At 32.4% G+C, this 111,241-nt stretch overlaps 3 protein-coding genes across 4 annotated transcripts; 2 read left to right on the top strand and 1 right to left on the bottom strand.

Annotated features, from left to right (window-relative positions):
- Nucleotides 1-3,124: 3,124 nt before the first annotated feature.
- Nucleotides 3,125-73,137, bottom strand: LOC134682957 (receptor-type tyrosine-protein phosphatase alpha-like). 2 transcript variants are annotated; one of them, XM_063541903.1, is made up of 24 exons: nucleotides 73,000-73,137; nucleotides 72,166-72,408; nucleotides 54,126-54,365; nucleotides 36,640-36,945; nucleotides 33,151-33,453; nucleotides 31,389-31,661; nucleotides 24,933-25,220; nucleotides 19,482-19,696; nucleotides 18,745-18,832; nucleotides 17,778-17,845; nucleotides 17,272-17,308; nucleotides 16,477-16,574; nucleotides 15,521-15,649; nucleotides 13,871-14,019; nucleotides 13,121-13,256; nucleotides 11,723-11,872; nucleotides 10,562-10,606; nucleotides 9,271-9,370; nucleotides 7,810-7,883; nucleotides 6,959-7,087; nucleotides 6,113-6,235; nucleotides 5,451-5,587; nucleotides 4,739-4,874; nucleotides 3,126-4,009 (listed from the first exon to the last, which is right to left on the bottom strand). In XM_063541903.1, exons 1-24 carry the CDS (start codon nucleotides 73,064-73,066, stop codon nucleotides 3,938-3,940), a joined length of 3,606 nt encoding a protein of 1,201 aa, XP_063397973.1. In that variant the 5' UTR covers nucleotides 73,067-73,137; the 3' UTR covers nucleotides 3,126-3,937. The 2 variants fall into 2 exon arrangements, with proteins under 2 accessions (XP_063397974.1, XP_063397973.1); XM_063541904.1 differs by lacking the exon at nucleotides 10,562-10,606 and having other exon boundaries at nucleotides 3,125-4,009.
- Nucleotides 73,138-89,792: 16,655 nt separating this feature from the next.
- LOC134684639 (uncharacterized) lies at nucleotides 89,793-92,887 on the top strand. The gene is made up of 2 exons (XM_063543941.1): nucleotides 89,793-90,045; nucleotides 91,416-92,887. The coding sequence occupies exons 1-2, from the start codon at nucleotides 89,793-89,795 to the stop codon at nucleotides 92,885-92,887; spliced, it is 1,725 nt and encodes a 574-aa protein (XP_063400011.1).
- Nucleotides 92,888-93,932: 1,045 nt separating this feature from the next.
- On the top strand, nucleotides 93,933-94,727 carry LOC134684637 (uncharacterized). Its single transcript, XM_063543939.1, has one exon. It carries the CDS (start codon nucleotides 93,933-93,935, stop codon nucleotides 94,725-94,727), a length of 795 nt encoding a protein of 264 aa, XP_063400009.1.
- The last annotated feature ends 16,514 nt before the right edge of the window (nucleotides 94,728-111,241 follow it).

Genomic DNA, 111,241 nt, shown 5'->3' with positions numbered 1-111,241 from the left:
TTAAATAAAGGCAACAGTAGTATACCGCTGTTCAAAACTCATAAATCCATGGACAAAAAACTAAATCGGGGTAACAAACTAAAACTGAGGGAAACGCATTAAATATAAGAGGAGTACAAAGACACAACACTAAATTATAACACACACAGAAACTGACTAAGCATTAGAGAAAAATCTTATGAGAATAACAAATATAACGATCTGGAAATTGACAAAAAGGTCGACATTCGGGAATTAAATTAAATCAAAGATTATTTGAATCATGGTCATTAAAAGTTGAAGATAAAAGGTTTCTTTAGTGACGATAAGTAAATTATTGACAAAACTTGAATATTTCGTACGATTCTTTACGTATACATGTCTAATAACTCGAGCTGATTCCAAATTCTTTCGACATTATGTTCAAATTTAGAAAATTAACATTATAAGACTTTACCATAACATCGATAGATTCCATAAATAATGAATGGAAGGACAGAAATGAATTAACATGAGATTCGAATTTATTAGTGAAAACAAAAAGCTTGTCTCATATTTTTCGCCCCGATCTTATGTAAAGAGAAGTAGAAGATTGTTGTTCTGTTGTTTTCTTCTCATAGTTTATGTGTTTCTTTCAGTTTTGATTTGCGATTCGGATTTTTATCATTTTGTATTTATAGAAGACTGTATGCCAACTTTAAGAAGCTAACATTTACGGCATTTGATCTCGAATGGATAGTTGTGTCATTAGCAATCAACACAACATCGTCCCTTCTTTTTTTTTAATTGCGGTGTTTATGTAGCAAACGTTTTGTCAAAAAATGCATATATCATATTAGGAAAAAACATAATTGAAATAAGCAAAAGCCAATTTTATTTATAACTATTACAATAAAAAAAGAAATTGAACACATTTTATAGGAAAATCAAAGCATGCTATACACTAACAAGTATATGAATCATAAACACCGTACACATAGAAATCATAAGTGTCATGTTAACTCTTATTACTATAAAACAATGAGACAACTCACTACAAGATTAAGATTTGTTTTGTGGTATATACACCTGTACGTAAAAAAGTACATAAGGTTAATTTTTGCGATACCCTGTGTTAGTATTCAATTTGACGAGTCAAACACTTAAAAGCCAATTGCTCAAGTAAACTTAAGTTTATTTCTACTTTGAAATTAGATTTTGATAGCTTTTATCTTATACTATGATACATACATCCCAAAAATGTACATACACGTGGTCATCTTACCTCGGTAATCAAACTCATAAATTACAACAACATAATCAAGCCTCTTGTCAACTGCATAAGGAAATAAATGCACTATATAACTTATGATTTAGTCATGTCATGAACCAAGAATAGAGCTATGATTTAATAGAATGTTAAGGATTGTATTTTCCTCGGAGTGTTACTATTTTGGTGCTACTATTTCAAAATAATAATTTATTGGAATAGTGTTTTAATTCAAATGTAGTTAAGTAAAAGAATACAAATACCAAACTTCCAGGGAATCAAAACATCTTTCACTAAATGGCAAAGTTAATAGCCTAAACACATGAATCGAAAAGAAAACCAACATTTATTTAGAAAATGGTGGATTTCATTTGGTTTTATAGATAGTTTAACATCTAACTTATAAGACTGATGCATACAATTTTACCTTCTTGACAACAACAAAGTGTGAAAAAATAAACGGACATAATGGTATACAGCAGTAAACATTGTGGTATAATCTAAATCCCAATAAAACAAGTAACTATTTTAGCATAGAAAAACAAAATGGCGTTTAAACACAAATCTTATAATCAAATTAAATATTTTTATTTGGGAATATTTGGCATAATTGCTTTTAGTTTGATTATGCCAAAAAAAAAAAAAAAAAAAAAAAAAAAAAATTAACCATAAAAATGAAACATCACTAAAAAGATATTACCAAACAAAAAGACTGAACACTTGAGGATGAAAATATACAAATACGAATAGATGACTGTCATAGATATAACATCATAACACGTGAAAGATATGATAATCAACATCTAACTAAGATCTATATTTCAAGACCATCAGAGATTACTTATGAATTTGAAATGGAATATTTATAAAAAAGGGCTATTTACGAAAAACATACTAGACCTTCTTTGACAAAACCACGGCTGCTCAATTTTTCTGCTCAGACACTTAGTAACACTAAGTAGCAGTTGCAAGCTCTTGAATACCGAATGAATCAGGAAATGTATATTTTATATGCAGGTTAAGTTGGTATATTGTTGCTAAAATAGGGAAAATTTATAAAATGAAAATACTTTATTTTGCCACAATTCAATAATACAGGATTTAATTGCCAGTTAATATGTATCATGTAAAGAAAAATAAACACATTCCCACTCATCTGTAGGAAAAGCATGTTTTTCTTATTGATTAAACCGATCTTTGGAATTTGTCGATAACTGATGTAAGTCAAAATATATATTTGAATGTGTATCTGGTTATATGTCCACTGCACAAAAACTAACGATAAATAAATTGAGAAAATGTACTGTTTGAATAAATGAAAATAAAATCTAACTACATTTAACGTTACTTTAAATATGTTAAACGTTTGAATATGTGAAGACTGAAATTGCCTATCCTCTTATAAACATATTCTTAGAAATATCACAGTACTTGTACTGTATATAAGGAAATATAAGTTACTTGGATTTAATTTGGTAAAATGTTCAAAGACATTATAAACAAGAATGTGTCCAAAGTACACGGATGCCCCACTTGCACTATCATTTTCCATGGCCATGTTCAATGGACCGTGAAAATGGGTAAAAAATATAATAAGGTATTAAAATTAGAAAGATCATATCATAGGGAACATGTGTACTAAGTTTCAAGTTGATTGGACTTCAGCTTCATCAAAAACTAACTTGACCAAAAACTTTAACCTGAAACTTGCACTTTCATTTTCTGTGTTCAGTGGACCGTGAAATGGGGATCAAACGTTTAATTTGGCTATACAATTAAAAAGATCATGTCATAAGGAGCATGTGTACTAAGTTTCAAATTGATTGGACTTCAGCTTCATCAAAAACTACCTTGACCAAAAACTTTACCTGAAGCGGGACAGACGGACGAACGGACGGACGAACGTACAAACGAACGGACGGACGAACGGACGCACATACCAGAAAACATAATGCCCATCTACTATCGTAGGTGGGGCATAAAAAGTATGTGTGCTTAGCTGATACTCTTGTCCATTGAAATCAAGCAAATAATTGTTGGACTGGCGTACTTGATTTAAGTAAATACTATTTGAAAATGAAAAAATTTAACCAATCATTGTATAGCAATAATTCTAAGCGAAATCAAAGGTAATGTATCGTAAAATTCAGATCTTAATAGATATTTACATAAACATTGCAATTTTGTTCTGTGTAAAAACTGGTACATCAACAATGTTAATACATTTTATTTGAAAATGTCTAAATGAAGCAATAAGGACTAACGATTTTTATTAAAAGACTTAAATAATTTAAGATAAATGGTTGATGATGTCATTAGCTTAATACTTGATTTGACTCTCTTTCATTTATTTAAACATTGTTGTTGCTGCATATAATACGATCAATTTTGACAAATAATATGAAATTGCTTAACAAAATACCAATACAACTACAAAAAAATAAAACATCGAGTATCAACGTTCAACAGTTTGCCATTTGGCTGTAGTAAAACAACTGTTATTTGTAATCTGATAACTTAGTTCTGCCGAGCAAGGCACAGCTCCATTCACATAGAGGAAAATGTCAATACACAATATATCACAATACAACGCGCATCACTTCACAACATGTGCAGAGTGTATGCAGCAATATTTACAAATAGACAATTGATAATCTCTGACACAATACACTTCGTTTTTTTCTCTGTTTTACATGCATTTGTGCTAGACTAGAAATTAGCATACACATTTGCAGACTCCAGGTGAACTTGCAAAGCTTCATAACATCTTTTGTATTCCTCCTGCAAAAACAAAACGATTTATTCATAATGAAAGAAAAATGATAATGCGTAATATAAATATTTCGTAAACGTCGAATATCTGTTTGACAGAATATCGCGATTCGAGATGAGAAACACGTTTACTAGTTGACCAAGCACTGTAAGAATACCTAAATTCGTCTCATGTTTTCTGTGTTGTTTTAACAAAGTATTTAGTTTTCAGACGACTGGAGTTTTCTTCTCTTTCGCCCGTTGATATCATGGTATTGTTTCATTTAATTAGCAAATTAAATGTAGTAGAAGTCTACACATTCTAGTATATGTGTCGGTTCCAAGTGAGAAATCTACAATGCAGTGGTGTTCGCTCATATATATCTGTTCAAATTAGGTTTACTGTTTATGATAAATCAGGCCGCTGGTTTATTTCGCTTAAGTTGTTGCACATATTGCCATTTGGGGCCTGTCATAGCTGACACTGCGACATTGGAGTTGCTTATTTCAAAGACAGTGCAGTGACCGAGAGTTGCTTAAATAAGGATCATTTTGACGATGTTGAAAATTGTCTTACTTGTAATTATACCACACCTTCTTATTAAATATTGATGCTCCAAAAGAAAGAAAAATATGAATTGTTCAAAGTATGTTAATCGGAATAACACGTTTGAAAGAAAAATACATCTATGATTCATCAATGAAATGTCTGTCAGTCAGAGTCAGTAAATAAGTGTGTATTTAAATGTTTGTACTTACAAAGTCTGTGAAAAACTCGGGACGTCTCAGTTGTAGAAGTCTAACAAGTTGGAAGATGTCTGCATTGTTGTCAATCTGCATACTGGAGACAGCATTAGTGAGAACACAAAACAATCCACAATTCTTGGCGCCGTCACTGTGTTAACAAAATAGCAATACCATTAGATAAGAAATAGAGAATTACATCAAATAAGACATTCGAAACCGAATACCTTATGTCCTGACAAGATAAAAAGTTCAAACACATGAAACGAAGAGACAAGAACTGTCTGCGCTTAGTACAGGCCTTCCCGTATGTAAAACATAGTGTCAGTACATTGGCAGCTGTACGGAAGTTAGAAGGGCGACAACAACAATTTTGCCCTATAAGTTAACGGTAAAACATAAATGATATCATTGAGGTAAAAAAAACAGCAACCGATGATAGTTTTCACATCCACTCTTTTCACTTACTAGTCTAAGAATTATTTTTGGCATTTTTTTTCCGAGATACGTATCGTCTGAATATAATGACATAGGAGTTTAATATTCCAATTTACAGCAAAACATTACATTCATCATTTTCACCTTCACCATTGAGGCAAATGATGTTATTCTTTCCAATTATTTTATTCTTTACTTTTCATTTATTATCCTTTTGATATGTCTAACATTTAACCGTAAAAGAAAAACATTTTCATGTTACAGACGAATAAGATGCATTCTTTTATACCTGCTTACAACTGTAATCGGATCATTTGATATAGTTGCACGTGTTGAAATAAGGTCAGCAAGTTTACCGAGTACAGCAGGGTCAGGTGTACTATTACAGATGGCTTGAAACAATACTACTTGTCTCGGCTTGTCATCCTATAAAAAAAAATAACATTTGAATTTATGATATATTTTCGTTTTGCTCTTTTTTGTTTTATGCTCATAATTGTGAGTTATGTGTGTTCCTCTCCTTTTGACCACAAGCGAACAAAAAGAATGTCATTCAAGCAACATGTCGTGTACAACAAAACATAAACATAAAGGTTTTATTAATTACAAGACAGACAAAAGCGAGTATTTGTTGAAACATTTGGTTTGTCAGTTTGTAAATGTACGTTTTGATAAAAGATTTACAGTACGCGTTTGTACAGATGCGTTTTTAAACTATTGTTACATTATTTTTATGTTTATAGCCAAAAGAATTTAAAATTCCAAAAAATAATGCAAACGTTAAAGAGCTATTAAATCAAAAAGGACTAATCAATAGCAAAATTCGCTAAAGGAATTAAAGCTATGCATTGGGAAATACATTCATCATTTTTCGAATAATATTTTCAGTTTCTTTTCGATGTCGTGACCATTTATAGGTTTGTATGCAGTATAAAAAATAGCATATCTTACCTTTCTAGAGAGAACCATGGTTATCTTTGTGATGTCATTTTCGCCTTTTTGTCGTGCGGATATCTTTATACCGAATGGACCAATAGTCAAATCATCACCCGATTGTGAGTACACAAAGTCAGCCTTAAATATGATAAGAATGAACAAGTGATATTATTGGTCTTATAAGAACCATTCAAAGACATAGATAAAGATTGATATATGACATAGACTTAAGTTGACACAAATGTGATGACAACTTTACAATATTTGTTTGCATATTTTTACTTCAACTACCTGAGTACAATGTAGAACAATAATGTGTTCACAGTTCATGGATGCCCAACTCACACTATCATTTTCTCTGTTCAGTAGACCGTGGAAGTATGTATACTTAGTTACAAGTTGATTGGACTTCAACTTCATAAAAAAATACCTTGACCAACAACTTTAACCTGAAAAATGCACTATTATTTTCTATGTTCAATGGACAATGACATAGGGGTCAAAACTCTAATTTGGCATATCATGGGGAGCATGTTTACTAAGTTTAAAGTTGATTGGACTTCAACTTCATTAAAAACTACTTTGACCAAAATGTTTAACCTGTAGCGGAACAGAGGAACGAACATACGGACGAACGAACGGACCCAAAGACCAGAACACACAATGCCCTACTACTATCGTTGGTGGGGCAAAAAAAAGTGGCACTGTCAATTTCATTATCATTCCTAAAAACTAATAAATGCACGAACTATACTATCTATACAAAATTTGAATAGCAATGCCAAAATAAGTATACGACTGTATGCCTCATTTGAGAATCACTGCTCCAAATTCACTGTTAGTACAAAATTCAGTCCTTACTTCGTTTGCCTTGTTAATAATCAGTACAATAGTTGAAGAGCTGTGATCTCGTATCATTGTCCAGAAATCTAACTTAGTATCCGGTAATGGTAGCTGTGTGGTAATGTATCCAACAAACTTGGTGTAAGACTGGAATACAGAATTGTAACATTTGATCATAAATAAATATAACACGTTTAAATAAATACTAATATTTTGCTGTGATGCATATTAATTGGTTGACAATACTTGAGTTGCACTTATCTTTTATGACAAATAAATAAAACGAAACATTGTGTATCAAACAAAGCCTTGTAAGTTCTGAACATGTTTATCAATCCGCTGAATGTGGATACTTAGCATGGTTAACGGTTGTAAATTAGCATGGTTAACGGTTGTAAATTAGCATGGTTATCTAAAAATAAATGCCATGCTACATATATAATATTCCCCGTTTTCTGTCACAGTGTTTTCGTGATTCCACTGTATAATAATCCACAATCGACACAATAATCAAAACCCGCATACCTAATCTTTTTTTTTACAAAACGGTTTATGTATACAATACCGTCAAATCAAGAATATTTTTGTCTGTTTTCTGCATTTTATATTTTGGTATTGATCCTACAAGTCACTGTACAATGTTTGTACCACCGTTCGAATATCTGACTATATATAAACTATCTTTTTGTTGATATGTTAAATTATCTTTAAACAGAAAATTAGATATTTAAAGAAAGCAGTTTTTTGACGGGTTTAGACTGTCAGATATTTGAACGCTAAAGAATAACTGAATATATAGTTATCAAAAGTACCAGGATTACAACTTTATACGCCAGACTACTGAACAATCTGAAATTTTTTAAACTTACAGGTACTTGAACTGCATTGATATAATCTGATCTTCCTTTCCCATAGGATACAAGATAAACCCGTTTATCGTCCACTAAAAATCACAAAATATGTTACCTATAGCATTTCTTATACCTTAAGGAAGTTCTCTACTCTGTTTCAAAATAACAAGCTTTTCATATCACTAGTATATATTGATAGGGATTAATAAAGGAACCAAAAAAGCAGACAAAAAATTAAATAAATATAGGTCAATGTGTTTGTTTTCAAGCTATTAGCCATTGAAATTCTATCGGGAAAATATTCTCTCTTGAATTTGGATATAGCTTACAAATATACATGTAAAAGATCTAAAAATAAAATTGGAGTCAATTGGTATTTTTTTTTAGGCATTCAAATGGATAAAACCAAAGTATTCCCAAAACCAGAACTGACAAAAAATCCAAAACATGACAAGCGAACATCTTTAAGAGTATAATGCAATTGATGACATTGATAAACGTTTTTTTTATTTGCGACATACATGTTTTATGCTAGATATATATACAGATTTGATCACTGCATCCAGTGTTATATATTCGTCAAATTGAGATTGGCTTGCCGAGCGTTTTAAACATTTAAAATTTAACTGTCGAGAGTTGATAAATAATAGTATTGCACGATGTATGAGTGGAATCTGTTCCTCTAATGATCTTTAAACGACATGCAGATCTACACCAGCGTCATCCTTCTCTTTGAAAGACTTGCAGAAAAATGTATTCATGCTATGTGACGTGGTTGTCGTTCTCATGGCGTCATAACAGGAATTTATGGGTAAAACATGAAAATATGACGTCACTATCAAAGTTGATCATTAAGTAACTTAGATCGAACATTAAATGAATAAAATGTATCAACTGGTATGGAAAAGAATGAATCTAGTAAGATTTACAGAAATTAAAAAAAAATAAACAAACGTGTTTATTATCCCAATTTACGTATTCCAATGAATCTAATTATTTGCAAAAGAGAGGGACGAAAGATACCAGTAGGACGGGCAAACCCTTAAATCGAAAAAAAAAACAACCACCAACGCCATGGCTAAACACGAAGGACACAGAGACAAACAATAGTACACATGACACAACATAGAAAACTAAAGAATAAACAACACGAACCCCACCAAAAACTAGGGGTGGTCTCAGGTGCTCCGGAAGGATAGGCAAATCCTGCTCCACATGTGGCACCTGTCGTGTTGCTTATGAGATAACAAATCCGGTAAATATTCTAATTTAGACCATCAAACATAAACTTGTCACAATTATAAAGTCACATGTTTTTAATCATTTGGTCTACAATCAGAAACTGATGGTATTATTTGAAAAGAACATTTTGTTCCAAATTTAATGTTTTTTTATAGTTTGAAATACACAAAATTAAAACTGTGAATATATCTCGTCTCTCTCCTCAACCGATTAAAAAAAAAGGACATGATAACTTACTGGGTAGAACATCTTTGTTTCTGTTTTTGGCTAAGTTTGTTGTACTCATTGCAGCATTATATTGGTTTTGATTCTGATCATCCTTCGTCGCATTTAACATCTGCAGTAAAAATATTTGATTGGAATTTTTACGAACTATCTGTTTATTATTTTATTTATGTTTCTAAGTTACAATTAAGTAACCGTCATTAGTCAAATTTAAGACAATCTACAAAATAACATGTTTGGAAACCACATAACAGAAAGCCTTAATAACGGAATTGAATCTAGATTAAAGATCAAAGTCATCTTAGATATTTGTATGCTAAATAGAGAATTCAGTATATGAACTAGAGATAAGAAAGAACGTTTAAATAGAAAGCAACCAGAAAAGCAGCATACATATCAAATTAAAGTGACTCGTTTTCATTTGACATGGTTAAATATTATGCCGCTTAAATTCACAACCACAGTAAAGTGTTAAGAGATAATTATTCCTAAGATATTATGCAATGCACATTAAATCTAGCGGTCTTTACAATTCCATATAATTTTTATGAAACACGGAAGAAACTCAGTTGAAATATTTCAGTCATAGAGCCCCTGAAATATCCACACGAATTAAGTTTGAGGTCTGAGAATAGAACGCTTTAAAGGAGTGTGATGTTAATGATAATCTGGAATGTTATCTATGTTATATGTAATAATTAATGATTTTCTACATACAAACAATACTTCAATCAGATAAGATAATTCTTAAGGAAAGAATATTATAAAAGCAAAGAAGAGTATATACAATTGAAATGCCAATTATTTTGTTAATAACTATTATGATTTAAAACTGACAATTGCTGTATCAAAATTAACCATGCTTTAAATTTGTTGTCATGGAAAGCAAAGTAAACATAGCACATCTCATTCGTCTAAACGTCATATCATCACATGCAATGTACCAATGATGTACTAACTAAGCATACACAATAAAGTCATCTCTTTCATGTTACGTATCTTAAACAAACCACGAAAGCATAAAGCATATTCGTCAAAACATTATTACGGAAGAACGTATTGAGTATGAATATAAAGCATGAACAAAAAAAGACATTATGACAAAATAGTGAAATTATTGAAAAGATACATGCAAGAAAAATAATACATTTACTAATAAGTTCATCTAAACATGCAAAAAACTCATAACTGTAAACCAATACCTCTCGTCACAATGGACAGTGCAATTTAATTACAATCAAATGATTTCTTATAAAAGATGATTTAAGATTACAAAATCATAGGAGGAGATAGTAATACTTACTGAGGGTGACAAACCTTTTGTTTCTCCTACATGTTGTTCGAGTTCCTGAATAACGTTTAATTCAAACACGTCACATAATTGATTTGAATAGATGTTCATGAAATTGAAATTAACAATCTCATAAACAAGTTTAAATAATAAGAATAACTGTAAAAATCCCGATTTTTCGAACTGTCATCCATTTTTCATGCCGAATTTACTGTTGTTTATATATAAATATTATATTTATGAATACCTACATTAGATGTATGTTTCATTATTATGCGTTACTTTGATTGGCTTACAGCAATCTCGCGTAATTGTTTATATTGAAACTAATTGCATGATTTGGTACATACATGATGACACACGTTTCCTCCATCAAGTGCACAAGTAAATATAAGAAAAACTTGATAGCAATCGTCTTTTCAAAATCATAGCTCTTCACACAAAATGTACTTCGATCGACGCGTTTACACCCCAAATAATTTACAAATAGAAGCATTCAAATATATATTAAGTAATATTGTAGATCAGTCACAGAATTATCTATCACTTCAGTGTCGTTTATTTGAATTTTCCGAAAACATTGAGGATTGTCTTATCCCAGGCATAGTTTACTTTAACCGTAAATGACACCACTTTTTTTAAATTTGGGATCCTCAATGCTCTTCAACTTTGTACTCGGTAAGCTTTATAGATATTTTGATATGAGCGTCAATGTCTGGTGAGTCTAATGTAGACCAAACGTGCATCTGGCGTACTAAATTATAAACCTGGTACCTTTGATAACTATTGCGAAGGTTTAACGTTAACCTCTTCAGGTTTGTCATTATGATGTATGTGATTACTTATTGAAAGTAACAGTAACGTGTAGGACAAAAACATAAAAAAATATTAACTTCATTCATTTAACATGCTTAAACCAAATCTGATTAGGAACCTTGATTTTAAAAGGTACTTAAACACCTACAATACCTAACATAACCTTAACAACGAAACGAGTCAGAAGTTTTGATTTGGCAAGTTTAACAGTCTTTGTGTTGTCATTCTATTGCATTTTCATCCTTCAGGTGTTGTTTCGTTGTTGTATACGAAATATGTCTTTTAAATTACATACCTGATTATGCATCCAGATACATGTCATATAAAATGTAAATTTTCAAATTGCTGATTGTGTACCTTAAATTCTTTGTTAAGCCTTTGATGATTGAGTGCTTTTTGATCAGTCCGTATACTCTGCCATACTTGACTGAACTCGTCTTTACGAATCTTTGTATCTTTCATAGTGAAAGCCTCAAGTAGGGCATAGTGCAAACACACGTACTGATTCTGTTATAGCAAAACATAAAGAGGAAAACATTATGTGATTAGATTCTAATTTCAAAGAAGAAACGATCAGATCACCTTTAAGGTAAGTTGAATTAAAAATAAAATAAAGATATATGTATGTCGAGATTCAATCTATTAAGATGTAGATGAGACATTACTCTTTAAGGAAAAACAACTATTTCTTCTAACATATATATTGTAGTATTCTAACATTTGTCCTTCTTTTATTGAGAGCAAACCTGCAAATTATTTACTAAATATGCTTTTATTTGAGATCATGAAAGTTATATTAAGAAATGTATATTAGATCCAATATGTCAATTTCAATTAAAAAATAAGGAGATGTGGTATGATTTCTAATGCGATAACTACCCTCCTAAGCTGACATGAAGTTTACTTAGGTAATTTTAAACAATAATATGACCTTCATCAATGAGAACAAGGAGTTCCAGCATGAAACAAACTAAAGGGAGGTTGTTTGATAGGTGTTAACCAGTCAACAAACAATCATAAACTTGCTCAAAGCTTTTTTGAGTTATTACCCGAAAACTGGCAAATCACACTTTACATGAAAATAAAACCATAACTAAGAAATGTAAAATCTAAAATTTATAAAATTTGAAAAGAAGGTTTTGTCAATAGATATAAATCATTCATTCGAGTTTCATGAAACTGTTCAAAGCATTTTTGAGTTATGATCCGAAAACCGGAAAAAATCACCCGTTTTTAAATATAAAAAACCTATCTCGAAAATATGTAATATACAATTTATAAACAAAACGCTTCAAACAATCAAATCGTAGCTACAAAATAATATAATAGAACTATTACCATATAAGGACAGAGCCTTTTGTTCACGTAAAAAATTAAAAACTATGATAAAGTAATTCTTAGTATTATGGACAGATACTTGTATGTTTGTACCATACAATAACATTCTATACAGGTACTGTGTGATGTCTAATTACCTTGTTTCATTTGTCAATGTATTTTATTTATTGACATGACCGGGGTTACCTGTTGAGCAGGATCTACTTACAACCAGTTTGTAGTGGGTTCGTGTTGATCAGTCTTTACTTGTGTTTTGTGAACTGTTGTGTGTCTGTTTGTCGTTTTTATTTTTGAGTCATGGCGCAGTCAGTTTATTTTCGACTAAGAAGTGTGACAACTTTCACTTCTTCTCTACCGACTGTGGTGCGAAACAATATTGTAAACGTACTACATAGTTTGAAATATATTATTTCTTACAGAGGTTTGGATCATATTCATTCGACTGTATCTCATTTTCTTCAAAAATTTGAAAATATCAACAAATCCTGTAGTACGTCCTTCCTCCAACAGAGCGTCAAGAGCAATGTAAGTTCCTGTTCTCCCAATACCAGCACTGAAAAAAATCAAACATACCAAATATTTAGTAGAGGATTAAATACTACACTTTTTTAATACAAAAAATAAAGATAAAATTATTTACAAGAAAAATGCAAATTTAAATTGGTCAACAATAAGGACTCATCATGCTCATTGGCTGCAAATATACATGAATATTTTGATTTTTTTACAATATGAATTGAGAGAGTATATGCTTTAACCAATTGAATTATTGTGTATGCTTAAAATGCAAGGATGACCGTTATGCGTGTCTGTTAAGGTTGATATGCCTTAGATTCAAAAAGTGCAACTGCATACTATAATTTAGCTTAACAGTAATTTAAAAAATGGAAAAATAACATAAATAATAACGAATTCTGATGAACATTAAAAACTGAAAGGCCCTTTGTCAAATGCATACATCAAAAGTGTAAACACATCAAACGAATGGAAAACAACTGTCATATTACAGTGTATTACTGACTTAGTGCAGACATTTTCTTATTAAGACAATGTGAATGTATAGGCTAGGATTAATCATTTATTTTTATTTTGCAAAAGTAATTATGTATACGAAAAAAAATCAATGCGCATTTGCATGATTTAACATTTTTCGAAATAACATTTTACCTGCAATGAACTAACAGAGGTCCTGCATGTCCAGCTTTAGAATCAGACATCACATGTCTGTGAAACAGTACAAGATACAGTGGATCTGGAGTTCCATGATCTGGCCAAGCTGTGAAATGGTACTGCGTCACATAACGTTTTTTGCCACTCTAACAAATATCAAAAGGGTATACACATATGTGTTTTCGCATTATTATAAATGCATTTCCACTTTACAGCATCGGCTTTATATGTTATGCAGTAACCGTTGTTAGATTTTATAACATTCATTTTGTGTTTGATCTGCCTTTTTAGTCTCGCTATCTATGTTATTTTTGTTAGTCTAGGAGATTTAATACCACCTTTAGATTTTCTAAAAATTCTTTCAATTCTCTTTTCAGCGAGTTCATATTAAAGGGGCACTAGCTACGTATACGAGATTTATAAAACATTAAATGTATTATTTGTTTTGCTCAATAATTACTGAAAATCAAATTGTGAAATAATAATCCGCTTTAGGTTCCATTTTTTACAAAATTAACAAAAAACATTAATTATGAATTATTCGCTTGCAAGTGAATAATTCGACCTCATTGACACCATATTCATGTGAACTTCAATTTAACACCTTAGCTTGAGATGAATAACAGGTGAATTGTATGTGTAAACTTTTTAAAGGAACAGATATATCTAGAATGGAGTCTTGACTAAATTGCACACGAAACAAAGCTACGTTGTTTCATGCCCGTGCTCTGTTAATTCATCTCTTGGACTGTTACACAGTTGCTATTTCAGTAGGAATTTCACGCCAATAACTTATACTATTATCAATGTATGTTTATTCTATCACTGGACAATGCTATTCGTTAATTTTCAATAGAAACGAGACAGTATGATTGAACGTTTTTTCTCTTATCAGGTTTTATACGAGCGCTTTGTAGTTAATACACGTACACTTGTTAGTTGATCATTGTTGATAAATGGACACATTTTATTAATCGTCCTTTTGCCTCGCACCTTCATTTGGATACTCGCGCAGAAAAAAATTCCGGCAACAGTTGTTACTGGTCTGTTTCCTTGTTACCTTTGCATAGTCTCTAAAACGAGCTGTTAACTTAACATATAAATTTAACTAAAGCTACCTTCTTAATTAAACAGCTTATCATATGCTTGTCTTCAATCCTATATTTCAAGTATCTTGCGTATTTATCTTTTTGCAAGGTTGACAGAAAATATCCAACCATGCCTTGATTTTTATAGTTCGTTCTTATGTTGTACTGTTATACCACTGTCCCAGGTTAGGAGGAGGGTTTGGATCCCGCTAACATGTTTAACCCCGCCACATTATTTATGTATGTGCCTGTCCCAAGACAGGAGCCTGTAATTCAGTGGTTGTTGTTTGTTTATGTGTTACATATTTGTTTTTCGTTCATTTTTTTTTAAATAAATAAGGCCGTTAGTTTTCTTGTTTGAATTGTTTTACATTGTCTTATCGGGGCCTTTTATAGCTGACTATATGCGGTATGGGCTATGCTCATTGTTGAAGGCCGTACGGTGACCTTTAATTGTTAATGTTTGTGTCATTTTGGTCTTTTGTGGATAGTTGTCTCATTGGCAATCATACCACATCTTCTTTTTTATACTTCATGCCAATAGCATTCAATGAAATACCTTTTTGTCTTCAATTGTTATTTCTCTTGTGACATATGCTGTTCTTTCCTTTTCAGCAGTAAGACGGATGATCAGATTTCCATGGACCATTTGTTTACCACCACAAGGCCAGTATTGTTCACATTTAGTCTATCACGAGGAAAAAGGAAACATATGGTAAATGGTAACATATGGTTATATAAGTTATATCTAAACAGAAAAAGAGCTACTCATGCATACATATATAATACAATTATTGACTTTTAATGAGTTTGTGATATGACATTTAACATCGGTGAATATAACAATTGTGGGGTTAATAACACAGTATCAACTGAAATCAAAAGTCAACAATTGTTACATTAAACGACTTTTATCCTTATTCATTTGATCAAGAAACCTTAAAAACTGCTCCCTGTTTTTATTAACTAAATAAATCATCTGGTTTTACTTTTCAATGATACATGTTTGTATTGTTTAATGTCTGTCTCTGTTTGTTTGTTTTGTTTTTGTTTTGTATTGGTTTGTTTATTTAGATACAATGAATTTTAAACTATTAATATTTGAATTATAATTCTTATTCTCTGCTTTTACAGATGCTGTTGTTCATCAGTTATACTATACGATGAAGTTTACCAAAAAAAAGGAGGATAGACAATAAACACCGAAAGCAAGAAGAAAATTATGGGAATCTACGTGACGTCACAAACCTACGTCGTTGACGTTGCATTGCCAAATTGAAATGTCGATACCCCGACGCTGTTCCAAATCGTAGTTTAACCTTTCGTGATGTTTTCCGAGGAGAATATGACTTTTTTTCAAAGATGATTTCCTATGATCTTAGTCAATGAGATTAATCTATTATATAATCCATGGCTTTCATATATGGGTAAAACTAGCATATATATGGAAGCCCTGTTTGATCATTTCTTCTAAGTCTAACAACATATTCTGTCGTAAAACTACAAACTATGCACCTTTATACCTTCCACCAAGTTTGTTACCATGACAATTTGATGAATATTTTCCTGCCATATCATTTTCCAATGATCTGCAACTGTGTTTTTGACTGGACCTGCAAACGAGACATTATTTTTCTATTTTTGAGATATGATTTAAAAAAACAACATTATGTACACTGCAAACTATCAGAACTTTAAGGTTGTTGATAGATTGTCTTGTTGTATAGACAACTATATATAGCTTATAAAGAATGTCGTTTGACCTTATAACGGCTCGATATAATTTTTGTTAACCCCATATTTTCTTTTATTTAGAAATAAAAGTACGTTCGTCAGCAAGGATACTTGATGGAATGATATACACCAAGTATTAAACAGCAGTATATGCAATAAGGAATCCAAAAGGGTAACAAAAAAAGTTCTGAAGCAAAAAAAAATTAACACTACCGTTTCCACTAACTTAGATTGAACGAAAATTTTGGAAGCAACGAACTCTTTTTTTTCGAACAAATAGTTCTCAGTAATCGCAATGAAACCTTAAACAATTCACATTGTAAGTCCACATGATTCGAAATTTGATAAAAAAAAAAGTAATCACGAATTTGGTACTGATTTGATGTTATTTACGTTTTGATTTTTTGTTTTTTTCTATTTACAAATAATTATGTGAAATGTGTTTATTTTCTAATTTTTTTATTTCAGTGATTATTCTGATTTGTATGTATGCATGAATAAAATTTAAGTTGAATTGTAAAGCTTTATTCATATGATAAGCACTGTAATCAACGGTGTACAATACACAATATTTACCTTGACTCGCAATATAGCATCTTTCTTTTTCAAACCCCTATAGAGAAGACATATATATCTTATTAACGTATCTAAAATGTATATGCTAACTTTGAAATGAAAGAAATAATTAAACAGAGATAAATAGAACTATTTTCAATTTCAATTGAATACACGAATCTTAGTTTATCTAAACAATATACGCGACTTTTCTGTCTCGAAAAATTAAAAAAAACCAAAATCAATAAAGATATTGGAAGATGTGGTAGTGAGTGCCAATGAGACAACTCTTCGTCCAAGTCACAAATTATAAAGTACGGTCTTCAACACGGAGCATTGGCTCACATCGAACCGCAAGCTGCGAAGAGCCTCTAAAATTATTAATGTAAACCATTTAAACGGAAAAACCGACGATCTAATCTATATAAAAAACGAAAACCAAACATTCTTATGATCCACATCATCAAACGACAATCAGCTTCTCAAAAGCATATTTTACCATTTAAATTATGTCATATCTTACTTACATCAATATAGTTTGCGTTAATATAATCGGATCCTCCGTCGGATTTCAGTATGACTCTTGTATGGTCATCTACAACACATCGAGATGCAACTATTATATCAATTATAAATTAAACAAAATGTACAATTTACTCGAAGTACTGGAGCTGTATTTACTCGTTATTCGTAACAGTAAGTGTTTGGTTGATATCATCACATAAACCAGTACTATCAGTTTAAATGATTTCTTATGTATTGGTGGGAGCATATTTTGATAACATAATGTATTGCATGACTTCTTGACCATGTTACAACGGCCTTGATTTAAAGTCAAAGGTCTGCATATTCGGAAATATGAACAAACACACGTTTCTAAAACAATATACCTATATATGTTTTCTTGCAGTTACAGTATTTTCACAGTGACAATTGCATGTGAAATAAAGATAAGATAAGATAAAATTAATGTTACGATAGCAAATTAAACAGAAACAGTTTTCAAAACAAGGAACAAAAGATAATGAATTCTATAGAAGCATATATCTAACAAATATAATCAATTGTATTAAAATGACAATGATTCATTAGTGGTCCAATCTGTCCTTTTGTTACTTGATTTTCTTCTTTATATCGTTCTGATGAATTCAGTTCTTTTTAACTGACTTTAATAGTGTGTTCATATATTGTGACGTTACACAACTGTCCCCAGAAAGAGGGAGAGCTGGGCACACGCAAACATGTTAAACCATGCCACATTCTGTATGTTACTGTCCAAAGTCGAGACCCTCTAAGAGATTATTTTTAGATATTATATTTGTTTTTTGTTCATTGTCTTGTACATACACCATGCATTTAGTTGTCTCATTTGAATTGTTTAAATTTGTCATTATAGGGCCTTAAAATTATGACGTTTCGGAAGGGTTTTCCAAATGTTGAATGCCGTACGGTGATATCCAGTTGTTAAACTGGTGTTTAGTTTGCTTTACTTACATGGAAATGTTGTTTTAAATCTGTTTTTCGGCATATTATCCTTTGTCTGTGCATGAGTAGTAGGATGTTCCGCTATGTTCGGTATGCTCTTATGAAATATAAAATGTGATAAGACTTTAACAATAAATAGAGAATGCTGAATCTATTTCTCTAACTTGATTTATACTTTTCCAGACATGTTGTTAATTTTTATTTAATAATTTGTGAACGTTTGATCTCAGTTTGCCATTGATTAAAATTCAAGACCGCCGTCAAATGTTTTTCCTTTTTTCTAAAAATTCAATTGTGACGTCATTTAAAAGACGACCATGCATGATGGCGTCATTCAAAACGAACAAACTTTTTTGCAGATCATTTGAATATTATTCGGAGAATAATGATTGTCTGCATATTGTCTAAAAATCAACAGAGAAACATATTCCACCACCAATCCTGACTCCCGTTTAAAATTTGAAAATTTAAATGGTTCAAGTTGATAAATATCGTATCACACATGATGCAGTGGTAGAATCTATATCCACTAGGGGGACCATACTGATATGACAGACAGTCATCAAACTGATTCGATACCATTTCAATGTGATAATATTCAAATCTAAACCAATTGTCCAGTGTGAATCAAACAAAATGCTGCTGTCAATATTTACAATGTTAAACTAAGTTTATTTGATCCAAAACTTTGATTTATTATTTCCTAAGCATATACAGGAGAACATAAGTAAACCATTATGGAATACCTTATATTCTTTTTTAAGTTCTTCATGTCTTTGTCTTTTCTGAATATACGTTTTTAGGTCCTCCACCCTAATACATGTACTAGTTACATCTGATACATTATGGTATTCAGCATCAACTGCTACTATGGGTCTAGTAGATGAATGACGATCATCGGCTGCTACAGAAGACATCGGCCTACTATTAAAGTGCAGTCCAATTGCACTGTCACCTCGTTCTAGAATGTTAAATTGTAGAAAATCAAAAAAAATATTGCAAATTACAAATGGTCTCTGTCAGAACAAACTAAAGTACTTTAATTTCTGATTATACCCATGAAACAGTTTGGTCATCTTCACATTTCTGATATTTATATTTATTGGCACTGGCAATAAATACTACATTTTTTCATGAAGGAACAATTCTTTTAACTAGCTGAACAGCTTGGCTTTTGTTCATTGTAAAAGATCCCACGATTGTTGCTTTAATTCACAATGGGATATCTTGTGTCTAGGTGTTTCATTTAAATCATATATCATTATCTTATTTCATTATATGTTTTAGATACACAATGCAAATCAAAGTTCAATAATGATTGCTCACACTCATATTCTTATGATGAATTATGTGTAATTCATCGTCAATCAAGACACCACTTTAATAACATATGAAGAGTGTCAGTAAGTATTATGGGTTGCCTTTAAGATAAAAAATGTCATTGTAGGTTTTTGTTAGATTTCAGTTTCATAACGTCATTTATAATATTAACTATACCAAATAAATTGCAAAAGAGAAGGACGAAAGATACCAGAGGGACAGTCAAAACTCATAGATTTAGAATAAACTGACAACGCCATGGATAAAAAGGTCAAACAGACAAATAATAATACACGGGACACAACGTAGAAAACTAAAGACTAAGCAACACGAACTCCACCAAAAACTAATGGTGATCTCAGGTGCTACAGAAGGGTAACATGTACGCATTTCAACGGATAATGTCTATTCATAATGCTCGAGGACAAAATATTTGAAGATTATTTGTGTAGAAAGATGTATTTGCTCTTTAATATGCAATCTTTTTCAAATAAAGATGTATGTTGAAAACCAGTTCTAGCACATGCAATAAGTGCCTCCAATTAAATTGAAAATGGAAATGGGGAATGTGTCAAAGATACAACAACCCGACCATAGAAAAACAACAGCAGAAGGTCACCAACAGTTCTTCAATGAAGCGATAAATTCCGCACGCGGCGGCGTCCTTCAGTTGGCCCCTAAACAACTAACAAGTATATACTAGTTCAGTGATTATGAACGCCATACTTATTTTTAAATTGTTCACAAGAAACTAAAATTAAAATAATACAAGACTAACAAATGCTAAATGCTCCTGCATTTATCAGGCGCAAAAATGCGACGGGGTTACACATGTTTATGAGATCTCAACCCCCTATACCTCTAGCCAATGTAGAAAAATAATTGCATAGCAATACGCACATTTAAAATTCAGTTCAAGAGAAGTCCGAGTCTGATGTCAGAAGATGTAACCAAAGAAAATAAACAAAATGACAATAATACATCGATGACAGCATACTACTAGCAATTTACTGACATGCCAGCTCCAGACTTTAATTAAACTGATTGAAAGATAATGATTTCATCATATGATTAATATTATCAGGCATTTTTTTCAATTCATCTTCAGAATTTTGCATTTTACTTGTGGTCAGTTTCTTGAAATAATTTGTCTTGCCATTTACGGTTATTTTAACATTTTTATGATAAACATGATGAAAGTAGTTTTACTTCTCATAATATTTCAAAAGCATTTTACAACGATTTTATTTGTTATCTTGTGTTCAAAACGACTTGAAGTACTTAGTAAGTTAAATTTAAAAATAATAGTTTTGTACAGTTTATATAAATGCTCAACCAGTTTTCCTAATAAAAAAAATGTTGTTTGTTCTTTTAATTTGTTGTTTCAATTCAATTCTTCGATCAAACTACTTTTAACGTTTTACCTCGGTGCATTGAAACTTTAGCTGTGCTTCTTTGTGTTGCTCGGGGTTTTTGTTTTCTGTAAAATAAACCAAGATATTAAACATTTTGTTTCTTATATATAATGTCTACATTAACTGGTTTATGCGTCGCAATTTTGATGGTTACGACTTTTGTTTGAGAAGGATACAAGTGTTTTTTCTTCTTCTTCTGATACTTACACCTATTTATATTTGTAAGTTAAACAATTTATAATAATGCATTTCTTTATAAATACTTATCTAGTACAACCCATGGTCCTTTACTATAAATCTCGGTTATCGAAATTTCTAAAAGCAGATATAAGAATTTTAGTTTTTAATGGAGTTTTATTTGACGTAACCAGAATTCTAATTTCTTAGTACAAATTGGAGTTCCACTTTGTACAAGAACATTTTTGAATTCTACAGGATTGAAATTTGAACTGTTAAGTATGCCACTTAATGTTCTCAGACTTAAATGGTTTCAAATGAAACGGATAAAGGTCATTCGTTTTGTTCTTTACGCAGACTTTCTAGCTGACCTGGTTAAAGAATGGTTATTAATTACCAACACGTTTTAGTGCATAGAAAAAAATCAACAATACTAGTTCAACATTACACAATACAAACCTCCGCCTCCAAATGATACCAACAACAACGACAACAACGACACCCACGACAATCACGATAGTTACAAGGATTCCAGCAACTGTTCCTGCTTGTGAAGTCTGTTTAGCTGGAACTGAATTATAGCGTAATTTATAGTTTGACTATAAACACAAAATAAGCATCTTCTTGAAATAAAAATACAAAGGTCCTCATTTTGTTATTGCAAAAGAAGTGAGCAAAATCAAACTTATAACACAATTAATTCCGTTTGTTTGGATCAATGTTCACTTAAGAAATAATTCATTGCAGCCATAGATTGTTGGACATTTTTAATTTACATGTTTTTCTCGTAATAGTTATCAAAGGTACCAGGAGTATAAGCTACCGTCAAATCCAAAGTTGACATTTCGTAACTAAGGAGCCGCCTTATTGACCTGCTGAAATCAGTAAATATGCAAATAATGCAATAGATTAGAAAATAATACAAAACATACCTTACAAATAAATCTTAATACACTATTATACGAATTTCGATGGTACACGTATCAGAAAACTTTCAACTGTAGCGTTTTCAGTTGTATGACGTCATGTTTTAAAATGACTTAAATGCGTCAAAAACATTAAAAGACTTTCGCAGAATTTTTTTTATTTTTATTTTGTTGATTTCTCCGAGCTCTTGTGTATTACTTCTTTTTATTATGCATCCGAATAAGAATAAAAGTTATTTTGTTTTAACTGCAATTTTTAAAACAATTAAATCGGCAAATGGTTTGCAAATAGGTTCCAATACATGTGGATTTACGTGGGAAGTATATTGTAACAGCCATTATTATGTATATGAGTTTGCCCTTAGTATAGATATATGGAGAATTTTATCACGATGTTGTCTACAAAGCGAAAGATGCACGTCATACTAGAATTTGTGTAAAAACATTAACCACAAAACAAGGTAAGACGGATATTGCTGCAATACAACCTTCAAGAGAAATGCAAGGATATAATCTCGATAGACTTAAGTGTGTGACTGATGCTAATTACGGATGAGTTTAAAGTCTGCATTTTCCGTCATATATCTGTCAGATAAAACAATGGGTCTTCGTGGTTATAAGCCTTATGAATTTAGGTTAATGTTATGGATATAAGGTATAAAACAATCAAGAGTATACTGATTAAACCGATTAGTTCTAAATACCAATTACTCATATGTTAACTTTTGAATATGGGTCTTGTTATTAGTAGGATTCTTTTCATAGAATAATGACTAATATGAGGCAGGCATTACCTGTAAATGGGGACGAAGTCTATATGAATTATTTTTTTGTAACTTAAATATTTGTTAAAAAAAAGAAACGGAAATATCGTAACGTTTCCGATTTTGGTTCTGTTGTTAGGGATTTTAGTTGTGACGTTATTTAAGTTATGACGTCATATGCAATGTAAACAAAGCAACGCTATCATCAGGTAACGTTTTTTTATATCAAGGAATTATTAAAAATGAAAGGTATTGCGTTCCTTCCTATTTATACTAGACTGATAAATATATATTTTACTCAAAGATTCATACAAACAAAACCGGAAAAGGAAGTACATTGTAGATTTCTGCGCAGGTCCGGGATTTCAAAACAGGCGACAACAAAAATTTGAACGATTTTGAGTTCATTAGTACAATGAAAAATTCGGGAAATTTTCCCGATTTTTTTTTTTTATTGAATTTTCTACTGTTATTGGGGACTTCGTCCCCATAATATGAGGCAGGCATAACCTGTGAATGGGGACGAAGTCTGTATGTATTATTTTTTTTAATTCAATCATGTTGATAAAAGAAATCGAAATACCGTACGTAACGTTCCCGATTTGGTTTTGTCGTTAGGGAATTAGCTGTGACGTTCTTTAAGTTATGACGTCATAATGTAAACAAAAGAAACGCTTTCTTCAGGTAACGTTTTTGTTCATATTAAACAATCATTAAAATTGAATTTGTATTGAGATCCAATCTTATATTTTACTAGAATAAATTTTTTTTCAAAGTCTCATGCAAACCAGACAGATATCTGCGCAAATGCGGGGAAAACCGGAACAGGAAGTAGATCTGAAAAAAAAAGTTAACGATTTTGAGTTCATTAGTAGAATGAAAAAATCGGGAAATTTTCCCGATTTTTTTTTTTATTATTGATTTTTCTACCGTAATTGGGGACTTCGTCCCCATATAACCTTTTTCCAATGTTTAATACCGATAGTTTTGATGGTCGGTAATAGTGACAGTGCAACTCATTCATCAGAATTAAGTCATTGTTCCCCATGTCTTTCTACATAAATATAATTCTATATTGTCAATGGAAGATTGTAAAATTGTTTATTATTATGCTACAATGTAAGTAAGAGATTTATAAATGTTTGGTCACCTTGTTTCTAGTCCTTATCTTAACTTTTGTTGTCCTTCAAACTCTGAATGACAAAAATGACATCATGTTATGTTGGCTACCCTTGTTTGTATCGTAAGTACTAGCTCTTCTATTTATCAAAAGAAAATGTAAATTCTTGGCCACCGAGTTTAAAAAAAGTTATAATTCATCGTTAATTGTACATCAAACCCTAAAAAATCACATTAATAGAGTTTTTACCGGTTAAAACAAATCTGAAAAAAATGTAATATATGTATACAAGTCTTAAACGTTTCAATCACACATGATACACTTGATTCTACAGTTTTGTCTGCTTTACAATCTTTTTTTAGTACATATTGATTGAAACAAATAGGTTTGCATTAAGGATACAAAATTATACTACAAATATTTCTAATTGAAGGAATTAAAGAAGCGAACATAAGAACATGTTAGATTTTCATACCTCTTATTAGAAGTTGTAGTGGTTTACTGTATCCAATGCCTAATTTATTGGACACTGAACAAATATAAGTCCCGGAATCACTCTTTTCAGTATCATGAATAACTAATGAAGGAAATTCAATGGTACTTCCATTATATTTCGTCGACATATAGGCAGAAATGTTGAAACCGTTCTTTGTCCAATAAACATCTTTCGGTTTTGGATTGGAATCATGAGAACAAGGTAGAACTGTATCAACTCCTTTATTACCCTTAACCGTTGTTCTGGTCGTAGTGACAAGTGGTATGTCTGAAAGTTGATAATTTAATTGTTTAAGAAAAAGGTAAAATCGGAAAATAGCAAAATCTATTTGGATAAAAATACACACAAAATGATTTAGTTCATTTATAGAAAAGTGAACATTGCTAGTAACCTCATAACTTCATTTACACCATGGATTATCATGCAAGCTCCATGGAAAATATGGTTCTTGATTTGTTTCACATGTGTTGATAAATTAAGTAAACAACGTACGAAAACCAAAATACTGTTCCTTAAAATATTATGAATAAATTGATTTTCTTATTATATTCGGAGATGTAGAGGGATTACTGGTAACATAACTCTAGTAAACTTTCTTCTCAAGCAGTTGAGTTACCGTTTACATCATAACTTCATAAATCATAATACTACACTTTTCGAATTGACTCATTTAAGGGTGTTACTAACACTACAGGGAGATAACTATGTATAATCAGCTAAACGTTTTAATGATGTTGTATTGTTAAGGAAATATTAAGCTTTCAAATTATCAAAATAAGTGTTTGTTAAGCAGCTATAAAACCAATGAAGTATTCCTGAGGAAATCGTTGGTTCAATTTTTTTTATAGTTTTGTCAAAGGATCAAAGTGAATATTAAGTAAGCTCTAAATGAACATTAAACGTGCCAAATTGTTTTTAGTCAGGATGTTGGGTACCACCTTAATATTAACAGAAGGGTGTTATGTGTGATTGAGGGAACAAATCAAATGAGATAAAAACAAAGGACCTGATTTATTTATTATAATGCAATAATGAACGTATCACACATATTAAAGGTATACAACAAGAAGCAACAACCACTGATTTACATGCTCCAGACTGAACAGACACATACAGAATATGGCGGTATTGAACTAGATCTTGGTACTAAATGCCTTACACAGACAGTATTCTCCAAAGACTTAATTACACGACATTCATCAATGAACAAAACCCATATTGAATATAAAGTTTTAATAGGCCAAAACTATCATAAGAAGCATGCAAACTTGATATGTAATATACAAAAAAGGAGAAACAAATACTAGTATTACAGACAGTAAATGACTACAACCACTGACATATAGGGTCCTGGTTTGGAAGTGCTCATTCAGAATGTCAGGGGTTTGACCAACCAAACCCTCCACTGACCCTTTTCAGTGGTATAAGAAGACGCAATAAGATCTAATTAAAAGAAAAATAAATTGGACTAGAATTTTTTTCGGTGAAAAAATAGGGATGTGAATTTCAAGGGTAAAAACAAGTGCGCTGTTGGATATACAAAAGAGAAGCCAATGTCAGCTCGATCATATACTTAGTTATCAAAGGTACCAGGATTATAATTTAGTACCCCAGACGCGCGTTTCGTCTACACAAGACTCATCAGTGATGCAGCATTGAGGATCCAAATTTCCAAACAGTTGTGCCAGATACGGCTAAGGTAATCTATGCCTGGGATAAGAAAATCCTTAGTGTTTTAAAAAATTCTAAATTTTGTAAAGAAAAAAATTATAAAAATGACAACACGAACACCGAAGTGTTGACTACTGGGCTGGTAATACCTTCGGGGACGAAACGTCCACCAGCAGTACTAGTGGCATCGACCCAGTGGTGTAATTAGTTATCAAAGGTACCAGGATTATAATTTAGTACGATAGTGGCGCGTTTCGTCTACAAAAGACTCATCAGTGACGCTTATATCAAAATATTTATTAGCCAAACAGCTTTGTATCTTTTTTCAATTATAACTGCTTGGTACATACCTATGTAATTTTATTGCAATTCAGTCTTTCAGTAAGTGAAATTAATTATATTTGCTTATGAGTAAGCATTAGATTCATTTACGTGTCACGTGCACTAGACTTTAACAGAATGGTACAAGAATGCAATGACATGACTGATGATTGGACAAAGATCGCAATATGACATTGCCCTATTTGACAGTCTTCGATAATAGTTATCAAAGGTACCTGGATTATATTTTTTACGTCAGACGCGCGTGTGTCTGCATAAGACTCATCAGTGACCCTCCAAACAAGTGCAAAGTTGAAGAGCATTGTTTGTTAATTTGTTACAGAGAGAACGATTTAATTTTCAATGAAAACTATAAGATTAATGTGTTATATTGAACGCTTTACTTTTAAGACCAGTTGCACATACACGTGGAAGATTTGGGAGAACATACAGAATCTTCCAACCGTTTACAAAAACTGGCTCAACAGTATTCTTATTCAATAATGATACCCGATATGGATGCGTATAGAATGTGGAAATTGTAAACAAGAGACTTAGTTGTAGGATAGTAATGCATTAGTTTAAAAATTTGATTAACATTATGGAAGATTATGTTTCACCACTGACGTTTTTATATGACTTTAAACAAACGTTAATCCAACTATTAACCCCCTGTTTTGATCAGTGTTTTAAAGAAAAATATACAATCATTTTTTTCCAGGGCGTTCACAAAATGAGTCAATCATCTTTATGTTTATCAAATGTAAGTGATCATTACCTTGTAATTAAACTAGATTTATATTTAAAAGTGCCTAGGGCTTAAATAATTTGTTAAATCGCAACAGAAGTGAAATTGAATATATAAAGTAAATACTACTATATTGTAAGTGGTACGCCAATATCAGAGATTTTTGAATTCACAATGTTCAAATTACTAAGAATTGTTTAGATGCAAGACGTAATCTATTGCAAACAAAGTATTAAATCAAGCTGGAAATCACCATGAAGATTAGAAAACCTCCATTTCCTTTTATCGCCACATTTAATGTTGTTAGTTAATTGTTTTTTTAATTTCATGTAACTATATTTTTTTCTTTTTAGTTGATTTTTTTTTCATATTTAACATATTTATTATAAATTCAAGACAAATTGTGCATTATAACTTACCTTAATAAATAAATTGCAAACACTTGATAGTATGTCTAAACCTTTTCATGTTATGTAAACATGAAAACGTAGGATCTAACCTTACTCCATGCATGCATGCATGGATGAAGGCAACTAACGTTAACTTAGTCACTGCTTGCATGGACTTACACAACAGACTAAGTTCATGCATGCAAGGACGACGGAAACTAATGTTAACTTCGGCCATGCAGCAAGAACTAACACAACAGACTTAGTTATTGCATGCATGAGCTAAATAAAGGCAACAGTAGCATATCGATATTCAAAACTCATAAATCTATAGACTAAAACAAATCGGGGTCATAAACCAAAACCGAGAGAAACTAACTTTACATAGACATTGGCAATCATTCAATTATGCAAGCAGACTAATTAGGTAATGCAAGCATGAACTAAGTAAATGTTAGTTTCCTTCGTCCATACATGCATGGAGTAAGCTTAGTTTCTGAGTGTTCATGTTAACATAACGTAAAAAGGTTTAGTCAGACAATCGAATGTTTGCAATTCATTTCTTGAGGTAACTTATCATGATTTTCTTACGAGGGTTGCTGCTCACAAGGAAGCTTTTAAACCAAGATTTCCAAATAGTGATGTTGAAATCATCCCTCCGTGAATTTTACGTAAGCTATCACCAGTTGGTTGACTGTTATGGAATAACCGTTTCACAAATGCGGATATGTTCCTTACGTCGTAAATGCAGTACCCTTCCCTTTCATGAATGTCACCCATCGGCTATTTACCGGATTTGTTATCACATAAGCAGCAAGACGGGTGCCACATGTGGAGTAGGACCTGATTACGCTTTCGGAGCACCTGCATTCATTTTCTTATAAGACAAAAAAAATTGTGAGGTATTTCGGTCCATAAATTAAAATGATTTTATTTACCTTATTTGCTATCTTACTATGCGCTGTTTCTGCAGGTATTTATTAAAACAAACTGTGTTGATGTTCCGGACCATACGAATATTTTGACCATACGCGTATGGTCAGGACCATATGCGTATACTCAAATGGTCTGACCATACGCGTATGGTCCAACCGTACGGGTTTTGTAGGACCATATGATTATATACTCGTATGGTTATTAACGGGCCGGACCATATGAGTATTTTAACCAAATAGGTATTTTTTTTCAAATATGCATTTCAAACGTTTCAATAATGAAATAAACTTTATCTAAAAAAATCCAATGATGGATACTTGACAATGCATAGATTTAAGCTACGTTAAATTACATATTGGTGTCAAAGTTAGCTTTCTTCGCTTATCATTTTCTTGCGGATCGGCTTATGATGACATTTACGTCAACACGGTAATATTACTTTTTTCGCATTTGCACGTCATGGTTTTGCACGATCTTTTTCATGATCAGTAACACCTTTTGTTTGTAAATAAAAAGATAGCTTTCTTGGCAGCTGCTTGAGTGATGCCAAGGTTTTTTTTGTTATTCCGATAAGTCTACGGTGTTTATGTAGCTCCAGGTTTCAAATATCGTAATATGAAAACAGTGCAACATATTCACAAAACATCTCAAATAAAATATGTTCCTTGCCAGTGACTTCTTGTTTAACAGTTTATTGAGAAATTATTGAAAGTTATCTTTTCAAGTCGACATATTGCTATTCACTCGTCATAACAAATCGGTAATGGACATCGGTATAACTTGTGCTTATTATAGTTTTGACTAGGTAGTAAACTTAACTATTTGAAACTTCTTATTTTTATTCAGTTAATCTCTTTATTATACTATGATAATAAAATGATCTATATGATAGCGTGTTTTTAAGAAACGATCATACCAAATGAATACTTTAGAAGTATTCAAGGTAAACTGTAACAGAGTGTTAACTTCACCGACCACATGCGTATGGTCCAAATACTCATATAGTCCGGAACATTGACATGATGAGTTATCGCGAGAAATCTGATTATTTATATGTAGTCTTACCAAATGTCGAAAAGGACCTCATCAAATCCTACCAAGTGACTGCCGTATCTCTCTCAATAGGAGTCATTAAACAGGAATAATACATGTAATCTCTTTGTATATTAGATTATATTTAATTATTGGTACTACTATAAAAAATAAAATTGAGAAAAGCAATGGGGAATGTGTCAAACCGACAACAGCCCGACCATAGAGCAGGAAACAGCCGAAGGTCACCAATGGGTCTTCAATATAGCGATCGCGAGAAGCTCCTGCACCCGTAGGCGTCCTTCCGCCTCTTTAAAAATGTGTATACTAGTACAGTGATTAGGGACGTCATACTCAACTCCGAATTATACACAAGAAATTAAAGTCATACAAGACTCGCAAAGGACAAAGGTTCCTGACTTGGGACAGGCGCAAAATTGCGGCAGGGCTAAACATGTATATGATATCTCAATCCTCCATCTATTCCTCTAGCTAATGCAGAAAAGTAAACGCATAATGATACTCAAATTAAAACCCAGTTCAAGAGAAGTTCGAGTCCGATGTCAGGAGATGTCACAACAGAAAATAAATAAAATGACAATAATACATGAATAACAACAGACTACTACATGTAGCAGTTAACTCACATGCCAGCTCCAGACCTCAATTAAACTGATTGAAAGATTATGTCTTCATCATATGAATATCCGGCACAACCCCTACAGTTAGGGGTTTAATATCATACTATCATAAAATATATTAAAATATATAAGAAAAACATAACCCGTGTAATACCAACATCTGTTTTAAATAAATGTGTTTAGTTCCGATGCAAAGACCATATAAGTGAATCAATTTTAAAGCCAAAATATGCAATATTTATTGACCTGGCAACAGTATCGTAACTATATATATGTTTTAGCAATATTTGTAATTTCTTAATGAGAACAGAACATTTTTGATGCGCACAATTATGCGTAAAATCATACATTTTTGTGCAATCACCTACAGGGTTTCTGTAACCTACTATTGACCAATTATTACAACCCACCCCCACCCCCTTCACTCAAAAAGAAAAAAAACCCGAATGTTTTATAAATGGAATACAGAAAACTGAAAACAAATCTTTTCAAAATTTGGCTCTGAATATTGCATTGTCAATTCATCATTAATCTAATTTATCTAAACTTCATTACATTCCATGAAGATTTACAACAGGCTAATTTTGTGGCGACGCAGACATGAACGGAATGTATGGTCGCATTTTCTTATTTATCATCCGCGACAAAATTCAAAAGGTTAAAAATAAGAAACATTAAGTTATTTCCCCAAACTTACATCCAGATACTAAATTTATAATACCGCTTGTGGATGAAATATCGTTAGACCCATAGCATCTATACTCCCCATCATCCTGCTGTTCTACATTATGTACTGTCAATGACTGAGTTGATTCTCCTGAAGTTCTGGTAGTGTCTACTGGTTTTTCCTGTCCGTTTTCTATTCGTTTCCACCAGATTTTATCAGCATTGTTAAAATTACAGACTAAAATAATTGTTTCTCCTCTGACAGGACTGTAAACACTTGCTTTGACTCTCACAGTTGGAGAACCTACATAGAATTATTTGTCTTTAGTTAAATGAGGTGGACTCAATGGAAAGGAAAATGCCAAGAAACCATTGTGAAAAGTCACTGTTAACATTATGAAAGAAGTATCATTTTGATACGCTAAAACTATAAACATATGATATAGAAAACAAATTATATATGTTGCATCGTATCAATTGTTTAGTAATGTGTAATAATCTTAAAATACATGTTTAATCCCGCCGCAATTTTAAGTCAGGAGCCTTAACATGTGCTAGTCCTGTATGATTTTTAATTTAAGTTTCTTGTTTCCATTATCACTGAACTTGTATACATATTTGTTTAAGGGTCAGCTGAATGACGCCTCCAGTGTAGGAGTTTCTCTCTGCATAAAAGACCTATTGTTGGCCTTCGACTGTGTCTATTCTATTGTCGGGTTGTTGTCGCTTTGACACATTCCCCATTTCCAATCGTAATTTTATTCTATTTTATACCTTAAAAGTATTCTAAAAGGTACACGGATGAAAAACCGATACATACCATTAACATATGAAAAATATGAAGCTAATAAACAAAATATGCTTTTGGAATTAAAGAGAACAAGTTAAAACCTAAACTTGCCCTTAGCAAATGTATACTCTACCAAGCAAAGTTCCTAAGAATATTATGTTTTTGACCCGTCTGTTCGTCAGGACGGTAGTCTGGCACACCATCAGTCCGTCAGTCTGCCGTTAGACAAAGTCACATGTATTTATATTCGCAGTTTTCTAAAACCATACAACATGATTTCGTGACAAAATTTGTAGGTAGCAAGAACATGGAATGCAGGAGTGCATATCAACAGGAATTATGTTTCTATTATTTTCATGATAGGTTCCAGGTTTATAATTTAGTTCGCCTGGCGCGCGTTTCATCTACATAACACTCGTCAGTGACGCTCTAATCAATATATATATATATAAAGCCAAACAAGTACAAAGTTGAAGAGCAATGAGGATCCAAAATTCCAAAAAAAGTTGTGCCAAATACGAGTTATGTCCTTTTAAACTAAGAGCTGTTGCCTAAATATACTACTGCAATTGCTGGAATCTCCTTTTAAAACCACACAATTGAATGTCCTGCAATTTTACAGATAAAAAGGACACTATTATATAGATGTGAAAATCGACAGGAAATAATGAATTAATTTTTTTCTAGGAGTTATGCCCTTTGTAGAACGGTCTGAATAGTATTTTGGTCTAAATATATTAATGAAACAGTTTGTCGTTTCAAATTTCACGATACATAGTAGATAATTAGAAGTAAGGAATCTAGTGAGATTTGTTTGCCAACTGACAATGTGGGATGTGTGGTGCTAACAAAGGTATTTTAAGTGCTTTACTCCGACATCACTTATAACCTTACACTTGGGAAAGGAAATGAAAAATATATGAATATCCATAACAACAAGTTAAATCGTTGACATTTGTAAGTGTAAGTTCATTGGTTCAATAAGAACAATATTTAATCATACTTCCTATTTTTACTTTTGTATCCACATATGATGTTCCAAAACTGTTAGCCACATTACATCTGTATTCTGTTTCGTCTTGGTGATATACTGTTTTTATTGTTAGATTTGGCATTAACAAGTTTCCTCCGCTGTATTTATTCTTGTAATAATTAATACTGTTAAACCGTTCACCAAACCACTTAATTTGCCACCATAAAACTGTTAAATCAGTATCCGAAACATGGGGTGTACAGGACAAAGTCACAGCCATGCCTTCCCTAACAGTATTGATGGATCTTCCTGTTTTAGGAGGTCGTGGTTTATCTTTAAATAAAGTGTAGACTATTTTTAAAACAACAGTAATGTAATTATATAAACATAAATTGAGAGTTGTTTCATTGGCACTCATACCACATCTTCTAATAGAGTTCGGTCATTTATAAACGTATCAACCGTATCGTATACGTAGACGTATCCGCATCTGCTGATATATCAAAAAATAATATGCGATCCTAATTATTCTTCGAAACAATCAAACATACACTTTTAATATTTGTGATAGTGGTGTTTTGTAAAAAACAATAAGGGGTTCTATCAACTACTTTTACATGCCCTTAAAAGGAGCAAATGTATGGCAGGTACACGAATATCGTACACAATCATTTAAAATCTAGTTAAAAAAAAATCTTATAAACATGTTAGGAACTTTGAATATTGATCATTTTCGATTTTATCATAAAAAGTAATAGAAAAGTACTAAGTATCACTCTATTTATGCGGACAAATAATTTTGTTATATATATATGAGTCATCTGAAATATAAAAAACTACTGAAATTAGTTTACGATTCAAACTGTTGATTAAAAAGAGGACATGCTCGCACAAACTGATGCGAGCATAATTTTGTTTTCCAATATTGCTTTCTTTTACATTAAACAATCCATCCTGATATAAATATATAACTTGTGCAATATAAAATTCTACTCGGAACAATATTCCCCAGTATTCAGGCAATAACCCTATAATATAGATCATTTGTATCATCATGATTATACAATCCATCCTTACTTAAAAAATATTACAGATTTACCATACGACTATAAGAGTTATATAAAAAGAGCAAATATGGTCAGTTTTGGTTGATGTGGTCAAATATGTTCAGTTTTGGTTGATGCTGTTAAATATGGTCAGTTTTGATTGATGCAGACACATAATTGTGTTACATGAGTCAGTCCGAGGTATGAAAACTACTGATATTTGTTTTTGATGCGATATTTTGAATGAAAATAGGAAATGCTGGCACTCTCAATTAATGCGAAAAAAAAGTGATTTTTAATATTGCAGTTATTTATATACATTGTGTACTACAGTCCCTTTCGACCTAAAATTGTACCTGAATTGCTGTGCAGCTATATAGATTTACACTATAAAAAGCAAATATGGTAAGTTTTGGTTGATGCAGTCAAAAGATTTTATTACACGACTCAGTCTAAAGTATAAAAACTACTGGTATTTGTGATGATTCAATATTTTGAATAAAACAAGGACATGCTTATTGGAGGATCAAGGGTTGGAACCCCACTTTTTATTTTTAACAGCAATGCATTTGAATGGGAGCAGTTAGTTGGACCCCGCCCCCTCCCACAGCCTTTTAAAAATGGCTGGATTTGCATCTAAATGCTGGCACTATAAATTGATGCGAACATTTTTTTTCTCCAAAATTGCTGTTACTTGTATATTACAGTCCCTCTAGACCTAAAATTAAAACTGAAGTACTGTGCAGCTATATAGATTTGCAGAAAGAAAAAGCAGATAATGGCAGTTTAGATTGATGCGGTCCAAAGAGTTTTGTTAAACAGGTCGTCCGAGGTACAAAAACTACTCGTTAACAGATATTATATTTGTTAATGAGGTCCAATGATTTTGTTATGCGATAACGAACCATCCTGACTTCCGGAATTACAAATGTAAAACAATTCAAATAATAATGCCCCCCCTCTATAACTAACGGCCTAATTTATGTACAAAAAATGAAAGAAAAACAAATAATTTATGTATATAAAAAAGAGGATATGGTATGATTGCCAATAAAGCAACTATCCACAAAAGACCAAAATGACACAGACATAACATTAGGTCACCGTACAATGAGCAAAGCCCAAACCGCATTATCAGCTATAAAAGGCACGATAAGACAATGTAAAGCGATTCAAATGAGATAATCAATTGCCTACACATCAACAAAAGCAAATCACTGAATTAGGCAGCATTTGGGGCTGGCGCTATGATTTTTTTTCAGGACAAACTTTTTTCTGCGCCTTCGGGGAAAAACAATCTATTTTTTTGGCGACAAGTTGACAACAATTTTTTTCTTTCAATTTTAGCATTACATATAGTAGCATCTGAGGTTGAAACAAATATTCTTTTTTCACCAAAAACTCACTGGAAACAAACTTTTTTTTCAAAAAAAATCCAAAGCCGGCCCCCTCCCCCCAGAAAATCAAATGGTTGCTGTCTGACATGCTCCTGAATTGGAACAGGCACATACATGCAGAATATGGCGGGGTTAACAGGTTAAACATGTTCTTTTGCCGATTATAAATCTGAAATAAAACCGGCAAAATAGCAAAACTCTATATGATTTAAATCGATTTTTTCACCCAAGCCTTTAAATAATTAAGAAAAAGAGTTCTTAAAACTTATAAATCAACTCTAGCCGTAGGAGTTATAAATCAATTCTACCCGTAGAATTTATAAATTAATTTTAGCCGTAGAATTTATAAATCAATTCTGGCCGTAGAGTTTATAAAAATCAATTCTAGCCGTATAATTAAAAATCAATTCTTTCCGTAGAATTAGAAATCAATTCTATCCGTAGAATTAGAAATCAATTTTAACCGTAGAACTGTTCTAGAAGTAGAACTGACCAAATAGTTGGTCAGTTCTAGCTAGAATTGTCTAAAACTGTTCTAGGTATAACTGACCAAATCTAACCTAGAACTGACTAAAAGGTGTCAGGCTTACAGTTCTACGTACTGTTCTAGAACAGTTTTCCTGACAGATTTAATGAGAGGTTAGAAATTATCTTTACTGTAACTCCACTAAAAAACCTTAGAGCAAACTCAGATAAATAATAAAAAAAACATCGTGTCTTAAAGTAATATAAACAAGAAAAACGATGACTAGTATCGAATCTATCGTTTTTGTAAAATAGTCTAGAATCTCCCCATTTTATTTTGAGATCAGCAGTCCTCTAGTGCATACACTTTTCATATAACATAGAATAGTGAAAATGGGTTCGTGTTAAAAGTCGTTATTTGACCTATAATATTATTTTAATACATTGTGATATGAATGTAGAGTTGTCTCATTTGGACTCCTATCGCATCTTCTTATATTTATGAATCAAACTTGGTGACCTGTATATGTCTACTATAGTTTTTGATCAATAACTGTGAAAGTCAATGTTTATGCTGAAACTATCCTAAAACAAAATATATATTTACTTACTTCCAGTTATTAGCTGCGTAGCTACAGAGGTTTCACCATGTTTGTTTTTACCATGACACTTATATTCACCAGAATCTCTTTCGGTTACATTTAATATCTTAAGACTAGGATTTGTTAATGTTCCTCCTTGATATTTTTGTCCTTCTGAACCTTGTAAAACCTGTCTGCCTCTACTGTTGACGAGTGTCCACCAAACTTCTGTTGTTTGTGGTAATGTTTGACGAACCGTACACTTTAAAAGAATATTTCCCCCGATCTTAGCAGGATACGTAGACGTTGGAATATACATCATTGGGACCCTAATATCTAAAAAATTTCAGTAGATATATTAAAAACATAAGGATATAGAACGTTCATTCAAAAAAGCATCGACTTAAATGCATTTGTTTAAAAAGGTTAATTGGACAATGAATTTATTTAAGTTAAGTATTTGCATGTTTCTGTAAAGCTTCGGTGTTGATACAAAGTAAAACCACAAAATTCTGTGAAGCTTCGTTGTTGTTTGGATATCTGAATAGTAGATGTTGTTTAGACTTGGGACAATTTGGTCAGCGTTTAAATTGTTTGATTTCTCACATTGACGCATTTTGTCATTGCTTTACTGATCCAAAACTTTATTATAATCATATCTGTATATTAAACAAGAGAGCGTGTTTGCTAAGAACCATTATTTCAACATTGGATTACAAAAAAGGCATAAGTGATCAAAACGATTTTAACAAATATTCATACTATTAATAAATGAAGAAGTAGAATATACACTCAAACATTCATCTTTTCGTCATTATATGTTATAAACTTGTCGAAATTGGAATATTTAACCCAAATGGCCAATCAAAAAGTTACGAACTGTATAATAAATAAGTTCTAATCAATGAAAAAAAAACAGCTTTGTAATAATGCAAAGGAATCGCATGAACTCCAAAAACGGTTGCGTCGACAGGTAACAGGACTAGAATAAATTATTCCATCTAATCTAATTTGATATTCTGATTCCTATATTTTATCTTTGTGAATTCATATATTAGATGCACGTAGAAGAATCTTTACTTTCAGACTTGCAGAGAAAAGTTCAGAGTGTTTTTTTTTCTCTGTTGAAGGCCTCATTGTGACATTGAGATGAATAACTCTTTTGCTTTGTTTCTGATTGTTTGCTGTGCATTTACTGATTTTGTGTCATGAATAGATATTCCATGTCCTTTGTTTTTCATATTCTTTTATATAACTGGTCCTATTTGAAAATTAAATGAACTGAGATATCATTTTCAACAACAATTCAATTCTCAAAATATAATCCTGCTTTATTTGAACCCAGCTGCTTTCGTATATATGTTCAGTATATATGTTCCGGGCCATATGAGTATTTGGACCATACGCGTATGTTCATGGCCATATACGTAAAATCAGCTGTTATCGTATTTATGTTTAGTATATATGTTCCGGACCATATGAGTATTTGGACCATACGCGTATGGTCATGGCCATATACGTATAGTCATATGGTCGGACCATTTGAGTATAATACTCGTTTGGTTATGAACGGGCCGGACCATATGAGTATTAAGACTATATATGTTTTTTTTTAAACTACATTATAAAAGTTTCATAAATACGAAAACTTTATAAAAAAAAGAATAATGGTTACATAATAGTGTATAATTTTTATAATTCAAATACTACGTACTAGTTAAATATTGATGCCATAGTTAGTTTTTATCGCTAATAACATTATTGCACGAATGCTTGGGGTAACATTTACTTCCTCATGGTATCTTAGCTTTTTTGCATTTACAAGTCATGGTTGTGCACGATCCTTTTCATTTATACCTTTTGTTTGCGAGTGAAAATGTAGTCTTTTTGTTGCTGAGTACAGTGATCCTGAGGTCTTGGACCATTCCTATATGTCTACGTTTTTTTTTAAGAAGCTCTAGATCTCAAATATCGTAGCATGACTGCAATAATACTCACATACTCACAAGATAACTTAAATAAACTATGTAACTTTCCAGTAACTCCTTGTGTAACAGAAGAAATTTTTTGCCATTCACTCGTTATTACAAATCGGTAATGATCATCGGTAATGACCATCGATATAACATGTATTTGTTATAGTTTTGACAAGTAAATAAAACTAACTGTGTGAAACTTGAAATTTTTATTTATAGGAACGCTCATACCATATGAAGGGTGTATAAGTATGTATAGTAACAGAGTGTTAATTATCCCGACCATACGCGTACGGTCGGACCATATGAGTACATGTACATAACCATATGGTAATGACCATACGCGTATGGTCCAAATACTCATATAGTCTTGAACAAATACCCCAAACGAAGCAAAGCAGATACTGCCCATGTGTTTGTTATATCTATTGTTTTCAAGAGTTCAGTATCATGGAATATAAGTATTCCTTTTGCAGATGAAATAACTATTTGCATTAGTTATTGACTATACCACCGATTTATAGTATGCTTTTAATATAACTTGATATTTCTGCATCATACTCCCCAAGAATAAAAAAAGTCCATCAAGACCTTTTAAAAAATTACGGCCGCAAATTAAATTGTTTGTGTAACTCGTGCCTCATTTATGTACACTTTATGCACCGAATAGTTCCTTCATTCACAGTACTTCCAAGATCAGTTATAATTGTGTTGAGTAATCCGTAGACCGTTTTCAATTGCATATTTTGACATTATTGCAAGAAACTTTGGTGAATATTTATTGTAATTTCCAAGTTTATGCTTTGTGCCATTTTAACCAACAGATGAATGGTCTACTAAATAAACTCATCATAGATACCAGGACTAAATTTTGTATATACGCCAGACGCGCGTTACGTCTACAAAAGACTCTCGAATCCCAAAAAGTTAAAAAGGCCAAATAAAGTACGAAATTGAAGAGCATAGATATAATACTAAGATATTTCAAACTTCTGTATTTGCATGTTTAAATGTCAGCTTGTCCCTTTTCGTGAAAAAAAAAAAGAATTCCTATATAACAAACGAAAAATATTCACGCGTTCAGACGTGTTTTTGATCGATTTCTCGTTAAGTGACAATCGACAGACATGGTTAAAATTGTTCACTTTAAAACAATGGTAACAAACAATTATGCAGTTTCAAAATTATACATTTATTGCTTTCGTGACAACTAAAAATGGGAATTCAAAACGGTGCAAATTCAGACTGTCTCGGCGAATCGCAAAATAAAGAAAATTTCCCGGTTGACTGTTAGTATATATGTCTAAGCTGAAAATCATCAAATTACATTATAGTACCTTACGGGCAATTCATAATCGAGAAAAAAAGAGGAGTTGATGTCGATATGACTATGAGGAAAGAAATCATAACATCTTATTTTTACAAGTGAGTAAGGCCGTGTTCACACCAAACCGTTTACAGTAAACATGTTTACGTTTGGTTTAATGTAATATACACTAGCTTCACATTCAATTTGTTCACATTTATACACCTTGTTTAGCTACCTGTACATAAGATTTGTTCACACTTGTAAACTAATGTCATTTAAATGTTCATTACGTAGAACCGAATTTAAATTTTCCAACAGCTTTTCTGGCAGTTTAGGAACAACCGTTTGACTTTAAGAAAAAGGAGGGGGATAGATTTTTCCACACTTTTGATTAAAAAAATCGAGTCGTAAAGATGATAAGAATGAACAATATTCTGAATCCAAAGTTTCCCCATACATTATAGTGTTAAATATTGAATTGGAACCATCGAAAAATAATATATAAACTTTCGAGCGAAAACAAAATCTGACTCAGAACCCCTCCCCCTTTTTTAAAAGTAAAGTGGTTGCTCATTTATGAAAGTCATTTTGGATGATTTGCAGTAGTTTAAAGATGTCTCGACTACACATTAAAAAAAAGGCTGCATCAGCGTGCTTACAGACGAAGAAAAATAATTGCGATGTAAGGTATCCCTACATTTCTATCTTTTCTGGTTTTTTTTTCAAATGGTATAGTATTGGCAAAAGGAGGGGGTAAATTGAATGTTGTTTTTTCTTCTAATTGTATTTTAACGGATCTGAGATACTACACAAATAATTAACCTCACTGTTTTTCAGTAATGCATTTATGAGTGAATTGTTGTTTGAGTAAAGACCAGTGGCAAATATTTCTGTCAGTTTGTACGTCCAGTCGATTCGGGAAGACCTTTTCAAATAAGTTATGTGTTCGGCAATGATGAGGGATCAGTTAATTAGGCTACGTAAAGTGTTTTTATAACAAATAAATATTTCAAGTTTAGACAAATTTTTCTTTAAATAATTTTATAATAATAAGTGTTATAAGTATCAATTTATATAAAAATTCGTAAGGGTTCCGCGGAACCCAGTGTCTCGCCTACTTTTGCTGAAAATCGCAGGCTCAACAGAAATGAGGAAAAAAATCAATAAAAATATTCCTCTTGATCTATCGTTTGATTGTAAGGAGCTTATGTCCAAGTTTTGTAAAAATCCAGGATAGTTTAAGAATCTAATAAATGTTTAAAAAAACTTTAACTGCAAATGGTATGTAAAGTTAACTGAAAGAAAAGCTAAGTCCATTTATAAGTAAAATACAGATACACAGGTACAAAATATTAACAAAACTTTCTTCTAGATACTAGCTTGTGGTCATAAACAAACTTCTGTCCAAGTTTGGTACAAATAAAAAATAGTATCAGAAAGTTAATAACTTTTTGAAAATTTAACCACAGAGTGAATGTGTTGTTTCCTGGCAGAAAATTAATCTAAATCCATTTAAAAGTAAAATACAGAAAAAATGGAAATTTGTTTTAACAAAAATTACTTCTGCATACTATCTTATAATCATAAATAAGCTTCTGTCCATGTGTGGTAGTAATACAGTACAGTTTAAGAAAATTATTAAAATTTAAAAAACTTTAACCACAGAGTGAATATAAGTTTTCAGTCAGAAAAAACTAAGTCAATTTATAAGTAAAATACGGAAAAAATGGAATTTTATTTTTACAAAATTTACTTCTGCATACTATTTTATGATCATAAACAAGCTTCTTGCCACATTTAGTAGTAATCCAGTACAGTTGAAGAAAGTTATTAAAATTTCAAAAACTTTAACCACAGAGTGAGTATTTGTGGCCGCCGCCGACGACGACGGAATGTAGGATCGCTTAGTCTCGATTTTTCGACAAAAGTCGAAGGCTCGACAAAAAAACGATTCTTTTTTAAATATACATGGGAAAATTAAAGTTTTGAAAGCCTAGTTTTGTGTACATTTAACCTACACAAGGCCTACATCGACTATCGACTGCATGTAGACAAAACATGATTTAAACTACACGTAATGCGGGATTCACACATTGCCGATTATTGCTCCCGTTTGAGATCAGACAGCAATACGATATGAAAAGTGAAAAAGTCGGATTGGTATCCTCAATTATCTGGAATGTCCTATCATTGTCTGAACGCATTCGTTTTAGTTCGTAACAGATTCTTACGGATCGGGAAGGGTCCGAATAGTTCGGCAAAGCATCCCGACAATTAGGTGCGTCCCGTAACATTCGGGGCAACTCAGCCGATTTTGTCTAATTGGATTACAATCGTGGCTATGTCGTGACAGATTCTGCTGTATCGGATCGAATTCCGAACAATGTCTTGTGTATTCTGGACGGTGTCCTGTGGAACGGGAATGATCCGGAGTAATTTTTCATAGCTGTTTTTCTGCCGATTGAGTCGAGATTGCATCCAGATCTTGTCGATTGCGAACCGTTTTTTGCCGAAACTGTTCCGAAACAGTCCCGTTATAAATACGAAATTTGTCAATGATACCCACGTCAGAGTCCCGACAACTACAGAATACAATACGACTGAGACCAGACAAAGCCGTTTGCAATGCGATAGAGCGGACCGTGATAGGATTACGTTCCGACAGTACCTCATCATCCCGAATATGCCGACAGTTTTCGAACAAATAACTTCCGTCTGTGTCGGTTCACTGTCTGGTCACTGTCGGGACGCAGTCGTGACAGACTCGGTCGAATTTTACCTGGCGAAAAATACAAATCGGATTAGAAGCGGATTCAGAACGGGATTATCGGGACTTATTCGCTTAGAAACGGTTGAATATCGGTGCTTCCTGAACACTATCTGATTGTTGTCGTGATCAAATTATTTTTTTTACAAATTTTAATTTAAGTTTGAATTTCCATCCACGATTCACAGGATCTTGATCAGACTTTTAATACATTTTAATCGGGAATGGTCCTGTCAAGAACGGTAGTAAAAATCGTGAATGTGTGATCCCAGCTTAAACATTGATTTTACCACAATTTGATTTTTAAAAAAATCTGGTCATACAGATGATTAGAATGAACAAATATTCTAAATCCAAAGTTTGCCCATACATTATAGTGTCAAATATTGAATTGGAACCATAGAAAAAAAAAAAAAACTTTCGTCCGAGAAAAAATTCTGACTCCGATGTCTCGATTACGCATTAAAAACGTAGGCCGCATCAACTTGCTTACAGACCAGACACAGAAATACAATTGCGATGTTAAGGATCACTACACTTCTATCTTTTCTGTTTGTTTCAAATGATATTTTTTTCTCCAAGGAGTATTTAGCAATAGGAGGGATTATGTTTTTTTCTAGCTGTATTTTAATGGACTTGAGATACCGCACAAACAAACAATAAGCCTCACCCTTTTTCAGTAATGCATTTATGAGTGAATCGTTGTTTGAGTAAAGACCAGTGGCTAATATTTCTGTCAGTGTGTACGTCCAGTCGATTCGGGAAGACCTTTTCAAATGCATTATGTGTTCGGCAATGATGATGGATAAGTCTTGTTTGTCTTGATAGGGGATTAATAAGGCTACGTGATTTTTTTTATAACAAATAAATATATCAAGTTTAGACAAATATTTCTGCAAAGAACTTTATTAATAAGTGTAATAAGTATCAATTTTAAATAAAAATCGCTTTAAAAAAACAATATACATGGGAACATTAAAGTTCTGAATGCCTAGTTTTGTGTACACTTGACCTACACAAGGCCTACATCGACTCTCGACTACATGTAGACAAAACATGACTTACACTTCATGTAAACATTGAGTTTCATCAATGAGAACGTAATGATGTTGAGTTTATGTGTGAGTTACACTAACACAACACCGAGTTTAGGTCAATGTGAACACGGCCTAAGACATTGCTAAATCATATAATAATTGAATGAAACATAATGTGTAGATTTCAGTTTGCATAGTTGTAAATAAAGGCAAAAGTAGTATACCACTGTTCAATATTCATGCATCGATCAATCATTTAAAAAATGAAATGTATGTATTGATTTAAGGCCATACATCATCATGATGGACAGTTTTAGAGTTCACACAAACAATACTTAACTATTATTTTGACGATTGAAATTTGAATATGCTACTTGCAAGGGTGATATTTGATGTAAAAACGAATGAATACGAATGAAGTTGACCTTAACTTACTATTATGTACTGGGATAAGTGTAATAAAATTCACTAAAAGGGAAAATGTGGATTTTTGCAAAGATTTTAGGTCTATAAGGGAGATGATTATTAAAATAAAAGAGTATCAAATGTAAACGTCTTTGTCACATCGATAATAACGAGAGTCTCAAGTTTGGTTTAATAAAATTAACCGTACCAATTTTCTTGCACCAGATGTGCATTTTGACAATACATGTCTCTTCGGTGATGCTCGTGGCCAACATATTTGAAATCCAAAGCTGATATAAAATTTCAAACCTTACAACCGTAAGGTAGGAAATCTTAGGGTATTTTTTTTTATTTTGATAGAAAATACACTGTGTCTGTTGTTTGACACTCACCGTCATCGTGGTTACAAGAAAACTAGTTATAATGAGACATTATAGAAACAAATATGAAATCAATCAACCATATCTGCAAAACAGTCAAACGATGGATCCGCCGCCGCCGCTGCCGCAGAAAGAAGTAATCAAAATACCGCCCGGGATGGCGGAAACGAAACACTTCGTATTTAAACATCCATTCACGATGACGTTGAGTGGACCAACATCATGTGGCAAGACAATTTTCGCCAAACAACTTGTTCAAAATTTAAGATTGATTCTACCCACTATTCAGAGAATAATATATACAGACGTTGGCAACCACTAAGTGTACAATTAGCCAGAAGACATTTGGACGAAAAGACAATCTTGATCGTCATATATTTAGACACCAGGATGGATCTTTGTTTCAATTTGGTGGAGGTTTGACAAAACAAGCTTATGATGAACTAAACCAAAGTTCAAAATGTCTAGTAACAAATAAAGACGACCCTGAACAATTCTACGACCTACGTGTTTTTTCAACACATGTACAGCGTATGCATAAATTTAATACATCGAACACTCGTTATAAAGTATTATTTAAAGAATTAGAAGTTCATGATCGTTCTAAAATATTAAAGACTTTACGTCTGTTTTTTTCATCTATAATTAGGAATATCACAGAATTCATGCAGTCAACAGACCTCATACGATTGTCAGTCCAATGTCTTGAGCTGGATTTTCCCATCACCATACCTTTCATCAAAGTTTCTCAGCTATCAGTTGAAACATTACTACATGAGATAGAGAGAGTTTTGCAGTCCTAGGAACAATTTGTGTTGGGTGAATCTCTTGAATTAGAGATGACACATGTTGATCTCCCGGTTGGTGGTACAAAGCATCACAATCAGTTCGTTGATTTAGAGCGAATTTTAAAGACTAAGCAATAAAATTGAGAAAGGAAATGGTGAATATGTCAAAGCGACAACCACCCGACCATAGAGCAAACAACAGCCGAAGGCAACCAATGGGTCTTCAATGTAGCGAGAATTCCCGCACCCGTAGGTGTCCTTCAGCTGGCCCCTTAAATATGCATAATAGTACAGTGATAATGGACGTCATACTAATCTCCGAATTATACACAAGAAACTAAAATTTAAAATCATACAAGACTAACAAAGGCCAGAGGCTCCTGACTTGGGACAGGTGCAAAATTGCGACGGGGTTAAACATGTTTATGAGATCTCAACCCTCCCCCTATACCTCTAGCCAATGTAGAAAAGCAAAAGAATAACAATACGCACATTAAAATTCAGTTCAAGAGAAGTCCGAGTCCGATGTCAAAAGATGTAACAAAAGAAAATAAATAAAATGACAATAATACATAAATAACAACAAACTACTAGCAGTTAACTGACATGCCAGCTCCAGACCTCAATTAAACTGATTGAAAGATAATGTCTTCATCATATGAATATCAGGTACAATCCCTTCCGTTAGGGGTTTAGTATTATAATATCATAAAATATATGAGAAGAACATAACCCGTATCATGGCAACAACTGTTTTTTTTTGTTTTTTTTAGAAATAAATGTGTTTAGTTCCGAAGCAAAGACCCTATTAGTGAATCAATGTTAAAGCCAAAATATGCAATCTTTAATGACCTGACAACAGTATCGTAACTATATCCCCTTTTAATAAGTCTATTTAAAGGTTTTGTTAGTTTCTGAGGAGAATACTGACATTTTTGTGCTTTATAAAAAATATTTCCATAAAATTTTGGATGTGAAATACCTGAACGTATAAGATGTCTGCATGTTGAGTTATATTTACGAATTATTTCCTTATACCGGTGATAAAATTTAGTAAATGTTTTGACCAGTTTGTGATATCGAAAACCCTGGTGTAAGAATTTTTCAGTAATACATAAATTTCTCTCGCTAAAATCTAATACGTTGTTACATACACGAGCGAATCGTACAAGTTGAGATATATAAACACCATAAGATGGTGACAAGGGAACGTCACCATCTAAAAATGGATAATTAACAATAGGAAATGAAAAATCATCTCTTTTATCATAAATTTTTGTATTAAGCTTCCCGTTTATGATATAGATATCAAGATTGAGGACAGGGCAGTGGTCATTGTTATCATTAGCTTTATTTAAAGTAAGTTCTACAGGATAAATTTCTCTAGTATACATACTGAAGTCGTCATTCTGGAGAGCCAATATATCATCCAAATATCTAAAAGTATTGTTAAATTTTTGTATCAAATGTTGTTTTTTATGGGTCTTAGCTAATTTTAGTCATAAATTGTAACTCATAACAATACAAAAACAGGTCCGCAATAAGTGGTGCACAGTAAGTCCCCATTGGAATTCCAATAACTTGACGATATACGGAATCTCCAAAGCGAACACAAATGTTATCAAGTAAAAATTCAAGCGCATAAAAAGTATTAAAGCATGTCCTATTGACATAGGTTTTTTGTTTATTGCTACTAAAAAATGATCTAAAAGAGTTTGAACATATGTACTCGCATTCCGACTTTTTAAATGTCTAGTTAATTAGGGATGTGAATTTTTTCTTAATAAGAATATGAGGCAAAGTGGTTTATAGAAAAATCTAAACTTTGAACAGATTCAAAATCACCAATATATGCATGCAATTTATCAAGTACTTCCAACGAGTTTTTGACACTCCAAAAGTAATTAATTCCACTATTTTCAAAGGCCTTATTTGAACAATTTATTATCAGGTTTTTTATTGTACCAAGTGTTCTAGTAAGTAAAACAGACAATTTAGTAGTTGAACAATGGCTAGAAGATGAAATAAATCTATATTTGTAAGGTTTTTTGTGCAGCTTCGGAAGCCAGTACATAGTTGGGACTTTCATTTTGTTTGGTTCTGCTTGTAAAGAAGTAGCTAAAAGTTTATGTTTGTTACAGATTTCGTTTTCTGAAAATGAAGTCAGTTGGAATGTTGGTGAATTCGTGATTTCCTTTTGCAGAACCTTTATATAAAATTTACGTCAAACAATAATGATATTATTAGCAGCTTTATCAGCCGGGACAAAAACAAATTCCTTGGCTAGTTCTGTTAGTTTTTTTTTGATACGCGAAATAGGGTTTTTATAGTTTTTGTTAAGAGTAAAATGTTCTTTTAAATGTTGCATTCGAATATCAACTATCTTCATTACTGAATTAAAAAAAGAGTCCAAAGATTTTTTGTCAGCTTTTTCCCGTTTTACCCATTTCAAACAGTAGGCACGGAGTGAGTCGTTGATGATATTACGACACTCATTTCAGTTAATAGTTGACGGGGGACGATATTTAGGTCCTTTACTGAGGAATGATTTTAACTCTCGGTCGCGAACGATGTTAAGGTCTCCTGTTATAACATGGGAAATTGGGTCATAGGTGTACTCTGAATTACTGCAATTGCACGACATAGGTGTATTGTCAGTGATATTTACATCTTTACACAATTGGCTATAATTAAACACATATTTTCGGGTAGATTTCTTGTAAATATAACAAATGAGAGGGAGTTCAGTATTATCAAAATATCCAGGAATTTGGTCTTTAACAGAATGGTCGTTAAAAATACCGGCAATATTTACAAAATCAAAACCTTTATTGACATATTTTATTTTAATGAAATGTTTTTTATGATCTTCAGGGCGATCAATTTTCGGAAACAGTTTAGAATAACAATATGCCATTATAATTTGGACAATTTCATACTTAGGACTGTAATATGAAATTGTGTTGCAATCCTCTAAAATTTTATTTAATTTATTTATAGGTAAAGAACAAAGCTTGGTTAACAGTTAATGTCTGCCGTTGTTTTTTGAAATATAATTTAGGTCCGAAATATTTGTATGGTTGGACCGAAATTTTCTTTGATTGGGATTTTTTTGCGTCCATGAGAACGATTTTTACGAACAGTTTTAGAAACTATATCCAAAACGTTAACAGAATCGGTTCTTGATATATTGCCAATTCCCATGATATTATCATTAAGATCGAGAGGGTAGACTGTCTGTAATTTTTTAATCCAATTTAATTCATTCATTTTTTCGTGATCGTACAAGCTTAGAATGAGATTCACCAGGCTGCTTATTTACTACTTCTAAAGGTTGAACTGTTAAATATTTAATAGGATGACTATGCTTCTTAAGATGTTGATAAATGATACCTTTGAATTTATTGGGTCTTTTAAAATGATACAGGTGTTCTTGCGTGCGTTTAGATAAATATCGCCCAGTTTCACCTACGTACTGAATACCGCATCCCGGTTTGTTTCATGTGAGTAAATAAATAATACTGTTTGTTTTTCAAGTAATATCAGTTTCAAAATTTAAAGAAAATGTGCGACCATTAAATGTGGACCTTACTGTATTGTTGGTGGAAAGACGGGGACATGTAAGTAATTTTTTGGCATGACACTTATCGATAGAAGGGTAACCACGATTTTTATTGTTAAAAACGTTAGCGATGGTAGTATTTTTAGATAAGCGATTCTGCAGATTGAGACGTGTAGATACCCTTTGACCGAGTTTAGTATTTAATATGTTTCCATTTCTAAGCTTCATATTTGTTTTTTGGTATGTAGATTTTTTACAAGGGAGTAAAGACTGCCGTCCAGAATATGAACCATCACACAGTAGATTAAATTGTGTAAAAATGATAAAACTGTTCGGCTCAAGACGTCAAATGCTTATTGTCATAAGTTACCCGACAAATTTAACAAAAGATAAGGAATATCAAGGTAGCGACTGACGTCTGACTAAATAGATAAATTGGGCTGAATATTAAAATACTACTTTTTGATAGATATTCCTAAAGTTATGAACATAGAGAAGTTCTCGCTCGGACACACACTCCATAATCTAGTATAATATAAGAGCATAAACCTTAAGCACGGGGAGGCTTTTTTTACTATAAAAATAAAGACTAAATATGTTGTGCCAGAGCTCTAATAACGGCAAAATCAAACATTGACAAACACGAAAAATGGAACAGTATACGGTTAGGAAGAAAAATCCAAGAACAGCTTGCAGGTGATTTGCATAATCTTGCAAAAGTTCCCCCTCATAAATGTTGAATTGAAGAAATCAAGCAATATAAGACAGTTCTGCAGGGATATCGGAGTTATTATTGTCACCAGATGCCAAGTTTTATAATCCAGAGGCTATGAAATCAGTGGACAGATATGTCTTTCTTGAATGGCACCATACTAATATGAAAACCATGTTTGACTTACCTGTAGAACCTTTGAATTACTGTTGATCAGATGTAGATATTCTGAGGCGATGCTGTTTGAAGTTTCGGGAACTATTTATGTCAATGACGATGTCAACTGCCGAAGATTCGGGTATTGATCCGTTTGCAAGCTGAATTACTATAGCTTCGGCGTGTAATTTTGTATTTCGCACAAAATTTCTGCGCCCAGAAACTATTGGGGTTATACCAGCACAAGGATACCGTCCAGAAGAGAAACGTTGTATTAAAGCTTTAAAATGGATTAAATACGTTTCACAGTCTAAAGGGGGTACACAACCAGCATGCAAGGAACGATTGGGAGAAAACGATTGACCAATACAGAGTAGATGATTATTTTGAAACCGATGATGATAGAAAAGCTGTAATGGAATATCATGGTTGATTTTGCATTGATGTCCGAAATGTTTCGCCCAGCACACTTTTTACACTGTCAATAAGTTATCAATGACTGATTTGTATCATCAAACTATGGAGAAGTAAATCCATATTGAAAAGCAAGAATATACATACAGATGTATATGGAAATGTGAGTTTGACAAAGATATCCACGAAACTGAGGGCATCAATAGGTTCATAGACTCCATCGATATTACCAAACCCTTAGAACCGAGATATGCTTTTGCAGGTGGCAGAACGGAAGCATTTGAATTGTACAACGAATCTTCAGATGGCGAACATATCAAATACTATGATGTTACCTCACTTTACCCTTACATCAATAAAACTGGTAAAGCTGTATTAGGTCACCAACAGATGTGACAAAAACTTTTGATGATATACAAATATATGAAGGATAAATCAAATGCAAAGTATATCCTCCCCGTGAACTTCACATACCTGCTAAGATTAACAACAAACTGATGTTTTCTTTGTACAGAATTGAAAGAACAAACCATTTGTGAACACAATCCTGAAGAAAGATCATTTACTAGTTATTTATGAAGTATGGCACTTCAATGATGTTGAGCAATATGATCCAAGATCAAAATCAGGAGGAATCTTCACGGAATACATCGGTACATTTTTAAAAATGAACCAAGAAGCCAGTGGTTAGCCTAGTTGGTGTGTTAGTGAAGAGCATAGACAGAAATATATTCAAGATTATTTTGAAAAAGAAGCAATCTTACTGGAATATGCCAAAATAGAAACGTATTCTGGCCTCCGTTCCCTTGCTTAAGTTATATTGAACAGCTTCTGGGGAAAATTCGGACAACGGACAAATTTATCTCAAGTTGAGTATGTGTCAGACCCTTTAATTTATTTTGATATTTTGACCAGTAATCAACATACTGTAACTAGAGTTAACTTTGTAACGGATGAAATGGTAGAAATGGATGAACCAATGTAGTAACAGCTGCATATACAACAGCTCAAGCTAGATTAAAATTGTACAGTTATTTAGAAAAACTAGGACCCCGAGTCACGTACGCCAATACTGATTCAATTGTATTCACTGTAAACGAGGGTGAGTGGGAACCTCCACTTGGTGACCATCTGGGAGATCTAACAGATGAAGTCCCGTTTAATAACATCTCACACTTTGTTACCGGTGGTCCTAACAACTATGCTTTCAGGCTGGAAAAGCCAGTTAAGTTAAATTCTAGAGTGGTATGCATAAACTTACTCAAGTCTTCACTTAACTAAGGAAAACTTAAATCGGAACCTTTCTCTAATTACCGTATGATATGTACTTAGACAATATACGTATAGTGTCTTGAAAATGAAATTTATTTGTATGAGCTTAGAAACGGGGGAAATGCGAGGTTCTACCGAGCATTTTCCCGTTTCGTGCCGAATACAAATAAATTTCATATTTCAAGACACTATACGTATATTGTTTTTATACTGAAATCAATAAAAATAAAAATGAAAATAAAAAAAATATGTAACAAATATTGTTAAAAAAAGTGTTTTCTATTTCCCTCTTGGGGTACCATTTTGGAGTATTTTCCTTTAAGCATGGTCCAGGCGGCCAGATATTGACATTTTAAGGAATAAGAAAGGGAAAATGAACTAAATTAATAACATTTGATAAACATGGTGTTTAAATTACCAATTTGAGGACATAACAAGTTAAAATTCATAAAAGTTTGATCATTGTTACTACACGTTGTCATGGTTGTGACGTGACGTTGTTGATGAAATACAGTAGTTCCGGTAAGTAGGTGGGGCTTATAGATTAGTTGAGGTCATTGGCGTATAAAGCTTACGTTTATACGTATAGCTTTATCTGTATAGTAAAATAGCTGATTGCAGTATAATAGTTCATCACATGTACTCATCCGTGTAATAGTTTGTTATGATTAATTTAATTGGTTGATTAATACAAAAGTCATGCTTTTTTAAGAGCTGTGGTTATATTGATATTTGTATACATGTATTTAACAATTCAATAGAACGTAACATAGTATATTGATGAACAATTGGCTCATATAACAGTATAAGACATTTGACAACGCTTTTTAAGGTTGATGTTTTGACGGATGAGCATTGCAGGAAAATATTTCGGTAATCCAAGACTTTCCTCTACTTAATCTTTAATCATCTTTTAAACCAGACGTCTTAATTTTAAAGTTTGTTAATATACTATTCAATAAAAGAAATGATATAAAACTTTTCTTTCAAATTAAAGATAAAGTTTTTCGTTTATAGGACCAATATTGAAGGTTGTAATACTTAATCATTATGGAAATATAAATCCGGTGTTTTTTTTTAACAAAATTTACATGAAACGACAATTTGAAAAACAGAAGTTCCAACTAATGATGCCAACCTCTCATTTAAAGGTAGAGACAATATTTGCCATCAATTTATTTTTAAAAATTATACAGTTTCTTCGTATATTTGTTACGCAAAGTTCGACCGCACGAAAATTAGTTAAAATGTATACATTATCAACTGATTTACCATAGACAGTATGTGTAAAGTGATATTCAAAAAGCGTCCACAATCTTAAAACTAATCCGAAAGGTTCCAAATTTACTGTGTGTTGTTTTCATATCTAAAGCATAATAATGATTGATTTGAGACTAAAATAAAAAAAAAATGTTTTTTTTTTGAGATTTCAAAAAAACACTTTTTTCCCAAAAACTTTGAAAAACAACATTTCAACCCATTAGTTACAACATGAAACACAACTTGATCAGCATATTGAATATTATTAAACACATTTGAAATTTTATTTAGTACTTAGAAAATAACGTGTCGATTTGTATTCAACTTTCCGCAAAACTAATATGCACCCTATAATCGTTGACACGGAATTTAGATACTTTCCGGCAAGTTTTGATTTTCATTATCACATGTGCATACATTGCAAATGAAAGCTTTTTAAAATAGTGTATGTCATTTTGTTTTATATTTATTATTTTTTAATAAATTATGATTGACCATTCATAACATCTGTACAATTGGCCAACGGCAGAGGTCTTTAATGATAAATGAAAAATAAAGAGACTGGTATACAGAGTTGTCTCATTGACACTCATACCACATCTTCTTATATCTTTTCACCTGTAAGAAGAGCATTTGCATTATTCACGTATCAGGATACGTGCACGGATCGACGTATACGTATCGGGTAGATTTCCTTACAATAATGATTTTACCCCGATCTCAATAAAATTTTAAGGCATTATGAAATATTTTCATCGGGACCAGCTAGCCTTAATTTATCCTTTCCTCATATACGTGTTATACGATACGTCGATACGGATACGCCAGCAAATACTTGATTAATGCGAATGCTCTATTTACCTGTAAAAAATCGATCGGCGCAAATGCAAAACGCCGAATTAATGATCGAATTAAAAATCTAAGCCAAATCCGATTTGAATTACTTCGTGATTCTAAACTTCGGGATATTTTTTTTATTTTTTTTTATCGGGTATGACTTTTTACTCTTGCTACGGTCGACATATTTTCTTTATAACACCGTCCTTTTCATGATCAATTAGTTGAATTGCTGGGACTACCATACTAATAGTAGTAGTCCCCGTTAAATACACATGTAGTCATTGTTGTTATTTTATTTTTACGCTGTCTTAATTTGTAATAAGCTATTTGGTATAATATAATAGTATCTCGTAAGTAATTTTTGAACAGGATATTGTTTGTTTATTTATACATTTGTAGTACTAGTGGATGTATAAATTATGAATAGTTTTTATTGCAATCATATTTATAATTCATTATATAAAAAAGTAAACTTTGTGGACCGTTTGTCATCACACACTAGACAGCAGACTAATTGGTTTTTAAAGTTGCTATATTGATTGCTGTACTTTTACATTACGAAATGTTCACAAATATTTTTCAAATATTCTTATTGTTTTCGATTTTTTGTTTCATCGTAATTATTGTAAATGATTTACCTTTAACAACTAGATAATAATCCACATCATGCCATCCACTATGATAATGTGTACATCTGTATATACCCTCTTCATCCCAATAAACGTTCTTTACTATTAGTATATCAGACGTTGTGTTGGTGATGTATTTTTTGTTTGTATAGATTCGATTATAATGAGAGTTCGCTTTTCTTTTCCATATATAATCTGTTCCAGCATGTCCACAGTGTAAACGATATTTTGTTTGCACATCTGCTATTTCTAGATAATAAACAATCGTGCATGGTTAGGTTAATTTTTTATTGACGTATAATTATTAGACTACGATCGACGTCCAGTTGAAAGTGACATCCTACTTTAATCTTGTTTCATTAACGTCACTGTTCTGCACATGTTAAATTTTTCTTGCAATCCTAATTTGGGTAAAATAGATTAATTTGAATAGAAAGATATAAAAACGACAAATTAGAATAAAGGTAAGCATAACAATAATGATGTGCTGTGTTACTAAAAACGATGACAAACGGATGATCAAAATGTATAAGACATAGTCACACACACAACGGCGGATCCTGCTCATGCATGGAGTGATTACTACACTTTCTGTATTAGATAAGGACAGACATTGTGCCTTGTCACTGACCACAAAGGAGACCTGAAAGAGGTTTCGAATGGATTCATAATGTGGAAAGATAATGGTATCCTACTTATACGATTCATTGAATTTTCTTCACCATTCTTACCGGCTATTATGGTAGTACTTAGCCTAACATTGGCAAGATCTGTACTATTAGTCCAGCAGATAGGTGCAATATATGAAGGAATTGTGCACTTTGTGTTAAAAGCACCAAACTTTGATCAAACATACATTTGTACTTCTATCTATACTCTACAATTTTTAAGATATGGAGGCAAGCTGGTAATATAGTTTATTTCTGGTAAAATCCAAAACGGCGGGTGCATGTTTAAATTTCAACTGTTCTTAATTCTCTCTTATTTTTTTTTATAGGTTAAACTAAATAACTGATGTTTTAATTGATCTGAATCACATTAGATGGTATTCAGTGTTGTTGAAGCAGCAATTTGATGACGTTTGGTTAACTTTCGGTAAAAATTTCATGTTAAAATTCAAGAAAACTGTCGACTTTTAATTTGCAAAAAGTGAGAAGAAGGGTGTAATAGAATCAGGTATTTATTTCTTTGGAGACCATACAAATGCAATTGATATGTTGAACACTATTGTTTCATTATTTTATTTGAAAAAAAATCGACATACATAAATCAAGAGTCTAAATAAAAATTCAAAGATGAGCTTTTAAACTTATTGAGACATCAGATGATCGAAGACCAGGTAGTTCTTCCTCAAATTTTGGAGAGGTTGACTAGACTTCAGTTCATTTATATGTTTTGGAGTTAAATGTGACATCGATTTACACGAATAAGTACACAATTTTGTTTAGGGACCAACCGAAGACCACATCCAATTGCAGGAATGTCTCGCTGCATAGAACACCCATTCAAGGCATTCGGCTGTTGTCTGCTCTATGGTCCGTTTGTTGTCTCTTTGATATATTCCCCATTTCCATTCTCAATGTATATTTTGTCAAAATATGACAGACGAATAGCTGCAATGCCCTATACTCACAAAGTGTATCAATATTGGTGCCGGATATGTTACTTTGGCGGGAAATCTGAGTTGAAATGAGAATTAAATGACAATATTTATATTTTCCCGTCAACATTGGGGATCGATTGAATTATGTCCATAAGTTTGTTGTCAGGTTTGTTGTCATTAAATCCACATAATCCTTATAATTATATTAAATATTTCGTATAATGATTTCTTTGATAGAGGATTGCTGTTCATAAGGAAGCTATTAAACTAATGGTTCCAAATACTGAATTTGAAAGCATTTCTTTGTAAATTTTACGGACGCCATCACGAGTTGGTTGACCGCTATGGGGTATAACCGTTTAACAGATGATATCGGATATGTCCCTTATGTCGTTACTATAACCCCTTTCCCTTTTCACCGATGTGAATATACCGAACTAGACTTTTTATCGGATTTTTAATTAAATAAGCAGAATGACGGTGCCACATGTGGAGCAGGATCTGCTTGTCATTCCGGAGTATCTGAGATCACCCCCAGTTTTTGGTGGGGTTCGTATTGCTTAGTCTTCATTTTTCTATGCTGTGTCGTCTGTGCTATTATTTGTCTGTTCGTTTTTTATTTTTAGCAATGACGTTGTCAGTTTAGTTTATTTTTTATCTATTAATTTGACTGTCCCTTTGGGATTTGTCGTCCTTCTTTAATTTATTTTCATTTTTGGTGGATAGGAAGTTGCCTTTATTTTTCATTTTACTTACCATAAATTAAGGAACTAAAAGTTATGTAGTTGTCATTGATTTTATTGAGACAGAACAATGTAGAGACAAATCGATTTCTGAAGAGAACAAACCACTATAGAAGAAACATGAGATAAGTGTTAAAGGCACACTAATGCGGACTTAACCATTAAAATTCCATTAAAATGCCATAAAAAAAACCATTAACAAACCATTAAATTTCATGAATATATTTAAATCGCCCATTACTTTTTATCAGAAAATAATCAAAAAGTTTGTAAAATATGCCATTTAAGATGTTTAATGAAATTACCTTTACATTTTGATTGATTCGGCTAAAATAGTCCTCTCTTCGCGAGATTGGACATTAAGATAAATGATAGGCCTACTCGGACAAAAAATAGTTGAACTTCATTTGATGTTATTGTCCACCTAAACAAACCAATAAATTTGCAGAAATGAAACTTTTGTTGAAAGAGAAATATATCTAGACTATTTTGAGCCAAGTTTTATCTGTCTAGGAGTTCGCATTTAAAATTGAGGATTAATACGCTCCATGGTATACTTATTTAAGATTTCCAGAAAACCAGGGGTTATTTTTAGTGGTACCTCCTTTCGGGAACTCTCTTCTTTCTTATATGATTTTGAATGTATATTGAAAATTGGCATGCAGAAAGGTGACACCTGTACAATTCAGGATATACATAGTTTCTATGAAGTTAAACTTAAGGTGAAATATTTAAAAAGCTGTGAAAATTGCAAAATTTGGTTGAACAGATAAGGACTATTAATTGGTGGTATGACACCTTGAGAAAAAAAATAATGCCCATTAATATGAATTGATAAATGATATCAAACTAATGGCCATTAAATCAAATCATTTTATGTTATGACTTCGTTTATTTTAATGGCCATTTATTACTATATATACGATATGTATGAAATCACATATGATATAATAATGTTTTATATAATCATATGTGACTACAAAGCATCCTTCTTTCTTATCCCTGATCAACCAATACTTCAACTAAAATAAAACCAGGAGAAAAAAACTATATAATTTTATTCATATTACTTAGAATGCAAGATTCCAACAAAAAAACTATAACCATAAACCGATCACAACCGTCTCGATATAATCAGCTCAAAAACGGCAAGTTATTTTTTTTTAGGAAAGCTGTTATTTGTAAGGTTGATCGCACAGACAATATTCTGAAAATAAATTAAACTTGGTAAAAAATTCGACAGACCTGAATTTCCGGATAATGTTAATTGAACATTCCTGAATATCGCGGCCATCACTTTTTTACCCTGTGTAACCCATATACAGACGAAACCGGCCCTTGACACGTTCGTATCGAACATACCGTGTAACACTGAGTCCAGACAGCAAGGAATGATTACTTTAAAAGAATCCAATATTTATTCTTTGGATATTTTGCCAATATATTCTTTGCCATAATACTGATTAGTTTCTAAAAGGTTTTTCAAATGTGTGACATTTTTATATACAAACATAAAAAAACGCACGACGATATCGATGATAAAACGTGTTTGGTAATTTTAAATGTTCAAAACTTAATGTTTCTCGTACCTCATAGTTTTTAAAACATACAATTTTGAAAATTTCATAGTTTAAAATTAACAAACGTAACAAGTTGCTTTCTTTAAAAAAAGAAATGCAATCGTAAACCCAAATGATTGTTTGGCATCATATATTAGATAGTTGTTTAGTAAAGATGTATTGTTTTATATTACACTGTTGTGCATAAGAATTAGAAACTGACATAGCCTGTTTACTTAATGTAATACCGGCTTCACACATCAACGTATAGCTCCGACGTACGTCGTCCATGGTAAAAAAAATCATGCAACGAGCTTAAAGCGTGTATTGGGTGTGGTGCGTGAAGCGTACCTAAAAGAGGGACGAAAGATACCAAAGGGACAGTCAAACTCTAAAACAAACTGACAACGCCATGGCTAAAAATGAAAAAGACAAACAGAAAAACAATCGTACACATGACACAACATAGAAAACTAAAGAATAAACAACACGAACCCCACCAAAATCTAGGACTGATCTCAGGTGCTCCGGAAGGGTAAGCAGATCCTGCTCCACATGCGGCACCCGTCGTGTTGCTTATGTGATTACAAATCCGGTAAATAGTCTTAATTCGGTAGGTCAAATTCACGAAAGGGAAGGTGATTGTAGTTACGACGTAAGGAACATATCCGATATCATTTGTGAAATGGTTATTCCATAACGGTCAACCAACTCGTGATGGCGTCCGTAAAATTTACGAAGGGATGATTTCAACTTCACCATTTGGAACTCTTGATTTAATAGCTTCCTTGTGAGCAGTAACCCTCTATCAGGAAAATCATGATAGGAAATGCAAGCACGGGAATATCGTATCAATTGAGAGATATATACCCCGTATGCAGGTGCTGCTGGAATGTTGCTACTTAGAAATGGAAAGTTCACAATTGTAAAGCTGAAATCATCATTTTTGTCGTAAAGTTTTGTCTTCAACCGACCCTCATTGTCAATTACTAGATGTAAGTCAAGATATGAAGCTGACTTAACTGTATCTGTAGTATCCTTTATCTCCAATTCGATGGGATAGATGCGTTCCACATAGTCACCAAATTTTGAATTGTTTAGTGAAAGAACGTCATCTATATAGCGGAAAGTAGAGTTAAAGGATATTGCTAACTTCTTATCTTTCTTCCTAAGAAGTTCCTGCATAAAGTCAGCCTCATAATAATAAAGAAACAAGTCAGCAAATAGAGGAGCACAGTTTGTTCCCATTGGAATGCCGACAGTCTGTTGAAAAACACGTCCTCCGAACGTAACAATTATGTTGTCAATCAAGAATCACGTTTCCTCTAGTCTTTCTACATTCCCAACTGCAGGTCTGTCTTTATGTGAATGTATGTCAATAAGTCTGTCACATTCAACCATCTGTTTACATGTTTACCAGTGCGTCTATGTCCACTTGTTCGTCTACATTTTCACTAGCTTTGAAATAGCTTTCGGTAAGTGCGAGTACTTTTATTTCAGTGATTTGTGTCTATTGTTTTTATGTAAGTGATTATTGTGCACCGTACCCTGCATATTTTTAGGGACGCGAATTGCAACTGATATTATACAGTTTTTCCTTGCGATGTGTTGTCCTAGGTTTGGTACATTTGCCGGGGAGGGTTGAGTTTATGGCCACCACATTGTTTATGTGCCAATGCCCATTCTAAAGCCAGGAACATGTAGTACAGTGGTTGTTGTTCATAGTTCATTTCGCTCAAGTTTTTTTTCGTAAATTATTTTGATATCAATAAGGCTGTTTGGTTTTGTTTGATTTTTGTTTCCAAATCTTCATGGTCGGGGCATTTAATAGCCGACAAAATAGGATTTTTTTCATTGTTGGAGGCCGCTCGGTGGCCTTAAAATACTTACTACCACGTCATTGTAACTCTGGTTGATACTTGTATCATTAGTACTGGACCATGGTCGATCCTATGCACCTTTGAGGCAGGCGGGATATTTTTGTAGATCTTGTACAGCTTAAACTAATGGGAGTAGTTCCTGTACTTTTATGTCTAGTCCTATGTTGCATGGTTGGAGAGGGTTTAATATTTTCTGTAGGTTTGATGATGTTTCACACGTATCGAACTTCTTCTCCTGAATTTAAGGCGACGAGTATTTTTGTATGCAATGTGCCCTTAAAATGTGTATAAAACTAACTGTAGCGTTTTCAACGCTCTTGTAGTGTTAATATTATGTGCGTGCAGTTTACAGGTATACGCTTGACAAACGCTTAAGCTGAATAATTTTATTTATGTTCCATTAAAATTTCCTGGAGTAAAAGCGTTCACCAAGCGTATACCTTTGCATTTCGACTTACTTCAAACTTATATAACGCACTTTTAAACGCTTGCTTAGCGTTCCTCTGGTCAGCAACTAAGTTACGCATACGATGATACGGACTTTCTTGATTTATTGTTTTGACTGATTGTTTTACATTGTCATTTTGAGGCCTTTTATATAGCCGACTATGCGGTATCTGCTTTGCCTGTTGTTGAAGGCCGTACGGTGACCCATAATTTGTATTTCTGTGTTATTTTGGTTTCTTGTAGATAGTTGTCTCAATCATTGACACTAAACCACATCTTCTTTTTTATATTCGATATCTTATAGCCGACCTTGTTAAGTCTGCTAAAATTACATGCATGATTAATGTTTTAGGTTATCAGTCGTAATTAAAGTGGCACATTTAATTCGTTGTTTCATTGTTTGAAGAATTATTTCTTACATCTGCATGGTCAAATTTGTATTTTTTTAAAATAAATTTTAGATGTAGATTTCAGTGCCGTTATTTTTTCCCCTTCATATTGAATATCTATACTTTTCAGTCGCATTTTAATGACGAAAAGGATTCAGAGGTTATGTGACCTCGATCCTTGTTTTTAATGAAAAGTAAATAATGTTGCAAATAATTAAACAAAGAAAACAACTTTAAAATTTGCATTATTAATGAAAATAAGTACGGACATATACTTTCATAATTAATTTAAACGTTATTTTCAATAAACGATTTGTTTTGGGAAAAATCCTCGTTTTTTTAAACCTATTTGAGGCATCAGAGACATATATACACTCTGGCGGCATGTACATGTATTTATGAGTATCTTTCCACGTCCTTGGCGTAAAATTTCAAGAAAGTGCTAATACTTTTTTTAGAGATTTTATTTTTAATTATATAATTCTCGTTCAGAATATAAATCGCATTGTTTACATGAAATCTTACATCATAGCTAAACACAGCTGGTTTCAACGTTTGACTCTAATTAAAATACTAAGCATGTAGGTTAATATTAACAGCTTGTAATCGTGTGCAAGGAAATATTATATCATAATAAATTTCAGATCATACGTAAAATATCTCTATAGCAAATTAAGATGCTAATGTTTATTCAACAGATTAGTAAGCTATTGTGCATGTATTTGAAAGGTGGTCATAGAAAGAACGATGAAGTGTTCTGAATAACATCCGGTGTTCCGAAAGACTACATCTATCGTCCAATATTTCGTATGTAAACTATGTTGTATCGAGAAACAAAAACAAAAAAAAAACGTTTTAAAGTGTCTGTTTTTTCCTGTTGTGTACGCTTCGTTGTCATTGCACCTTTTTATACTGTACGCTTTGTTGACACAATATTGCGTTTTCAATGAATTTTGCATGTTTTAAATCATGCTTTGACATGATTATAACCAACATGCATGTTTGAAACTAATAATTCACCACAGTGATTTTAACATGCAGACGGCAATCCATACTATATTTTGAATTGTGGAAACACTCTTGGAAGAATTTTGTACATGCCACAAAAATCCTTATGTATACGAAAGTGTCAATAAATAGGTAGGGAAATATAACTCGAGAGATGCAACTATGGCTTAGCATACAGATACACGTACACGTCCAATTTCTAATTTGACAGTTCATTTGAACGTGTTTACCATTCAACAATCAATGAACGGTTAGGGGTGGGTTGGGTGCCCACTAACATGCTTAATCCCGCCATATTCTGTGTGCGCCTGTCCGAAGCCAGTAGCGTGTAATTCGGTCATTATATATATATATATTTGTTCACTGTTTTGTGCTCAAATTATGCCGTTAGTTTTCTCGTAAAAAATGTTTTACATGTGTCATTTCGGTGACTATGTGGTATGGGCTTTATTCATGGTTGAAGACCGTACGGTGACCTATGGTTGTTTATTTTTTGTGTCGTGTGGTCTCTTGCGAAGAGTTGTTTCAAAACCACATCGTCTTTTGGATATAGACAGAAATCAAAAACAATCTATGGATCATAGGCTTTTGGTCTCATTCTCAGAGGCGGGTCCAAGTGTCCCCACGTGGGCGAGGGGGGTTGTTGTTGGGGTGTACCTCCTATATTTTTAGCGGTATGAGTGTGCCGCAAAAACAGGTTCCCTTTTTCATGCCCTGTTGGTTAGAAGGCCCAAGACTACAATTAATGACCCCGATTTTCGTTGTCCACGAATATGGTTCCTTTTAATTAGTCTAAGAGTGTATTTTTCCTTAATATTGTTTCTTTCCCTTCCTAACTCATTTCGTATATTTTTTTGGATGGAAATCAAAGAAAAGAGGTGACATTAATTTTCGGATGTTGTATTTAAACTGAATTTGATATGGAATGAGTGATACGGCCAAGTGCAAGATAATATTTAAAGTTTTCGGAACATCTCTTGACTTGTCAATAGGGGTATGCATGTGTATTGGCTAAATTTGTTAAAGTGATTGGACAAGGTATATGATAAGGGCATTTTTTTTGCCCCCTCTCCAAATAAGTTTATATTGATACCAATGATGGTCTTAGTGTAGACACTCGAAAAAAAATAATGATTTTATTGTGGTCTGGTGAAAGGAAGGTTGCCTAGCAACGTTTTATTTTATTTATTAAGAATGAAAATTATCACATATTAATTGCTTCATCAGTACAAATTTAAATAGTTGCAAATAACATGAATAATTTTGTTTGTCCAAGAAGAACTTGAAGTCAAAAATGAAAATACCCTTTGATTTTTGTTACTATTATGCTTACAAACAACCTTTGCAACAGAATTGTTGCCTAGCAATGGTTAAAAAACTGGTGCTTGTCCCTAGGCCTCTTTAGTATGAATCAAGCAGTTGTTTGAAGATTTTTCTTTCCATTTGGTGTTTCATTCCAATATTTTTTCATATACATCTTTTTTTATTCTTTACAAATTCCGTATTGAGCATAGCAATACACGTGTTGCTTAGCAACAGCGAAACATGTTTGAATTAAAGCAAACTACAAATCAATTAGTCATTTCATTGAACAAATTAAATTGAATACAATGCAGATTGTCTGTTTTTGAACATGTTTAGTTAGAAATGAAAACTTAGTTCAATTGTAGGTCACTTCACGCTGATCAACAACTAAGCTACATAACAAGTGCATATCAACTATGCAATAATAGGTTCTTTGTATTTTTTGAAGTATGAACTTGGTTATTTTTTTTTTATAAAAATACTTCCTAATACGGTGTTACACTATAATATAAACATCTATATTATCATTATTGTTTGGACGAATTCTATATCGAATATAGAATCCCACATCTTGCATAGCAACAGTAAACATTTTTTTTTAAATTAAAGACCATTATAACACCTTTGTTTCAAAGTGATGGTCTTTTCATGAAAACAAGAATATATAGGATTTAATAATTTGAGATGAGTTTGAACAGCTTTTAAAGATACATAACAGTTGATGGAATGAAAGAGACGTGACTTGGACCACATACAGACATTGTGTGGAATAAAATGTCTAATCCAAGCAATTACGAATTAATATGATATAGGGGTTGGAATGTGAATGTGTCCTCTGCATGGGTACACAACCTATGGTGAATTAGAAACGACTTATCAAGGCCAAAAAGGGAAGGGTATACATATTTTTGGAAGTTATTAACGAGGCATTGATTGACCTAAGAAATTAATTCTATTGTGCAGTAAAGAAAATGTCAGAGCCTGTTAGAATATATATGGTTTAAGGGTTGGACAATCATTTTACCATGAAAGCTAAAGGACAATTAATTGGACCTTGAGATCAACGGTACATGTCATAATGATATTAGACTGTTATGATATCTGAGTCATGGCTATTATACATTGTATGCCAAATATCATAAGTCAATGTATCAAAACTAAATAAGGTTTCTTTCACGATGAAATGGACTATGGTTTGAATGGTTTTACAGTAGTAATTTTGGGGTCCTTTATAGCTTGTTGTTCGGTGTGAACCAAGGCCCCGTGTTAAAGGCCGCACATTGACCTATAATGAATTACTTTTATAAATTGTTATTTGGATGAAGAGTTGTATCATTGGCACTCACACCATATCTTCCTATATCTATGGAACATTTTCGTTATTTGTAATTATGATGTGAATACTGGCAATGACGAAAAATGGTTTCGCTTTCCTATTAGTGTCAAATGATTTGTGAAATATCACGTAAAATGCATGTATGTGATTAATTTGCATTTTGTATTTTTTAGTTTTGTTTTTGTGTTTTTGTAATTTGTTTATCAAAATGAACTACAGTTATTTTTTTAAAGTTTAAACAAAAATGAACTACAGTTATAACTGGACAGGCAAGATACTAATAAGAGTATATAATTTCGGGTGAGGGTGAATGTTGTCGCCTGTTTAAACGTTTACACATGCTGCGTTTGTTTGTAACTTCATTGTAGCTATATAGTAAGGAAGCTGTTCAGTTGTGTTTGTGGTTCATACGTGTTCCCCGTTTCTAGTTTTTTCATATAAAGATAAACCGTTGGTTTTCCTGTTTGAATTGCTACATTAGTCACTTGTGTGTCCTTGATATCTTGCTGGTCGATGTAAACAAAAGCTCTATGTTAGAGGTCGTACTTTGACCTATAATTGTTTACTTTTTACATGTTGTGTCCTGGAAGGAGAGTTGTATCATTGGCACTCGTACCACATGTTCTTATTTCTATAAATGTTGCAAAAGTTATTTTTTTGGGGGTTGATGTGTATGTTTAAGCGTGGATTCATATAAGATGGATTCTTACAGTATGCACCCTTTTATTAGTTCATTGTACAATTAAATAAATATAATGAATTAAAACGCCTGATATCGTTGACACCGGCCTGGTCAAACATAAGACTTAAAAACTGGTATTTGCTGATTTCCGTTAATCAATTGGCATTAAGGGGTAAGAACATAGACTAGACGGATCGGAGTGTCAAGTGAGGGTAATATGTCTTCCTGCAGACTGTAACATTTTTAGCTAGCACAATAAAAAATAATGAAACAAACAATTCATGCAGAAACACGATGTCCAAAAGTTAGCACTTTGTGTAAACATCATGAATTATTATTGAAATAGTCAATTTTATGAATTAACTGTTAATAAAACTTTATATTGTTTGCAAAAAAACATTTTTAGCTAGCACAATAAAAATAATGAAACAAACAACCCATGCAGCAACACGATGTCCAAAAGTTAGCACTTTGTGTAAACATCATGAATTATTATTGAAATGGTCTATTTTATGAATTAACTGCTAACAAAACTTTTATTTATATTGTTTGCCAAAACTACGGATAATATATTCAGGAATAAATAACTTTTATTAGCTGTATTTCTAAAAAAATCGGAATTTTGAGCCTTTAATGGTCTTTTGACATATTTTATTCGACCGTCACTGATGATATCTTTTGTATAAAAAAAAAACCACACGTCTTACAAGCAAGCAAATTTTACACCAGGGTTTTCGATATATATATATATATATATATATATTGTCTCAAATATGTTTATTTTTTCGTCCGAAAGAAACTAGCCATTATTATAGCGAAGCATTAATACATTTCCGTCGTCGGATCCAGTAAATACCGGAAATCATCTCCGGTCCGCAGTTCGGTTAAAATTTCGATGATTCAATGAAAACTACGACGATTTTTGTCACTTTTGAATGTTTAACTATGAGCGTACTGACGAACCACTAAAATATTTGAACTGCATCAACATTTATGTTCAAGGAATGTCGGGTATAAATATGATCATGAGTCGTAGGGACTCTCATAGTTTAAAATGCAAAAAAAGGTTTGGAAACTGTCACTTTTCTGCCCTTTTTGCGAATCTTGAGGTCTTTACAGCAACAGAGCATGAATAAAATCAGCGGAAGTTGAAAAATCTATTGATGTTTACAAAAATATAGGTTTTAAACTTAAAAAAAAAAAAGTTTTATAATTAATGGCAAGTCACTTTTAATTTGAACGAAATAAGGGAGCCGTTCTCTGATGCTTATCGTTCGCCTTTTCATGTCCTGCTGTTGAGAGCAGGTTTTTTTTAAAATGAAGTATTTGCCTAGTACATGAACGCTTATTTAACTGTTAAATATACAGTCTAGAACCCGTGTCTATAACAACATCTATTTTAAACGGTATATAACAGGGTGTTCATTTTCCGACCTTGTTTAGACACAGGGTATGTTTTTCGATATTTGTTGAGAACAGGGTATGTTTTTCAAGGTGTTCTGGTTAGAACAGGGTATTATTTGGCAAGTGCTATCGGCACAGTTATACCCGAAAGTATAGTCAGTAACCCCCCTCCCCCCCCCCCCCCCGCCCCCGGTGCGGGTTCATAGATAATTTAGAGTTACATTAAGGCTAAAGAATATGTGTTTACTGTTACAATGGACAAATAAATTATAGCCAACAATATTAATACAGTTTCTTAAATGCGAAGATGTAAAGATGAAGAGGTAGTTCTTAATATTAATTTTGAATAAAATCATTCTTATCTGATTTACGCTTGTTAAACATTGCAATTTTGACTTTGGATGACTGATATTTTAAGTTTCAAATATTTTGGCTAAGTTAACAGATGCACATTCCAATAGAATACATAAAAATGGTCGTCGACACCATCTCGAATACCTTAACAAGAACGTGATTTGTGACGGTTATTGTCACCGAACTGTACAATATTTATTTAAAAACGCACAACGAACGCGACACATGTGATAGAACGACCAATACAGTAAGAAAAATCTTATAACAAAATGTAAGTATATATGATATTGCGTTTATTCTAAGTTACAAGCAAGCATTTGAAGGCATGTAGTAATTCAGCGTATAGTTATTAATTATTGCTTAAGGTATTAATACCCAAAGGTGTATGCACGAAAAGATATTCAGCATTATTTATCTCATAAAACGTATGAAATCGCACCATGTCTATGCGTTTTCCATCTATCAGTTTCATCAAACGTTATAACTTATATGCAATACCTAAAACTTACAACAACTGCATAATTGAATAAATAAACTAACTAACTTAGAGGCATGATTTTTCTATTAGTTGTTAATGGCTTTGAACTAGCTGTCAGATAACTGCGAGTACTCTCAGATCTGTTCATTGTGTCTTTATGTGTCGGGATGTATAAGTACCCGGCCACGTCCACTTTTATTTTTTGTCTATCTGATGAGTTAAGCCTTCTTCAACTGATTTGTATAGTTCGTTCTTATGTTGTACTGTTATACCACTGTCCCAGGTTTTAGGGAGAGGGTTGAAATCCCGCTAACATGTTTAACCCCGCCACATTATTTATGTATGTGCCTGTCCCAAGTCAGGAGCCTGTAATTCAGTGGTTGTCGTTTGTTTGTGTGTTACATATTTGTTTTTCGTTCATTTTTTTTTACATAAATAAGGCCGTTATTTTTCTCGCTTGAATTGTTTTACATTGTCTTATCTGGCCCTTTTATAGCTGACTTTATGCGGTATGGGCTTTGCTCATTGTTGAAGGCCGTACGGTGGCCTATAATTGTTAATGTTTGTGTCATTTTGGTATTTTGTGGATAGTTGTCTCATTGACAATCATACCACATCTTCTTTTTTATAACGTTCACATTGACATATTTAAATATACTCAAATAAGTTCTACAGAGGCATTCGAAATTGTTGTCATCCAAAATGTTGTCCTGATTATCGCTTCGAACGCGTCAATGTTCTGATTCACTTGTATAGGGGTTATACGGGTTGATTTTACCGGTTTTGATATTTTATATTCACCGGAAGTGGGGTTTCTTGTGCATTCTTGGATACGATTTTTAAAATAAGAAAAAGTTTTGCCAACTTAAAATGGAATCGTATCTTATTGGATATTTGTGGGAATATTTTGCATCAGTAAGCACAAAAAAGGTAGGAATTAAGTAAAATTATTAGACGGGAATGCAAATTGCATGCAAATGTTGGGTCACAAACTCCCCCCCCCCCCCCCGAATTTGCCCTCAAAGACAAAGTCTAGACGTAAAAATGGCTTCAGAGTTATAACGTTGTATGAAGGCGTCCTAAAAAAAAATATGGATCTGTGAACATACATTATGTAGTTGAGTTTTCGTGATTAATTCGTATCACTTGCAGTGGCATACATTTGAATGTTTCTATTAATTGCTCAGGTTATGTTTCTAAAATAACCACCACCAACCAAAAAGAGCATTCCAGCCCACAAATCCTAACAATTATGTCTGCAGTGCCTTCCCCGACACTCCCCCCATTACAATTAATTCTGGAACGGTCCTTAGATATACAGAAACTATAATTACTTAATGACATGATTGTAAGTAGTCTGACATGTTTCCTGATCATCTGCCTTAATTTCCATGTATGTATGCTAATCGTTTGAAACATCAAGCTATTAACGTAACAAGCCAGCCTTTAAAGTGTTTGTGGCTTGTAAAGAGTTTGATAGCTATTTTAAAATATACAAACACACAATAAAAGTACAAACTAGCCAACTAAGAAGAAATGATCTATCGATTAACCATCAACCAAAAAGAGCATTCTAGCCCACAAATCCTTACAATTATGTCTGCAGTGCATTCCTCGACCCTCCCCTCTTTACAATAAATTCTGGAACGGTCCTTAGATATACAGAAACTATAATTACTTAATGACATGATTGTAAGTAGTTTGACATGTTTCATGATCATCTGCCTTAATATCCATGTATGTATGCCAATCGTGTGAAACATCAAGCTATTAACGTAACAAGCCAGCCTTTAAAGTGTTTGTGGCTTGTAAAGAGTTTGATAGCTATTGATATACAAACACACCATAAAAGTACAAACTAGCCAACTAAGAAGAAATGATCTATCGATTGAGATGATAATGGCCATAATATCCTTTTATAGATGTACCATTTCTTTTTCATGCCAAAACAAATTTAATGGTTATTTTTATGCATACTATTATGACTAGTATGTAGTCGTTTTATTTGCCATCAAAACGCAAGAATGATCGTTTAAAAATCTAAAAGAAATAATGATGCTTTTGATTACGGTTACATTATTTGCACATTGACATTTTGAAAATAGAATTCTTGCCTTTGAAAAGTAAACACATAACACTACGCAAATCAAAATTCTGTTCAAGGGAAGTCCGAGTCTGAAGTCAGAAGATGTAATTAAAGGAAACAAATAAAATGACAATAATACATAACGTCGCTGGGCTTCTAAAATGTTGTACTTTACAAAATTTTCAAGAAAAAAAATATATCTCACAAACTGGCTTTGAAAATTTTTGCAAAATGCATGTTTCCAAAATGTCGTGTGCGAACTTGAACATTTTTGTAAATAGCAGTGAAATAAAAACTTTAACATTTCAGGATTATCCTAGAACTTAAATCATTTTCGCAGAAATAAAGAAATGTACAGTTATTTTTCCCCAAAACCATGCTACAACGATTTTCAAGTTTTCATACATTTTTGAAGCAAACTTTACTAACAACTGACATTGGCAATTGTGTAATATGTCTTATTTAACACATTTAGATTTGTCTAACTGTTTGCTATTTTGTTATTCCAAAGATTTCCTCCCGCCCAGACCATTGGTGCCAAAACGTATTTTTAGCCAAAAAAGTCATATACGACATTTTAGAAGCCCAGCAACGATAAATAACAACCAACTTCTAGCAGTTAACTGACATGCCAGCTCCAGACATCAATTAAACTGATTGAAAGAGTATGTCTTCATCATATGAATATAAGGCACAATCCCTCATGTGTTTAGTATCATAAACGTATCATAAACTTCTATCAAATTAGTACTGAAGTTATTAAACAAACTTTTCTAAAATTATCCGTTTATAAATTTTGAAATAGTTAAGAAACTAAGGTTTCAACTCCCTCAGGCAAATGTGACTTTAGATGAATTAGATGATTTATTTTGATGTTTTTTGTCAAATAGCTCTTCTAAGGGTTCAATACTTTTACATTTTCGGATTTTAAATGTTTGACTTTGAGCGTTCCTGAGTAAGGTAAATCCATAAATGCGCCACGGAAGCATTAACTTATTAAACGTGTTGTTTTCCATTTTTTAACAACTACATTCATTGCTTACTCATATATGTATATTAAATCAACCCATAAATGATTGAAATATTTGAAGTCCTGTGACTAAATGGCAAGGTTCCCATCACCTCTAGTGTAGAGTCCCGTGTTTGTCGTCAGATTGTAAACGTTACACAGGAAGAGGTTTAAAATAATTTTGTCTTTCAAAGTATTTTTAAAATTAAAACGGAACAATAACATTCTGGCATTATTATAGAACAATAACATACTGTCATTATAATAAAACAACAACATAATGACGAAATGCTTATAAGTACAGAGCCACATCCAAAGAACCAATGAAACACAAAAAGTCACACGTACAAAACATATCATCAAAAATGAAAGATAATACAAGCAACACATTGACGCGCTGTATAATTATATAAGTACCAAACCAGGTCAAATGGATATCACTGCAAAGTGTCCTAACAGTAATATTAATAATAGAACAAAGAAAAATAAAAGAACAATATAGCACGACAAACAACGCCAGTACGCAGAATCTATACATCAAGACCAACATGTATCATTTGTGAAGTTGATTATCAACAAGGTCTTTGTACCTTTCGATGAACCTTTATTTTTTAGCTCACCTGACCCGAAGTGCCGAGTGAGCTTTTCCCATTATTTTGCGTCCGTCGTCTGATGTCGTCCGTCGTCGTCCGTCGTCGTTAACTTTTACAAAAATCTTCTCTGATACTACTGGGCCAAATTATACCAAACTTGGCAACAACCATCATTGGGGTATCTAGTTTAAAAAAAAGTGTCCGATGACCCGGATAACCAACTAAGATGGCTGCCATGGCTAAATTTAAAACAGAGGGGTCAATTGCAGTTTTTGGCTTAAAACTAAAAAAACAAAGCATTTAGAGAAAATCTGACAGAAGTAAATTGTTTAACAGATCAATATCTATCTGCCCTGAAATGTTCAGATAAATCGGAGAACCCGAAGTTGGCTTGAATTGGTAATTTAAGGAAATTTTGTTGTTTTTTGTTATTATCTTGAAGTTAAATATTTCGTCTGATATTTTTTTGAGAACCTCGTTTTGTTATTTTGTTAACGTAAGACTGAACCGTAACATCAATTTTTAGTTTTAAAATCTGTATAAATCTCTATTTGTACAAGATTTGTGAATATTATGTTGCCGAACAACATATAATCAGAAATCAACCGCCAATATAAGGATGCAGGACGTCATGTTTATATATTTTATAGTTTGGAACATTTGTTGTTTAAACTACATTTTTGTGATTGCGGGTATCCCTGATACGATATATAGTTATTTTTCACACAAGGACTTAAGTAGGTAACAGCTGTTCAATATTGTATGTTTTCTTTATTGATTTATTTTTCTCTAATCGATTATACAAATAAGAAGACTGAGTAAGTTTGACCTTGCAGTATATTCAGTCATAAATCTCATCTGGTTGTTTTCAGGTGTATTTTTATATATGGTTTTTCTATATGACAGGTTGTTGATGGGAGACGTTATTTTTTATTGTTATTATGAATAATGCAACTCGAACATGATACTTTAAATTCAGATGATAACAAGTGAATCATAAAGAATTAAAAGTATAATCTTATAAAGATGTATGTTACCTGGCTTTAATTTTTATCTTCTTTATTTCGCTTTGAATTATAACGTGTTTACATGTGTGATGACAAAACACACATTCTATATCTCATGAAACATTTAAATTATAATAGATAACCACATACAGTAATACATACTTACCAATTGTAATACTGGAGCTGTATTTGAATCTTCCAGACTTATCATAACATTTACAACGGTATGATCCACGATCAGCAATGCTAAACGATTTAATTGTCATTATTGTTGTTGCTTGATTTTGATGTTTGATGCTTGCAGCAATGTCTACAAATGTACCTTGTGATGTGGCAAGTTGCCATTGGCAGAATTTACGGCTATGCTTATTCGAACATGTAAGTGTTATATCTTCATTGGTTGTAATTCCTGAAATACATTTCCAATTTATGAGTTATCGAACAAAATTCATTTGGTTTTTGAAATTATTTGATTTGAGCATCACTGATGAGTCATCTGTAGACAAAACCAGAGTACACAATCTAATTCCTAGTGTGTGTGTGATGAGTTTCTTGTATGAAAAGACTGTATGACTGGCTACATTTTTTTGCACTTTATCTTTCCGATGTGGCCGTAGAAATATAGTTGTCCTTTTTGATTTGCAGTATCGCTGGGCCTTTTTCAATAATATTGGGTTAGGCAATCTTTTTCAGTACAAGGAAATAAGTTTCCTATCCTTGATTTGACTATTTTGTATTGCATATGAATTTTGAACAGAAGAGAATTTTATTCTACTCTCATAATTATTGTTATAAAAATTGATCACGTTGAGGACATATAAAATATTTGACGTAAAACAAACGTTTGATTATCTCCGTATGTGCTGTATAAGTAGTAGCAAGTTTGTTCATTTTCCCTTTACTCTCTCCCTGTTTATCAGATGACAAAGATAAAGCATAACAAACATAAACAGTTAAATATTTAAAAAAACATTATGCAAGCAGAATCAATAGAACAAACCTGATATAATCTCGTCATGATGACCCCGAACAAAGGAGAGCAGCAGACAATATATATATAATTCCATAGTTAATGTATTAAATGTTTCTGAAAATAAACCAGATTTATGTGTAATATTCCTTTAAGTACAGTTTTCCGGGGTAGATTATAGTCAAAGATATCATAAACTTCCCTGTTGTATATTTTGTTGTAGCATTATTTGATTTGGGATAAATGTGTCATAATCTGCGACGTATATATTTTCTGCCAAATTTTTACATTCGAGTTTTCAGAGTTTGAAATTAAACAAGAAGAACGGGAGGGTGTTTTCAAAACACGAAGATAACTCTTTTTCCTCTTTGCAACGTTAAAACACAAAATTATTCATACCACGTTTGGTATCTGGTAACAGTTATTGTAGTTGATTTTTTTCTTCTATTTGTTGTTGACGCTTAACCCGTTACACTTACAAAGCATTAGCTATTTTCATCACATTAATTGTCTGTACCGATGTAGTCAGCAGTTATATTTTAATTATAAAAAAATGAGACAACGGCAAAAAATAGAATAATAGCATAATATATCAAATCATTTAAAAGGGAATGAAATATATATAGTGAAATAATAATCGGCTTTTAGCAGGCATTATTGTTCAATTTTGTCAAATTAAGTAACGAAACATTGATGATAAAGTATACATTTCCAAGTGAATTATCCGACATCATTGAATCCGTATTACTGTGAACCTAAATTTCCCCTTTCAGCTAGAGATGGAAACCATAGATATTGTGTGTGCTGAATTATTTAAGGAAAATAATGTCGACATTGAAAGTGAAACAAAGGTGACTCGTTTGATTGACTAATTCGATCCTCAAAAACCGTTCCTATAAAGATACAAACGATGATGAACCATTTTTTAAATCTATAATATGAAATTCAACAGATATAGAAAATTCAAAATGCACGAGTCTGATATCTATTGACATCTCTATATATATGTATATCGCTTATATTGCAATCGGAGGTGCTCGGAGGTCAACCAAACAGGTAATTAGATGGCGTCTAAACTAAAATATACAAAACGAAGCTACAAATTATCACGCCTATGCCCAATATATTGCTTATAAGAGAATTTTTATGATTTAGATAAATGTTTTACACTGACAAAGGTGAGACAAAAGATTTACATAAAGAGTAAAAAGTCACAAATATGTAGAGAGAGAAAGGTTAGAACGAATTTAGAAAAGGGTTAAAATTTAGGGTTTCAGTCAAATCGGAAAACACGCCTGGCGCACATAATTATTAGACTTATATCATTGGTGAGTATTTTTCAAAAATAACATAACTATACAAAGAGTTATGTATGACACTATATTTGCAATACTTTAATTGTTGTACATGTATCCTATTTTCGCGAGAACCTTGATATTCTAAAAGAAAGAGCATGTACACACACAATAAAAAATGTATCCTATGTTTGTAGTCAAGACCAACTCCATATCACCGTTTATTGTGATAGAAAAATACATTTGACGTCTATTTGTTCATTAAACGATGACATACAAAGTTAGTTCACTAAATATAGAAACACAAAATATTCATCGACATCCATATGACATTCCCTTATTTTGAAATATTTGTTTTTCTTTCTAAATGCACAGCTTCAAGATTAATACATTAAATAAAATTGAACATCAGCCTTCTTCATCTAAAGCGTTTATGTATATAAACCCTAGCTAAGATTCATCGAGTACGTTTTCCGGACAAATATTCTAACAAGAACTACTTCCCTGTGGTAAACACGTCTACCACCACTTGTCGTTTCTTTACATGTTACTTATCTTTAAAGTGTTGTCAATCGTCACAGTATAAGTGTCGTCCTATGTACACTACTTATTCGGTTAACATTTGGTATGTGATACACAGTTATAAGTAAGAATGAAATCTTTTAATAATGTGTAAGTGTTTTCCTTATCCATTTAACAGTAATAGCATGCCCTACATTAATCTAACTTAAATGACGAAATTACATTTTTTTCGAAATTAATTTCATGAATAATACATTATTAAATTGATCATACTGTTATCTTCGTTACATGTGTTCGCCTTATATATAACAGCCATAATTAGAGACTTATTCAAATGAAAAAAAAACCAAACAAAAAGCACATTATATTTGAATTATATACGTGGTTAAAATATATAAAATTGACTTTTTACACTTAGCATGTGTCTGATTGTTATGATTATTTATTTATTTACCTTAGCCGTATTTGGGTCTTCAATGCTCTTCAATTTCGTACTTGTTTGGATTAATATTTATTTTAATCTGAGTGTCACTGATGAGTTTTATGTAGACGAAACGCGCGTCTGGAGTATTTAATTATAATCCTTGTACCTTTGATAACTTTGATGCTTTTTCTCTGCCAATTATTCAATTACAACAAAATAACACCGAAAACTACCGCTGCATACGTCTTCGACAAAATAAGTAAACCTTACGCATGTTTACATTGTTTGATAATTGTACATCAAAATCCTGTTGCGCACAGAAAACATGAAAAAACTTAGATGTTAGATGGATACCAGAGGTTGCTTATGATTGTAGCAGGAATAATCTTAGAAATATATCAGTTTAACATGCATAAATATTTGAAAAATAAATCACATTCATAACGTAAAAGAACATATATACGACAAAAGAAACATAACTCTAAATTTACTGTTAACCTTGTGTACTCACAAAACATAAATTCTTAAAAGTAAATTTCTCAACTTGTTTCTATTTAAAAATCCAAAATCATATGAATAAAATCGGGTCAGACCTCCGCACATAAATAAGTCGATTGGATGGTTCATTTGACATTTATAATTGACTCTGACAGTAGGTGTATGTGTGTCTCGTTCTGAAACAGGTTACACGTTGTGTGACTAACGCAGAACATATTAAAACAAAACCGGATCAAAATTAAAGCGGCTGGAATTAAATATTTACTTGACATGATAGGATAGGGGGACACTTTTAAAAGTATTGAAAACGGAACGAACATTATGTTAAGTCATAGTTAATTTTTGATTACAGAAAAGCGTTGTTTCATTGGATAAAAAAACATGCATCAATGTTATTTTGTTTGAATCATTGGTACTGGAATACAACTCCGCAATGTTTAATTGTATCACCTTTTGTACATATTGCTACTTACAGCAGATGTAATAAAACTAAAAATGTCACCATTTTCTAAAGCTTCTAAGATGATATGATGCATGCATGTGGCGATTGGAGAAAACACTACCCATGATATTTAAGCCCTAGTTAACACTAGACCTGGCCACGTCCACTTGTGTTTTTGTCCATCTGATGAGTTAACAAAATGAGTTCAACAGATTTTTATAGTTCAATCTTATGTTTTCTGTTATACCACTGCCCCAAGTTAAGGGGAAGGTTGGAATCCTGCTAACATGTTTAACCCCACCATGTTATGTATGTATGTGCTTGGCCCAAGTCAGGAGCCTGTAATTCATTGATTGTTTGTTTATGTGTTACATATTTGTTTTTTGTTAATTTTTTGTACATTAATAAGGCCGTTAGTTTTTTTCTCGTTGGCTTTGTTTTACATTGTAATTTCGGGGTCTTTTATTGCTGGCTCTGCCGTATCGGCTTTGCTCATTGTTAAAGGCGACCTATAGTTGATAATTTCTGTGTCATTTTGGTGTCTTGTGGAGAGTTGTCTTGTTTGCATTCATACCACATCTTTTCTATATAGTTCGCAATACTTTCGAACCCGTCCGTGTAAAATTGTTTCCGTAAAAGGTATGTGGTCTGTCTAGAACGCAAAGCCTTTCTCAGACAGCAACTTTAATTAATTTGACTCAAAAACTTCTTTAAACAATTCTACTAATGTGTTTATCCTGTTAGCAGTCCTTTAATTTCCAGTTTAAGTCGGATATAATTGTCCGTTCACTTTATGCGGACACCGTTTTCAAACATCCCAAATTGTCTGATGCTCGATTGAACCGGTTTATAACTCGTTCCTCATACGTGATATCATTTACCTCATATAACTCAATCAACTCGCACACAAACAGTTTGACATATTTCTGACTGCGTTCTCATTTTGTTCAGGATAGTTTTTTTCATTATGTCCTCTCCTGAAAACTTTACATAGTGAGCACGTTTCTACTAGTCTTCGCCGTTTTATACATTTTCAGTAGTTTTGAAGTATTATAATTTAAAAAAAATGATATTGCATATGTCATTTCGGTTGAAACTTATGATGCTATGGGGATATTTGTCTATAATCTTATATAAGCTGAAGGACAACATGACAAAAAGATATAAAAATATAATGTATATTATCTTATCTCAATACAAATTAAAACTGTGAAAGTGTATACTAAATACAACACAAGTCCCCCAGAGCTGTAATGTTATCCATAATTTGATTGTAGAAATAAATAAATAAACCACCAATATACCATTTCGTGTCTAATTGTACTGTAGACGGAGGTATGTGTGTGAACAAAGGGTATAGTATGCAATAAACTCGAAACAAGTAAAGCGTACTGAAAACGTAATGTAAACTTTAAGAACTGTTTAAAAACGTGCTGCTAACCTCATTGTGCTGCTAACCTCATTTTCAGAACGTATTATCATAGCTTGAAATTCATCTTTACAACATTTCTATTTTGAGATCATAAAATTCTACCATTTAATCTATTTTTATTCAAAAAGAAAAATATTTAACTAAATTCTTATTGTACAGACACTAAAGAAAAACAAATAGACATTTATGGAAAACATTGTACACTATATCTAACTACATGAATATATGCTGGATTAGATAGAAATCACGAAATTTTTCTACAAGCATCTTCTTACTATGCTATATTGATAAGTGCTGCATGCACAACAGAATCTGCTTATCCTTCCCGTGTTTAGTTCGGCTTGTTTTGCTAACTCTTAAGTTTTTTGCAGTGTTAGGCAATGTTTGTCTAGTCATATTCTTTCATTTTTTACAATGGAAAAACAGTTTGTTTTCGACTTATTAGTTTCAAATATCCCTTTTGGTATCTCCCGCCTCTCTTTTATATTGAATATCATGTTATAAAATATTAGGAATGAAGTATACAGTTTTGAAAGGAAATCGGAAAATTTGTTCGCAATTTGTTGAAGCAAAATATAGAAAATAAGATATGAACACAATTAAATTTTCTCATTAGTATTTAATAAAAGTGTATCTTACTGCAAATCATTAGACCAAAATAAAAGAAACAAAACACCAAAAACAAACAAGAAAACATCATAACTTTAAGACGCAGTTAAGAGTTGTGAGACTACCTTGACATACTTGTGCCTTTGGCACAGAATCTGCAACATACAATGCACTTTGTTCATAATTAACACAGTATGTTCCTTCTTTCTTTTTTTCGTCTTGGATTACTTGTGTTGCCCATTAAATTGTCATTAAGTTACTGATGTTTTTAGAAATAAAAAAAGACTATACCAAAATGTCATAAAAATAATGGTACCATGTAACATTGATCAATTTCTGGTCCTATAACACATACCTTTATATCTAGTGGCGACATTTATTCGCCTTCTTGGAATAACTGCCTTGCAAAACCTACCTATTGTATTAATTTGTAATGACATTTGTGTTTAAAATGGACTAACTAAATGATTTTTCAACGTCATGTATTCATTAAAACAGGAATAAATCGTACGGGTAATTATAAGACCAAGAAGACAGGTAAAAGAACATTTATTGACAAATACACATGTTTAATACAAAAATCCTGAAACAGGTACAATAGAATCGTTGAACAAAACACAACAAATCTTTCTATAACAAACATAACACAAATGTTATTCAAAAGAATAAATACTTATCCCTTGTTTCGCATTTATCAGATTGAAGTTATTCAATGTCATCAAAACGTTGTTTGAGAACGTAAAACTTTTATATCTACAAAAGGTCAGTACAATAAACACAGGTGATGACTTTTTCTCATAACTTGATCTTAAAACATTCCATAATTTGAAGGAAAATCAATATACTTTACATATCACACGTATCTTACACTCAGAAACGTGTCCTTCTCCCAAACGTGTCAACTATTGAACTGGAAACATGTCTAGTTGTAAAAGGGTACCAAAGTGTGTCATTTGTATAAACGCTCAAAACGTGTCCATTTCTGAATAAGCAGCAAAACTTGACAAGAGTCCCAAGACATATCCATATCAACCAAAATTGTTTCCTTTTACTGGAACTGTCATTCGCGTCCATATTATAAATACGTACGTTTTTGGTTATTTGCTTTTTTATTATTGTATACTCATTTTACGATCTTCTACTATTTCATTAAACGATAAAAAATAAATTACATTTGGTCTTCGAGTTTGCGCAGTAAAATTTTTGTAGCATTTCAATCTTCATAATGTGCAATCAGTTGGAAGGCAATATTTGATTAAAAGTTGTTTCTTAGTCAAGTCATAAACAAATCTGTCTTTACTCGAATTTACTTTTTATAGATTAAAATACAATGTAGTGTTCATCCCAAAAACAGTAAAAAAAATAAGGCTCAATGTTAAATTCCCGTTATGATAATAGAGCTTATCTACAGTATATATTGTTAACATGATGTCGTTCAAATAACGAATAAAATATTTGGCGCTGGACGTTATGTCTCTTGTTCGTGTGTCCTTAGTGTTGTCCGTGACTTAAAATTTAGTAAAGTACCAGAACTGTTAAAAAAGGGAGATCAATTCGACTGAAAATCCGCCGTGCAATATCGGATTAATATAAAAGGCATCAACAGAGTTTATTAGTATAGAATAATTTACATAGTAAACGATTAATTCAACTGTACTAATATGTATTGCATGTCGCATTAAATGAGCATGAAATACTTGTAACTGGACAATTAGCAATTTCAGTCAAAAGTTTATTCATATGCAACAGATTAAATTTCCAGTTATGATAATCATTCACAACCGGCATTGAACAAAATAATGCTTATAAATTACCACATCAGCAACTGTGTCCCCCATGATGGAATTGTCTTAAACGTTTTTTTTTTTTTATTCAGGACTAAAAAACGCAAGACGTTCTGACGTTTAAAAGTGGACTTTTGTCGGACACGTTTTGGGGTCATGAAATCGGACACGTTTGGGCAAAATTGAATATTAGGGACACGTTTGGGGACAATAGACACGTTTGGGGGAATCGGACACGTTTGGCGGCAAGCACACTTTTGGGAATGTTAAATATATATCAAGGATTTGATTATCTTACCGTTCGAATTGATTTCCCAAAACCAAAACACTTCTTACATTTGAGTTGTATACTTAGAAGTTGTGTATAAATTATTTATACACCTTTTTAGCTAAATATCGCTGTTGGAGACGACCATAATTTGACATAGTCCTGAATTTATGAACAATCGGACTTCTGATATGGTCAGTTACCAAGATTACTGAAATTAGGATACAAAATAAAACATTTATAAAATACATCTAAAAAATGAACCTTTAGTGGTGTAATACAACAATACTGACTGTCAAAATGATTATCAAGTTGTATCACATTTGAATTATCCATAGTGTTTTTTTCTATTTAATCAATTTGATAAAGGTTTATGTTGAAGGTTAACCTCTTTTGTTGATTATTCATTAGTTGAAATACACTTCGGGGAATGTTATTGATAACACTTAGGGATAAAACAATGTCCAACAGAAATATATATAATGCATATCATCTTCAAGTGAAAATATATATTTAGTATCATTAAGACGGACACGTGAACCTATAGTGTATCTTGATTTTGATGAGACTGTTATTAAAGTGAGAGAGTTAGCGCTATAGAACCAGGTTTAATCCACCATTTTCTACATTTGAAAATGCCTGTACCAAGTCAGGAATATGACAGTTCTTGTCCATTCGTTTTTGATGCGTTTTGTTTTTTGATTTTGCCTTGTGATTATGGACTTTCCAAATTGATTTTCCTCTGAGTTCAGTATTTTTGTGATTTTACTTTTTATCGAAACAGTGTTTAGATATCTGTCACCTATCCTCTAAAATTCTCGATCAGTGGAAAAAAAGAGACATTTAAGAATGTACAATACAAATCATCATTTATTAAAAGCAGAACTGTAAACTATAGGTATAAGAATAAATTGTTTAAAAAAAACAAAAAAAACACAACACTTCATTATCTAACAATAATATCTAGTTTATATTTACAAATCATTTCCATCTGAATGGCTTTTCTTGAATTCAATCACTTATTTGATCTTTAAAAACTAGACATGTCAGCGATTGTTAAAATATCTGAGTATCACCCGGTAGCACTGTGTAAATAATATAAAGATGAAAATGAACTATTCGGTGTGCTGATAAAGTAAAGTTCTTTTGATCTCACCTGACCTGAAAGGTTCAGTAAGGTTTTCTCATCACTTGGCGTCCGTCTTCCGTCGTCGTCGTTAACTTTTGCAAGTTAAGTTTTTCTCTGAAACTACTGGGCCAAATTTTTTAAAAATGTTTTCGATGACCCGGCAAATCAACCAAGATGACCGCAATGGCTAATAATATAGAAAGATGTGGTGTGAGTGCCAATGAGACAACTCTCCATCCAAATAACAATTTAAAAACAGTAAACCATTATAGGTCGATGTATGGCCTTCAACACGATGCCTTGGCTCACACCGAACAACAAGCTATATAGGGCCCCAAAATTACTAGTGTTAAATCATTTAAACGGGGAAACCAACGGTCTAATCAATATAAAAAAAAACGAAAAACGAGAAACACGTATAAATTACATAAACAAACGACTGTACATCTGATTCCTGACTTAGAGCAGGTGCAAACATTTGGCTTAAAGGTTTTAATGGATCCAAACCTTCTCCCTTTTTCTGAAACAATAGCATTACATCACAACAAAGCATATATAGCAGATCTGATATGGGGTAAAATTGTTTATTATTTATAGCGGTTTGTATTTTGGTGATTTATACAACCGATGTAATTGATATTGCAATTCGACCATGTTTTAATTTCAATTTTAAACTGAAAATTGTCGTACAGGAATCTGATTTGATTTCACTTTTCGTTCATTCTGCGTTTAATTAAACGTAATTAAACGTAAAAAACAGTCTTTAGTGTCATTGAACGTTGATTTTAATACTGGTTTTGTCACCGAGTTGCATTATAGATCTAGTGTCAAGTTAATGAATAGTGTTTGTCTTGCCAGGTCTTTACTGATGTAACCAAGAGGTATACTTTGATCGGTGTTTGCTGCATTTGTATGGTTTTATGACGCAACGGCTGTTGATTCATAAGGGAGATCAATGCTCTTTAACTAACATAATGATCTAGTATGTGCATTTTTGACTGAATAATGAAAATATAAGTCACAGTCTCGAATAAATAGAATATCGTTTATTGTTTTATAACCTCATATGTTAATATAAGAAGATTTGGTATGATTGACAACGAGACAACTGTCAACAAGAAAAATGTTAATATTATTAGTTATCATTCTGCCTTCAACGATTATCAAAAGTACCGTATATGAGTTGCAATACCACTAATTAGGGCCCGGCCAGAAAGCACATACCAGAAAGTAGTACATATTTAACACAAATAAAGGCAACAGTAGTATACCGCTGTTCAAAACTCATAAATCCATGGACAAAAAAAATCGGGGTAACAAACTAAAACCGACGGAAACGCATTAAATATAAGAGGAGAACAACGACACGACACCGAAACGCAACACCCACAGAAACGGACCAAGCATCACACAAAACACCACGAGAATAACAAATATAACAAAATAGCTCCTACTCATGAGTGTAACTTTCAAAATCTGTAGAATATTTAGGTATTTTTGTCATCAAATGAAGCTGAAGGACTGGTGATCACTGTAGAACACTACACTTTTGGACTTATAATTTTGAATATTAAAAATACTGCACCAAATTTAAAAAGAGGGTACATTTAGTCTGTTTGTCAAATCAGAAGTACCTGTTTTGATTCATCCGAAGTTTCGGGGCCAGTTCTTTCTTATATGCCATTAAATTAAAGGTATGTTGATTTTTTTAGTACAAGACACCATAAAGTGTTGCTTTGACATGCAATGATTGTCGCTTTATTTGAACTTAAAATGAAATAGGTGTGCCTGCTTGAAATGGAGGAATTTAACATAGAAAGCAATGGGACCATGAAATGGTGGTGTACTTCCATAAGGCCCATGGATGACAAAATATGAATAACAAAAAAAAAAAAACACTAACGGCATTTTTGACCGACAATAAGCAAATTAGACCACCGAGTTATAGCCTTCTGACACAAAATAAAAGAATAAGTCAACGACAAAAGTGTGATCGCTGAACATTTCACACTACGTGGACAATGGTGTAACTACATAAACATAAAAACAACTACGTAGTCAGATAGTTACAAAGAACGAAAAAGAAACCAGTTGAAAAACAAATGAATCAAATTAAATTTCTTAGTCTTTGCAGTTACCGAGAATTGTTACAAGATGTCAAAGTTAAAATTAACTTCAGAAAAATCCATGTTTTTTCAGATTTAAATTGAAATCAGAAATCTTTCCAAATATGTTTGTGACACTTCCAGGAACCAACAATCCAGCAGAAGAAGTATCATGAACATTCAATTTTTTAAAGCATTAAACAGTTTACATGTATATATTTTTTTTTTAACTTCGAGATCTGTAAAGAACATTCCCGTTAACAGTCAATTTGATAACCTGATGTTCTAAAATTTCGAACGGCTATATTATTAAAAGAAATGCTATTGGAGTTATTGAAGTCACGAAATTCCTGACTCACTAATTAATATGTTGTACGAAGGTTGCGTTCACTGAAATCTCAAACATAACTCTTGTATGGAGAGTGAATTCAGAAATATGCAAACGATAAAAAGGGACCAAAATGATAGTCACCTTCCAACTCCAAACGAAATCTCAAAGCATAACAAAATGTCATTACTTTAGTCCAAAATTGTAGCATAGAGTTTCCCGTGAAACCTGATATATATTAAATGAAGTCAAAATGACTGTAAGCGAATTATTTGTGTATATATCTGAACGGTTGTTGAAAGAGTTAACATGACTTAATGATTTATTGATCAGAGCTTTTCAGATCAAAGTGACCGTTTTAGATCAAACTTGGTTTAGCAATGTAAGAGTTTTCTACATTCAGATAATAATTCTGTTTTTGTATTGTTATGAGTTACAATTTATGTCTAAAATTAGCAAAGACCCATCGATACAACATTTGATACAAACATTTAACAATACTTTCAGATATTTGGATGATGTACTGGCTCTCAATAATGACAACCTCAGTGTGTATCCTAAAGAAACTTATCCTGGTGAATTTACTTTAAATAAAGCTGACAATGACCGCTGCCCTTTCCACGATCTTGATATATATATTATTAACGGGAAGTTTAATTTGTTATTCTCGTGGTGTTTTGTCTGATGCTTGGTCCGTTTCTGTGTGTGTTGCGTTTCGGTGTTATGTCGTTGTTCTCCTCTTATATTTAATGCGTTTCGCTCGGTTTTGGTTTGTTACCCCGATTTTGTTTTTTGTCCATGGATTTATGAGTTTTGAACAGCGGTATACTACTGTTGCCTTTATTAAATACACAAATATTTTTTTTTCAAATTACATTTTAAACGTATCAATACAAAAACTGTCTAAAAGCAATGATGGTTAATACATGAAATGTATTAATTTTTATTATTCAGATACTACGTAAAAATTAAATATTGATGCCCTAGTAAGTTTTCAACGTTTTCATCGTTAATTACATTCTTGCATGTAGGCTTGAGGTGACAGTTACTTCCACACGGTATCATAGCTTTTTTGCATTTACTAGGCCTTGTTGTGCACGATCCTTTTCATTTACATCATTTGTTTGCGAATGAAAAGTTAGCCTTTTTGCAGCTGCGTACAGTGATACTGAGGTCTTGGGCAATTCCGATATTTTTACGATGTTTTAAGAAGCTCTAGATCTCAAATATCGTAACACGACTCCAGTACACCATATTCACAAGACAACTGAAATAAAATGTGTTACTTTCAATTGAATTCTTGTGTAACAGTTTATTTAGAAATTTTTTGAAATATTTTTTTTAAGTCGACATATTGCTATTCACTCGTCTTTTTAATGAACAGTCATACCATATGAAGAGTTGAGACGTATTTAAAGTAAACTGAAACAGAGTATTAATTACCCCGACCATACGCGTACGGTCGGACCATACGCGTATGGTCGGACCATAGGATTAAATACCCATATGGTCATGACCATACGCGTAGGGTCCAAATACTCATATGGTCCGGAACATATACACCTCGCAAAAAGTTAAGCAACACCTGATAATTTTCCTGAATAGTTTTTTAATGAATTCATAACTAATCGAAATATCTATACAATGACCTAAATTTATGTTTTTAGAAGAAAACAAAAGAATGTTAATCAAAAAGTGGAAGTTTGGACTATTTTCATGAATGAATTGTTTACTATTTCATTTTGGGCAAATGATTGTGCAACAATGTAAAATGGCAAAATTGAATACGAGAGATAGTTTCAATTTAAACTGGAGTTTTTTTTTTAAATATGCTCTGCACAAAATTCTTTTCAAAACTTGAGAGTGACAATTTGTGAATACATTATAGTACAACTAATGTTAGTTGCAAAATTTAAACTGGACTTTCGAAATGTACTGAAAATATATACAAACGCTACAAAGTGTACAGAAGAACAATATTAGAAAAAGGAGATATTAAATTTATTTATCTTTAAATACATTTCAGATAACATAAATATCTGTTACCTGAAATATTCAAAGATAATTAACTTTAGTGTTGTTTTTTTATATATATTTGTGTTGATTTGTACACCCTTTTGTCGAACATATGATTTCATTCTAAAACAAGCTCACGTTCAGATACGTTCATTTTATCAACATATGCATGAATCATCTTCATCGTCATCTTAAGTATTTTTGTATACAAACCCTACGATTTCCTAAGTACGTTTTCCGTAAAATATTCTAACAACAACTACTTCCCTGTAGTATACACGTCTACCACCACTTGCCGGTACTTTACATGTTACTAATCTGTTAAGTGTTATCAATCGTCAGATTATATGCATTTTCCTATGAACAAATCTTCAATACTTATCCATTTAATAGTAATAACATGCACTACATCACTCTAACTTTAATGACGAAGTTACAAAAAAATCAGAAACAATATATTTAGAAAGTGTTAAATGTGTTATCTTCATAACAGGTACTCTTTTTATATATAACAGTCATACATAGGAACTTTTAAAATGAAATAAACACAAAAAAGCACATTTGAATTAAATTATATGTGGTGGAAATATACAAAGTTGACTTTTGACACTTTGAATGTGTCTGAATGTTATGATAATATATATATGCTTTGTCTTTGCCAATATGTCAATAACAACAAAATCACACAGGCGTCTTAGACAAAATAAGTAAACCTAACGCATTTTTACATTGTCTAATAATTGTACATCAAAATCCTAATTTGAGTCTATGTATAGAATAGAAGTGGTCGATCAATCAAACTGACCATCGGGGGAGGCTGTGTATTCATCAAACATAAAATCTTTATAGCAAAAAGTTAAATCACAAAAATACTAAATTCCGAGGAAGATTTAAAACGGAAAGTCCCTCATCAAATGGCAAATTCAAAAGGATAAAACACATCAAACGAATGGACAACAACTGTCATATTCCTGACTTATTCCTGAAATGTCGCAACTTGTTTCTATTTGAATATTAAAAAATATATGAATAAAACAAAGTCAGAAATTAAGTCGAATGAATGATTCATTTGACATATATAATTGATTTGTTTTTGCTCAATAAAAACAGGCTACACGTTGTATGACAGACGCAGAACACAATCAAACAAAACCGACTGGAATTAAATATTTTCTTGACATGATTTGGGGACACTTTTAAAAGAATTAAAAACGGAAAAGCTTAGTTTTATTGGATGAAAAGAACATATATATTGATGTTATTTTGTACCAATCATTTGTACTGCAATACTATTCCGCATATAATATAATATCTACCATTCGTACAAAAATCAGACATTTGAGTTTATTTTGATAAAACTGAAACTAGGATTGCGTGTTACACTTACAAACCGTAATCATATGTCCAGATTAATCTGTAACTGATATAAATCAAATCTGTAGCTGTATATTAGGCTTTGTTATTAACTGTACATGTATCACCCCTTTACACATATTGCTTCTTACAGAAGATATAATCTAAAGAAGTCATAATTTTCGAAGGCTTTTGAGATGAAATGTTGAATGAATGTGACAATGCGACAAAAATGCCCATAATATATGCAAGCCCTTGTTATTTAAAGACTAATTCCAAATAAGTCCCAAATTATTTACGTAATAAAGGATGTTTTTCGATCGCAGTCTTTTTATATCCAGTTTACATCGAATACAATTATCTGTTTACCCTACAGGGATACCGTTTCAAACCTGTTTGTATTTCCGAAACGATTCGTAACTAGTTCCCCATACTAGCTCAGTGCTGTACAACTTTCAAATTTGTACTTTTTTTTTTTATCACTTTCGATCTTTTATAACTAAGCATCACTGGTGATTCTTCTGTGGACGAGGCACGTTTTTGGCGTATTGAATTTTAAACCTGATATCTTTTGTTACCTATTAATTATGTGTTTCTTTGTCTAATGCGTTCTCCTATTTATTTGTATTGTAGTCCTGTAATATGATGTTGTCATTTAAATGTTATATTTAAAATTGCCATTTAATAAAGTGCGAGGTTTGGCTCGCCATAAAACCAGGTTAACCCACCATTGTTATCTTTAAAAATGTCCTGTACCAAGTCAGGAAAATGGCCATTGTTATATCATAGAAAGTTTCTGTGTGTGTAACATTTTAACGTTGTATTTCCGTTGTGTCTTTTTTTTCTCTTATATTCTAAGTTTGAATTCACATTACTATAAGACGTGTCACGGTACTTTGCTATCCCAAATTCATGTATTTGGTTTTGATGTTATATTTGTTATTCTCATCGGATTTTGTCTAATGCTGAGTTCGTTTCGGTGTGTGTTACATTTTAATATTGTGTTGTTTTAACTACAAAAATTAATCCTGTTGAACTTACTTTAAATAAAGCTTATACTAACACTGACCACTGCCCTTTCCTCGATCTTGATATCTATATCACTAACGAAAAGCTGAGTACTAAAATTTATGATAAAAGAGATGATTTTTCATTTCCTATCGTTAATTATCAATTTTTAGATTGTGACGTTCCCTTGTCACCATCTTTCGGTGTTTATATATCAACTTGTTCGATTCGCTCGTGTATGTAACAATGTTTTCGATTTTAACGAGAGAAATGTATGTATTACTGAAAACTTATGACACCAGGGATTTCGATATCACAAACTAGTTAAAACATTTACTAAATTAGATCATCGGTATAAGGACATCATTCGTAAATATAGCTCATCATGCAGACTTCTTATACGTTTAGGTATTTCACATCTAATTTTTTATGAAAATATTCTTTATAAAGCACAAAGGTGTCAGTATTCACCTCAGAAACTAAAAAAATCTTTAAAAAGACTTATTAAAAGGGATATAGTTAAGATTCTGTGGTCAGGTCATTAAGGATTGCATATTTTGGCGTTAATATTGATTCACTCATAGGGTCTTTGCATCGGAACTAAACACATTTCTATTTATTCAAAAATCCAATGTATAAAAGTAAACGCATAACAGTGCGCACATTAAAATTCAGTTCAAGAGAAGTCCGAGTGTGATGTCAGGAGATGTAACGAAAGAAAATACACAAAATGGCAATAACACAGGTTATGTTCTTCTCATATATGATATGGTGGTATGATACTAAACCCCTAACGGGAAGGATTGTGTCTGATGTGCATATGATGAAATCATAACCTTTCAGTCAGTTTAGTTGAAGTCTGAAGCTGGCATGTCAGTTAACTGCTAGAAGTCTGTTGTTATTTATGTATTATTGTCATTTTGTTTATTTTGGTTACATCTTCTGAAATCAGACTCGGACTCCTCTTGAACTGCATTTTAATGTGCGCACTGTTATACGTTTACCTTTTTTACATTGGCTAGAGGAATAGGGGGAGGGTTGATATCTCACAAACATGTTTAACTCTGCCGCATGTTTGCGCCTGTCCCAAGTCAGGAGCCTCTGGCCTTTGTTAGTCTTGTTTTATTTTAATTTTAGTTTCTTGTGTACAATTTAGAAATTAGTATGGCGTTCATTATCATTGAACTAGTATCTATTTGTTTAGGGGCGAGGTGCAGGAATTTCTCGCTGCATTAACCACCTGTTGGTGGCTTTCTGCTGTTGTTTTTTTCTATGGTCAGTTTGTTGTCTCTTTGACACATTCCCCATTTTCATTCTCAATTTTATTGTTGTTTTCCTCTGATATTTAATGCGTTTCCCTCAGTTTTGGTTTGATATCCAAATTTTTTTTGTCTATAGATTTACGAGTTTTGAACAGCAATACATTACTTGTTAAGAATTGCACTTGAGGTGTTCCCGCTACCGCTCTCTATTGTACACGACGTCACCGTTGTTGTGACGTTAGCTATTCAGAGTTCCAATACAAGTATCATTGCAAGAAGACGTTCTTATTTCTAAGCCTTAATTTGTGTCCGATACAACCACTCTACGATATTGGTACCGAGACCAGGATGAATCAGAAGCTACGCTCGATACGAGCTGGATATAGAAGTGCAGTTTCCAGACTAATAAAGAAATTTGAAGACGTTCAACAGGAAGAAGATGGAACCGTGGACACGGAGGATTTGTCAAACATATTGGATAGTCTGAAACGGAAGCAAGAAACATTACGCAAGTTAGATGAGGACATAGTACAGGAACTGGACGACGGAGATATTGAAACAGAGATCGTTGAAGCAGATGAGTATGCATTTAACTTAGAAGGTAAAATTCGTCAAGTCAACAAATTTATCTTAGTCAAAACTACATCGTTGAATACACACACAGAAAGTTTTACTCCACGCATAGAAACTGCTCAACCCGTTCATACTATAAACTCTTCACATACAGAACACCAGAACAACTCAAATTACCGTTTGTCAGATTTTCGCCCATCCTTTAGCTCAACCAGTGAATATAACAAACTACCCAAGTTGAATCTCCCTACTTTCGATGGAGATATACTTCAATGGCAGTCCTTTTGGGACTCATTTGAGACAGCCGTGCATACGAACCCAACCTTAAGCAACGTCCAAAAATTCAATTATTTGAAATCATTACTTCACAATGAAGCTCTAAAATCAGTGACAGGTTTTGCGCTCACAAACGCAAACTATGAAAAGGCAATTTCCCTATTACAAGAAAGAAATGGTCAGCAACATAAAATTACACAGAGGTATTTGCAGGAACTTATCGATATTACGTCGCCTAGGTACACACTTTTCAACCTCCGACATTTTTATGACAACATTGAAATTTACATAAGAGGTTAAGAATCACTAGGACAAATTGATGATTCATACGGAGCGCTGTTAGTGCTAATAATATTGAACAAACTACCAGGGAAAAAAAAAATCTTGCAAGAGAATTTGGGTCCACAAACATACGCTTGGCGGATTTACGAAAAGGCATATTTAATGAAACAAATATCATGGAAGCCGGTAACTCAACAGAGAGTCATGAAAATCCTACCGCTACTGCAGCATTTTTGACGAACACAAAACCGCAAAATAGACAATCAAGTCATAGCCACCAAAATAAGAATCACCAAAACACTAACTTCAAATCTAAACAGTGCGATTATTGTCACGAATCACACGCCTCGGTAAATTGTACCAAAGTAACTGAATATAAAGATCGCATGTCAATAGCAAAAAGAGACCGCCTATGCTTCAACTGTTTAGGACATCATAACTTGGTTGATTGTAAGTCAAATAAAACATGCAGAAAATGTCATAAGCGTCATCACACGAGTTTATGTAAGGATACTGCACAAATAGATAAAGAAGATAGTGTGAACGTAAGTACCATTCAATACAACGCGAAGGAAACGGACACAATTTTACATTCACAGGCAACCACGAATGTCATGCTCAAAACCGCAATAAGTCCTGTAAGTTCAGGACTACAATCTTTAGATGCCAACATTCTTTTTGACGAGGGCGCACAGAGGTCGTTCATCACAGAAGACTTAGCCGCTAAATTGCAGTTATCAATAACTGGCACAGAAAGTTTAAATTTATCAGGGTTTGGGGACAGCGCAGAAAGTACGAAAATTAGACACTTAAAAACTGCAACTATTTATTTGCTCACAGACGAAGGAAAATTGCCGATCAGAGTATTGATCGTACCGGAAATCGCCGCACCACTCAAAACTTACATCCGCAAAGCTGCTAAATTGTCATATTTATCCGAGATAAAACTCGCACATCCAGTCACCGCGAACGACAATTTTCAAGTCTCAGTACTCGTAGGAGCCGACTACTATTGGTCAATTATAGAAAACCATATCATTAGAGGTGACGGACCTACTGCCGTGAAATCAAAAATAGGTTATTTACTGTCAGGACCACTTCACGGTACGCCAAGTTACAATGACCAGCCAACATCTATGATGAATGTAATGACATCAAGAAAGACAAAAGAATGCGACCTGGAGAAGTTTTGGAAGTTAGAAACACTTGGAATTGAGCAAATAGATGAGAAGGAAACAGGGATCAAGGAATTAAGAGAAGTATATGAGAAGACATGTATCAGTTACCATGACAACAGATATTTTGCTACATTGCCCTGGAAAGAAGAGCATCCACCATTACCAATGAACAAAGAGATAGCCCATCGAAGAACAGAAAACGTAATTACACGACTGAAGAAGGAACCGCATTTATTACAGCAATACGGAAAAATAATAGGTGAACAAGAAAGAAGAGGATTTATAGAGAAGATAGACGAAGACACAGTGACTAGTAACAGAGTGCACTACATACCGCATCATGCCGTCAAAAAAGAATCGTCAACTACACCTATTAGGATAGAGTTTGACTGTAGCTGTAAACCAAGACCAGAAACTCCTAGCTTAAACGACTGTTTAATGGATACACCACCTGATCTAAACGAGTTAACAGGTATTTTACTTAGATTTCGATTGAATCAATTTGCAGTTTCAACAGATATTGAAAAGGCGTTTTTTAATGTTGGATTAGAAGAGAAAGACCGTGATGTAACTAGATTTTTTTGGTTTTCCGATCCTACAGACTCTACAAGTCCGCTCTCAGTTTACCGATTCAAATCAGTCTTATTTGGAGCTACTTGTTCTCCATTTATTTTAAATGCCGTTGTTCAAAGGCACCTAAATGAAAATACATGTGAATGGACTGATGTTATACAGAAGGATCTATACATTGACAACATAATTTCAAGTTTTCCAACCGAGAGCCAATTACTACAATATTTTGACACATCTCGTATCTTATTTGCAAAAGCGGGATTTAATTTACGCTCTTGGGAATCAAACAACAAGACTTTACAAGATCGTGCAACGTCAAAAAATATACAAGATAATGATAAACTAATCAAAGTATTAGGACTTAGATGGAATACAGACAAGGACACGCTTACTTTCGCAAAACAGGAGTACGTCGAAATGGAGAATCATTTGATAACAAAGCGTGAAATTCTGAGACAATCTTCAAAAATTTACGACCCTCTAGGAATAATAAGTCCGATAACAGTAAGGAGTACAATGTTCATGCAGACCTTATGGGAGAAAAAAACTGGATTGGGATGAACCGTTATCGCCAGAAACTGTAATTGAATGGAAAGAAATACAACGAGACACACATAAATGTATAGAGACTGAAATTTCAAGACCGTATTTCAAAAAAAGGAGACCAACGGAAGATATATATGTCACTACACATATTCACAGATGCAAGTTTAAAGGCGTATGGAGCATGTGCATATGTAGTTTGCGGGAACCAGTCTACGCTGATTATGTCTAGAAACAGAGTTGCCCCATTGAAAAACATGACAATTCCGAAACTTGAGCTCATGGCAGCAGTGATAGGGAGTAGATTACTGAACCATTTGAAGTCATATATAAGTTTTTCACATGCAACACTTTGGAGTGATAGTCAAATTACACTAAGTTGGTTAATGACTAAGAAACAAGTACCGATATTCGTCAAAAACAGAGTTACGAAAATAAATCAGCTTACGCATGGATTTTCCTGGATATACTGTCCGACTGATTCAAACCCCGCAGACTTACTTTCAAGAGGTGTGACAGCTGTAAGGTTTAAAAATTGTGATCTATGGATGAAAGACCCCGGATGGATTGTTGATACCTCAAAATGGCCGCAGTGGAAAAAAGAAGAAGCTCTAATATTTACAACTCTAACCAAAGATAACTTATCAACAAACAAAAACGATCCAGTGACAAGTATTACAGTAGGAATAAATAAAATCATGGATATAGATACAAATGTAGGTATGGAGCATACCAGAAACTTCTACGTGTAACAGCGTATGTATACAGATTTATTTACAACTGTAAAAATGAGAAAAAACGTAGTGGAAATTTAAATGTAGAAGAAATTCAGATAGCATCCGTTGCTTGGATACATGATTCACAGCTTCGAAATTACCCGGAGGTGTTTCAAAGTTTACAACAGAAAACATCAAAGAATAATCTTGTAAAGCAATTAAAGTTGTACCTGGATGAGAACAAGTTAATACGTTGTGGCGGACGTTTAAACAACGCACCTATTGACGCTTCAGCCAAGTTCCCGATATTATTGCCAAATAAGAATACATTGTCAACTCTTATTATAATGGATGCCCACAATAGACTACTTCACTCTGGATTAGAAAGTACTGTCACTTCGTTACGACAGTTTTACTGGATTCCAGCAATCCGACAAAATGTGAAAACAATTATTCACAAATGTGTTACTTGCCGAAAGGTTACAGGAAGACCGTATGCCACTCCGGACCCGCCGCCTCTACCTGCAGACAGACTAAGAGATTCGCCGCCGTTTACTGTAACAGGCGTTGACTTTACTGGTGCATTGAGCATCACAACTAAAAATGGAGTTGTAGGAAAAGCGTACATTTGCCTATTTACTTGTGCGAATACAAGGGCCGTACACCTAGAAATTATAGAAGATCTTACAGAAGAAACATTTATTTTAGCGTTTCGGCGATTTAGTAGCAGGAAGTCGTTACCAAAAATCATGATATCAGATAATGGTACAACCTATGTAGCCTCGGCAAAGAAAATAGAGTTTCTGACCAAGTCACCGTCATTAAATGAACAATTAAATTCCTATGGAACAATATGGAAGTTTATACCGAAAAGTGCACCATGGTACGGTGGTTGGTGGGAAAGGTTAATAGGTTTGACAAAAAATTGTATAAAAAAAGTTTTAGGAAAGGCATTTGTGAGTTTACGTGTACTTGAAACTATCGTCACAGAAGTGGAAGCTATTCTTAATGATCGTCCGTTGACGTACCTATCATCAGATCCAACGGATAATGAACCATTGACACCCTCACATTTACTCTACGGAAGAAGAAAAATGACTTTGCCGTACACCGGAACTTTAGATGGAAACATTGAAAATTAAAAAAAACTTAACACACGCATCAGCTAATAAATTGTTACAGATTCAAAATCATATCATTGACAATTTATGGACAAGGTGGAAGCGTGAATACCTTACATCACTTAGAGAACAACATCGAACTAAAGGAGTGGACAAACAGAACATTAATATTGGAGAGGTAGTTCTAATACATGATGAAACTTCAAGAACAACTTGGAATGTAGGGATCATCGACAAATTAATTCAAGGACGAGATGGGTTTAGCAGATCAGCTATTTTACGGACTAAAAATGGTCAAACGTCTAGACCTATTAGCAAGTTATATCCTCTAGAACTAACATCTAATGAATACACAGGACCGTGTGATGAAATACTACCCGCCAGACGAGCGAAGACCGATGCAAAGGAAAAGATTAAAATGTGGACCAAATGAGACTATCGTATATTTTATGGACTGTGAACCGTTCGTGCGTTATTACAGAAAATTATTTTATTTTATTCGTGCTCATTATCAAAGACAGTTAAAGATATTCAAAGTTTTATATTTATCAGAGACAGTAATTCAAAGTGAAATTTTCATAATTTATTTTCATTTTATTGTAATTAAATTCATTTGCGGGCCCCCAGAATGTTAAGAATTGCACTTGATGTGTTCCCGCTACCGCTCTCTATTGTACACGACGTCACCGTTGTTGTGACGTTAGCTATTCAGAGTTCCAATACAAGTATCATTGCAAGTAGACGTTCTTATTTCTAAGCCTTAATTTGTGTCCGATACAACCACTCTACGATATTACTGTTGCCTTTATTTCATATAACTAAAGCACCACGTTCAAAGACAGTTCGGGTATTTTCTGACAAAGTCCTTATTTCGGTCAGGCTATTTTTTCATAACGTTCTTTACTAAAGGCTACACCTGGGAAGAACGTGTTTACCAGTTCTCTCTAATATACCACTTTTAATACATTTAAAGCTGTGATTATGTTCACTTAATACATACCTAGTCCTCTAGAGCTGCATTCATCTAAATATTTCTGGTTATATTTAGTAACTAAATGTTTAACCACTGAGAAAGTAGACACGTTTTATTTTATTCATTGTACAGAAGAAAAAGATAATAACGAATTTAACGTTCTCGAAACTTATTGTGAACTGTTAGAACTGTGACAAAACGTGCTGCTAACTTCATTTTCAGAACATTATATCATAACTTGAAATTCATTATTTCAAAATTTCTATTTTGAGATGATTTATAGGAATTTATCGTGTATTCTGGTTTTATCAAAAAAGAAATTGAACTTTATACTAATATTGGATCGATATAATAGTAAAAAAAAAACAACCACACATTCACATGTTTGAGGAATTTTGTACAAATTATTCTGCTTTATATATGGGATGGATAGAAATCATGATTTTTTCCTGCAAAAGTGTATTTATAGTCTCATTGTTGCTAGGTGTGCATGTGTTGCACAATAATGGTTTGCAACATTGCTATATTTCGTGTCCTATCAAGCGTACCTTCATTTACAGTGGCAGTGTTTTATTTGCCTACTTGGTAGACCTACCTTGAAAAACCTACGTTTCGTAAAATTGGAAATGAAGTCATTTTTATTTATGCATAAAGTAACTGATAAGTCTTGAGTTTGTGTTCTATGTTGTTTTTACATACATTCTTTGTTTTACTATTGATCTTTATCTTGTATAGCTATGGCGTTTGGGTGTCTCTATTGTATCGTTTGACTCTCTTGTGCTAAATGTCAACGTTCAGCAAGCAACCATGAACTATTCAATCGTCTTTTGTATCACATTACACGCACGTACTACATTCTGTCGAAATTCATGTATCCATTTAAAGAGGAATAAGTCGTATTGTTATTTATAAAGTAAACAAAAAAAGCTACAGAAATTTTATTGACAAATACACATGTTTGGCACAAACACAAACCTCTGCTTTCTGGCAAAAAAACTTATAATTTGTTGCTAACAAAACAGGACTATATGTACATGTCATGTACATGTGAAAGGCTGTATGAACCTTTTACAAATACAATATCATTAGACATCTTCACTTATTCCAATCAGGAAAATATAAGAATTTACATAATGTTAGAAAAAAATAACATTGAATGTCCTAAGTTAAGTAACTGCCCAAATACTAGTCACAAAGACATATGATTATACCGTAGACAAGTTTAATACATTTCTGAGTGTAAGCACTAATTTATTGATCAGTGACTATTGAAAACTTACTAACAGACATACATATCTATATACACAACTAAACGGAAACGATGACGGGGTTTAATTATTAAACAAGTGTTTCGACATATCTCAACTATTTAAATGCTTGTATACATTGTATTTGATCAGTTTAATAAAAGAAAAGGCATTTTTAAGAATAAACAATTTCGTATTAGAAACATATGTATAGCTCTGAAATACAGGTAAAATAGAAGCGTTGAAAAAAATAAAACAAAACGTGATTTTACAAACAAACAAAATTTATCTAGTTTCATACTAACGTTATCCATCTGAATATAAAGTATGTATGCTCTTCATTTGATCCGCATTTACTTTTTACATTCAATTTGGTTATATTTAAGTGTCAACTAAATGTTTAATGAGAACTTCAAATCTTTCAAACGTAACACTGAGACGTACTACCAATTATCTCGTCATATCTCCAAAAAGTCAGTACAACACACATATATGAGACATTTTTTCTGTTAACTTTATCTTAACATATTTTCTTCTTTAAAAGGAGAATCATTATTACTTTTTTATGATATACATGGTTTCCGTAGAACCCCTGAAAGTATTGTTTTTAAGATTTGACTGTATAACAGTTTTGAATTGTTTTCCCTAGATCAAATTCACATATTTGAGATGTACACTTAAACAAATGTGTATAATGTCCATACGCGCTATTATTTATTGCACATAACTACATCAAAACGTCTTTTGAGACTAGCAATACTCCGATAAAGCACAGAACTAACACTTACAAACGTCGGTTCATGTGTTATAAGTTATACCATTTAAACTAAATCTAAGTTGAAAACATTAAATTGAAATTGGTTGACTGTTCACAAAGTCAAGTAACAATAATACCGAACTCAAAAAATTAAAACAGAGTCCATATTTTAATGGCAAAATAAAAAGCTCAAATACACCAATCGCATAGATAATAAGTGCCATCTTCCTGACTTGGTAAAATCATTTTCAGATATAGTATATTGTGGATTTGACCTGTTTGATAACTAGTTAAACATCCTTTTTATGACAGGCGAATACAGTTCCATTATTTTGACATTAATTTGTGAACATAACAAACAGCAATAATTGGTAAAAATCCCAACAATAAGGTTACAGCAGTCAACATTGTGTTAAAATCTTAATCATTATAAACAAAAACAAAAACTAATATGGCAACAAAGAAAAAGAAAATGCCTTAGAGACAAAGCACAATATAAAAAATGAAAAACAAGAATACAAACAGTTACCATACCACATAAAATATATACACGATAAATAAATACCGAAACACGTGGAAAAAGGCTTTAACCAAAGAAGACTGAACACTAGAAGTAATAATTAACAAAGACAAATAAAATAACTCTTTACCATGTAACGAGATAATAAACAACATCAGTACATAAAATCGGTTTTACGAAACCACTGTGTTAATACGGAATATTTATCAACGAGGAATTTGTATCTACCAATGAACTGTTTGCTTAGAAAAAGGATAAGACGTTCCTTATAGCTAGTTTGACATACCAATGGTTAGTGATAGAAAAATATAAATAGGTGTGATGAATTTCATCTTTAAATGAAAAGAAAAAGACGGCAAAAATCATGACAGACACGTGGACGTACGGTGCAGTTTGATTAAAAATGCGTGTTAGACATATTTCTACAATCCCCAAGTAGTACACGCATTAACCATTGTATTAATAAAAAGACACTTTACAAATTGTACAATTCAAATATCATTATTAACACAAAAACAAAATAACCCTGCACTAAATGTATGATGTTTAAAATAATTAATGAAAACCACAACATAACATTATCCTACAATATTATCTATCTGTATACAAATCATGTCCTTCGGATTAATTTCTCCTTATTTCAATCATTTAAAAAATAACATTATAAAAATACTGGACTCCGAGGAAATTCAAAACGGATAGTCCTTTATCAAATGGCAAAAACCAAAAGCTCAAACACCCAAAACCAATATTATACAATCCTCGTGTACTAGGGATTATAACGGGTACTCGAATATCCGAGCATAGGTTGTAAATGATTTAGTATCAAAATGATACTTCTCTTTTCGGTTCCCTGATAAGATATATTCCCTCTTTCATATAACGTATACTCTTTAAAATGCTTTGTTTGGAAAGGATATCGAAGTCACGTGACATATAACTTATAGTGGCGTGCAACCCACAGGATAAATTTTCCCAAGTCGGCACATTCAGCTAAACGTGTCTTAGCCATTAGAATAAGTATAAGAAACAAAATTGTAATCGTCTTCATTTAAAAAAAAATGTTTTTTTTTTGTTTCCAACTAGATACTTTTTAATCATTTGGTTATAAACATTCTTAAAAAAGAGATATCCACACAGTCAATTAGAATAAATTTGATTTCATGAGCAACGAGACAAGATTCATTACAAAAGTTTCGACTTCCAACACATGTTCAATATATCTAATAAGAGTCATTTAAACAACTATTGTAAAAGAGGGACGAAAGATACCAAAGGGACAGTCAAACTCATAAATTTAAAATAAACTGACAACGCCATTGCTAAAAATGAAAAAGACAAACAGACGAATAATAGTACACATGACACAACATAGAAAACTAAAGTATAAACAACACGAGCCCCACCAAAAACTAGGGGTGATCTCATGTTCTCTGGAAGGGTAAGCAGATCCTGCTCCACATGTTGCACCCGTCGTGTTGTTTATGTGATAACAAAATCTTGTGGAAACAATTGTCATATGACATAAACTGAATCAACATACATGTAACGTTTCAAACGTGTATCATACGTACGTATTATATCATTAGCATTATAATATTAATATGTAAATAAGCTGTTATATCAATGCATGATTTTCTGAATGATATTCATCCATACGACAGCAACCTAACAAAAAGTAAACTAAAAATTTTATCACTCTAAGAGTAACATAAAACTTTTCAAAACTTGACTACTGGTGAATCATGATAAATATCTGTGTTTTACTTCAGTCAATTGCATCATACAAATGATTGCTCTCTAAATGGTGTTGTATCAACAGATAACAAAGTTCATAATCAGTCTGAAATGAAAATACAAAAAATAAGATGTCTCGTTCATCTTAGTGTGATTTATTTATAGTTTTGAATAGCAAACAATTAAGATGCACAACTGATCTTGACAAAAGTTCGATATTTATCAACAATCGTATCAATTGTATTATATAAAGTTTCAATCTCGTTAATCATCGAACTATTTATAATAATATCGATAAATTGATTGTTGATAGGTTGATTGTATGTTGTTTGACATTAATATTGAATACTTCATTCTTAAGGAAAGACTTTAATTCAATAATTTTATGTAAATCACAAGAAATATTTATATCTTTTTTCCTATTGTGTGGTACTTAATTCATGATACCTAATCTTTAAACTTATTTTAAGTATCTTGTAGAATTTGCAGTTTATAATAAATACTTTATAAACAACAAGTGAATAAGTTAAGAACTTGTTTAGTTTTGATTTCCACAAATCAAACAATGCTTCATCCTGATTCGAACCATGTCGTACTTTTTGTACTTAATGTTATAAAGTTCGTAGAGAAATACATATAAGGGTTTCAAAATCATTCAAGTCATAATAAGCAGATTTTCAACAGGTAGAATGGTTTCATTATTGCCTCCTTTTTTTCAAAGCAGGTGATTTATAGAAAAAAAGTTAAATACAAAACAAGGGATCTACAGCCGTATTAAACTATGCAAATGATATACTATTTTGAATTTTTTCATAAGTAAATGAATATAAAATTATACATGGGTTAAACTATGTTTCTAGATAATAAAAGCCACACACGCAAAGATGCATAATGTATCATCTTTCGGTGAATTATTCGACGATAAAAATTCAATCGGTCTTCGCTTAAATCATTTTTATAGAATATCGAGTCAATCTGAGACACAAAGAGTTTTCGTGTCGAAGGCACTGAAAGTTAGTTTAAAAAGATGAAAAATATCAGATATCATGAAAATTTCTTTTATAAAAAACAAGAATGTGTCCCAAGTACACGGATGCCCCATCTGCACTATCGATTTCTATGTTCAGTGGACCATGAAAATGGGATAGAATCTCTTATTTGGCATTAACATTAGAATGATCATTTCATAGGAAACATGTTTACTAAGTTTCAACTTCAACTTGATCAAAAACTAACTCGACCAAAAACTTTAACCTGAAGTGGGACGAACGGACAAACGGACGGAAGGACGCACAGACCATAAAACATAATGCCCATAAATGGGGCATACAAATGGTGAATTTAAAATCGGGCAAACAGCTGCAATTTAGCTTATGGTACGTTAGAAAAATAAGTTCTAAAAGCACCATTGCCAGAGTATAGAACCGGATATACGAGCAACAATGTAAAATATTTATCAAAGGTGCCAGGCTTATAATCTAATACGCCTGACGCAAAATTCGTCTCAATAAGACTTATCAGCGACGCTCATAACAGAAAAGTTAAAAATACAAAGTTGAAGAGCATTGAGGACCCAAAACTTCAAAATGTTGTGCAAAATACTGCTTATGTAATCTATGCCTGGGATAAGAAAATCCTTAGTATTTAGAAAACATCATACTATTGCGAACAGTTAATATATTAAAATGACAATGCAATTTATGTTCATGTCAACACCGAAGTGCTGACAAATGGGCTGGAAATACCCTCTAAACTTCCACCAGCATTGGCATACATTTTTCATGAGTAATACAATTATTCGAAAAAAAACTTACTATTTCAAGGAAAATCTTTGGATGTTGATTTCTGGCTTCTTTGGCCAACTGGAAAATACTAAAGCTTGTGCTCTCATCAATAGCTCGGAATACATCTGCACACACTTTTAATATCCAAGCCATACATATGTCTAACTCATCACTGGAAAACAAGTTAATCCAGTAAAATATCATACCTGTACTTACAATGAACAAACTATTTAAAATTTGACGACATGGTCAATCACGCTAACAATATGTGGTACGGTTTCCAACGAGACAACTGTCCACAAGAGACCAAAATGACACAGACACTAACAACTATAGGTCACCGTACGGCCTTCAACAATGAGCAAAGTCTATGCCATCAGGTGATTTTAATTACTGCTAATGTTCAATTATTTGTGTAAAACATTTCCCGCTTCGATATAATGTGAGCGCTTAACATTATGAAAAGTGGTTTGACTTTTCCGGTTTTATCCTACATATCTTTTTCCTTCATTCTGCGTTTGATTACACATTGACTGTGATACTGTTTTCGTCAATATGACACAGTATGGGGCCAGCGTCGTTACTTATAAATAATTCAGACTATTTTACAAATTTATTTCATAAAATTATTGATATTATCATAAGAATACTTTGGTCGTTTGTTGATGCATTTTATTGTCTCATGACGCAATTCATATTGATTACACTAAATGCATGCACTGTCATGTGCAGTTAGTGAGTTCATCTAAAAAGATTGGGTTGACAAAGTTTTACACTTGGATACATATGCAAGTTACTTAACCTTGTTTATTGTTATATAACCTCGCAGAAAAACGCAAATTGGCATTCCTAAATGTTATACAGCCTTCAACGAATACAAAAGATAACACCATTTCCTGATAATAAAATATAAATCAATAGTTATATAGACTACAAGAATGGACGACGGATTACAGAGTTTTGGCAAAAAAGAGGAATGATGAGCCGGTAAACGTACTTTTAGGACCTTACATATCTTTCTGCTCAACATAACAACAAATCTACATAGTCAAATCGTTATCAAGCACAGAAAATGAGCAGCAGAAACACAAAACATACACATCAAAAATTCTGATTCCTTGCAGTTAGAGAATATTATTTAAAAATTTCAAATTAAATTGAGATAAATTCGTACTCTCTCAGACTGAAATGCCAATCATAAAACTCGGCCCTTATGCTATTGAGACTCCAGGGGACTGACAAGCCTCAAAAAGCGGAATCGAGAACCTTATCGTTTTGAAATTTGAACTGATTATTAAAAGAAGAGTTTTTGTTACACCTAATCGTACTAATTAATGGCATAATGAAATATTTGCCACTGGACGTTAAGCAACCGACAAGCAATCGATTCAACCCTCAAAAGATAATTGATCGTAATATATCAATGTTTTGTTTATATATGTATAATCTTAAAATTGTCCAAATGCGTTTTCAAACAAATAATGTATCTTTTGTGAGGCCAAATTATTTGAAAATTGCAATTTTCTTCTTCTTAAATTAATAACGAACTTATAAATAAAGGCAACAGTAGTATACAAAATACAAAATACAAAAAATAAGAGAAAACAAACGACGCAACGTTAAAATGTAACACACACAGAAACGAACAATAATATAACAATGGCCATCTTCCTGACTTGGTACAGGACATTTTTAAAGGAAAAAATGGTGGGTTGAACCTGGTTTTGTGGCATGCCAAACCTCGCACTTGAATGGCAATGTTAAATAAAACATTGAAATGACACATAATATAACAGGACTACAATACAAATAAATAGGAGAACATATTAAAAAAAGATTTAAAATTCAATACGCCAAAAACGCGCCTCGTCCACACAAGACTAGACGACACAAGACGCCCAGATATAAAATATCGAAAGTGAAAAAAGTACAAAGTTGTACAGCACTGAAGATCAAAAGTTGAAAAAGGTTGTGTCAAATACGGCAATGTTTTTAAGCTTGGCAAAAGCGCATCCTTATTATTAAGAACAATTAAAGCTATTGCAAACAGTAAATTTTATCAAATGAATATAAAACAGATATACATAATGAAACTGAAGTATTAACTAATTACAGAAATCTAAACCCGAATACATAATGCTAAGACCAACACAGAATAGACACACCGGACTCAGTCAGGCCTCAGCACAATAAATCATAAAAATTACGTCACATACGATGGCGAAAAGGCACAACAAATACGTCACGTTAGAATTTAAAATTATAAAACCTAAAAGGACAAAACACGTATATCCAAAAATGTGCATGGAATAATAGCTATACAGAGAGAGATTTTTCTAAATTTAAAATATTTAACAAAAATGTTGCAACAAAACATGCCATGTTCGTTTTATTGGTAGCAGTTTAAATTACCTTGACTGGCTATACAGCCCTTGCACGGTCAACTGTTGAGACCATTCATTTTACGTGCAATATATACATATATATTTTCTAATTTGTAGGGTTTCACTATCTATTTTTCAAATGATACCGTCTATTTATAAGGTATCAAGATAAAAATGCATTCAGAATGATATGAAACTATAAGGTGTCCGTTTAGACAAAATTCAAGACATCGTCATTATGTTATATTTCTATTATAAATTAGAAAATACGTTAGAACACAAAAGTCAAAAGTTATTAATCATGTAGTTGAATGAACCATTTGTGGATTCTTATAAAGTATACAGAACTTTGAGACTATTTCAGATATCGGTCTATTTCTGAAACAAATTTTTACATACTTTTGATTTTTTTATCAACCCTGTATGCTAACAGTGCCCATGTGAAATTTTAAAATCATTCGTATAAACATTGAACGACAAAAAATATGTGACGTATACATATTTAACGTCAGACACGCGAAATTGTTTCTTTTAAAATTGTAACACGATATTGACAGATGTACCCGTATTTTGACTATTTTATTTATTATGTCTGTTTAGTTTACACATCATTGTAAATATAACGGAATTTGATGAGACTGTCGTACAGAGTGAGATATTAAGCGCTATAAAACCCGGCTTTATCCACCATTTTCGACAATTGAAAATAAAATGCCTGTACCAAGTCAGGAATATAACGTTGTTCTCCGTTCGTTTTTGATGTGTTTTGTCATTTGATTTGTCATGTGCTTAGGGACTTTCCAATTTGATTTTCCTCTGAGTTCAGTGTTTTTTCTGATTTTTCTTTTTATTTTCGTATTCTTTCATTTTCCTGGTTTTAACCTTATAGTAAATACATGTATCCAAATTTAGGTCAATTACAAGTACAACTGTTGACCTTTATATCTAGTTCTAACATCGATAGTTAAATCTGATTGTAATCCTAACATCTACGTCCTTGTATCATTTTCAGTAACATAGTCAATTGTTATATGTAATCACATATCCTGACATAAAAAATACAATTGAACATGAGTAGCAACCGATAGATAACGTCGTGTGAATCCTATAATGATGTATTTCCCAGTTGGTAATTTCAATAACTTTTTAATTAAAATCTAACGCTCCACATAGTCAATGTCATAATTGTTTGACTAAGACAATAAACAGTCAAATATTTGTTTAATTGGTTTTGTTAAATAGTTGAGCAATCTCTTTTTATTATTTCAGTGCAATCAATGAACTTTAAGAATTTTATCCGTATATTTGTTTTGGATATAGGCCATGACTTTTTAACTTTGTAATACTTTGTAATACTGTACTGAAACATTTTCGAAAAGATTGTCCACCGATTTATTTTAAACCATGCAAACCATTTTATCGTGGTACTACTAATAGTAGATTTTTTTTTTGTAATTTATTTTTATTTCATCTGAAAATACACCAAGTATATATTGGGATATATAATTATATAGTTATTTCATAATACATATATTGATATTAAATTTTTCAATAACAGTCTACAATTAAAAGTTAGTTATGCTAATTAGTCTAAATTTTCTACCAAATCATACACATCTTTTATAACTCTGGATTAGAATACCGGAATATGCTGATAAGGTTAATGATGGCATCAGCCTTCTCCTCTATCCACATGCATCACTCCCTATACAATGATGTTGAACATGAGAGGTACCAGGAGAGGCCACAAGAGATCATTAACAGATAACATATTGGACAACATGTTGGACAGAGTTGCATAAATAAATGTCAACCTAAGTCAAGGGGAGATAATTCAAATACAATCAAACAAAAACTAGTATATCAATATATATAACAATAGCAATAAACAAAGATAGTACTTTTAAGATGCATACAAATCACTGTCCAGTTGTGATGTGTATCAACATATAATTAATTCTACATGAACTATTATAAAGCCTTAAGTAAGTACAAAATAGAAAGATCTCTCCTCACATATGAACTATGTTTTTAATTAATTCCCATTTACAATCAAATTTCTCTCTTGCTCTAGGGGATCTGTAAAAGGAGGTAGATATTTTTTCTATTTGGTAGGAATTTTTAATCATATCTATGACACCTGTAAGAGTCGGTAATGAAGTATTATAGCGACATGTATAAATGTAATATTTAACCAGAATAGTGAATAATTTAGGGAAATATCCCAAGACTCTAACCCAAGAACAATGTTTTCCACATTAAGAATTAAAGTTAAATTATTTTCAACTTGAAAAAGTGCTGCAATTTCTAACCACAAATTTCAAATAGGGTACATTCCCAGAATAGGTGACTTATAGTTTCTTTAGTTTCATTACAGAAACTATATAAATTAGTTTCTTTTAACCCATATTTCTGGAATAATGCATTTGTAGCGAGAGTTCTATGTAAAATCTTAAAGTGGAACATACTAAATTTGTTGTTTTTAGTGCAACAAAAGGGTAAACTATAGATGAAATCCCAATTTTCTATATGAGTGCCTAGTTCCTTACACATTATGTCTTCTTGTTTTGTAGGACGTTCTGTATTCATTGACAAGAATTTTTTTTATAAAAGAACTGACATGACTTTTTATTGTTTTTTATAAATTCAAATTTATCGTTAGATATGTGCGTAATTTTCTCTGAAGTAGTGATTCAATTTTTCCAGTCTTTTGGTATCATATGCAGCAAAGAGTGGTATTCCAAGAAATTAATATTAAGATTATGTTTTTCGCAGAATTCCTTTAAAGTAAAAAAATTGATGTTTTCATCAAGTAAATCACATATAAAGAAAACTCCTGATTCAACCCACCTCTGGTAAAAGATAGTTTTATTATTAATTTTCAAACTCTTGTTTAGCCATTTGAATTGTTTCATGATCCCTTCAGCAGTGTCATTAGTGACAGTGTTTAGGATATTCCAGTTTAGTAAAATATCTTTCCAGAAATTATTAAAATTTGAAGAAATCTTTTGGATACCATCAGGGGTCATCAACCATATTTTGTCTGCTCCTAATCTGTTGTATTGATCTATTAACAATGTTTTCCATGGGGATATATTCAAGGGGTCTAAAAGTTTATTTATCCATGTTATCTTTAATGAATAACAAACGGATCTTATATCTGGCATTTTCAACCCCCCATTTTCAAATAAACCTATCATAACTTTTTTTGTAATCTTGTCTGGTTTTCCTGACCACAAGAAATTAAAAAAAATATTTTGGATTTCTTTTATTTTATCATCTGGCGGGTTTGGAAAAACTGTCAATGATTGAATTAAAATAGGTAGAGCAGTAATCTTTCCCATATATGTTAAATCTCTATAAACCCAGGAATTTAGCAGGCTCTGTATTTTTTTTAATTTTTTCTTCAAAATTTACAAGCGTTTAATTTTCACTGAACAGATCAAATTCTAGTCCTGAAAGTTTAAATTTTCCTGAATGATTCCAGTTTAAATTTCTTGTAGTTGTTAGTTTATCCCTTGAGTGAATCTTTGACCCAATCCATATGGCTTCAGTTTTATCAAAATTAGCCCTAAGTCCCGCACACGCAGAATTTTTTTCTAAAGTTTGCGGATAAAAGGATTATTTCCATTTTTCATGTTCTTGTTGAAGAATAGGATTTGTAGAGGAGTACAGTTTTTCATAAAATGATTTTTGTTCTTCTAAAATTTCACTTTGATTAAAAATTTCCTCCCCATTATTCTTAATTAATTTTGGAATTATCTTTTCATTATAATTTCTTTTTTCAAGATAACAAAAATAGTTAGTACATTTTTCACCTTCTGCTACCCATCTTGCCTTTGCTCTTGTCATAATACCTGTTACTATTTTCTCTCTGTGTTGAACAAGTTCAGTTTCTAAAATTTTAATTTCTGAATTTAATAATTCTGAGGGGTCCATTTCATAATTTTCAAGTAATTTAGCTAACTTGAGTTTTAAATCATTTTCAGTTTTTGTGTTTTTCGTGTTTATATAACTGGCGTATTATATTGTTTTCCCTCTTATCATATATTTTAAGAGTTCCAAAAACATGTGTGGGTTTACTGATAGTTCTGTTTCCAGGTCATTCCCAGGCAGAGAGTATTGATTTATAGTTTCCCTAATGCAATTTTTTATTTCAATTACATACACCATATCATGTAGTAAGCTATTATTAAACTTCCATGTGCCTTTACCTTTAATGTGATTGTAAAACTGTAAGGTCAGGTACACTAGAGAACGATCAGACCTACAACTTATGTCTACATTTTTTACAAATGGTTCAAGATCAGATGAAATCAAAAAGTAATCCAAACGGCTTTGCTTAAGCCCAGGACCACGCCATGTAAATCTTTTTGTATCTGGATTTAATGCTCGCCATATATCTAACAAGGTCCAGGGACTCTATCATATCTAAAATTTTATCACGTGCTCTTATATTGTTTTTAGCACTATAATTTGAGGTGTCCTTATCAAAGTATTGCACCACATTCCAGTCTCCAGCCATAATTATGGAGCTATTTTTTATACCAGACACTAGACCTTTTATATTTTCAAAAAAAGTTGGAGAGTCCCCATTGGGACCTTATATTGCAACAAGAGAAAGTCGATAATCTTGAATGGTCATATCTAGAATGATAAAATTGCCTTCCTGATCCTTTTTTTCTTGGTGAATAGTAAATGTAAAACTATTTTTTATTAGAATTGCTACCCCTCTTGATCGGCTGGAACCAGAGCTAAAGAATGCCTTATACCCCCATTCATGTGCCCACTGCTTTTCTTTTTCTTTAGTACAATGTGTATCTGTTAATATAATTATATCATATCTTTTCCTATATCTTGAAAAAAAATCTCTTCTCTTCACCTCCTCTGAAAGACCCCTACAATTAAGAGATCCTATTTTTAAACTTGTCATTTATCAACCAGTTCAATAGGTGTAATATGTAACTCTATCCAACAGTAAAATGTTTTAAGTATAATATGATGGTATGTCATTCCTGATTTTTCAACATACTGATAAATAAACAGTATCATACAGTATCATAGTTTTACATTTAGACATCTGTAAACAATATATAAAGTAAATAAGATCACAATAAGCTTGGTAGCAATTCAGGATTTTCAAAATGATAACTCCCCACCCTTTAGAATTCCCTCCCTTTTTACTCCCTTCCTTCCGGATCATTATAAATAGTAACCAAATTTGCAAGACCATGAATAAGTTGTTTAAATTCAAAATAATTCAGTAATAGTTATGGTCCTGGTATAGTAAGAATTTTTATAACAGATCTGCAGGTAAATCATTTTCTCCTCTTAAACTGTAGAAAACTATATACATATAGCCAAAATTTATTAAACATATATACAATTCCCCTGAATCCCTAATATTGTTGGTATAACATAGTACAAAATTCATTTGACAATGAATGTGCAAATTTTTACAAGCCCCTTAAGCATTTTATTTGTTAAGGCCATGCTTTAATAACTTTTGAACTAAACAGTGAATTTTAAACAAAGCAAATACATGTAAAATATGGACAATACCACACATGTAAACAGAACTTTACTACTACTCGTCATGCATGAGTAACAAACAGTTAAATAAATCATAAGCATAGCATGCAGCAAGCAAATAAGCATATCAAGCAACATGCTATCACAAAAACAAAGCTTAAACTAAAGTAGCAAAAGCAGAATGCAGTAAACAGCTCAGCATTTTGTCAACATGAAAACAAAAGATAAATACTGCATTTAAGCACCAAAAGCAGTCAGCATGCTCAACATTGGTCTAAGCTGCCATTCAATGTAGGAGTTGATTTTGAGAAAGTTCTAAATGTTTCTAGTTACTTAACTATATATTATGGTTTTGCAGCTCACTTCAAAATTGGAAGCATAATGCGTAAATTAACGGAGACCATACCTTGTTACCTAGATTAAGTTTTATCTGTACTCTGATTGTATTTAAAAAAAAATCTGTTCATTTTAGTATAGAACAAATCATATAAATATAATTTACACTTTATATTGCATGAAATTTGAAAAAGTAATTAAATCAAAAGATGCATGTATAGGACTTATGTGGAAGTGTAAACCCTGATATTATCGTTTTTACCACTACACAGCACTTATGTGACGAGACTTAAGATTAAATAATAACATGTGTTTATCCACGGAGGCTTCCATTGTGTTGTATGATTGTAGCAGAACAAGACTATAGAAAGATTCCGAGTATCCAAATGTTTACATTATGAATACACAAGACTCCGCCTACAGGAATGTGAAATGTACAACTATGCCACACCCTTTGATTTTTATCAATTATTAGACACACACAATTGATAAGAAATATCAGAGACCCAACTCTATTCTGAACTAAATAGATAAATAAGTCATTATTAAACAATGATAATAGTCTTGATATATAGCAATGCGAATCTCGTATTATAGTTGTATATGCAGATAGACCATTGTACTCAGGTCTGAAATGTATATATATCTCCATTTATATCAAAAGTTGACATATACCACTATAATATTCAGACAATGATTTGACCAAGGCTAGCAGTTTCTATCTATAAAAGGTACACACATTGTACAAAGTGTGAATATATATCGTCATTTGCCAATATGAGAGTTTTGATGTTAGTCAAAGCAACACCGATTAAAGGCGACATTTCAAAGTGGCTGAAAAAGTCGAAGTTTTAAATCGTGCATACAAGCTGAAGATGTTGGCTGGCGGAAGGGAAAATTAAATGTTTTTGTATGTTGTTTTCTTTTGCATTAAAGTGTTTTGTGTAACATATTAACACCTTAAAAACACAAATATTTGAAAAAAACTAATGACCCATTTTACACATTTTTTATTATAATTCCCTAAGTTTGAGTGAAGAAATAATTTTTAGATTTACGTATCATACATGCATGACATGTATATTTCTTTCTATATTGCCCTTTCATTTTGTCATATACAATAGTAGTCTGTTGAGATAAACATAATTACTTTGTCATTAAGATTGCTGATTTAGACTTTGATGATCCGGTCACACCAATGAGGTGTGATAAGACTTCTAATGGTAGATGCTTATCTTTTTTTTCCAATTGGTAGTCTTGTAAAT

Source organism: Mytilus trossulus, chromosome 9, assembly GCF_036588685.1.
Source record: "Mytilus trossulus isolate FHL-02 chromosome 9, PNRI_Mtr1.1.1.hap1, whole genome shotgun sequence".
Lineage (NCBI taxonomy): Eukaryota > Metazoa > Mollusca > Bivalvia > Mytilida > Mytilidae > Mytilus > Mytilus trossulus.
The sequence above is the reverse complement of the archived record's forward strand: the minus strand, read 5'-3'. Positions and strand labels throughout refer to the sequence as shown.

What these genes read in the sequence shown, in the direction of transcription:
- LOC134684639 (XM_063543941.1), top strand. Translation starts at nt 89,793, where the DNA reads ATGAATCAGAAGCTACGCTCGATACGAGCTGGATATAGAAGTGCAGTT. An exon ending in GTATGCATTTAACTTAGAAG is followed by an intron (nt 90,046 to 91,415) that starts GTAAAATTCGTC and finishes ATTTGCTCACAG; the next exon opens with ACGAAGGAAAATTGCCGATC.
- LOC134682957 (XM_063541903.1), bottom strand. Translation starts at nt 73,066, where the DNA reads ATGGAATTATATATATATTGTCTGCTGCTCTCCTTTGTTCGGGGTCAT. An exon ending in GGCTTAACAAAGAATTTAAG is followed by an intron (nt 10,607 to 11,722) that starts GTACACAATCAG and finishes AACGTTATTCAG; the next exon opens with GAACTCGAACAACATGTAGG. An exon ending in CAAAAGGTTTGTCACCCTCA is followed by an intron (nt 9,371 to 10,561) that starts GTAAGTATTACT and finishes TTTTTACTGCAG; the next exon opens with ATGTTAAATGCGACGAAGGA.
- LOC134684637 (XM_063543939.1), top strand. Translation starts at nt 93,933, where the DNA reads ATGGATGCCCACAATAGACTACTTCACTCTGGATTAGAAAGTACTGTC.